The sequence below is a fragment of the Podarcis muralis genome, chromosome 3, assembly GCF_964188315.1.
Source record: "Podarcis muralis chromosome 3, rPodMur119.hap1.1, whole genome shotgun sequence".
NCBI classification, from domain to species: Eukaryota; Metazoa; Chordata; class Lepidosauria; order Squamata; family Lacertidae; genus Podarcis; species Podarcis muralis.
In genome coordinates this window covers 88,794,884-88,936,084 of record NC_135657.1, presented here as the reverse complement: position 1 = coordinate 88,936,084, position 141,201 = coordinate 88,794,884, and the positions used below count along the sequence as shown (strand labels likewise).

The window sequence follows — 141,201 nt, the reverse complement described above, 5'->3', positions numbered from 1 at the left end:
ACCAATAACATCTTGCATAACTATGCAGCCACAAATTTTAAAGCCATGCCATTAAAGTGAAGTTTTGTTCGTAGTTTGGTGATATAAAGGTTTTATTAGCAATCATTTGGTTTACATCCTTAATCCACTTCTGATTTTTCAGCTCCAAAAAGCAGGGAAGGGGAGCCTTACATTATGAATGAGACATCAAAGTATTTTTGCGCTGAAGTGAACTTTATTTCGGAGTTTTGTTAGATAATAGAAAGCCCACATCCATAATTCTCCTAGACATCACAATTTAGGTTGTATAGTGACAAAGAGGCTTAAAAAGGTAAAGGTCCTGACCATTAGGTCCAGTCGTGACCGACTCTGGGGTTGCACGCTCATCTCGCTCTATAGGCCGAGGGAGCTGGCGTTTGTCCGCAGACAGCTTCCGGGTCATGTGGCCAGCATGACTAAGCCGCTTCTGGCAAACCAGAGCAGCACATGGAAACGCCGTTTACCTTCCCGCCGGAGCAGTACCTATTTATCTACTTGCACTTTGACGTGCTTTCGAACTGCTAGGTTGGCAGGAGCTGAGACCAAGCAACGGGAGCTCACCCTGTCGCGGGGATTCGAACCGCCGACCTTCTGATCAGCAAGTCCTAGGCTCTGTGGTTTAACCCACAGCGCCACCCACGTCCCACGACAAAGAGGCTTAGAAACTTCTTATTAAATGATTTTAGTACTTTCTAGCTTTGAATGTTAGTGTGTGATGAACATGTGCTGGCATCCCATAATGTGCACACTAATTAGTGGCTCTTCCTTGTTTCCCTCCACGTGGTAAGCAATAATGGTCATGCTCACACACAGTGCTAAACCATAGTTTGGCATAACCATAGTTTAGCATTAAACTATGAGGGACTTGGGATTGCATACTCCTTCCTGCTCTCCTCCCACTGTGTGACTGGGAGGATTTTGGTACAACATAGCTTCACTTTAGAAGAATCCCAACTTGGTGTTATGTTCAAACTAGGGATCCTGGTTTAGAACAAACACTGGTTAACAAGCCAGCACCAATAGCTCACGATTAGATGTTGGCTTCTTCTGAAACCTACCAGAGTTTGTTTAGGCTCGTGCACCATGGTTTAGTGTCATGAAGACCAATTTTCAGCCTATGTGGACAAAGTGATTGGTCATGGCTGCCTCCAGACAGGTTAGAGAGGAGGAGATCTCCCTAGTTACCAGGGCTTAACTACCCATTGCACATAAATGTATGCAACAAAAAATGAGCACCTGCCTTTCCTAAGTGGAAAAAATTATCCGGGGTGTGTGTGTGTGTGAAGCAGAGATGTGGTGTCTCTCTGTGTTTAACCTTTTCCTGCTTGCCACTTCTTTGATTCCACAAACTAATCAAGAAGCCACTCAGTGGCTGAATTTGCTCACAGGATGTGTTTAACTTAAAGCCCTTAAGAGCTCGAACAGTGCTTTGCCTGATCACACTAGACACCATGTATGTTACATAAAAGTATAACTCGGGTATAGAAAAGTATAGGGGGTTGGACCAGAGGCCCCCCCCCCCCGGGTACCTTCCAACTTTACAATTCTATGATTCTATGAACATGGAGAATGCAGTGGAATAACAACAATGTTGTTTGGATGTCTGTAAAATGAGGGGAGACAAAGGATGGCATTTCCAGAGAAATGATGAAAGCCACTAAGGAACGGAGATCATTCTTTGTTTTTAGAGAGAGTGGGTACTATGTTATGTATTTCATTTCATCTTTATTTCAGCCTATATATATATATATATATATATATATATATATATATATCAGATAATCAGGGGCATTTCTAAGCAGTGTGCAGGAGACTCGGTATAGTTTAGCAAGACTAAAAATGAGTTAAAACTATAAAACCAGAATTTGATTAAAAGCCTGCTGGAATAAAATAAAATTCAGTTAGAAACAAGAAGTTCAACAGGAATAGGTGCCACAAAATTGGGTCACCAGTACTGGATGCACAACTCCTTGTGACTGCATGCCATGAATCTGAGCCCTAAGGGAATTTTATTTTCTGTATAAGAAAAAAGGGACATGTTTCTCCTAAGATGTCACTTGCCACCTCTATTTTTTAAGAAACATTTTTCTCATTCCCCCCCCATTTTTTTAAAAAAAACTGCTACCCAATTAATTAAGGCCACTTTTTAATTACTAAAAAAGGCTTTCAATTAATTTGTCTGATGAATAGATTAGATGCAGCCCTATCATTGCAGTTCCTGTTTTTGCTGGTCATTTGGTGTATCCAGTAATTGACAGGCCACCCTGGTGAGCTGCATGAGGTTTGGTGGGTGACTCACAAACTGTTCTGTTGCCGTTCTGAAGGAGTTTGTTCCATCCTTTAAATGTCACATTTTAAAAGAACCAATCAAAACAACTCTCCATAATTAAGCATCTCGATTGAAATGTGTAATCAAAACATTCCAAAGGCCAATTGTAATGAAAATAAATGAGCGAAATTATTCCAGGTGGTTAAAAGCAAATTTGCAAGCTAAGTCTAATTGCTTAGACCCAGGAGCAGTCCATTTTATTATTCATTTGAAAGAGCTATCCCTGAAGTAGTAGATCAAAATAAAAGGTTACATTGCTATCAACTTATTCAATGTTTTCCACATCTAAATCCCAAGTGTTCAGGAAAGGTTTTCTGCATATCACTAACCCCAGACGTTTGCAGTGTGTTGCCCAGTCCAGATGGGAGCTTCATAATTGGGCAAGAGTTCAAATTTGTGATTTGTACTGTACCGTTAATTGAGTTAAAAATTCATTCCTTCAACAAACCTTATAGGTTTTGTACGCGCCATGTATTTGAAGCACACCACCAAAGAATCATGGGAACTGTAGTTTGCCCCCACTGTTCCTGCCAGCCTTAACAAACTACAATTCCCAGGATTCTTGAGGGGGTGCTTTAAATGTATATAGCCAAAGAGATGGCATGGATATTGTAAAGAAAATGGAAAGTTAGTTATGCTTGGATCACATCCATTTGTTTATTCATTATTCAGTTGTAAGCTGCTTTTCAAGGCCAAAACACTTCACAAAGCAGCCTACATAAAATCATAAAAGCATACAACACAATTTCAATGAAATTCAAACAAAGCAAAATCTAATGTTCCAGCTAAACAATCTCTCAAATTGATCTGCTGTGTAAATCAATTGGACTTCAGTTAGTTGTGACTAATTTTCCCTTTGATATGTTTCAATAGGACTTACCGTAAGTGCTAATGGCTTTTTCTGAACTAGGACCAATAAGCTCTAGATTAGAGAGATGTACAATTGAAAAGAAAATCATTCCATTTGCCGTTTCGCTTCTGACAGCCTGACGTTTAATTTTCATTGTTGTCATATTCAATTCATTTCTCCCTTTTAACCCTCTAATTTGCCGTTTTTCTTCAGTGATCACAGTGGAGACTCTGCTTATAGCTCTGCTCTTTAGAGCTCTGGAGTTTTTCTTCCACATGGCGTTATGATTTTTCCCAGTGCTGGTTTGCCCATTCATTGTTTGTTTCTAATATACATGGATTGCAAATGAATAGGAGAAGGTGCATTCACTTCAATTTTTTAAAAAAGAAATAAATGCACACACACTCTACTAGGTTCTTTGAGCACATTGGTCCAGTTTATAGCCCAAAGAAAATGTAACACTGAACGGATTTACTCTTCATCTTGCCTCTCTAATGCGCTGTTAGTATACTAACTTAAAGATGCAGACAATATGAAAATTTGCAAGGGTGAGGCCTGTGATTTAACTGAGGGTTGAAGCAGCTTCCAGTGATGTAGATCCTCACTGAATTCATAGAATTGGAAAGGATCCCAAAGGTCATCTGGTCCAACCATCTGCAACACAGGAGCACAGGAGAGCAAGGATGTAAATTCAACTTCATGCTTTTGTTTCCCCTCTCCCTATTGGATGCCGTGTTTCTTTCAATCCCTGCTGCTGAAGCAGGGGAGTGGGCTGTGAAAGAAAACAGTAAACAAATCCAGAGCTCTCCAGATCAAAAGCAAGAAAATGATTCACTGTTTCACTAATCAAATCATGCATTTTCTACCCCAGAGCCTTGCTACACATTACACCGAGTGCCAGGAAACTCAAACCATAGGAGCTGAAAGCAGCCATCCAGCCCTCTCTGTTCAGTCCTCCAGACTCTTCCCCAGGTCACATTCCTCATTGCCCCTGCTCCAAAGCCCTGGGTGGACAGTGACAATGCCTTTTGCTTGCCTGGATGGAGAGATTCAGGGGTACAGAAAACTCTGGATTTTGCATGGCTGGAAGGTAGCCGACTGTACAAAGTTAAGAGTTCCATTTGTAGCAGTGTCCCCTTTTGCATCTGACCATGCCTACTTTTGCCTCTTGTCCTACCCATCACTGGAATGGTTGCTCATGAGGGAATACAGCCATCAGGCTGAAAGATGTTCTCTCCCCCGGCACTGTATCCATCATATAAAAAGTAGCAAAGAGTAAACCAGGCTCTGACTTCTGGAAGAAGGCTTCTTTGCAGGAAGCTGGAGGGGATCTTGCAAGGCTGGTTGCCTTTTCTTGAGGTCTTTATCTCTGGTTCTCTTGTGTATCATTAGCAGCTAATTGTCTTGCTCCTCCCCTTCCGAGTCCCTGGGGATTTGTGTTTGCATCTGTCATATCCGCTCTTAAAACATGCATCCTATGCAATGCAAGGCATGACTCTAATGATGACCGAAACTGTTTTCCAACTCCAAATGAAACTATTAAAACAAAGATCAGATATCCATGATTAGGAGGTGTTCACAACCAGCCTGTTGTTCCACTACTCATTCCACCCTACTTGTACAGGGGACATGCAACCTGCCATCTTGAATGGTGGCAACCTTGACCTCTAGTAGGAAGTGTCTAAGGGCCATGAGTGACTAGATATGATGCAGCAGAACCAGGTTCTTATAGATATTGATCTGACCCTGTTAGGGGAGAGACCACAGTTCAGTAGTTGAACAAATGTTTTTGCATGCAGAAGGTCTCAGGTTCAATCCCTGGGCATCTCCAGCTAAAGTAATCAGGTTGCAGGTGATGGATAAGAGCTCCACTCAAGTCTCTGGAGACCCCTTGCAAGTCAGAGTAGACAGTGCTGGCCTAGATATACAGTGGTACCTCTGGTTACGAACTTAATTCGTTCCGGAGGTCCGTTCTTAACCTCAAACTGTTCTTAACCTGAAGCACCACTTTAGCTAATGGGGCCTCCCGCTGCTGCCGTGCCGCCGCCACGCGATTTCTGTTCTCATCCTGAAGCAAAGTTCTTAACCCGAGGTACTATTTCTGGGTTAGTGGAGTCTGTAACCTGAAGCGTATGTAATCCGAGGTACCACTGTACAAGTAAATTGACCTGGTATAAGGCAGCTTTCTGTCTTGTCGAGGAAAAGACTGCCATCCACCCCTGCCACTGGGTGGCTCGGATTCTTTTGGTGAAATTGGGGAAATGGTTCACAGATGGTGGCAGCAACTCTTCTCAACAGCTACTGTGCAGTGACTGCTAGCCTCCACCTCTCCCAGGACATCCTCTATGTGGGTCATATGAGGCCACCACCTTGCTGAAGCTAAGCAGGTTTGGTTCTGTAGACGGGTGACTGCCTAGGAACCACATGTATGCTGCCTTGGGTTCCATTGCAGAAGAAATGCAGGGCATAAATGTAATAAAAGTATTTTTTTAAGTGATGTTATGTCCTGAAGAGTTGCTGCAGCCGCCACCAACTGCCCACAAAATCCTGGCAGTGGCTGTGAAGCAAGTGAAAGGGACCCCATGTGGGATAGTGGTTCGAGTGATGGACGAGGACCTGGAAGACCACAGTTCAAATACCTTTTCAGCCACGAATCTCGTTGGGTAATCTTGGTCTTCCAGCCTAGCCTACCTTGAGGGTTGTTGTCGGGATTAAATGAGAAAAGGGAGGCCACGTGCTCCAGCTCCGTGTACTTGGAGGAAAAGGTGAGATAGAAATGCAAATAAATAAAGACATCTCAAGGCTGCCTCCAATTCAGACAACTCTAATCCTTGGAGTAGGCAAGCCCTCCCTATATATACAACAGCATCTTAATAATACCAATTTACTAGTTATAAAAGTCGGCTTTAGTTCCTTAGCGTAAACACCCAAAATAATCTCGGAGGCTATTTGTGCAAATGAGAATCTTTCTCAATGCCTTCATGTGCAATCTTCCCTCTCAAGTACAGAGTCACTATGGGAGGCCCAGGAAAGTGCGTAAGGTATTTGTTTATTCCAGTTTGGGTTAGGTGAGCCTTTAGCTATTCATGTGGAAATTTTGCCTGTTTTCCTAAGATGGGTTCAGATGTTGGAAAAGAGCTCCAGGAGATGGGTCTAATGACTGCCCTTGTGCAGCGAAATATAAGAACAGAAGCACAGACCTTTGGAATTAGGCCAAAGGCAACTATCTTCTTTCACATGGTGGCCAGGAAGCCCACAAGTAGAGCATGAAGGCTACTCTTTTTCCTGATAGTCACAAGAACATAAGAAGAGCCCTGCTGGATTAGACCAAGGGCCCATCTAGTCTCACAGTGACCAACCAGATGCTCATGGGAAGCCTGAAAACAGAAGCATGAGTGCAACAGCATTTGCCTCTACTGTGGTCTCCAGCAACTTGGATTGAGAAGGCTATTGTCTATGACAGTGGAAGCAGAACATAGCCATCATGGTTAGTAGCCAGAGGTAGCCGTATGCTCCCCACAACTGGTGTTCATTGGCAAACTGCCTCTGAAACAGTAGGTTCCCATTTTATTTCCCATTTGTTCACAGACAGACTTATCCTCCACTGATGTAATCTAATCCTGCTTCAAAGCCACGTAAGCTAGAGACCATCAGAGTATCTAAGTTATCTGAAGGCAGCCTGTTTAGGGAAGCTTTTAATGTTTAACAGACCACTGTGTTTTAATACTTTGTTGGAAGCCGCCCACAGTAGCTGGGGAAACCAAGCCAGATGGGCAGGGTATAAATGATAAATTAGTAGTAGTGGTAGTAGTAGTAGTAGTAGTAGTAGTAGTAGTCAGCAGCACCGAATCCCATACATTTCATTAGGCCTTGTATGAAATTTTCGCTTCCCTGTCCTTAATGTGATGTTGATCAGTTTCATGGTGTATAACACACACATTCTCCAGGGAAACAGCAATTATATCCAGGATTGCTCCAACCTGTTTTTTTCATCTGTTCTATATAACAAGATGGCTCTAGAAGGGATCCTTCCATTTGCACAGGGATCCAGGATCCAGCAGATGTTTCCCACTGGAAGAAGTGGTGGGGTAGGTAATGTTTACTGATTCCCATTCCCACCCCTCTCCATCCTACAGTGCAACATCCTGTGCTGCTGTGGAGGGTCCCCAAACTCTCCACTGCTGCTTTTCAATGGATCACAGGGGGGAAATTGCCAAAAATTGTCTTCTCAGCTCACCCTCTTCCTCCAGCATGAGCAGAACTCCTCTTACTACCAGCCTGCAACCCAATGAAATTCCTGCTGGGAAATTGCAGGTGTATCGACTGAGACTCATTTCACATCCTACAGTTCTCCATTTCAATGTGTTCTCTGTGCAAGTAGAGTTACATTTGTGCAGGATCGTAGATTTTCACCCATTTCCATGTAGATGTATTATTGACTAGTATTGGGATTGGCTGAATAAATTCTCACATGGGATGGTGCACCTTTTAGCCTGCTCTAACCTTCTCAAAGGGACATGGGTGACGCTGTGGGTTAAACCACAGAGCCTAGGACTTGCTGTTCAGGAGGTTGGCGGTTTGAATCCTGTGATGGGGTGAGCTCCCGTTACTCGGTCCCTGCTCCTGCCAACCTAGTAGTTCGAAAGCACGGCAAAGTGCAAGTAGATAAATAGGTACTGCTCTGGCGGGAAGGTAAATGGCGTTTCCGTGCGATGCTCTCGTTTGCCAGAAGCGGCTTAGTCATGCTGGCCACATGACCCGGAAGCTGTACGCCAGCTTCCTCGGCCAATAAAGCAAGATGAGCGCCGCAACCCCACAGTCGGCCACGACTGGATCTGATGATCAGGGGTCCCTTTACCTTTACCTAACCTTCTCAAGTATTACTGTGTGCATGGTACTTCATGTTTTTGAGTTTTTATACAGGTTTTAGTTACTATTTTAACGGTCGTTTAATTGCGCTTGTGTTTTGTGACTGCTGTGTGCCACCCTGGGCTCCTACAGGAAGAAGGGTGGGACAGACATCTGCTGTTGGATAGAAAACCAGTAATAATTAATAATAGTACAAATACACATAGAGATACAGGCAGAGACAGGCAGAACAATCAAACCTTGCTTATTCAGCGTTGGGGTGTGTGTGTGTGTGTGTGTGTGTGTGTGTGTGTGTGTGTTGGATTAGGTGGAGGAGTCCTTCCCCTGACAGTATTTGTTGTTGGTAGGGAACAGCATAAAGTGCAAGGACAGAGAGGGAGTGTGGTTTCTGGCAGGGGTGGGTGGGAGTTAGGATTGTTCCCTAAAAGCTAAAGTCAGCTTTCCAGCACTGTTGTGCGTGACTGACCAAATACCGTAAAAAGAGTTAGTATCCTCTGCAAGGTGGTGAAATATAAAGCCACATTATCCCCACCCTGTTCAAAAGGGCTTTTGTAACACCACACCCTTTGCAGCTAAGACTCCAATGAACCAAGGCTCCTGTTTACAGGCATGACTACATAAAGCTGAGGAAACTCCCTGCTGAGTCATCGGGAAACGCAACTTGCAAAATCCCAAGAGCTTGCTTGGGCTCCCCAGAATGTTAACCGGTCCTACAGTACAAGCTAAGCTTCCCTTTTCTCATCCCACAGGGAAGCGCAAGGAAGTTGCACAACTATGTCTGGACAACAGGTATAGATTAGGGTAATCCCGGGAGCATACTTTTAGTTTAACCTTCGTACTGAACACATCAGTACAAGACGCAGAGCGCTTCAGAATGACATTCTTTCCTGATACGGGCACTAAGATCTTTAAAGTTTTCAGACCTTGCAACACTTAATGGCAGAATTACATGTTACAAGGCAATTCACCCCTTCCTTTCTCTGCCCCCATGTTCTCATTCCATTAGCAAATGCCTTCTGGGAACATGAGTTTGCTGAGGCAACGCAATAAAAATATTGGATTGGAGCCAATAGCCCATTTCATTTTGTTCACAGGAGGGACCAAGATCTAGCAAAGGTTCCTACCAGAGGGGAGGCAATGTGAGGCAATTTCCCCTACAACCCCATGGGACGTGGGTGGCGCTGTGGGTTAAACCACAGAGCCTAGGACTTGCTGATCAGAAGGTTGGCAGTTCGAATCCCCGCGACTGGGTGAGCTCCCGTTGCTCGGTCTCTGCTCCTGCCAACCTAGCAGTTTGAAAGCACGTCAAAGTGCAAGTAGATAAATAGGTACCGCTCTGGCAGGAAGGTAAACGGCGTTTCCATGCGCTTCTCCGGCTCACCAGAAGCGGCTTAGTCATGCTGGCCACATGACCCGGAAGCTGTACGCCGGCTCCCTCGGCCAATAAAGCGAGATGAGCGCCGCAACCCCAGAGTCAGTCATGACTGGACCTAATGGTCAGGGGTCCCTTTACCTTTACCCCTACCCCTACAACCCCACATAACATTATAGAGCTCTCCACAACCTCAGAATTCATTTTTATTTGTTTCTACTTATATATTATATCCCACCTTTCTTCCAAAGAGCTCAAGGTGGTATATATGGCTCTCCCCCACCCTTCCCCTCTATTTTATCCTCACAACGACCTTGCGAGGCAGGCTAGGCTGAGAGATAGTGACTGGTCCAAAAGTCACCCAGTGAGCTTCATGGCTGAGTGTGGATTTGAACCTTTGCCTCCAAGGTCCTAGGTGAGCAATTACTAAGCTTCCTATATTTAGCTTAGTAATTAGAAATGCAAATAATTTAGTCAGTTTAGTCAGCTGAAGCTAAAGACATGGATATTGCTTTATTATTGCAACTCTGATTCTTTGCATATAGAGCATGCCTGAAGTAAAAGATTCAATCTTCAAAAAAACATAAAATGTCAATATATAATAATGCTCCAGGGCAATCTCTGAATCTATTAGGAATAAAACATTCTGGATGCATGAATTATCTTTTAACTGTTTCGTACAGCTTCCTTTAGCTCTGTTCCCTTCCCCCTTTGGAATATACCAGGGCCTGTTTCACATGAGATGGGTAGGGAAAGGTCCTTTCTCTCATTCTCCATTCACACATTATCTGAGCTTGTGGTGGTTGGGTGGGGTTGGGGAGTTGACTAGGCATAAAACGGCAAAGAACATCAAAGAGAGAAACTCTTTTCATCTCTCCTCTGTTCAGAATGGGAGGGAGGGTGTCTAGTTCTGGAATCCAGTTAAATGTGAGTGTTGCTCAGTGCACATATGAACTGAGGAGGAAGAGCAAACAGTCTCCTGCTTCCCATTTTGGGAAGTGGATATTTCCTGAGACCTTTTGTGGGCATCACAGGAGGCACAGTTGGGCTTCCTGGCACCTGCAGACACCGTCTTGCGACAACTCCATTGTACACCTGTGCAAATTAATGTTTCAAAATGCATTCCCCAAAGGGAAATAGAGTTGGTAACTTGTACATTCCAAAAAAAGGGGCTGGGATTGTCCTGGTGAACGGGGGCAGGTGGATCATATACTTGACCATATAATAATCCTACAGCTACACATTGTTGCCAAATAGCTGAATTTTACCAAATGCATAGATTTGAGAAGTAAATAGCCAGTGCAGAAAATTATATATGAGTTACTAAATAGCTTGGACATCTTGCATCCTTTTCGTTTCTGCTTTCCACAAAATCTTTTTTCAGTCACCAGGAAACAAAGAAAGAGACCCCAAAGGTGGTGAAATATTTAATGTACAGAGCACCGTTAAATGTAATTTCTTTACAATAAATTATTCCTGAAGTTTTACCTGACCTACTGTAAATTATTTTGTTGTGTTTTATTCTTTTATTACAGAAAGCTCCTGAGAGCTTTAGCTGAACAGCAAGATAATAAATAACTTAAATAACCAACCAAATAAATAAAACAATGTGCTTACCTTATGTAATACAATTTTCCTCACAAAATTCACAGTCAACCAGGAGTTTGCCTTCTGGTAGACTGCAAATTCACATGGGCTTTGCTAAGGCCAGAGATAAATTGACAGTTATTCCAATCATGGTTCTTTTTCAAAGTATCTGGGTGTGTTTTTTAGCATTACAGAATTTTGTTACCTCTTTATTTATTTATTTATTTATTTATTTATTTATTTATTTATTTATTTTATTATCTCTTTCCCATGTCTCAAAGATCACAGTTATTATAATTGTGAAAAAGACGTCAACTGCATGAGTAGATTTCTTAGTTTTTCTTTACTACCAAAACCGTTTTGTAGTTTTAAAAGATTATTTTCATTATTATTTTATTAAATGTGTCGGTGACTTTATCTTGACCAAGGCAACCCAAAGCAACTTAAAACCAACCAATGAGACAATAAAACCCACATAGATACATTAAAACCAAGTACAAAGTGAGATACATTAAAAAAAACACCCTGCCCACATCCAAAAGGTCACAGATAGTAAAAATGTTGCCTTCACCTGTTCTTTGACACTGAGGCTGTGTAGACCAGGCACAGGAAAACCTGGCCCTCCAGATGTTTTGAGACTACAATTCCCATCATCCCTGACCACTGGTCCTGTTAGCTATGGATGATGGGAGTTGTAGTTCCAAAACATCTGGAGGGCCAAGTTTGCCTATGCCTGGTGTAGACTTTTAGAACACATACACACACAAGATAATTGTAATAACCTGCAGTTTTAGAAGAGTAAATATTTATAGTAGATAAATAAATGAGCAAGTTAAATGAATTTGGATATGCAGAAGATATTTAAAAAATAAATTTAAGGAACCACAGAAAGAGGGGGAAGGAAGTCAAATTTTGAAATGATATATGAATTGTAAAACTAATGAAATGTATAAATTTGAAAAGTATAAATAAAAATATCTCTCTCTCTCTCTCACACACACACACACACACACACACACACACATCCTGGGAACTGTAATTTACCTCTTGCAGAGCTAAAATTCCCATCACCCTGAACAAATTACAGTTTCCAGGGGGTGCTTTAAAAGTCGAGTGTGTATGCAGTCTGAAAAAAAGAGACCAAGTGTGGGTGTGTTTTCGGCCTTCTGTGCTCCTTCCAACCTTTCTCTCCATCCTTTCCAGATATCATGATGTCTAATAGCAGCTCTTTAATGCAAGAATTAGTTATATGGGTTTGTTTCATTACTGGGTGGCCACAACCAAGCAATTCATCTGCTAGGTGTTTGTCTCCCAACAGTTATCAGCCACATGCGATCAGCAGTGCATAATGGATATGGTTCAATTATCACTTTGAATGAGGTGTCACAATCAGATGCTGGGAATGTTTCAATAGGTGGTTGCACTAATTTATTTATTTGCTTATTTCTGAAGCTGAGATTTAAACATTTGGGACCAAATTTCCTGCCAGTATGCATGGGGGTATCTTGTTACATTAATCGGGACAGACTGCCAGTTAATTATACTGGCAAAAATGTTGAAGTCAAAGTGGGCCATTTCATTGTGGAATCAATCTTGCGTATGGTTCCGGAAAACCCACAGTAAAACTAATGTTGCAATTGCTAATTGGTTTAATTTGAAGATTAACCACCTGATTAATAAGCCTTTCTTTAATCAACGAGAGCAAAATTTAATTGGCATGGTACTGAATTAAGCACTTGTTTAGTTGTTAGGTGGCTATTTTGTTGTATGACTACAACAGACGGTGAACAAAATATTTAAAATGTTTCCTTCTGATAAGGTAAGTGGCAACTCTTGGTTATTAGATGATAGTATCAATATTTTAAAAAGGCATACATAACAAGGTTTAGAAGATGTACAAATTTATTTAAATTCAAGGGATGAATTAAGTAATAAAAAGGCACATGATTAACCCACTAACAGCAAAATCCTGTACTTGCCCCACTGAGTACAGGATGGGGTTTACTCCCAGGTGAGAGAGTATTGGATTGCAGTCTAAAATTCTTGAATCAGTTGATGGCCTAGTAAGTAGTCAATAGGTGCAAAGCGAGTTTATCACTTCAAGGGAAATAGATGTTTTAACTGTATGCAACATTATTTTTCTGTTGTAATTATTTTAGGATAATAGTTTTTACTAAACTTGATTGCGTTTGGTATGTCTTTTGCTCACATCTCAGCACACCTGGGGAAATCCTAGAAATTGGCTATCAGGTAAACCCCCTGAGCCATAATATTAGGTGTGTATTCAAAAGTAATATTAATAGAATAAATCCACGGGGGGGGGGGGTTGAATTCTAAAGCTTATTTAACAGGACTAAATAAACAGGATGAACACATAGTCATATTAAAACATTCAAAAAGCTGCTGTGTGTGTAAGTGTGTCAGAGAGAAAGAAAAAGAAAGAAAGAAAGAAAGAAAGAAAGAAAGAAAGAAAGAAAGAAAGAAAGAAAGAAAGAAAGAAAGTCCATCTTGGGACCTGGGCATGCATGGAATAGATTACAACCTAGCTGCTAATTCTGCCAGTTGAAAAATATGTGTGTTGCCCTGATTCCACAGCTTATATCTGTGAAAATTTACAGATAATGGTGTATTCTTTCACACATCTCCTTCATTATCTAGGATGGTCCTCAAAGGCTTGATTAAAGTACTAATAATATACTCAAGGAAGCGTACAGAGGGTCAAGGTTGAGACTGAGACCACAACCAATTTTAATTATCAGTGGACTGCTCAGGGCTTGACAGTTCCTTCATGTTTTAAAAGCCTGTCTAGAACTGGCCCTGAACTTTTGTACCCGAGTGTTTGCTCAGTCACTGCATCCCAACATCCTTTCCATTATATGGATTACATGACTCTTCAGGGCGTAGCTTTTATTATGTCCAGCATCGAGAGAGGCTGATGGGGAAGACGAAGAGTCTGTGGAAAGACAAACCAATTATAGCTAGTGAAACAAAGAAGCATTGAGGGTGGAAATGCATCTCTGCTAAATGACCTAATAACTAATAATACAAAAAAGAGAGAGGCAGCAAACACTGATTTGTTTACAGCCTGCCCCCCCCCTTTTTTTTAGAATTACCCAGTAGCTTTTTTCAGGCATGGACATACTGAATCCATGTGGGGAGGGTGAGCATCCGTCAGCCTCTGTCTTACACAGTCATTGGAATGTTTGTAGATGTTCCCTCTCCAAGTGGCCATGTGGATTTGCATAGGTTGGGCAACTGAGCTTGCCATCCTCCCACTGTAGAGTCAGTCCTCATAGAGAATGAATATCTGAGAAGGACTGGTGCCTTAGGTTCAAATGAGACAGGATACAGGAAATCCATGATTAGGATCAAACCAGTGTTTGAAAGACAAACAGATACAAAGAGACTACATAAGAAGCATGGCACTGGAAAAGGAAATATTTAATGCTTCCTGAACCTTTTCCCCATTCTTATGGGGCTTATATGAAATCACTTGACCAGATGATCTAGGTTGCCTGTGGGGAAATCATGTAACTATGTTGTGAATGGCCCTGACATCTGCAGATGAAGGGTGGGGGAAAGAAAATATCCCTCAGCCTAGCTGTACTTTTCTTCCATTGGGCTCCAGTTCTCTCTCTCTCTCTCTCTCTCTCTCTCTCTCTCCCCTTCACATCTACTTTTAATGACATCTCCTCTCACCACCACTGTACCATAACTTCTGCCACAGAGCTTCAGTATGCTGATGACAACTCAGATGCACACTCAGATGATGACCTCCAAACCACCCTAAATATCTTTGCAGAAGCTTACGAAAAGTTTGGCCTATTGCTCAACATCCATAAAACCAAAGTGCTGCACCCACAAGCACAAAACAACCCCTCTGCAGCACCACAAATCCAGCTCAATGGTGTAACGTTGGAAAGTGTCAATCATTTCATCTACCTGGGCAGTTATCTTTCCACAAGGGCCGACATTGATGCCAAAATCCAGCATCGCCTGAGCTCTGCGAGTGCAGCTTTCTCCCAATTGAAGCACAGAGTGTTTGAAGACCAGGACATTTGCAGGGAAACCAAATGCTTATTTACAAAGCTATTGTACAAAGCTATCTCCAACTCTTCAAAAGATTCCATCAACAGTGTCTCTGAAAAATTCTACATATCACTTGAGAAGACAGGCAAATTAATGCCAGTTTACTGGAAGAAGCAAAGTCCACCAGTGTCAAAGTAATGATTCTTCAACACCAACTTCATTGGACTGGTCATGTTGTTCAGATGCCTGATTATTGTCTTCCAAAGCAACTACTCTATTTTGAACTTAAAAATGGAAAGTGTAATGCTGGTAGTCAACAAAAGAGCTTTAAAAACTCCCTCAAAGCAAAACTTTAAAGAGTAGGATAAACACCAACAACTGGGACACACTGGCCTGCGAGTGCTCCAGTTGGAGAACAGCCTTTACCAAAGATGTCATGGACTTCGAAGACGCTCGAACTCAGGACAAAAGGGAGAAATGTACTAAGAAGAAGGCATGTTTGGCAAACCCATACCATGATCAACTCCCATCCAGAAACTTATGTCTCCACTGTGGAAGGTCGTGTGGATCCAGAATTGGCCTCCACAGTCACTTACAGACACACACACTGTTAAGACCGTGTCCGTGGAAAACAATCTCACTTGGCTACAGTGAGATTGCCTAAGAAAAAGAAGGCAACTCGTCAGCTTTTCTTCCACCCTTCCTCCACTTCTGTTTCCCAGCACTATTTGCAGTTCTCCTCAGTACCTTCCCACTTTCTCCTCTTCTTGCTTCTCCTTGCTCCCCCTTGCCATTCTCCCCTAACCCCTTAGCCATGTTATACTTGCTCCTGTGGCCTCCTTGGGCCTCACCCACCATCCATTCTCTCCACTGCCTAACCCTTCCTCAGCTTCATGCCAACTTCCAGGTCACTACACATGTCATACATGAGGGATGGGGACACAGCACTCCATATCACCTCCTCTTTGGCCTACACCTTCATGCTACCAATCCCCTTGCTACATTATCAAGGGTCTTAATGATCTAGAACCTTCTGGTTCTCTCATGTAGCTCCAGAAACATGGCTGCTGTCACTAGATATCAATCTAGAAGAAGCACTTGAGTGATCTCTCACTAGAAAATACAGGTTGTGTGCAGGTTGACCTAGGTGTGTGAACCAAGTGATTCACTTAAAAAGAAAAAGAAAAAAAGACAAAATATCAGTTGCAGAATATATAATGACAGAGGGGGAGCACATTAAAGACCATGCAATGGCAGAATGTAGAAAAGTGTGGTACAAGTTGTTACCAAAACCAAATCATAAACCACAATTTCAAACCAAGAGTCCTTCTTTGGGTGAGAAAATGGTTCTGTGATGGGTACTTCAGAACTGACTACAAACCAGCAGGAGAAAGAAAAAGGGCAGGTGGAGCGAATGCGATGGTGTGGGATACGCACGTGAATTAACAGAAAACTCAATGGCAGGTGGAAAGGTTACTTTATTTATTGTTGTCGTTATTTTCCATTTCTATCTTCAAGTTGTGTAACTGAATATCCCCTACTGAGCAGAGCAGAATGTGAAGGCCATTAAATATAATGTTAGAGAAATGAGTCCAGGAACAGGCTATTAAATGTAACCTTCCTGTCATGAATGTAAGACTGAAAAACAGGCAGATTTCAAAATGTGTCTTAAATGCTGACATCTAACCAATTTAGTGCCTTACTTTAGTTCCACTTTATAAGGTTAGAGTACAGTGCAGAAAGCACTGGATTTCTGAGAAAACTACACACATTCACACACACAGCACGCATGAGCGAGAGAAACATTTTCTTCTTCTTAGAATTGTCAAGGCCTTTTCTAACTAGCTACATGGCTGAATCTTTGTGCTGTAGTCATATATCAAATAATACAATATATTTGGGTAACTATTTGGTTCCTATTGGTTCCCTAACTATTTGTTAGGGGGGAAAACTATTTTCAGAGATGTTAGTGTCAGCCACAAAAGTTAAACAAAATATGCACACAAGGAAATAAAGTATCTAGCTGCCCAGTTCTGGGCTGGTTCTATTGTAATGGCACCAGAAGTAGCAATTGGTTTTCCTGATTCATTTCCAGCAAAGGTCTTGGCCCTGAGATTCCCTCTCACACCATCTAATAGTCCAAAACTAATAGTCCAAAACAAATCTGTCTCCCTCCCATGGATCCATCGTTTTGATTGCAGGTTAGAGGAGGAAGTTATTTACATTGATGAGGTTTCCAGGAAGTGAGGCAGAGTTGTACAACTCAGCTTTGCGCGTCTAACATGAAATACTGCTGCCTCGGACATGACAGGAAATGTCCTCTCCTTTCACTACCACCACAAAAGCATCAGCATACAATTGGGTTAACAACAGTCACCATCCAAGACTTTTGTCCCACAATTTACTTACATACATACATACATACATACATACATACATACATACATCATTTTATTTGTATGCCACCTTTCCACAGTTAAAATTCAAGGCGGCTTACAACATGAAAAAAAACCACCAGACAATTCAAAAGACAACAAAAGTAGCCATAAACAATAAATAAAACATTAAAAAGTACACAAGCAAATCAAGCAATTTCCAACAACAACAAAAAACCAACCCTAAGCAATACTCCAGCCCAAGATTTTGTTCAGCAGCCTCAGCTTTTGTAGCTGGTGTCACTCAGGACCTGGCCTTCCCAGACCAGGTTAAAAAATAAAAAACAGGCCTTCAAGGCAAGGAGCAAGTCTTCCAGGACTCACAGCCTGGAAAGAAAAATAAAAAGGAGAGATTTAAATACAGAGAGAAACATATTGTCATGACAACCCTGTGTGGTAGGCTAGGCTAAAAAATATTGACCATCCCAAGGTCACCCAGGGAGCTTTGTGGCTGAATGGAGATTTCAACCTTGACCTCCTAAGCCCTAGTCTGACACTCTAACTACACTGGTTCCCATCTAACAACTCCTCTGTGTCCCAAGTGGCCAGAAATTTAATTCACCCCCCACAATAATATGCCCTCCATCTCTGACTAGCAGAATGTTCAAGGGCTTTCCACAGAGACTCTTAATGAACATCCAGCAATGAACACTTAACCTACAAGAGGAAAAAATGTACTTTGCTGGTATTTAAGAGAAGACATTTCCCCCAGAACAGCCAACTGTTACCCATCAACAAAAAGTGCAGCTGTGTGTCCTTGGATTAAGCCCTTAAGAAATAAAGAAAATCTAACCTGCCATCTAATAGAACATGATATTCCCTCAGCTTTGCTCTGGTTTTCTGTCAAGACTGCCATCACTCGCTTGGGTCACAATAAAACAGTAGCAACAAGCTTCCTTGATCCAGGGGTGCTGACGTGCCCCCCACATTGAGGGGGCCCGGCATCACATGACATCATATGCATGATGTCACACACCCCTCTGCCTGCCTGGCGTTCAAGCGCTGCCCAGCGGTGGGCTGTGGGGGATGGCAGCCCCTCAGTATTGGGGGGTCGCACTCAGCCCCCTAACCAGAAATATTCAGGGGGCTGAAGCCCCTTCCGCCTCCTAGAGTTGGTGCTGCTGCCTTGATCCATATGGCTCTGTTCCCAGGTTGCTAGACCTAACACCTGAGAGCCTCCTGCACATTTAAGAACTACATCACAGGAAGAATTTCATCCGGTGCAGCTTTTCTCATGACAGCGATGCAACCTGCTGGAGTATTACCTTTGATGCGACTACAAAGATCTCAGAGGAAGGGAGGCAGGAACAGGTGAACTGAAAAGAGTTGTGGATTATAGGTCTGCTAAACTGAAAAGAGTTGTGTGGCAAGGCCCAGATTCATGCTGTCAGAGGAGATACCTGTATACACTGGGTGGATTCACACATGCATTTTATATCACATTCAGGGCAATCATAAGTCCACTTACTCTGAAGCCTTTCCCACTTTGTTCAATGGGCCTTACTCCCAAGTAAGTGTGCATAGAATTGCACCCACAAACACCTACCTGGGAATAATTCCCATTGACCTTAACGCAACTTACTTCTGAACAGACATACAAAGAATTGTATTGCTAGTTACTGTTACTTGGAATGGCTGATGGCTGATTGTATGTGTGGACTTCAAAGCATTGTATTTGAGGTGAAAGAGTTTTTGAATCTGAATCTCCATTTGAACTGCCCTTCTCTTCTCAACTGGAGAAAGTATGCCATTTATCCGTGCCGATGAGCCTCCTCCATGTGTCACACCCCATTGACTGTTGGCATTGTGCGGCAATTACTGGATGAGCAACTGAAATTGTTCACAGCTGAGATGCATGAAATGGCAAATGAAAATGGAGCAGAGAATGAGGAGGCTCAAAAGAGGACACAGAACCTTTGCAGAATAATATTGATGGAGGATTGCCAAAACAGAAGAGTGGAATGGTAAAGCTGGAGCCCCCTCCATGTCTTGAGGTTTAAAGAAAAATGATGTATGAAAGCAATTGTTGGTTCACAATTCTGAAAAGGAAGGGCACAGATAGGAAAATGACTCAATCTGATTCCTTTTATCAATGTCAGTTCACTGCTTCTAGGGCAGGTGGTTTTATAGGCAGGCCCCGGGCCTCCTTATGAACTGGCTAATTGCAGGTCAGATTGACTCCCTGCCGCCTAATCAGCCAATGATGGCAGACTTTAGAGGGTTTTCTCTGGGCATGTGACTAACTGCCCAATGGCAGCACTTGGCCTGGTGTCCAGGGCCTGGATAAATTGCTGGCCTGCCAGTCTTTTTAGTTTCACATTTGTAACCAATTTGAGTTTGACCAAACTGCGGGAGGCAGTGGAAGACAGGAGTGCCTGGCATGCTCTGGTCCATGGGGTCACGACTAAACAACAACAACAAAACCCAATAAAGTTGTGGTCTTATTTGATCCAAAACCAATATACTGTGTGTTTTCTAGTTATTTATACCTTAGGGAACAGGGTGGTCACGCCAGGGCCTCAACACACAATCAGTTTTATCCCCTTTCCTACTTCATCCGTCACATTAAAAAAGAAAATCAAAGACGAGATAAGCGCTTTGCTGATTGTACTTTATGGAACAGCGTATACAGTTCCTACTGCTTGGCTTGGGAGTCCAAACCAAAACATTAAAACAGGGTAAAGGTTCTCAAACTTTCTACCCACAGGGCCTAGTTGAGACGGTTGAAAATTACTGAGGCACAGTTGACAACCATTTTCATCATTTCCTACTGGTTTGTAATTCATCTCCGGAAACTGCTAAATTCAACGCCACAGCACTTTCTTTGTGGCAAAGTGTTTCATTGCTCAGCTTCTCTCAAACTATCTCATCCTTCTCACATTTAAAAATAACAATAAGTCAGGGAATTGATAAGTACTTTTCAAGTGTTCTTGCTGGTTCTACATTATGAAACAGAATGGAATAGTATTAAGTGCTTCTTCACTCAGTTTCCCTCATTCTTCTCATGCTAAAAAATAAAAATAAATCAGGAAACTGATAAGTGTTTTTAAGTGTTCCTGCTGCTTGTAGATTATGAAACAGAATGGAATAGTGAGCCCTACTGCTTGGTTAGGGACTCCAAAGCACCACATTAAACGTGGTTGCAGTTCCAAGAATTTGTTGCTGTCCAAAACATACAGAAACAAAATAGACAGAACTTCCCCCCTTCATATCCCCTATAACATTCTCAATGCATAATGCCTCTTGCTCACCTGCAAACTCTTCATTATTCTAAATCTAACACAAACATTATTGTTGAAATTATTACTGTTGAAATTGAAGCTGAGTGTGATTATGATAATAATTACATCATTCAATATATTTTATTATGAAGTTGTATGAAGACATGCTTTCAAGATTTTTTATTTGCAAATCACAAAACCCTTTTTGTTTTCTTGTAGAGCACTTAGATCCTCTTTCTTTCTTTCTTTCTTTCTTTCTTTCTTTCTTTCTTTCTTTCTTTCTTTCTTTCTTTCTTGGAAATCTTTTGCAGCAAATGTGATTACTTTAGCTCTGGAGCGACAGTCAAACGTTCCAACACAAGCAAGCAATAGCACAACAACCACAGTTTGCTCTTTGAAATGTAATCCTGCCATCAAAAGTGGGCTCTAGCTAGATAAACAAATAGATTTAATAAGAGTGAAATAAGATTTAATAAGAGTGAAATATTGCTTATGGCTTGGTGTTTAGTTATAGATTACTTATTGATGGCGTGCTTTAAAAAAGGGCTATTCTCTGAGACTCTGCACTTAATGGATTATAGGTCTGCTAAACCACGGTTGGTATATCCAAAGGGGTCTCTCGATCCTTTCTGCCAGCTTCTGTTGTCTCCATCTGCTCTCGGGTATTACACAATATAGTTTTCCAATTATTCTGCAATGGGATATTCTCCAAGTTTCTCTCTGGGTACTTTTTATCTCCCTAGCTGGATTGCCTTTAACATCTCCAAATTTTATTATATTTTGGCATCATATCATATGTGTATCAGAATGTTCATCAGCTTGCTGCTTCAACTGTTCCTGCAGATATTCCACTGAGTAACTGTGTCATTCAGTGCTTGGGAGAGAGGGCAGAATGAGATATATCAATGAAACAAGCATCAACAGAATATTTTGGGATCCTTTTCTTTACACATTTAAAGTCTTAAATTAACACATCTCATCAAAGTGACATCAAGGTTTTTGGGAGTGTTGGACTGATTTCATAGGCAGGATAGGACATATTTTGCAATTTATCTTCTCTACTACGTGTGTTAGAAGAAGAAGAGTTTGGATTTGATATCCCGCTTTATCACTACCTGAAGGAGTCTCAAAGCGGCTAACAATCTCCTTTCCCTTCCTCCCCCACAACAAACACTCTGTGAGGTGAGTGAGGCTGAGAGACTTCAGAGAAGTGTGACTGGCTCAAGGTCACCCAGCAGCTGCAGGAGGAGGAGCGGAGACTCGAACCCGGTTCTCCAGATTACGAATCTATCACTCTTAACCACTACACCACACTGGCTCTCAGAAGGTTTAAAGTAATTGGTTTAGACAAGACAATTAAAGGTAAAAGGTAAAGGTACCCCTGCCCGTACGGGCCAGTCTTGACAGACTCTGGGGTTGTGCGCCCATCTCACTCAAGAGGCCGGGGGCCAGCGCTGTCCGCAGACACTTCCGGGTCACGTGGCCAGCGTGACATCGCTGCTCTGGCGAGCCAGAGCCACACACGGAAACGCTGTTTACCTTCCCGCTAGTAAGCGGTCCCTATTTATCTACTTGCACCCGGGGGTGCTTTCGAACTGCTAGGTTGGCAGGCGCTGGGACCGAGCAACAGGAGCGCACCCCGCCGCGGGGATTCGAACCGCCGACCTTTCGATCGGCAAGCCCTAGGTGCTGAGGCTTTTACCCACAGCGCCACCCGCGTCCCCAGACAAGACAATTAGCAGAGTTTAAAACACCATCCCTTGCAGTATTAAAGTGGGATCTTTGTAATAATAATGGAATCATAGAATTATAGAGTTGAAAGTGACCACGAAGATCATCTAGTCCAAGCCCCCACAATGCAGGAATATTTTGCCCAATATGGGGCTCAAGCCCCATGAACCTGCTTTACTGATTGAGCTATTATAATATTAATTATTACCTTGCCCCTCTGACTGGTTTGCCCCAGCCTCTCTGGGTGGCTTCCAACAGAATATAATAAAACATAACAAAGCATCAAACATTAAAAGTTTCCTGTAGCCTTATTTTATTTATTTTTCCCTTTCCCCTTCTTAATAAAAGAATCACGCGACAGACTGTAAATGAAGCATAAAAATTAGCGTTTAATCACATAAAGTCTTGCGCTCGATTCCAGCAGTAACAAATACAAGGCATGCAAATTCTACTTCTAGATATACAAAATGCATAGCTGAGTACAAAAATTGAGTCTCCGCTGGAGCAGAGATTAAACAGACATCTGTCTGCCTCCGAAACATGGTGGGAAAGGGAATGAGCTCTGAGGCAGGGGGAAGTAGAAAAGATTAAACTCTAGCAGAGAGAGAATCTGCTTTCTCGTGAGTGCACCTCTTTATCCAAAAGTCTCAGTTCCTAACATTTGTGAACAAGGCCTAATAGAAGGCCCCCAATATCTTGACAGGTGTTTTTTTTAAGAGTTTATAAAACAGCTGTGGGTATGTATTTTATGTGATGACCACTCCAATAAGGGAATAAGGTAAAGGTAAAGGACCCCTGACCATTAGGTCCAGTCAGGACCGACTCTGGGGTTGCGGCGCTCATCTCGCTTTATGGGCCGAGGGAGCTGGTGTACAGCTTCCGGGTCATGTGGCCAGCATGACTAAGCCGCTTCTGGCGAACCAAAGCAGTGCACAGAAACACTGTTTACCTTCCCGCCGGAAAGGTACCTATTTATCTACTTGCACTTGGCATGCTTTCGAACTGCTAGGTGGGCAGGAGCAGGGACTGAGCAACAGGAGCTCACCCCGTCGCGGGGATTCAAACTGCTGACCTTATGATTGGCAAGTCCTAAGCTCTGTGGTTTAACCCACAGCGCCAGCCGCGTCCCTAAGAATAAGGGAATAGATGAGGTAAATAGCTTTGAGAAGGCTACTTGATAGATGGATACAGAGAGAACGTTCCTCATTGTGTTGGTGATGTATTGCACTTGGTCTCTGAGGGGCTAGTGCCACGGCAAGCTTTGTTATTTTTCTTATCCCAGTGAGACAAAAAAAGTGGAATGAATAAAGTTGTCAAACCCAGTATGTGGAAAATATAATGCCGTGCCGTATTTGCTAGCACAACACCCTGCTAGTTGGTAGGCAGGAGAAAAATGAGCATTTGGAGTCCTGACGTAAGCAAAGTCGACACCATACCTCTTCTGTTCATTGAATTTAAACCCAGCAAATACCTCTTTGGTGTCACAGAATGAATCAGCAACTGACTATTTCTACAGAGACAGAGGTCAACCTATTGTGTAAATTTATGTTTTGCAAACCTCTTTCCCCCTCCATGTGGCTTCTGGACACCTGGTTTCAGTGCACATTCACTGCTCTAGTATTTGACAAAAGTATACAGAAGCAGAGACCCCGGCTTCCATGTATTTGGCCAAGAAAAGCAAATTTCAATGTTATTTACCCAACTGTTACTAAAAGCACAATTTATTTTTATTTTAAGCATACATGTGGAGTTCAACAATTGACCATTGAATCATAAACACTAATGAGACAGTTCTGATCTCTTTCTCTATTCAATATGCGTTCATGTAACAAAAGCAAACACATTGTTTTTCTGTGTCTGATAATAATGAATCCTTCTGTCTCACGCTGACTTTGTTGGATGAATGCCTAGACTGCACAGTCTTTACCTCTAAGTTAAACTATTGGAGATGCAGCGAAGAACAAATTGCACACTAATGATTCATTAGCATTTCACGCAGACCAAACCCAGTTGCATCCTTGCTCAATACACCTCCCAAACAAAGCTGGCCTGCTGGCCACCTCATTCACATCAGCTCATCTTCCATTGTATTGTGGTATACCATGAATCGCATGCCATTCTGCTTTGATGTTGCACACAGAGAATTGAATATAACTCTAAACGGCGGTATTCAAGTATCTACTTTTATCAAGGTACAGTGGTATCTTTAGTTACAAACTTAATTTGTTCCGGAGGTCAGTTCTTAACCTGAAACTGTTCTTAACTAGAGGCGTGCTTTCGCTAATGGGGCCTCTTGCTGCCACTGCACTGCCGGCACACGATTTCCATTCTCATCCTGGAACAAAGTTCTCAACTCTTCCAGGTTAGCGGAGTTTGTAACCTGAAGTGTTTGTAACCTGAGGCGTTTGTAACTTGAGGTACCACTGTATACCATCTGCACATACTGATTGTCAGCTACCCTTTGCTTTCCTCCTCTTCTTTTCCTCTGTTGTCTCTCTCCACCATGGTCAGAATTCAGACTGTAAGCTCCTTGAGACAGGGACCTGTCACTGTATGTTACTTTGTAATAGTACCATATAGACTGATGGCACAATATAAACAACAAATAACAATCAGTAAGGAAAATGCATAGCTGTCAGCCTTCCCTTTTTTTGCAGGAAATTCCCTTATTCCAGCACTGTTTCCTGCTGCTTCCCACTGCTATCCCGGATTGTTAGATATCCCGTAGACTGTCCCTGGGACAGGTGAGGCTGCTGATCCCTTATTTTCAAATCTGAAAGTTGACAACTATGGGAAAATATGACAAGAGGGCTGCCTGATGGCAGGGTGGGGAGTGGCTATTAATGTGTTGCCCACCGTGACCAGACTTGGCAATCTCTCCCCAGTCTACACCTGAACATGGGCTACATCATATGAATGATCATGCTCTGAATCAGCATGCTTATGGGGTATTTAAAATGCAGCCAAACCAACAATTCATGTTTTGCTAGATAGGCACACTATAGGACCTGAAGCTCACAGAGTTTTATCTGTAAGTTTGCTAGAGAGAACTCTGTGAGAGACACTCCCACGGTGCCTTGACAGGGAAAGGGCATAGCTATATATTCTCCCACTTGCCTAGGCACACCCTCTCCTCTTTCCGTCCTTCCAGCAATGTGAGAACTTATGCTAAGTCTGAGCTCTCCATTTAAAGCTAGACTTAAGTATGCCTTTCTAACTGAATTATTGTACTCAGGGAGCTGGCAGCAATATAGAAAGCGGAGTGGCCCACAAAACAAATTAATTGGATGCTGTTTTGCTTCTGTGTGACAGCATCACATTAAGGCGAGCCACTCTGGACTAGCAAACAAAGCAGGGTACACATTTTGAGAATAAAATCAACTGACAGTTATCACAAGTGTTGATAGATGCATTTACGCCATGCAGCCCTGATTATGCACTTCCAACTGCACTCTGGTTATGTCATTCAGCATATACGTAAAGAGGCAAATAAAATACAATGGGAAATGATTTGTGTTTTACTTTTATGTAGTTGTAGCCTGACACAGTCAGCATCTACGACAAATGGGGCTGGGCATTTGAAGGACTCCAGAGACTGCTGGCTGGCTCCCCTTTGCCAACGATCTCCCATGCAAACTAGCAGCCGGAATCTTTTGGTGTGACCTATGTAATGTATGTTAATGTATGTAATGGCCCCTTTAAAAGAAATAGCTATGACCCCCAAAGGCCACCTCCTGGAGAGCTGACTCAGGTGTGGCCTGGATGGAGAAGTAGAAGAAGAGTTTGGACTTGATATCCCGTCATTCATTCCCCTTAAGGAGTCTCAAAGCGGCTAACAATCTCCTTTCCCTTCCTCCCCCACAACGAACACCCTGTGAGGTGAGTGAGGCTGAGAGACTTCAGAGAAGTGTGACTGGCCCAGCAGCTGCATGTGGAGGAGCGGGGAAGCAAACCCAGTTCAGCAGATTACGAGTCCTCCGCTCTTAACCACTACACTAGCTTCTACTCTGTGCAAGCACCCAGCCCTCATCGAGAATAAAGCATAATTTACCATTAACTCAGCTTGTAATGTGTTCAGCAGAAGGCAAGTCAATCTGCTGCTGTGGATTTCATTAAGAGGCGGAATGATTTGATTTGGTGTGGTTTATTGTATTTCTGTGCTGCCTTTCATTCAAATGAATCCCAAAGCAGCTTACAACCAATAATTAACAGTAACATAATAGAACATCACAAATAATATAAAATCAATAGAACAATTGCAGACTATAAAACATTAGTAACAAAGCAGCAACTGAAGAACTAAGCTAAACAATACAATGACAGCAAGAAAAGGGAGGGGAATCAAATCCTGATTGATTACTTGAATATTCATGTTGTTTTCAGCAAAGATTGACTTTGGTGTTACTTTGCAGCTACAAGTTTTATGCATTTTCTTGCCGTCAAACCCTTTGCTATAAGGGTCCAAAAGTGTCTTGATTATCCCTAACAAGAACTGTCAGCTGTCAGCTGTCAACTGTATCAGAAGAGTCTAGTTGTGTTTTATGAAATAATAAACATCATTTGCAAATGCATCCAGTGTTATAGACAACATGCCAGCAGGAACATCAGATAAGAGAGGATAAGTTTTTGCAAAGAGGGTACCCCATGGTGAAGCTGCTGTTCTGCACTTGAAATTCTGTGAGTGGTAAGGAGAAGAGTTGCTTTTGAGGCCGGCTGAAGTTTTCATTATCGCTGTCTTCAGTGATGGGGGTATAATGTGTATGAAGAGCTTTCTGCTTATCAGTTGGTCATGTGGGCTTTGGTGGGTGGGTGGCTCCTCAGTCAGTATAATCAAAAATAAAGTGTAGTGGTTCGAGCTCAGAGACCTCAGATCATATTCCCAGTGCAATTCTGTTGGGAGAGAATGAGACCTGCTGCCTGAACGTTATGCCCTTTCCTGATATCAGATGTTTTTAAATTGGCTGTAGTGCCTTGCTGCATATTCTGAAAAGGGCATCTTTTGGTCATATGTAGGAATTAAATTGGGACCACGAGAGCTTCTTGCCCAATAGCCTTCAGAAACCTAAAGCAAACTCTGCAGCTTGTTCCTCTTCCTGTATATTCTCTCTCATTGCTGCTGTGTCAAATTTTATGCATTGAACTGTAAGCTTCTTACTGGATCTTGTCATTTCTGTTATGCCTTGCAGAGGTAGGATGAGATGTAAATGGAAAGAGTGAGTGAGTCATTTTTCAATCTGAGATATCATCCAAGGGGATATTTCATGAGCACGCCCACCCCCCTCACTATTCTATTTTGTTTTAACTTCTTCAAGCTAGCTAACCCTGTTGGAAGAAACTGCATGAAATGGATGGCAGGTCTTTCCATCTGTAGCAAAATCCTATGCGCGTTCCCTTGGAAGTACATCTGGCTGTAGTAGTTCTTAGTATGCTTGCATAGGAAGATCGCTGCAGCATGTTGCTGCTGTTATCATTCCTATGACCAATAGCACCCTTCCTTAACCAAACTAGTGTGCAGGACTCTCTGAAAATTAACAAGTACTGTATTAAAATTAATTATTATTATTATGGCACTTTAGTGCTGGCACATCATGACAGAGTGATTGTATTGCGTTCGCATCTTGCAAAGTCCCAGTTTGATGTAACGGGGAATTAAAGAAATGCAAACATTTTTTAGCCTCTTTGTTAGTCCCAGTGCCCACTCAGTACCTCCCAAGTGGTATACTTGATACTGCAAAGGTGCCTATTTTTAATGAGTGTCTCACAATTGCTTCATAAATTGCTGGTTATATGGCAAGTCTAGTGAATGACAGCTTTTTCCCCTTCACTGAACAGGAACCTGGGGCAACTTGGGAACCTTGAAACGATTGTGAGTAATAAAACCATGCTGTTGTGATATGATGGCATTGCTATGCTCTACTCCTCTACTCAAAAGTTAGCCTTGTTGAGGTAAACAGGACTAGCTACAAGATAAATGACTATAGTACTGCAGCACCACAGTGCAGTCCTATAAAACGGATTGCAGCAGTAGGTTCATTGGGGCTTACTACAGGTAAGAGGGCATAGAATTGAAGCTCCAATATAGGATCTCCACCAAGGGGCAGAGACAGAGTCTACATGCAGACCTCCTGCCCACAACATCCAGCCTTGTTTTGTTTTCTGACAACACATGAAAAACAGAAAGGCATAATGTAGGCACCTAATTTTCCCCATAGGCTTCAGAATGGGACTGTCTCCAGATTGTAAATGATTTGGCACAATACACGTCCCAGTGAGGCCAAGCGCTTTTGTGCATATTGTTCTGCAGACACTGTTTTTGTTCAAAGAAAACCGGTGTGTGCAGCAGCAGCTTAAATGTCTCACCCATGTTTACTGGGAAGCTTTTTATGAATCCTAATTTATGAGCAATGCACATAGAAGAGGAGACAAAGGAACAGGAGAGGGAGGAAGTAGCAACACAACTCTTTTGCTCTGGGAACTGGGGTGATTTTCCTTGAGTAGGAAAGAGCCTACCATCTGCAAATACAGTACATTGTCAAAGAGGCAGGCAGTAGTATTAATTAGTATTAATGAAAAATAAAGCCAGAAATAGTAATTATTATCAGTGTCATACAAAGAAAAAAAAGCATTGCATGAGATGAAAGAGAGATTTGCCCAGTTGTGCTTGGAACTTGGGTGAGAAGTGCAGGATGAAGTAGCATTCTCCTTAACTTTAGTCAGGATACAAAGAATTACGAATCACAGGGGACTTTAGACCTCTTATTTTGGGGCAGCAGTTAGTCATGCTGCATTGCACCACTTTCTTGAAATTTGTGCAGACTTTCAAAAGCACTGGGTGACACGGTATGAGGATTAATGATAAGAAGAAAAGTTAACGCAAAAATGGACTGAACTGGCGCAAGCTCCTGTAGGGATGGCTGGAGGGAAATAGTACATGCATATCTGTAGTTCACACCACTAGACTAATGATACGAATTCCTGTAAATTGCTTTATCATCCCTATGGCAGGTGTTGAGTCTTTCCTCCTCTGGCCAAGCAAGTGCAGAGAAGGGAGGACTCTGGGGCATTCTTGACTCAGACTGTGACAAGATGATTAATTTGCCATGTAATTGTGTCTCCTGAACCTTCCTCCTCCCCCCCACTTTACTCATTAAAGCCACAGGAGTCCCAGAATGAACTTGAAACGTAGAAAGCTGCCTTATAACAAGTCAGAGAAGGCCGACTCCAGTTCAGTATTGTCTACACTGACTGCCAGTGGCTTTCCAGGGTTTCAGGCAAGGGACGTAGCCAGCCGTACTTGGAGATGTCAGGAATGGACCCCGAGACCTTCTGCATGCAAAGCATGTGTTCTACCGCTGAGCTATGAACCTTCCATGATCAATCAATCAGTCTTTATTGCGATCAAAGACCAGACAGCAAAGTGAACAGCAAGCAACATATGCCACATCCGCGTGGAGAAGCGGACGTAATTAAAAATTCCCTTAAAAACTTATTTACATTAAAAATAACACTCCTTCAGCTAAAGTCTGTATTCCAGAAATTAAAATCAGTACTCATTTGCCAGCCATCACAGGACAAGCCTGCCTTGTCCTTGTTGCTACTGATCTGGCTTACTGAACATTTTCATTTAATATACCCCCTCCACAGACACCTCTGCAATGATGATGGCATTAAAATATCCTGTTTTTTCTACAATAAAGGAGAGAGAAAAGGAGACCAAATTTGTGTCAGAGGTATCTTTTTTGCAGGTGCCTTTGATTATTCACCGATGGTATGTGAGAAAATGCTCTGCGGTCTTTTCTTTTGTCCTTTTCTCAAACCTAGGATAAAGGATCACATGGCAAACCTGTCATCTATTCCGGATCTCATTGGAATGCCAGTGGTTAGTGAGGCTACCAAATTCTGTCTATGTCTCCCTGTTTTCACTGGCAAGGTGTACTATCCTTTGAGCCAAGTCTCCTCTCCAGGCGGCATCAGCTAGACAATCTTTTTGGTATGTTCAGATTTATATCCCACCTTAGATTGTAATATAAAACACACATTCACCAAATCCTTGCATGCAATGGCTTTTGCTCCCCTGGGCAGTAGACATGGCCAGAGTGTGTTTTCTTCATGCTTGGAGGAAAGTATTCACCATCTTCCTAGGTTTGTAAGTGGGAAGCTCCTAGAAGCTTCTGGAAGTTCCTGGAACTACTTTCCCGCTTTTTCTTCTTGCTCATCACCGTCTTGGTTCTTTGTCATTTAATCAGAGCTATTTGCTTATATCTTAATGTTCCTAGATGACATCTCATTATAACTGGCAATGACTTACCCTCCCTCCCCTTTTTTTTTAAAGGAAAGAGATTACTTATTTCATGAAATGGCTCTTTTCATAATGCTGAAATTTAGTTCAGGTGTTTATGGCAGGCAAACTGACAACATATAAAAGTGTGAGTCTAAGCAGCTCTTAAGGCAGCATCCTACATGTGCAAAGCAGCAATATAGCAACTGCCCACTTTAATTCTGTCTTTAGTTCTGTGTATTTGGGACCATTTCAACATTGCATTTTTTGACCTAAGGTAAGGTGTTTTAACTGTATGCCTCCAAATATCAACCCTACTTTCTCCCTTGCAGGAACTCTTATCAGGAAGTTCTGAACTCAGCTACAGTAGTCAAAAAACAACATTTTGAATTAATTATAAACATGCAACACCAGATGGTGCCAGAGAGCAAAATAAAATTCTGTATGGTTTTTACACAGTGGTTTTTCTTTCTTTTTTTTGTTATAACAATTTAATTTCTGTGTTATTTATAATGTTTCCCCCGCCCTGTGTGTAGATCCACCCTCTGATTGGTTGCAGTTCTCTGGGTTTTTCTCTGTGTAAATGCAGACGGACAAATTTATCAATTTTGACTTCTCTCATTTTCTAATTTTTCCAACCTTAAGTTCAGTTTACCACATTTCCATATCAGTTTGAATTTTTTCTTTCAGTTCTCATGAAAGTTTGTTGGCGTTTTAGAACATATTTCTTCTAATATACATTTCTGCAAAGCGATAACACATTTTAGTACGCAGTTTTCACTAATACACACATTTTATGCATATCTGTATACACATATTTGTACAGGTTAAGAATGGCATTTCAAAATTTGGAGAAGTGCTGATTTTGAAGGATACTTGTGGGTCAGTTTGTATATATTGTTTCAGAAAGTGCAAATTGCGAAAGGTCCACATTAAATTGCAAACTGAACCAAACTTCCCCACCACCACCCCTAGGACTCAGCTACATTAGTAAAGAAACAACGATTTGAATGCTCTATAATACCAGATGGCGCCAAAGAGCAGGAAATTTTCGTACTTATTTTCCATAGGGTTTTCCCCCCCTTTTGTTATAATGATCTAATTTCTGACTTATTTATAGCATCCCCCCCCCCCCGTGTGTAGATCCACCCCTAGTGTACAATGTCCATTGCAGGGCCATTGAAAGAGTGCATGCTTGAGGAGAGGCCACAGGGCTCAATGAGTAAATCTATGCCTCAGTTCTGTTTGGTCACACCAGTCCAGCTGTCTGCTTCCCTCCTACTCCAGAAGAGGAAGAAACCTCACCAAGGGGAATGTGGTAGCTGACCAAGAGAAGAGGCCCAGCTTAGGCCTCTCAGCTGGTTAGAAAAGACACACTCATGATGTCTTTTCCCACTGGGGATGTTGGAGCTAAACTACAAACCCCTCATTCTCAAGTGAGATTCAGAGGTGGTTTAGGGTTGGAAATGACATTTCAAACATTATTTTTTGCCAGGGATGGTAGGACTTATAATTCAGCCCACCATTCCTAGTAAGAAAAGACATTATGCCATACATCTCCCTGGTGCTTTTTTCCTGGGGGTACACAGGGATACGCATACCCCTAAACATTTTGTGAATCTTTGTACTTTTGTCCATTTACTGTATTTATTTTTCCCGATTTCAACTATAAAATGGTATTTTCTTGTGTCAAATTAGAGTACCCATAAACTTTTTTTTTAAAGGAAAAAAGCACTGCCTTTTCCTGAGGGACACGGGTGGCGCTGTGGGTTAAACCACAGAGACTAGGACTTGCCGATCAGAAGGTCGGCAGTTCGAATCCCCACGATGGGGTAAGCTCCCGTTGCTCGGTCCCTGCTCCTGCCAACCTAGCAGTTCAAAAGCACGTCAAAGTGCAAGTAGATAAATAGGTACTGCTCTGGCGGGAAGGTAAACAGCATTTCTGTGCACTGCTCTGGTTCACCAGAAGCGGCTTAGTCATGCTGGCCACATGACCCGGAAGCTGTATGCCGGCCAGTAAAGCGAGATGAGCGCCGCAACCCCGGAGTCGGTCACGACTGGACCTAATGGTCAGGGGTCCCTTTACCTTTCCTGAGGTTGGAGCTCTCCTTCCTACAATGGAGCGTATGGGCATCTACTATGACAATGACTATCATCTGCACCAAGGCAAAGCTTTTTTACCCTCTTTGGCTGTGAGGAAGAGAGAGTAGCAGCAGGTGGAGGATTGGCCAGAGCTTGTGCCCTCTTGAGAACTGTGCAAATGCTTCCCAGACGACTTCCCAGAGGATTTGAAAACATTGACTAGAAAGGCTTTCAATGCTCAGCAGGCTTTTGGGAGGAACCCAGTTTGTGCTTGGCCACCACCACTGTGTAATGAGCAGCCCTTAGCCCATGCTAATTCAATTATTTCATTTGTTGCAGTCGGTGCCCCCTTGGACCACTTTATACCAGCCTAAGAGACAATGTATAAAGGGTCTGGCACATAGATGTACTCACAGCACACTGCAAGCGACTGATAACCTCCGCAGTTCAAAAGGCAGGATGAATCATTGCAAGCGAGGCTAAGCCAATGCTCGAGGCAGGAACCTGATATGATGCATGCATTTTAAATATACACTTAAAACTGCACTCGTCCTTTCAGTCATTTCCCAGTCATTGTTGCAAAAGAACTCACTTCCAGACAGCTGATCATTTGTAAGGATGGGCTAGGATTGCCCTGGAAGACTTGTGCGGGGAATCTTTGGCCCTCCGGAAAACTACAAGTCTCATCAGCTCCAGCAAGCATGGCCAATGCCCGGGGATTATGGGAATTGTAGTTCAGCTAAACACCTGCTCTTACACTAGATAGGTTTTAGTTGCCCTTAATCTATCAACAAATAGGCCAGTGTTTCCCAAACTTGGGTCTCCTGAGGTTTTCGGACTACAGTTCCCATCATTCCTGACTACTGGTCCTGCTAGCTCAGGAGGATAGGAGTTGTAGTTCAAAAACAGTGGGAGAACCAAGCTTGGGAAACCCTGAAATAATCAAATGTTGAGTGTCTACATACCACATACCATTCCAATGTCTTCAGATCCAAGTATATGATATTGGTGGCCTGGGATCGCTTGAGAAGGAAGGAAACAGCTGTCAAATCTGCAGCAAAGTGACTGTGAACAATGGCAAAAAGCCACAAAAGATTGGGGAGGGGCCCAACTAGCCTAAAGATAAAGCATAATAAAAATAATCTCAGTTGTCATTAATAGACCATAGCCTGTACAGCTTTCAAATTGGTCCTAGCATATACATATAGTGGTACCTCGGGTTAAGAACTTAATTCGTTCTGGAGGTCTGTTCTTAACCTGAAACTGTTCTTAATCTGAGGTACCATTTTAGCCAATGGGGCCTCCCGCTGCCGCCGCACAATTTCTGTTCTCATCCTGAGGTAAAGTTCTTAACCTGAGGTACTATTTCTGGGTTAGCGGAGTCTGTAACCTGAAGCGTCTGTAACCTGAAGCATCTGTAACCCGAAGTACCACTGTATATATATATATATATATATTCTGATGCTGACACAAGGTAATGCATTGTAAGTACATTGTGGTTCCAGCAAACTAATTTGTCTCAGGAGCACCCTGTGCGATGATAGTGCTGTCATTTTTATGCTGTAAAAAGCATAGTTCCTTTGCTAGCTCACTTGTGGTGCTCTGTTCCTTTACATAAAAAGATAAATGCCTCAAGCAAGCCAGATGAGGTTAAGTATCATCACCGGCTACAAATGTCTGAAAGCACAAAAGATTAATGCCTTCACTATAAAGCCCATTTTGTTTTCAAGCCACATGGATTATTGTTGCAACAAACAAAAGGAAGGGAAGATGGGATCAAATTGATGCCCACTGAATGGTCTGTTTACATTCATTCCTTTGCATTATAAAGGTGATTTTATACACTGATTGGCAGTGGATTCCCAAGGTTTCAGACACGGCTCTCTCCCAGTCCTACTGGGAGATATTGGGCTCTCTCCCAGTTCTACCGGGAGATATTGGGGAAAGGACCAGGGGCCGTCTGTATTTGAGCAGATGCACTGCCACTGAGCTACCTCCCCTCCCTGTTTAAAATTTATTTACCGCACCCTCTGCTAGAAACAGATTCTTCCCATAGTTCTGTTTGTTCCATGTTTTTATGATTGCTAGAATCACAGATGCGATAACTGTACATTCCCATTGTCAAACTTGCAATGCCTGCAATCATAAAAAGCAATCAAGTATCTATCAGCAGCATAAAACCCAGCTCTAAAAAATCAGCCCAAATGACATAAAACCCAGCAGCAAAACTAACCCCAAAGATCCATGTAATCAGAGCTGACAAGGGAGCTTTCACTCCATGAATGCCAGCAACAATTCTGCAACCTTTTCTTGACATAAGTGGTGGGTTTATTCTGCTTTACTTTGTGTTCTACGATGTCACAGCCCGACAAAAGTGGGACCACAAAACCCTCCCAGGACATTTATGGTGTGAAAAGTTAGGGGGTTTCAGCTGCGAGTTACGAGGCACGCTCTGATTGGAAATGAAACAGTGTGATTGCCACAGAACAGTATTGGAAATGGGGCTGTAACCAGCCCAGGAGCATCAAGTGCACAAATAATCATGTTGTTGTTGTTGTTTAGTCGTTTAGTCGTGTCCGACTCTTCGTGACCCCATGGACCAGAGCACGCCAGGCACTTCTGTCCTCCACTGCCTCCCGCAGTTTGGAATTTAAGTGGAGTGTACCCAAGACAGGTAACACCACCCAGAATAGCTCCCATAGACTAGAGCTACAGTCACCCAGTGCTGGTGCTGGTACTGGTCTGTCAGGTAGGAGAGAAAGCCGCACCAAGCAGCACCTTAGCTTATATCAGGCATGATAGAATATTCTGGTAGTGTCAACCAGGCCAATTTAAGGCATTTTTTCATTGGTACAGCTCTAGAAAACCCGTCTTAGCCAGTTGGGTCCAAGTGAAGGATGATCAAAGTTTTATGAAAACAGGCAAATATATTCAGTGAGAATTTGACATTTCTCTTTTCTTGTAATGCTCTGGAATAATAAATCTCAAGTTCACACAAGGCCATGCCTTTCGTGTTTCTCTTTGTGGCTGGTACAATCCGTTCAGTCTGCCCCAAACATCCATCTCTAATAGTTATAGCAAGCGCATCCTCAACGGAATGGATATTTACTTTCATTTTATCCTCCCTTAAATAGTTAAGGGATCAGGGCTGTGGCATGAAGAAGAGTTAGCTCTTTCCTTGTTGGAGAGCTGTGAACTTTATTCTAAAATACTAATATGTTGGCAAAACTATGATTCATAAAGGTATTTCAGTGCTTTAAGCCGCTTCATTATCTTCTCGTTTTATGATTTCTTTATCATCTATATGATGATAATAATAATGTACTTTAAAGGAAGCATTGTACACTATTAATCCAATTTATTCATTTGCCATTCGTTGCCATTCTCCTGAGTCTGCTATTATTAACTCCCTGTCTCACTGGGTTGCTAATGAGCAAATTCAAACCCTGATTAGAGGATGCAACTGACATGGGCGCATTGGCCAGGAATTGGTTGGGTAAGTGTTAAGACTGATTCGATTCCCCAAATTAACCACATTCATGTAACAAATTACATCTGGATGAGGCACCAAAGGCAACACACTTTCAAATAAAACCGTTTTGTGATTACCTTGTTCCTGCAGCTGGTGCATTTGAGATTAGTCACACTGGTCTTCCAACTCTAGTGGGTTGGGACCAGCATGAGCCCTACCACCATGCAAATATATGTTAAAATGTTAAGAAATGGGCCCCCAAATGAATGTCTGGGTTAAAAGTGGGTCCTGGGTCCAACAAAGGTTGAAGATACCTTGCCTAGACCATAGGTTCTCCTTGTCCATGTTAGTGTGGCAATACTTCTGTCAATATAATACAATAGTGTGGCAGTACTTCTGTCAATATAACAATTCATGTGTTCAGGTTTTGTAGATTTCTGCATATTCCCTGTCTACTCTGGAAGTTTCATCTGCAGGTATCTAGAAACTTAACATGTGAATCAGTCCTACTTCAGGAGAGTTCGGGATCAGCCTGCTATTACACCGTATATTTCATTCTGCTGAAAAAAACAAAGACTGCTATTGCCATAATAGATTATAGAATTGTAGAGTTGTGCCATATGTTGGTTTAATTGTTGTTAAGGACTCTGCTCTGGGTTCTGTTTGCTGGTTTCTCTTGAATGCAGCTCCTCTTCTGAGGTGGCCAGCCACATTTGGCTGTTTCCACTGTGGCCACTGCTGCAGACCTAATGAGGCAGCAATGCCAGCAGGAGAGTTTAGAAGAGGATTATATACCTCGCTATAAAATCCTCTTCTAGGCTTTTTTGCTGGGTTGGAGCTGAGTTACTATCTCCCTAGGTCCGGGATGCCTAACTAATGGTATTAGTGCTATTAGACTACAGCTCTCATTAAACCTGGCCATTGCCCATGCTTGTGGGAGTCCCAGTACATTTGGAAGGCTACAGCTTCTCCCTTCCTGCCCTAGCACCCAAAACAGCCACCATTCCTGAGTTCTGCGACGGGGTGAGCTCCAGTTGCCCGGTCCCAGCTCCTGCCAACCTAGCAGTTCGAAAACACGTCAAAATGCAACTAGATAAATAGGTGGGAAGGTAAACGGTGTTTCCGTGCACTGCTCTGGTTTCACCAGAAGCAGCTTAGTCATGCTGGCCACATGACCCGGAAGCTGTACGCCGGCTCCCTCGGCAAATAAAGCAAGAGGAGCACCGCAACCCCAGAGTCCGCCACGACTGGACTTAACTGTCAGGGGTCCTTTACCTTAAAAAAAAGAGAGAGCAGATGGGGAGGGGGGAGGTAATTAGCCAAGTCTGGATTCTGCAGTGGACTGCCATGATCTAATGTGTGGGTTGAAACACAGTCCTGATTTTGCGATTTTGACTCCAGCAAATTTCATGAAGTGCTCAGTGAGGGCTGCCATTATTTTGTATTCTTTTGTATTCTTTGTTGCTCAGTGTTGAATGGAAGGGTTTGTGTGGTGGCCACGGGCAGTAAAAAATAGTCTGAAAATGGCCCCTGGAACATACAGGATGTGATGGCATCCACTCACTTGCACAGAAACTGTCAAAAAAAAAAAGAGAGAGAGAGATAAAGACTCTTTCCAAAATAGGGACAGCCATATTCCCCCCACCCACCCAAATACACTGCCCATGTGAGTCTCCCAGAAGGCCACAGGTGCTGGTGCCCAGGAGGTAGGTTGTTCCATAGAGTGGATGCAACCGCAGCAAAGTCCCACCCACTGGTTGCTATCAAGTTGAAATCTATCACCTTGGGGAAACAATGCTAGAGAGGTCCTGGAGAACAGGAAAGAAAAGGCATGCAATAAGAAATAAGGGGGGGGAGAGATGATTTGTGTAATCAAAGAACAATTTCCCACATGGTTGTCAAGTGCCTGCAAATACCCTGTGCAATGCAGATATACAGAATAAATGTGTAATGTGTTAGAAGTCCTTACAGGGATAATGAAATGAGGATTACTATAGGAGGCAAACTGTGTCCATATGTATGTGTGTGTGTGAAAGAAGTATTCTGAGCATTCTCTTCTTCACTGCAATACTGTGATTTGCACATCCTGGTTGAATGAAGAAGCTGGAAGCATGTGCTGCTTTTGTTGCTTGCCTCTGTGTCGCTGCAGCCTCTGAGTGTTTCCTCCTCTCTCCTGGCACTGCTGCATGGCTCTTTCCACTGGGAAATCCTTGCTATGAAACTGGTCATAGAAGTTGCAGTTGGCACTGGGCTGTTTCCTCACTGCCCACCCCCACCCCCTTGTTTCTCTTTTCTCTGCACATTCTTCTGTCACATAAACTATGGATGGATGGGCTTGATCACAGCCTGAACTACTGGATGGTTGGATTCAGATCCAGAGCACAGCAAATTATGTCTTTAACTCAAGTGGAGGAAGGCTTCCCATCTTGTCGAAACAGGTCATCTAATATAGAGCTGAATGACACCCAGGAGGCTTTTGGAAACCCCTCTGCAGACTATGATGAGGAGGAATTTCTGCAATACCTTTGGAAGGAATATTTGCATCCCAAGGAATACGAATGGGTTCTGATTGCTGGATATATTATTGTGTTTATTGTGGCTCTCATTGGAAACATCCTGGGTGAGTAACATTTTGTATACTAGACTCCTATAGCTATTGTTATTGTTGTTATTATTATTATTGGATTCTTTTGATTTATTGGTTTGTTTGTTGCTCGTATGGGATATTTAATGTTGTGTTTTTATATATGTTGTAAGTTGCCCAGAGAGGCTGGGGAAACCCAACAAGATGGGTGGGGTGTAAATTAAAAAATTATATTATCATAATAATAATCATTATTATGATGATGTTTTCATACCATCTTTTTCACACCACTTGTATACTGTACTGATAAAACTTTAAAAACCAACTGTACAACACTGAGATTTAGAAATATTATTTCTTTTTCTGACTGTGGAAAAGATTTCTATTTATTCTGAGGGTTTTGACATGCGTAATCTTTGGTCTTTTCTGTTGGGATATGATTGAAGCATTTGATAATACAGCCACCTGAGACTGTTAGAAATGCAATTTCCATTAAAAAAAAATCTCTGATGGTAAATATATTTATTTGAAGGATTTCAGTAGCCTTTAACTTGTTGAGGCATCAGTCTTATACTTAGTTAGATGGAGTAAACATCATTGAACTCAACAGATATTACTTCTGTTCAGATGTGCATAGGATTTCACTGTAAGTGTCCATTTCATTAGAAAACATGTTCCTAAATCCAGACCTTGTAACAAGTTAGTAATAAGTGAGGAACACTTTGACCTTAAGCAAATTACATGGAAGTAAGTCATATCAAGTTCAGTGAGTCCTCAGGCAACATATTCAGCTATTTTGTTTATTGGTTTACAGACTGAACTGCTGCCTTGCTTTCCAAAGGCAACTCATGTGTTTTTTTATTGCTGTCCACAGAGGAGGGGTGCTGAATTCTTCAAGCCTCATTCATATAATCAGAACACATCTTTTTTCATATGACACTTTACTCTAGTGGTTCCATTCATACCAAGAGAATTTTGAATGACGAGATCTACTTCATTCAACAGAATTCTGAATGAACATTCAGCCTGAGAAAGAGAGCAGCTGTTCTTCACGGTTCTCAGTACTGATGGCTCTTGTATCCCATAGTCTTGCTGGTGTTATTTAAGACAATCTCAGAGCTTAAAGCTGCCATTTGCCACATGCCAGTTGCAGTTTGCTGAAGTCAGTGACAACAGTATGAAAAACTGTATGGAGCTTTGGCCCTCCCTGAGAACATATCAATTGCTGTACACATATGGTGTATGGGTTTTGAGGATGGGGAGGGGAGATAAAGTTAAAACCATCCCTTCTATATCATCCAGCACCTGTTCAGAAGGGACAGAAGAATTAATCACTAAAATTCTGCACCAATCCAACTCACGGTCCTTAGGGGAAGTGTATCTGTGAGAAATGGGAAGATGAAAGTGAAGTTGGGTAAAGCATGGTAGGTAGGGTAGAGATAGTATAAAAATCAGGAACTGAGGGAAGAAGCAAACAGGAACAAGAAAGGATGAAGCATTAATTCAGGCATTATGGGAAAAAAGGAAAGGTGCATGTAAATGGGAAGTAAGGGAGCAGATAAAAGCTGATAAAATGATAGATAACAAAATGTTGCTTTAAATGCATGAGATGATTTGAGGGAATGACTGATCCACATTGTTTGTGGCAGGATCAGGAAATACATAGGAAGAGCAATGTCAAATAGAGGTGATGAGGAAAGAAGTTTTAGAACTCTCCGATGAGCTAGAGCTGTTGCGAACATTCCAAAAAGCATGCTTTGTTTGAATATTCCAGTACAGTGTCCAGTTCTGGGTGCTACAATTTAAGAAGGATATTGACAAGCTGGAACGTGTGCAAGAGAAGGGAGACGAAGAGATGAGGAGAGGGAATGTGGAACCAGGCATCTGGTTGAGTTCAACCGGTGTGAATCGTGAGAGGCAGAGCTCCCCACTTCCCTCATCCACCTTGTACAGAAGTCATAACTGAATTCTGTAAAGCAGGTTAAGAAAGAGGACATCACACAAACATCCCAAACTAATCCAGTTACAAATCAGTGTCAGGGGAGCAGGTTCACCAACAGGTCAGAAGGGAGACTCGGAGACTCAAAGTAAAGTCAGTTTTTTTTATTTACGAAATTAGTATGCAACAGAGATCACACAGGCATGAAAACGTTGCCAAGGCTTGCTCTTAGCACTTCCTCTTCCTGCTACACCTCCTCTTCTGGATGTCTTCCAAGCAGACACAAACTCTTGCAGGGAGAAAACATGAGAAAATCCAGTATACCTAAGACAGGAGGGTCCCTAAATCTCAGGAGTGGCTCTTCAGTGGACATAAGAGATTGTAACAGGAAAGAGGAATCTGAAAAATCTTAGTGCTCACACAGAAATCTTTTCAGTCCGAGACTCTATCATTGCGAAGCCTAATAATTTGCAACAGGTGAGCCCTAATGTGCATAGTTACAGATAAAGAGAGGCAGACATTCACTCTTGTATTGAGTCTTATCATTTTGAGCAATATTTTCTCATATTATTGATTTAGGCTGCAGTTCTATACACACTTACCTGGAACTAAGCCCCACTGGATTTGAATCAGCTAACACAACCAATTTGTTAGTCATTAGAACAATGAATACATTTCTCATTTTAAAACAGTGTTGCATTTCTATTTTCCCTTCAGGATTTTGAAGGCCAGAGAGGAGCAAATTGGTGCTGCATAGGGCTTTAATCCCATAAAAGCAGTGAGACCTTTCATCAGCAAAATCCTCAGTAGATCAATAATTTGCTTTTGGTAGTTTGAGCCAGTTTAACTGGATGCATGTGCTTTGTGGATTAGATGCTTAGGTCAATATTAAACTGCACGGCACCAGCACAGCACAGCGTGGTTTAATTAAAAAGTAATCAAATCTATATTAAAAGCGTGAGTGCTATAACCCTTCAAAGAAACGTGAGCATTTCCACACTAGGAATTCACTGCACTGGTATCACCGCCTTTATTTCTGATAATCTGCTGACCCTTCAGATGTTTTGGACTATAACTATAATTGGCCCCTGTCCATTGGCCAATGCTAGCTGTGGCCAATGGGGTTTGCTGCCCAAAATGCCTGAAAGGCACTAGGCTGGCGAAGGCTGCTCTGTGCCTTTAACACAGGACTGGCCCAGGGCAAAAGACAAGATGGCAGCCACCACCGTTCCACCCACTGAAGCTGGTTGGACCTTAATAAACCAAGAGCTGAACCTTAATCCCAACACTGGTGATGGGATGGCATAACCCACTGTAACTGAGGCAGCAGCACAGATTAGAGGGCCCAGGAGAATCTACATGGCAACAGTTGGGTATGGTTGAGGATTCAAGATAACTGTGAGGGGCCAGCAACTGCTACCTCAGGTAGCTGTCTCACTCTGCCTAATGATAAGGCCAGCCCCTCTTTAACAGCTCCCATTGACAGCTTGCCACACACACAGTTTTCCCAGCATGGAGATGCAATGATGAAGGGCTATGCTTCTGCTGAATTATTTCTGGCATATAAAGACAAAGGTTTGTCTCTGAAAAGTATGGCAAGAGAATCACAAAGTCCTAGTGCATGGGTAGGCAAACTAAAACCTGGGGGCTGGATCCAGCCCAATTGCCTTCTAAATCCGGACTGCGGATGGTCCGGGAACCAGAGTGTTTTTACATGAGTAGAATGTGTCCTTTTATTTAAAATTCATCTCTGGGTTATTTGTGGGACATAGGAATTCCTTCAATTCCCCCCCAAAAATATAGTCCTGCCCCCCACAAGATCTGAGGGACAGTGGACCAGCCCCTTGCTGAAAAAGTTTGCTGACCCCTGTCCTAGTGGGTGTGGAATTAGTTTATCCTGCACATTTACCACTGCATTTCCCCTGACCTCATTTCCTTTTGAAATAAGCTCTTAGTTTTCTTTGAAGCAGCATTCCTAAACAGCATGAAATCAGCACTCTGGCAGATATCTTTTCATTCTTCCCATTGAATAGTCCAAGTGAGATAGCTTTATTAAATCCTAAGGAAGGTAGGTATTTCAAGGGTGGCTGAAGATGTTTTGCTGCCCAAGATGAAACAGTAAATCACAAGTTAGGGGACCTTTTAAAGCCAGGGGGGCATGTTCCCTTGAGAAGAAGAAGAAGAAGAAGAAGAAGAAGAAGAAGAAGAAGAAGAAGAAGAAGAAGAAGAAGAGTAGTAGTAGTAGTAGTAGTAGTAGTTTGGATTTTATATCCCACCTTTCACTCCCTTTAAGGGGTCTCAAAGCAGCTAACATTCTCCTTTCCCTTCCTCCCCCACAACAAACACTCTGTGAGGTGAGTGGGGCTGAGAGACTTCAAAGAAGTATGACTGGCCCAAGGTCACCCAGCAGCTGCATGTGGAGGAGCGGAGACGCGAACCCGGTTCCCCAGATTATGAGACTACTGCTCTTAACCACTACACCACACTGGCTCTCTGAGGACATCTTCTAGGGGACAAATTCTAGTGGTCGATAGGACAAGATGCCAAAGTGGACAGAGCAACAGATGTGATTTTCACCTTTGTGCAGAGGTTGCATTTCAGCTATGCAGAAGTCAAAGGGATACGCTTATCCATTCTCCATCCAGACATTATCATCACTCAAGGACACATTCTGGTTAGGCAAAAACCTTTGAGGAAGGTATGGAGCAAGGCCAGTGAATGGTGTGACCTGGGGAGGTATGTATCCTATGGAGAATCCTGAGAGTCAAGCAGAGAGATCTGGAGGCCCCAGTTGTCCTCAGGCCTGAGAGTCCCCATCTCTTCAGTAAATAGTACTTCCCAAGTCAAGGTACATAATGTCTAAGGAAAGCCAGTTCTGGAACCTCAGGCAAAACAAATATCTGCAAGCAGCCCACACTTGCATCAAAAATACAATGATAATAAATTCAATAACCAAAAATTCCCTGCCTTTCCATGACACCCAAAACCAGTTACTTCGGGCAGCCTTCTCAATCTGCCTAATGGTAAGTAAGGCCCTGATCTATGTGCTTATAGGAAAGAACTGGTTTAAGTTGCACTGCATTCTTCATTCAAGGAATAGGGAGAATTTGGGCAGAAACTGATAGGGAAAAATGCAAGAGAAGTCCTATAAGTCAGTATATGTTGACAGCAGTTATGAGGATGAACACAGCAGCGACAGCCAACTGCCAGATTGCAGTGATGCAAAGGTATCAGAGCTTCTGATCTGTTGTGGATGCTATTTTCCTGCCTCTCTTGAGAGGGTATCTTTGGGTTATCTCTTTTGTCCTCCCTCTCTCTGAAGCCTCTCAGATTTCATATCCTCTGCAAATGCAATTTATGGCTTCAATAAAATCAGCAATGATTATACAGAAAACTTCATAGACTTCTAAAAATGAAAGTTCCCTAAGGTGATCACTTGAGACCAGAGGTGGCTAAACTGTGGGTCTCCAGGTGTTGAAGGACTACAACTCCCATCACCCCTGACCATTTTGCTGTGCTGACTGGGGCTGATGGGCATTGTAGTTCTACAACATCCATAGGTTAATCACCCCTGCTTTAGACCGTATGCTTCTGAATAGCAGTTCTGAATAGGAGAAGAGGTAAACAGCAGAGGACTTGTGCTCATGTCCTGCTTTTGGTTTCACATATGCTTCTGGCTGGCCAATATGGGAAGAGAATGCTGGACATCTATTCTGGATCATATAAAAACATCCATAGGTCTGCAATCCATAGAAGCAGCAATGGGCAAACTTCCTTCAGACAGTCCAGTGTTGGGGAAATGTGCTGTCCACTTGAAAGGAAGCCTCTCTTATGCAAACCAACTTGCACTTTCTGTCTGGTGGTGCAGGGGAAAGAAGGCATGGGGTAGGAGAACATGACAGTGAGGTTGGAAGTAGCCTATGAACCACCAGCTGACCATCCACATTCTACAATTTTTTAATGCTATGAATGCTCTCTATCTCTCTCTTATGTGTGATGTCTCTCATTTGTAGCCCATCCTTTCTCCAAGGAGCTCAGGGGTTTGTGCACTTTATCCCATGTACAGGACTAGCCTTGATGGATATGCTCTGCCTTCACATCTGGAGGCAGTATGCTTCTGAATACCAGTTTCAGAAAAGATGGTGGAGAAGTGTTCTTGTGCTCAGGAGCTGCTTGTGGGTTTCTCACGGGCATGTGGTTGGTCACTGTGAGAACAGGAACCTAGACTAGATAGGCCTTGGGGTGGTCCAGCAAACTTTCCTTATGTTCTTACAGTAAGTTGATGGCAAAGGAAAGTCAAGCTGATAAAGTTAGGGCGCGCACACACCCACCCCTCAATGAGCTTCATGTTGAGCAGGGATTTGAACTCCTGTCTAGAAGACAAACTCCCTATTCAGCTGCTCATCCTTCTTACATGTGTGGGAAAGCGGGGTTTGCTGCCAAGCCCCACGCCATCTGGGATCATGTTTAGAACATTCCACAACTGTGAGGGTGAAAGTCCACAGTGGAGGGTCTTCTCTACTTGAGAATTTAGAACCCTGCACATGATTCTAAATTAAATTCTAAATTCTGGGAGCCTTGACCAATAGAAGCAGCTCCTCGCTGCTGTGCAGAGCTTCACCCTCACACTCATGAGATGCTCTAGACATGATAATGGTAACGCACCAGATGAAGTGAGGCTTGAGGTCAGAGAGAATAAATATACCAGATTAACATTAATTTTCAAACCTCCTGACATTGCTGTATGAAAATTCATGATCCATGTCGAGTAGAAGGTCACAATAAATTTTCCAGTGGCCTTTTGGATCTGCAAATTAATTTCAACTATGAACTTTTCTGAGCTCCGTCAGCTGACTGGAAACTCATAACAAGCAATTTAACAACTGGTGTACCCAAAGGTGACTCCATTCGCTTTGCATGTTAAGGAAGATGAGAATGTTCCATCATTTGCACCTTGCACCAGTTTCTCTGTCAAATTCTTGTATATGTGAATTAACTTGCCTGGACTTTGAATTGCATCCTGTGCTTTATATACCCTCCAACATTTCTCCGACAAAAATAGGATATCCAATTTAATAATAATAATAATAATAATAATAATAATAATAATAATACCCCACTCATCTGCCTGGGTTGCCCCAGCCACTCGCAACAGCTTTCAACATATATAAAAACATAATAAAACATAATAAAACATTAAAAAGCTTCCCTATACAGGGCTGCCTTCAGATGTCTTCTAAGGTTGTATAGTTACTTATCTCTTTGGCTCGAGGCTTGCATAACTCCATACCCTCCAACATTTCTCCAATGAAAACAGGGACATCCCAAGGAAAAGTGGGACACTCTGGGATCAAATCAGAAACCGGGACAGCTTCTGTAAATCTGGGGCTGTCCCGGGTCAGGCTTTACAACCATGGTTGACCTCTTATGCAGGTGTCAAGAACCGCTTGCCACATGGAGCAAAGAGAAAGGCATCACCCAGGAAGATTTACAGCTGATATATAAAAAAAATCCATCATAGACCCTGCCAATGTGCTGCTATGATTTTTGCTAGATGGAGCCTTGAAGCAGCCAGTGTTTTGCAAAGTGTGCTGTTACTGCTCCCTTGGAGAGAGGCCTGCTATGTCTGTGCTCCCTACTCACTTCCGATCAGCACTTGGAATTTATCATGCACTCAGTCAGCAGATTTAATAATGGTTCACCTCTCACCTCACTCGAAACCCATCTAACCACAGAAAGAGTGAGTGGGTTTTTTCTTTTAGTTACTGTTTAAGTGCACATGCCTTTATAAGTCAACAGGCTCTTAGTAAGATGTCCTTCAAGAATGGCCTTCATTTCTTCAGTAGATGAATAAAGGCCATATTTTTAAGTGTTCTATTAAGCTAGATAAAGAGATCTACGCTCCCATTTCACAACTGGCTCATGGATGATGGTATCGCAATACGGCTGACTTGGTCATGGTTTTTGCCAAGCTAGGTGTGAGGAAACGGTGTGCTGATAAGCTCCGGGCACGGCGCCATCTCTGTACAAGATTTATTTCTCAGCTTAAAAGACGTTCATGAGAGTTCGAACACAAACGTCCATACTCTAGGATTCAGATGAGTCATCTGCCCTCTTCCTGTGATGTTGCCAGCAGACCCATCTCCGGAAATCACGCCTCCTCTTTCCTCGGCCCTGTGAGTGGCTGGGTCCTGCCCTAGGCTCCACCCTGCCAGTTTCCTCCTCTGACAAGGAAGAGACACTGCTGAATACCGGCTTGGGCTCTCTATACTTGTCTCCCTCCCCCGTCATTTCCCTAGTAGCCTCCAATTCCCTGACACCAGGCCATGTTCAGAAGCCATGTGCCGAAGCTAAGCAGATATGGGCCTGGCCTACGCCTGGATAGGGGGACACATGGAAAGTGGGAACTCCATGCATGTGTCCTTGAGTTCCAGGAGGGAAGAAAGGCAAGTCAGAAAAGTCATAAATTCGTCAAATCTACCCAGTGGCAGCTGGTGTCCACTAGACCTGGTGGAGCAGCTAGGATGCCATGGGGGGAGTACGGTCACAGGGAAGCAGCCACCTTCTTCTGGTTTTCTCCCCATCCATCTTCCTTGCAGACACTTATAGTGGACACTTCAGCAGTGCAATTCTTAAATAGCACCTGACAAAACTGAAAAGTGTCTTACTTTGGTTCAGGGGGGCGGGCTGTTGCTTTTTTGCTGTTGCTGCTGCTGTGGGTTCATGCCAAAGAAGCTGCACATTGCTCCGAGAATGCCATGAAGAGCTTTATGCTCTCGCCCAGGCCACACTTGCTCACCTGCCTGACCCACTGTGGCAGAAACTGCCCCTCTCCACATCTCTTTTGGCCTGGCCAGGCAGCAGCTGTGCACAAGGTGAGGACTGCAGCTGAGGAGTGCAGCAGGTCTCTGACCTGGACAGAGTGGAGCGGTGCATTGCATTGAAAAAAGATTGCTTAAAAACCAACTATGCGTATCTGTGGGATCTGGGTTTGTTTACCCTGAGTTTAGATATTGCACACAGCGCTGTAATGCATGCAGCAATCCGGCAAAACTCTTGCCCAAGACACGCCCTCTGACATCTTCTCACACAAATCCAGGGCACACACACTCACACACCACATCATGCCGCCTCCCCACCGCAGCCACCCCCTGCCTGCCACATTCACTGTGGCTGCCCCCCCCACACACACACATTGTCACCTTATCTTCACCAACGCTTTCTCCTCCTCCTCTTCATCTGCCACCGGAAGTGGTGTGCCTGCTTCTGGAAGTGTGCTTCTGGATGTGCTGTGCCAGTTCCTGGGAGTATGGTAGCGGGACTGTTGGGTGACATTCATCTGAGTTATTCACACATTTCTTATGCTCTGTGACAGCTGGCATTTTATTGCCCTTCGGTAGGTTTAGTATTGGGTACGCAGGTGGCACTGTGGTGTAAACCACTGAGCCTAGGGCTTGCCGATCAGAAGGTCGGTGGTTCGAATCCCCATGACGTCAAAGTGCAAGTAGATAAATAGGTACCTCTCCGGCGGGAAGGTAAATGGTGTTTCTGTGCGCTGTTCTGGTTTCACCAGAAGTGGCTTAGTCATGCTGGCCACATGACCTGGAAAAACTGTCTGCAGACAAACGTTGGCTCCCTCGGCCAATAAAGCGAGATGAGAGCCGCAACCCCAGAGTCATCTGGGACTGGACTTAACTGTCGGGGGTCCTTTACCTTTTACCTTTTTAGGTTTAGTATAAACCTATTCTTGAGCCTGGGGTTAAGGAGCAGGCCTGGACCCCTCACCATCCTTGAATTTGTGATGCTGGTGGTGATGCTGGTGGAGAATGCTCTTCCATCAAGCACATGGGCACCTCTGCTTGTTATTTTGTCACGGAATCTGTCTCAGTGGTGTTATCTGTGCAGCAAAAAAATGGCGGAGAAAGGAATATAGTGGTGGTTTTTTGCACACATAATGCTCCTTCTGTGGTTTTGGGGAGGACCCATTCTTGAGATCTGTTCTTAGAAGCTGGAATTCCCCTAGTGCAAGGACCAGGACTTTGCTAGAGGCAAATCCTCGCCATTATTTTATTGCCAGGATGAAAAGGAGCAGACTGACACATTGTGGCAAAATGAATGAACTGCAAACACTTCAGATGTTCTTCAAGCAAGAAAGTGATGAAACAAATTAAGTATCCCCCCCTCCCTACTCCTCCAAACTGCAAAATAAATCCTAAGAGGAAGAATAATATTTCTGTTGTCATGATTTTGCTAGTCAAATGCAGATTTGAAAATCTGATGCCAAAAAAACCCCCAGCTATATGAAAAAAATGTCAGTTATTTGTTGTCTGTTATGTTCACTGCTATATGCATTTTAATGCATACTCTCTTCCAATATCGGTTGGAGAACTGCCTCTCAATATTTGGATAAGTGTGAATTTCACAGGACAGCTATGTGTGCATTCATGCGTTGTATTGGAAAATGTGATTTAAGTGTGAGAACTAAACCAAGTTCCTTCCCCATCCCTACTCATGAGTAAATCCCACCAAGTTCATTGCGGCTTCCTCCATAGTAAGTCTGCTCAGGATTGCAGGCATCATCAATCAACTAGATAAGCACTGAGCCAATTCCAAGATGGCGCAAATCCCTTCTCATTCTGTAATCCAGCCAAAATTATAATCTCATGTGGATTCTTGAATTTAAAAATTGGAACTCAATTCAGATAAGGAAACCTATGCGATATGATCACAGTCTACTTTGGAATACCTGGTCCTGGTACTGCAGCCATGACTTGATTTGCGAGCTGCTCAGAGGCATTTCATTGGACGCTACTGAAACAGAGGGCTGAAGCCCATGAGCCATTATTTGAAGATTCATTTTACTGAAGTGATTCTAAATCCCTTGGGGAGAGTGGTGTGTGTGCGCGCACACAGTAGACCCATGCTTTCATGTTCCTGTGCCAGCTGACCTCCATGAATTGAAGAACAGAACTCTGGATTTGGAAGTCCTCATGCAAGTTCCCTGTGTGAAATGCTCCCCCCCCCCAAACATTCACAGTTCTAAATCACACAGGGAGCCTGTACAGAAGGCTCCTTACTGTAGACCTTCCCCTTACAACTCAGCATGCAGGCAAACACTGGTGGGACTAGACAGCAGGCCTCCACCTTGATATGAGCAAACTGAATGCTTAAATAGAGCCCTGCTGAGCAGCATAAGAGTAGGACATTGAATGAGCAAGACTTGAATGAGCCAGAAAAATTATCAGGGATCATTCACACCCTGGCCAGCACCTCTTTAATTTTCTACCCTCGGGCAGAAGATATAGAAGTATAATCAGTCATACCAACAAGTTAAAAAAAACAGTTTCTATCCATGGGCTGCTGAAGGGAAAATAATATAGTGCAACTGATTTTCGGGTTTGGTGTGTTGTGCGACAAGCACACAGAGTGCAATGAGATTGAGTGTTTGGGGAGGGGAGGGAGGCTCGGTTAATTTCATTGTACACAGGTTGTACATTGATAATAAAGGTATTATTATTATTATTATTATTATTATTATTATTATTATTATTATTATCATCAGAGGTACCTTTTTCTCATTTTCATTTTAAACCTCTTGGCAACAGTATTGATGTTCATGGGCATGAGAAGGCTCTCATCTAAGTCACTGATAATGATGGGAGTTCCCCCATCTGTATATTCGCTTCTGTGTGCCTTCTCCAAGAATGTAGGCAGTTGTTCTTTCTCCAAAACAATCATATGGCTTGGGCATCCCAGGCAGATCCCTCCTTTCCCTCCACGACCCTGAACTGATCCTGAGCACTACAGGAGATGTAGAAACCGTCTGAGTGTACCCAATGAGAGGATCTTAAACTGGGAGAAGATATGGAAGATTAGGTACTGCTTAGAAGGCACAACTTTGAGAAACTTGGTTCCCAAGCCCTGGCCTTTTCTGGTCACTCCTCTTGGACCAAGATAATTGCATTGTTCTGATTTGTTGTTTCCTGATGTCCCTATTGATTCTTCTTTGCAAATAGTTTGTGTTGCAGTATGGAAAAACCACCACATGAGAACAGTCACCAATTACTTCATAGTCAACCTCTCACTAGCTGACGTCCTTGTCACCATCACTTGTCTTCCAGCAACGTTAGTGGTGGATATCACCGAGACGTGGTTCCTTGGGGACAGCCTGTGCAAGGTGATCCCTTATTTGCAGGTATTGTTTTCCAGGTTGGGGGGGGAGGACTGGGCGGGCTACATTTTAATATAAATATGTATAGTGTTATGCATTGAGGTCAGGTGCCTGACCCCTCTAATCCCTGGATCCAGCAAGTGTTAAAAGTTAATTAAACCTTCTAATTCTGGGAAATAGCCAAACTAGCTTCCTGGCGAGGTGATGGGGGATTAAGGGGCTTAGTGCAAGACAGCAAATGGATCCCTCAACAGAAAAAGGCAGAGTTGGGAGCAGAGGTAGCAATGGTGTAAAAACAGCAAACTGGGAGAGGACAGACAGAGCAATGTTTGGTGCTTGTTTACAATCCAATGCTGCAGCTATGGGAGAAACAGGGCCCTCTTAGGGTGTTAACGCATTCGCCTCATTTATATCCAAAACTCTCCCATTGTTTTATTGGCCTTCTTCCACATCCCTCCATCATAGAATTTCTCCCACCACATCAGGCCTTTCCTCTAAAGCAGTGTTCCCCAACCTTGGGCCTCCAGCTGTTTTTGGACTACAACTCCCATCAACCCCCCGCTAGCAAGACCAGTGGTCAAGGATGATGGGAATTGTAGTCCAAAAACAGCTGGAGGCCCAAGGTTGGGGAACACTGCTCTAAAGCACCTACTAGATGAAGAGAGTGCATCCTTTCATTAAACATAATGTTACATGCCACCCCAATCCCCAGAGAAGTGTGAGATCCCAAGCACAAATTTCCCACCTAGGCCTGTGTTTCATTGGGAAAATGAAGCACGGTGAAGACTGTGGTTTCTTTATGAGATATGGTTTATTTACACACATATACACACAACTTGAGCCTGCTTGGGGGGGCGGCGGTCCCCAGCATTACACTCCAAGGCAGTTTTACCTTCTCCAGAAGCACAGCATTTGATTCAACAGACATTAGCCATTTTTCTCTGCATCCTGCACTTTTGCTTGTCACTGCCGTTCCAGAAAGTGGTGGTGGGGGATGAGTGTTCAGACCACTGGGCTCTCACTTGTGGGGTGCCTCAGGGTTCCATCCTCTCCCCCATGTTTTTTAACATCTACATGCAGCTGCTGGGAGAGATCATCAGGGGGTTTGGGCTGGGTGTTCATCAATATGCAGATGATACCCAGCTCTACCTCTCTTTTAAATTGGAACCAGTGAAGGCGGTGAAAGTCCTGTGTGAGTGCCTGGAGGCAGTTGGAGGATGGATGGCAGCTAACAGATTGAGGTTGAATCCTGACAAGGCAGAAGTACTGTTCTTGGGGTACAAGGGGCGGGCGGGTGTGGAGGACTCCCTGATCCTGAATGGAGTAACTGTGCCCCTGAAGGACCAGGTGCACAGCCTGGGAAGTCATTTTGGACTCACAGCTGTCCATGGAGGCGCAGGTTAATTCTGTGTCCAGGGCAGCTGTTTACCAGCTCCATCTGGTATGCAGGCTGAGACCCTACCTGCCCGCAGATTGTCTTGCCAGAGTGGTGCATGCTCCAGTTATCTCCCACTTGGACCACTGCAATGTGCTCTATATGGGGCTACCTTTGAATGTGACTGGGAAACTTCAATTAATACAGAATGCGGCTGCTAGACTGGTGACTGGGAGTGGCTGCCGGCCGAGACCATATAACACCGGTCCTGAAAGATCTTCAGGCACAATTCAAAGTGTTGGTGCTGACCTTTAAAGCCCTAAATGGCCTCAGTCCTGTATACCTGAAGGAGTGTCTCCACCCCCATCATCCAGCCCGGACACTGAGGTCCAGCGGCGAGGGCCTTCTGGCAGTTTCCTCACTGCAAGAAGTGAAGTTACAGGGAACCAGGCAGAGGGCCTTTTCGGTAGTAGCACCTGCCCTGTGGAACACCCCCCCCCCCAGCAGATGTCAAGGCAATAAACAACAATTTTACTTTTAAAAGACAACTGTTTAGGGAAGTTTTTAATGTCTGATGCTGTATTGTTTTTAATATTCGGTTGGCAGCTGCCCAGTGTGGCTGGGGAAACCCAGCCAGATGGGCTGGGTATAAATAAATTATTATTATTATTATTATTATTATTATTATTATTATTATTATTATACCACCTCACTCAATTTCTGGCCCACATTACTTCCCCTCCCTTCTCTGAGATCTTGGCTTTCATCTCTCCAGTCAAAGGGGCTTATTTCTTTGCACTCTATGGTAAATTTCTTCAATCCCTTATACTGTAGTTGCTAATGACTCATTGCTAACACCTCACTTGCAGTAGGCCAGTTCTGACTTAATTAGCTGTAACACTTGGATTAATTAAAGGATTAGCAAGATCATGCATGGCTCAAAGACACACTTGATTGATACTAAATACACATGTGTCTGGCCATTTCCTGTCTTTGATACTCCAGACTTAAATTAAAACCTACCACTAGCTTAATCCCGAATTTAGTGTGCCTTGCACTCCCAGATTCATAACAAGAATATGCTTTTTTTTTAAAAAAAAAGGGGGGGCTGCTTTTCATTTGCAGATGGTTGGCACTCTAGATGGCATTTACCTAACCAATCCTGTGCAAAGACTTCCCCCTCCCCCCTCCTCCTATGCACCCCACCCCCCAAATAAATTGGGTATGGGAGTCAGGAAAAACCCCTAACAGCACACGGGTGGTCCAGTCCTTTGCTTTTAACAGGACTGAGAGGTGACTTTTGTTAGCTGGATTGTGCCAATGGAGGGGAAAGTTAATGTGATTCTGAAAGAATCGTTAAAAGTGCCAAAGCAACATTTCCCTCCTCCTTGTTTTTACTGATGTTTTGTTGCCCTTCTGTTCCTTTTCCCCCTTCCTAGACTGTGTCGGTCTCTGTTTCCGTGCTAACCCTGAGTTGCATCGCCCTGGATCGATGGTATGCAATTTGTCACCCTTTGATGTTTAAAAGCACAGCCAAGCGGGCCAGGAACAGCATTATCATTATCTGGATTGTGTCCTGCATTATAATGATCCCCCAGGCGTTCGTCATGGAGTGCAGCCATGTCTTGCCAGCATTAGCCAACAAAACCATCTTATTCACGGTTTGCGATGAACACTGGGGAGGTGAGTGTTTTTCACCACAGGACTGGAATTGCCCACATGGACATTATGGAAGGAAAACTGTACAGTTAACAAACCCACTGTATGAACATCTCATCTCCTGAATTATTGGGTATTGGTTGAAACCAGGACTTTGCATGATCTTCTCTGGCACTGGCTTTTAGCTGCCTTTAATCTCTAACTGGATTTCTTAGGTACAAGCAGTAGCAGTCAGTGAGGTGGAGTGGGTGGGTCAGTATTGCTTGCGTTGCTTCCTATAACTGAGAGGGGGTGGCAAGGTAGGAGGGAGGTCTCTGCGGTGTGGACGCAGCAGCAGGAGCATCAGATTGGTTCCACCACAGCACTGACCTCCTCACTGGCTCCACCCTTCTCCTCTGTGTCTCAGTTACCAGAAATGATCTCTTCATTGCGAAACTAGGTGAGCTGTTCTCCACCCCACTGAGCAGCACTGCTGGGTACAAGTGTTGGGTAAAATGTGGTTACTGTTAAGAGGAAAGCTCTCTACAGCCCAGAAGGGTGCCCTTTGACACCTATGTTGGTGTCTGTGTTGGGCCTATATTGTGCCTATGTTGACATAGCTTACGACTTGAACATGTGAACATAGAAACATGGGATGGGTCTGCTGTTTTCACAGGAACTGGTCAGGTGCCTATGGGAAACATGCAAACACTCTCTCCCTCCCAACCACCACCTCATCTGTGAAATTTCACAGACCTTTAGATAGCTCAAAATAACCAAAGGTATCACCAGAATAACCAAAGGTAACTGGATACCTTAAGGACTGCCATCTTCCACAAGACCTTGCAAGCCCATGCATTCAGAGCAGTTTCAGAAGCACATCAGAAGGTGGCATACAAGTAAAATGACTGATCGTTCAGATGGTCTCTGTGTCTCCCTGTCATTAGAAGGTAGGGCCTTTTTGATGGTGGCACTCCACCTTTGGAATTCCCTCTCCTAGGAGGTGTGCTTGGGGCCAAGGAGGAACTCTTCTTGGCTCTGGCATTTTTATTTCCCCAGGCCTTTGGGTTTTTGGTGTGTGGAAGATAGGAGTGCCTGGCATGCTCTGGTCCATGGGGTCACGAAGAGTCGGACACAACTAAACGACTTAACAACAACAAATGTATTACTTCTGCTGTTTGCTATGCATTTACTATTTACTTTGTTTTGCTATTGTGGTTTTAATTTACTTTGGACTGTCAGGGGATTGATTGAATGATTGGATTCTTCAGCAGCACACACACAAAAGGCACCTTACATATAGAAAAAACAGTATGTGAAGGAAAAGATTGGACCCTTTATCCATTTGCTTGGAAGTCAGTCCTGCTGACATCACAGCGACCTCAGCTTTTAAGTCTCCCCTTGCTCCTTATTTCTGGATTGGCCAATCCGAGAGGAAGAAATTTCTCCATCCCTGCCAGAAGGCGGTGTCAAGCATACTTTCACTTCCCTGGGAGACTATTAGAATTAATTTGCTTTTCAGGCTCCCAGAGATGAGTTCTGTGAGGAAGCTGAAATGTCTCTACTTTTCCAGTGCTCCATTTTCCAGCTATAACAGTCAAAAAGGTTCAATAATACCTCACAATTTCCTGTTGGGAGCACATGGGACTGGCAATGGGATCCCAACTCAACATGGAACACAACCTAGCAAAAAGGATTTCCTCTTTAGGGGCATGCCCTGATTTGCTTGGTCATAGTATCACAAAACAGGGTCTGCAGTTACATGATCAGCATGTAGTAACTGTTGGGCCATGAGTTCACCACCAGCCTCACATATGCACAGGCAATCACACAGCTGAATCAAGGCACTGAGAGCCATTCAGCAATTTCACTGATGCTTTAACATAGCACCCAGCAGCTAAGGATTTGGGTTCCTTGATGATGAAACCTTCAGCTCTCTCACACTCCTACCCATCCTGTCAGTCAGATGTAATAATTGCTACATTGGTGGAATCTTTAGTTCTACTTAAAGCACAAAGGTCCTTAAGCAACTGTTATGTGAAGTATGTGCCCTGGGTTTTCTTTGAAGTTCTGCCTCCAAATGCATCCCCGCCCTGATTGAGACCACTTCAAAGGAAAAGGCTCGTTCTTCGTCCATCTTGATCCATCATCGACTTGTACACAGCCTGGCAGCTTCTACATTTTTCTCCCTTTTTTAAAAAAGAAAAGAAAAGCTAAAGATGTTAAATTAGAAGCCATAAACCTCCAATGGTTGTTGAAATAAATGCTGCAATTATACTTGCACTATGCTGCCTGAAGGTCACCGTGCAGGCAGGTGGTGGCTCTTTATGAGCTTTCTTGAGTCCTGCCGGTTGAGAGCTCAAATACTTAAGATAATGGTAATTTCCCCTGCAGTAAAATTTCAATTACAGTTCTGGCTCCCTGACACAGCAATGTTTCTTTTCAGACCTAGACAGTTACTGAACCTTCTTATATATTCTGTGCACTAAGAGAAAAACGACTCCATCTGGTTCATGTGAAAGATACAGATTTACCCAGATAACATTACAGTTGCAGATGCTGGAAACGGGTAATTCATGCATATTTATAGAACCCTTGGGAGATTCACACCATTGAAGAATTCTGTACAAAGCACTTAAAGCAGGACTACCAACCACCCAGTACTTCACTGGTCTGACCATTAGGAGGTAACAGGCACTAGGCTTCAAAAGCCTGTGACCTACCAATTCTGTCTGGCACCACCCCATAACCTGCTATATGTATTGGCTGGCTTTTTCCACAACCCATCAGAGTTGCTGTGGCTCAACCCCTTATATGCCAGATTCCATCCTAGATCTTCACCTCACAGTTCAATACTTTTCCTGACTTGACAAGGTTCTGACCAGGCTGCAAGTGGTGAAGGTAGAGTGGTAGTCCAGTCCAGTCCAGTGGTAGAGCATCTGCTTTGCATGCAGAAGGTCCTTGGCTCAGTCCTCAACATCTCTAGGTAGAGTTGGAAGAGACCTCCTGTCTGCAACCCCAGAAAACTGCTACCAGTCAACGTCAACAATACTGTAGATGGACCAGTGGAAGAAAGCTTCCTGTGTTCCTAACAATCCTAGCTGGCCTTCTGCCCCTTACCCCTGGGGGCCAACAATTTTGGAAATCTAAGCTTTGCAACCTTGATTTCAAGGTTGCTCTCCATTGTTTTCTACATCCTCATCTTTTAGCAAGGTCTTCAGGCGATGGCGTAACCAATGCCTTTGGATGGCTAGGTCCTTCCAAATGCTTCTGAACATTAGTTTAGCAATCTAGTCAGCTGCAAAGTCAAAGGGATTTATTATATATATATATATAAGATCAAGCCTATCCTTTCTTAAGGAAATCAGCCCTGAGTGCTCACTGGAAGGACAGATCGTGAAGCTGAGGCTCCAATACTTTGGCCACCTCATGAGAAGAGAAGACTCCCTGGAAAAGACCCTGATGTTGGGAAAGATGGAGGGCACAAGGAGAAGGGGACAACAGAGGACGAGATGGTTGGACAGTGTTCTCGAAGCTACAAACATGAGTTTGACCAAACTGCGGGAGGCAGTGGAAAACAGGAGTGCCTGGTGTGCTCTGGTCCATGGGGTCACGAAGTGTGAAACACCCTACCCTAAAGGCTTTTCACCACATGCAAAACATGCTAGGATCTGAGTGGCCTTGGTTAATAATGTGCTTGGAATGTTTTGGAGGAAAGGCTCCTGTTTTGAAACGATCCTATCTATTCAGCCCTTTGATTTTACAATATGTTTGTTGCATGCATTAACAATTATATAGCAACTAACAACTTCAAATGAGCGCACGTAGAGAAGATCAAAAGAGATGTTATTCAAGTCCTTTTTGGTTTTCTTTGCAGCTGAAGTCTACCCTAAAATGTATCACACTTGTTTTTTCCTGGTTACATATATGGCCCCACTGTGTCTGATGGTGTTGGCCTACCTGCAGATATTTCAAAAACTATGGTGCCGGCAGGTAAGCTTATTTTGCTGTGAGATCCATCTGTGTGATCCATTTCATGATGCCTCTTAAAGACTGACATATTTATGTATTTCAGTAATGGACACAAAAATATATTAATGGTACAGAGTAGAATAATTGTCTATAATTCACATGCAAGCAATCTTTCACCAAAAAAGGAACACCATGTTCTCCAAAACCATCCAAGCATATGAACTGATATAGCAAAGTAAGTGCTTGCATCCAGTCCACAAATTCTTAGCTTACATTTTCACTCTAAAGAGCGGAAATGAAATTATTCCTGCTAAGATAGGATCATTTTCTTCCCTGGCTCTTAGTTTACATTCGGATGAAGGCTTGATAAAAGAAATGGAAAAATCACCTAGAACAGAGAAAGAAAAATGTCGTAAACATTTCAGAAACATTTACATTGCACTTCAGCATGATACATATTATGTTTTCTTGTTTCTTATTTCTGTTGATAGAGTAGATTTAATACATTAGCAGAAGCTGTTTCTGCTCCCACTCATGGAAAATAACATATATCTGTTTTTCAAGTGCAGTTGCCAAAGTGAACAAGGTGTTATATTAAGGAGAATTAACACAGCAAGCCTACTTAACACCTATTAACTAGTGTGATTTGACTCTTTGCTCAGGTACGTCACATCAAGTAGAGCAGGTGTACCATAGTGGCTTTTTAATATCATTGGAAATTGGGCACAACTGGGCACAATTTTTCAGTGATATTAGAGCTCATTAAGAGAACCAGTTGTTCATCGGTTATCCCTTGTGTTTGCCAACTTGATTTTTTTTATTCATAAAAAAGTTCCATATTTTGGACCAATAATCTCTCTGAACATGTTTATGAATCTTTGGCTAAGTTAGCAATATGCTCCCATAAACTAGATCCTTAGGTGTGTCTTATGGGTGCGCTACAGTAGTATAGCAGGTATTAAGTTTAAATTTGCTAAATTTGTAACCCAATTTTACAAAGCCATATACAAAAGAAAATCAAAATGCAACCAATACAATACAATTTAAAACATCATTTTAAAATTCTGCTTTTAATACTCCTAGACAAACCATCATCAGACAAAATGTCACACAAAGCACCAAAGTTGGCAAAGTGTGTGTGGTTAGCAAGGTGGCCATCTGTTACCTCCCAGTTTTCATCAATTCAGCATCTTTACTGAGTTCCCTCTTCAGGTCTCTCTTATATCTAACAAAAGGGGGTTCACATTCAGAATGGAGATGCATAAGCAAAATGAACACAATTCTGGAAAGGCATCTTTCATTTCAGCCATAGAAAAGAGATTGCATTGAAATCAACATGTGTGTCTATTATTATTATTATTATTATTATTATTATTATTATTATTATTATTATTATTATTATCTCTGGGCCAGTGAGCCTACCAGATTTTCCCTTTGGGCAAATGGAAATAATTAACATTCCCTTTACTATGCTCTGCTAGATTCCAGGAACTTCATCTGTGATTCAGAGAAAGTGGAAGCCTCTGCAATCCACAGCGCAAACCCAAAGGCAGAAGCCATCGGCAAATTTCAGGATTAGTGCTGTGGCAGCCGAAATCAAACAAATCCAAACCCGGAGGAAAACAGCACGTATGCTCATGGTCGTTCTCTTGGTTTTTGCCCTCTGCTATCTCCCAATTAGCATTCTCAATGTATTAAAAAGGTAACCTTAATACACAATGAGTAATAATATGCATCTGTGTGTGATTTTCTAGTCTTTAGGTAGCAGGATGATTCCATTTTGCAGCTGACTAGCCCTATAGCAAAATTAGCATTTGTTTGTTTGTTTGTTTGTTTGTTTATGAACTGCCAAGTCAAAAAGAATACAATAAAATAATTAGAACATAAAACTTTAAAATCATAAAGTCACAAACAAATGGTCAACAGTGACTCAGATCTCTACAAGGTCTCAGGCAGAAATCCTTTCCAGTTCTGTCATGTGAAATCCTTATTTGCTGAAGATGTTGGAGACTGAACCTCGAACGTTCAGTGGACAAGAAATGAGCTTGAGCAATGAGCTATGGCCCGACCCTGGTATTAGCATGTGGTTTTTAATTTTGCAGAAAGGCAGGCAAAACTGGAGCTGATGTGAATATGGCTGGCTTGACTAGTTGTCAACACAGTTGAGCAGGAAGTGTGGAAACACCTCTCTGCTCCTTCAGCTGCTGCTTAAGCCTCAGAAGCAGAGGAGAAGGAGAAAAGAGGCAGGGTGGTAGAACCTGCTTGAAGAACGAAAGGGTTCTGACCACAGCAAGCCCATGCTTGACATCTTGCAAGAGGCAACATTGGGAACAATCAAGAACTGCAGGATACACTTAAAGGCACTAGAGGGCACTCCAGTCTTAGGGACGTGAGTGAAGGGGCTTAGGTGAGTTTAGTGTTTCTCTGTAAACAGGAAATTAGAGCACAAGCAAATATTAATGTTGTCTCAGTGATAAGCCAGGTTCCTGAAAGAATAAGGAAAACAACAGAACTAGAGTATGCACACCCGGCAGAGGAGTGCAGCCTTGTACTGTGAGGGCAACCAAAGTAGCAAGATTCCACGTAACTTCTTGTCTCTAAGCAGGTCTCCTTGATCAGGGCTAGTGTGGTAAGGACCAACATTTGCCTGGTCCAAGACCAGAACAATCCTTCTTCCCCCATCAGCACCACCATTCTCACTTTACACAGAACATTCAGGCCAGAGGTGACCGGAAATATTTCTCAGTGTGTGGTTATCTGAATCAAGGCATGCGGTAAACTTTAGAAGTCACTTATAAGATTTGCACTCCCTTGGAGAACACGCACAGGCCCTTTCCTTTAATAATAATGAAAACACTGTGTCCTTGTGGTCCTCTGCATTTTGAGATACATATTCTGTGTACAAATCTTTCAAACTGAAAGCTAATTTGAGATTTAACCAGATTTCTAATGTCTTCTCATTTCTTCTCTTTTCGTAAGGGTGTTTGGGATGTTCAACAATGCCAATGACAGAGAAACAGTGTATGCCTGGTTTACATTCTCCCACTGGCTTGTATATGCAAATAGTGCAGCAAACCCAATTATTTATAACTTCCTCAGTGGTAAGTCGTTCAGTTCTGCTGCCTTTTATCAATGCCCCCCCTCCCCGCATGGTTTAGCTACACAGCTCAGAACTACTAGAAGTCTTTCATTCAATGTAATGGGCTCGAGCCCATGGAACTCTTTCCCAACTGAGATTAGGCAGCCACCCTCCTTCTTACACTCCAGGCATGTGGCCAAGCCCTTTTTGTTCCAGCATTGTAAGACAGTGTTCCGTCTAACGATTAAAAAAAGGAAAAAGGTTTATTGCCCCATTGCTTTGTGTTCACCACTTAGAAACGTGAACAATTACGCAGTATAGAAATGTCTTAAATAAAAAAAAAACAGCAAATAAATGAGCCTTTGGGCTTCCCTTATCTTCTTGTTGGGGGGTGGGAATATTTTGTGCCTCCAATTGGCTTCCCTGCTTTGAGTTTCAGGCTGATGTGTCATTTCCTATCAGACTATCTGCTGGTGGCTGCCTGAGGGGGTTATGCTTGCACACTCCCCTTGCTGCCAACATCAGGACAAGACAGATGAACTCCCTGTCTCTACTGGGTTTACTGGTAGAACATGAGACTCTTAATCTCAGGGTTGTGGGTTTGAGCCCCACATTGGGCGAAAGGTACCTGCACTGCCAGGGGGTTAGACTAGACGGTCCTTGTAGTCCCTTCCAACTCTATATTCTCTTCGCTACATGTGCCATGAATCCACCCATTTAACCAAGAGGGGGAATAATACTATGATTTTGCAATGAACAGGTTTTTAATGAAGCTATGTCATTATCTCTTTGGGGTTTACCCTATGGTTACCAGATTTTTTCCCAATGAATCCAGGGACCCCCCCCCCCTTTTCTTTCTTTTTTTTCTTTTTCTTTTTTTGAAGCTGAGTAGCAACAGGGACGCTGGTGGCGCTGTGGCTTAAAGCCTCAGCGCCTAGGACTTGCCGATCGAAAGGTCGGCGGTTCGAATCCCCGCGGCGGGGTGCGCTCCCGTTGCTCGGTCCCAGCGCCTGCCAACCTAGCAGTTTGAAAGCACCCCCAGGTGCAAGTAGATAAATAGGGACCGCTTACTAGCGGGAAGGTAAACGGCGTTCCGTTTGCTGCGCTGGCTCACCAGATGCAGCTTGTCACGCTGGCCACGTGACCCGGAAGTGTCTGCGGACAGTGCTGGCCCCCGGCCTATAGAGTGAGATGGGCGCACAACCCTAGAGTCTGTCAAGACTGACCCGTATGGGCAGGGGTACCTTAGCAACAGGGAGCCAGTAGTGGGGATGGTGAGGCAAAAGACCCTGGGCCCAAGCACACATGCATATTGCATAAAGGTGCAAAGCCCTTCTTTCCCACCCTGTGAAACATAAATGCGCAGAGTTTTTAAAAAATTGGGCAACACCCCCCACCCCCAGCTCCCGAGCCTCCCCCGATCAGTCAAAACAAAGGGGGAAGGAGATCTGTACCACCGGACGTCCCTGGTTCCCCTTTGGCAGTGGCAGCAGCAGCAGCAGTCAGCAGCCCGGAGCCAGCCTGGTAGGGCAGTTGGCTCTGGCTGGCTTCAGGAGCTGCTCATGGTCGTGACGCCCGCCATTTTTCCTCTCTAGAAGTCCCCATATGATGCGTTGCACACAAGACACATCACAGGGGACTTCCAGATAGGAAAAATGGCGGGCGCCACGGCAGCGGGCAGCGCCTGAAGCCAGCCAGAGCCAACTGCGCTACCAGGCTAACTCCGGGCTACTGAGGCTGCCACTGCCACATTTCCTTTGGGACAGATTTGCAAATCTGGGGACATTCCGGGGACAGAATTTGTCCGGGGATAGATTTGCAAATCCCAGGACTGTCCCCAGAAACCAGGGATGTCTGGTAACCCTAGTTTACCCAAATTGTATCAGTGGCATTTTTTAAAAAATCAATGAAGTTAGGATTCATTTTCACACATGAATTGTTGGTAGGGGGGGGGGATTCCAGTTCATAGTATACTATCTCATGCTTCTGGTGCTGTTTGATTTGCAGGAAAATTCCGAGAAGAATTCAAAGCAGCTTTTTCCTGCTGCTGCTGCTTTGGCATTAGCCACCACAACGAGGACCGGCTTCGAGGACGGGCAAGCACAGAAAGTCGGAAATCCTTGACCACCCAGATCACCCATTTTGACCATGCTACCAAGTTATCAGAGCACGTTGCATTGACCCATATAAGCACACTCCCAACAAATGGCAATGGACCTGTTCACAGCTGGGAGCATCCCAGTTTCTCTGCGGTTTAATACTTTTGTAAGTGGAAATCTGTGCATCCAGTTGTCTCAACCAGTAACCAGAGTACTGCGGACTGGAAAGGAACGATAGTCAATGAACACCTCTTATTTTCTAAAAGAAACCACAGCCTTGTTTGGAAGCTTGCATGATTTTAACAGCCTTTGCTTTTGAACTGTAAGATAAGATTGTTTGGGAACACATTAATTTTTTTATATACCTTAACTGGTCAGAGCTTCTGACGTATTTCCTTTCTCAATAAAGAGTGGGTGCATCTTGTGTTTCAGTCAAAGTTGGCAGTAAGCAAGGGGGAAGCATCATGATGGAAATCACATTAGGACCAATTTTGCCTCTACCAAGTTGTTCATAAAATAGCATAACTGAACCCTATATTAATATGGCCATACTAATTGATACTAATAGTGACATCATTTGTTGAATGTGATTCCAGTGTGGTGTAGTGGTTAGGAGCGGTAGATTCATAATCTGGGGAACTGGGTTCGCGTCTCTGCTCCTCCACATGCAGCTGCTGGGTGACCTTGGGCTAGTCACACTTCTCTGAAGTCTCTCAGCCCCACTCACCTCACAGAGTGTTTGTTGTGCGGCAGGAAGGGAAAGGAGAATGTTAGCCGCTTTGAGACTCCTTCAGGTAGTGATAAAGTGGGATATCAAATCCAAACTTCTTCTTCAAAAGGGCACCAGCCATATCAAGGAAGATATCTGCAGCAGAGGTGGATTTAGGAAAGCACGATTGGTTCTGACATGCTGGGCATCAAGTCTAGGGGGCGCTGCAGGGTGTACCAACTATGATGTAGTGAATTGAGCAAAAAGGGAGGTGAGAGGTCGTGTGGGTGCCGAATTTTGACCTTGCACAGGACACCACTGAAATCTGAAAGACTAAAGTCCACCCCATCTGCAGGCTTGGGAAAAATGGCAGAATTTTTTTAAAAAGGAGGGAGAGTCCTAAAAAGGGTGGGGGAACATACCCCAAAAGAGTTCAACAAGGGCCAAGCATGCTCAGTGCCAAACAATGCTGGTGGGACACACACAGAGAGGAATGGAAAACTGGGGAATGGTGTATTCTGGAAAAACTTGACAGCAAAGAGACTCAAAATGGAGCCCTGTATACAACTGCCACCCATCTCTAGGCTGACCAAAGTCTTAAGCCCAGGAGCCAGGCTTGAAATTCATTGCTTGAACAGGTTGGCTTCCATAGAGAAGTTTTGTGTCAGCCTCACTTTGCTTTCCCATTTCCAGAGCTGCCACTGACCATATGCAAGGCATATTCTATAGGACATCTGACTTCACGAGGAAGTCATCTGATGCCTCCCAACTTATTGAGATGAACAATGTGCCCAGATGGCTGCACTCAAGGAATCCAATCCTTTGCTCCAAGTTTTGTGCCATTCTCTCTCTTGGTCTTTTCTTCGTTTCCAAAGCCACAGCTGTAGGGCCATAGGGTCAGAACATCTGCTTTGCATGCAGTAGGTCCCAGGATCAATTTCCAACATCTGCAGGTAGGGCTTGGAGAGCCACTAAAACCCTGGAGAGCCACAGCTAGCCAGGATCAACATTTCTGAACTAGATAGTCCAATGGTCTGACCCCCATCCACTTCTCCTTATCTAATGCATTATACCTCCCTCTGTCTCACAGGTGGGCTCCTGCTACTCAGCTTCAGAAATGTTTGTGTCACTGTGAGCCCATCTTTATTGAGTTGTGCCCTCCTATTTTGGTATGCCCCACACAGCTAGAGCATGAACTCATCTTCTCATGTCACCAGGGTTTCCTGGGACCCCAGAGAAGCAGATCCTGCAGCATCTCCCAGGTTTTAAAGGTCCTTAGAAGGTACTTTGGAAAACAGCAACCACCCGCCTGCAGGTTTCCACCTGCAAGATTAGATTTTCCCTTTAGCTTTGAAGGAGTGGGAAGCCCAACCCCTCTAATAATGGTATCTTCAGAAGGAAATTCTTATCATCATTAACTTGGTATCACGACTGAACTATTGCCTCACCAGGCATTTGCTCAGAAGACTATAATTCATCTGGACTCGCAGGCAGCAAGGCAGTAAGCGACTGTCAGGGCAGCTTTTACTATACTCCGGAAATCTGCAACAGGTGTGAAATGGAGGGTTGGCTTTCCTATCTCTCTGGGATACTTAAAGCAAGCGAGAGCAGGGAGGGGAGTCCCACCACTCTTTCAGCGCCAAGGTGGACCAATCGCACGCAGCCGGGAGAGAGCTGTCCAGCGCGGCGTGGTGCTGAAACGACTCGGAGGTTTTGAGATTTCAGAGAGCATCAGGCGATAACCTGCAGCTTACTGTGCTCCGCATCAATAGCTCAGGACTGCCTTGCGCGATGAACTCCATTCTGTTGCTGGGTAAGTTCTGCAGAGTTCTTCCTCGTGGAACCCAATCGTATACACGCTTACTCTGAAGTAAGTCGCACTGTGTTCACTGGGGCTTGTTCTGAATTAAGTGTGCCTATAGGACCGCAGTCTCAGCTGCCTGTTGGAGGGCACAGCGTTGGACAGTGCATATGGTCCCTACCACTTACTGGACTGTTCCCTCCTTTTGTATGCGATATAAAGGATAGACTTTGTACTCACACATTTGCTATAAGTTAAACTTTATTTTCCTCCTTCTCTGCTCCTCTCCTATTCAAACATAATAAACTTGTTGTAATGGCAGCTGCTCTGTTTGCTTTTAGAAACTTTGCTTTTAGTCTTTGTGACTGTAAAGGGGAACTATTTTCTTTTAAAAATATATAAGCAATGTGCTAATTTAGAGCTCTGTGGTCCTCAGACGAAGGGAATAGAAATTTAATATATAAAATTGAAGAAATGAATATGATCAAATAAAGGTCTGTAGTGAGGAGGGCAGTTTCCCATCCCACCACAGCCCACTGTTCTTAGCATGAGCAATTTTGTTCAGTAGATTCAGATAGCCTATTATTATTATTATTATTATTATTATTATTATTATTATTTTCAATTTTATACATTTCAATAATTTTACAATAATTTCAACATTTCAAAACTTGACTTCCTTCCCCCTCTTTCTGCGGTTCCTTAAATTTTTAAAAATATTTTCTGCATATCCAAATTAACTTAATTTGCTCATTTATTCATCTACTATAAATATATACAATTATAAAACTGCAGGTTATTACAACAATCCTGCCAATGTGCCTATCTGTTTACAGTTTATTTGTAAATATTCAATAAACCATTTCCATTATTTTATAAAAAGTCTGTTTTCTAGTAAGTTTTGCCATTTCTGCATATTCCATAAGATTTTGTATACATTCTTCTTTTGCTGGGACTTTTTCTTCTTTCCATTTTTGGGCAAGTAACATTCTTGTCACTGTAGTCACATACATGAATAAATTTCTATACAGTTTAGGTAGTTCTGTCACTATAATTCCCAAAAGGAAGGCTTCTGGTCTTTTTACAAATGTTATTTTAAACATCTTTTTCAATTCATTATATATCATTTCCCAGTAAGCTTTAACCTTACTACAAGACCACCACATATGATAAAAAGAACCTTCTTGCTCTTTTGTCAATTAACTCAGTGTTAGGTACCATCGATATATCATTTTCATATAATTTTCTCTTAGACCATAAAGTAAAGTAAAGAGACCCCTGACCATTAGGACCAGTCATGACCGACTCTGGGGTTGCGGCATTCATCTCGCTTTATTGGCCGAGGGAGCCAGTGTACAGCTTCTGGGTCATGTGGCCAGCATGACTAAGCCACTTCTGGCGAACCAGAACAGCGCACGGAAACACCGTTTACCTTCCCGCTGGAGCAGTACCTATTTATCTACTTGCACTTTGACGTGCTTTTGAACTGCTAGGTGGGCAGGAGCAGGGACCGAGCAACGGGAGCTCATCCCGTCGCAGGGATTCGAACCGCCGACCTTCTGATCGGCAAGCCCTAGGCTCTGTGGTTTTACCCACAGCGCCACCCGTGTCCCCTCTTAGACCATAGCATGCTGTAAATTTTATATCCATATTCCACATCGTTCCCATGCTTCCACATCTATATTATGACCAATATCTATTGCCCAATGTATCATTGAGTCAGCTAGCCAGACTTTATCCCCAATTAAATTGACATTTGCAGTTACTAAGAAAATGTAATCGAAGTGAGATGACTGAAGGACCACATGGCTGTCACATGGCTGACCGGTCTCTATGACCATATTGCAGAGCAAAACTTCATTCAGATTTCTATTACCAGTGGGAATGTATTGTGTACTGGGAGGCAAAACTGTTTGTCTGACTCAGCCCATTCTGTCCCGTCTCTTTAGCAGTGTGTTGCTCCTTCTTTTGTGCCCAAGGTTACTAGTGCTCTGTGGAACATGGCTAATCCTTTAAATGCTCATGACGGTTGATGCTTCATGAGTCACGTGGCTTTCTTGTTCCCAGAGGCAATGTGTGATTCAAACATTCTTCATGCGCTCCTGGCATGAAGAGCAAGCTGTTGAAGAGCAGGTGCCAGCTTCACACTAAAATGCTATCTCTATGGTGGTACATATTTAATTTTATTTCATTGATTGCCAAGAGTGACACCTAGCCAATGTATTTAGGCTTGAGTGATGACCCGTTCCAGTCTGTAAGCAGTACAGTGACAGATCACCCTAAAGGTACTATGAAAGGTAACTTATCAAGTAGATCTGAAAAAGGGAGGTTTTGTTTAAACAAACACATGCTTGTTTGCTGAGTGGAATGTCTAAGTGCATGTCAGGCCACAAGAAAAGCTATTGTTACTACTGTTGACTTTTCCCTTTGACTTGAGGTAGGTAGGTGAGAGGAGGAACAGAGTAGCAGGCCTATAGGAAGCTGCAGAACAAGAATAAGATGTTCCCATAAAACCCACATTTTTCAATCCCATTATTTTTACTTATTAACTCTAAGCGTCTGAGGAAGAGGAAGAGATCCATTTCACACAGCTGTCTTTGTTGATTCCTGATGAAACTGCAATTGCACAATGACAGCTGAGAGAGTGGAGAAGTCAGATGGAACTGCTGGCTTCCTGCTGCTGTTGCCTGATGTAATAGCTAGTAGACCTGCACCTCAGCACTCAAAGTCCCATTGTTTGCAGTGGGACTTTTAAGAGTGCTGTCTGTGCAATGGATTATATCTGCTTCATCTCCCCAGGCACCAAAATCTTAATGGACATATTAACAGCAGAACCTTCCACATAGCTAGGCTTACTAAGGACATGAATTGCAAGCTGGTTTGAGCCCTAGCAAAGCTCATTTTAGAACCTGTGCTCTGTGCAAGTTAGCCTGGATGTATACAACATAACAAGACATGCATATATATATATATATATATATATATATATATATATATATATATATATATATATGCTTTCGTAGATTTTCACGGGTACAGGAATGCAGGTTTTGGTGTCCTCGGGTGTCTTCCCGTGTAAAAGTTGGGGTGTCTAGGCGACGTTTCGACGAGGTCTCACTCGTCATCTTCAGGCTGGTGCTTTCGGCTTCTTGTTACTGGAACAGAGCAGGATCTCAGTGTTTGAGTTCCTATAAATACTGTTGAGGAGGTGTGGTGTATAGCCTCCAATGTTCTGGGCCGAGAGGAAGTTCCCAGGCTAGTGTGCCTTTTCTTCTTTTGTTCCTTAATTGCTTGAGGGATATCTTGAGTGATTTCTTGAGTGATATCCTGAGTACCACTTAGGTGGGTCATTAGGTGTGGATTAGTTGCTAAAGCCTTTGTGTCTTGACCTTTTGAACTTTGTGAAGAGTTTTTCTGAGAAGATGGCTGTACTGCACTTAGTTGTGCTCTGGCTTGGCTTCGTGTATAGGGGCGAGCTGTGGTTTTGTGGCCTGTGCCAGCCAGATCTGTGTAGGGATTGCAGGGGGGTGCAGCATCCGGAGGTGCCACCATGGTTTGGCTACTGGATGGTGTCTGTAATTTATCTGTGGAGAGGGTCTGGGTTTGGGTCTGGTGTGGTTGATTGGTGATGGCGTTCTGTGTGCCTCTGGATCTGGTGTCAGTTTTTGTGGGGAGGGCTAATTTCCAGATGTCTGGCAAGCGGGATGTGTCGTCACGCTTGTTCATGTTGTGAGGGTGTTTCTCTATCTCGATGGCTTCCATGATTATTCTCTTGTGGTGATGTTCCATGTTAGAGAGCAATTTGGAATCTGCAAAATTAATTTCGTGTCCTGTTTCTTTCATGTGTTGGAAAAGAGAGGAAGTTTTTTCTTCTTTTTTGACGGCATTCTTGTGTTCTGCGATACGTGCATTTATTCGTCTGTTTGTTTGTCCAATGTACGTGGCTGGGCAGACTTTGCAGGGTATTTCATAGACCCCTTGGTTTTCCAACTGGATTTGAAACCCCAAGGATAAATATATATATATTCTGTATATGTGGCTTATCGTATATTGACATATTTAATTTTTTTCTTAATTCTTGATAGTCTGTTACTAGAATATGTCATTTTTTCCTGTATTGAAAATCCCTGTAAAATATGTTTTTAAAAAATAAATTAAAAAACAAAACTAATTATGCACACACGCACGTTTTTAAAGTCATGAGATTAAAAGTTTGCTCTAGAACCTCCCTTTGAAATAGTGAAGCTCAGACTGAAGCAAGTGCAGTGGTGATTGGAGTGAAGCACAGTATGGAGAAACACTTGCCAAAGGTGAAAGAGAAGAGAGCATTGTCTGCTTAGAAAAAAAGACTGAGTTCCTTGTTCCCTGATGGATCTAAACATGGGTATCTGAAATTCAGCATGGGTGACCTTGTGTATCTCCTTTACCCTTCCATGCTCTCTACAATAAAACATTGGGTAGAAATGCAAAGGATCCACTGCTTATCACCAAGGTTATATTATCTGTTTTGCAGTGCTGGTACTACATTCCATGCATGTAACTGCTTTCCAGACCTCCAAATGCCAAGAGCTGAGAGAGAGATGTGAAGCTGCAGGAAATGGATGTGAAAGTGTCTGGGCTTTGCTGGAAGAAGTTTGTTGCATTTCAGGTAACTACGGAGAAGCCATAGATTCTCTATGATTTCAGAGAAGCGGCATTCCTTGTCTAATCAGCTTCCTTTAAAACGAACGCTGAACTGAATTTTAAAAGGGAATTCTTCATTTCCCAGACATGTGGTAGGAGAACTCATTTCCTGTACCCCTATGGAGGTGGGCATCATCACCATAGACGGATGCATTCCATAGAAACACACCCTTCCATGTCTAATTCCACATTCATTGAAATTAATATGAAAGATCTTATAGACTGAGAGGTGCATGTGCCTGCCGGAGCTCCTCCTTACACAATGGATTGCTGGGCAGGTTGCTAAACTCTACATCTTTGCAACTGACTACATACTCAATGAAAACAGGAACTGGAATCTTAAATACAGTTATTAAGGAGAAAACGCCGTTGAATATGGGCTAATTCTGATCATACAAAAAAATGTTCAGGGGTGGAGAGAGATGGACAAAGGTGTGCAGATAGCCCCAGGGATGTGTTTCCATGAAAAAAAAGTTGTTAAAGCATTCCCTATACATTTTGTGAATATAGGCATCTCCCCAGTTAAGCAGGGGTTATGTTCCTGGGTATCATGTGTATACATGAAATCACACATAGTGGGGAACACCATCTAAAAAACCTGTAAATTCCCTCTAAACCTCTGGAAACCCTTTTAAAAAACCTTTAAAAACACTCTGCTTCGTTTCAAAATCCACCAAACTCCACTACAATCGCTCCCTCCAAACCTTTGTTCTCAATCTCCAAATTTCCATAGGCCCCAAAGGTCGGTGCAAAGGCTCCTGGGATTGCTAGTGGTTTTCCAGCTCTTTTCATGCCATTTTTACAGTTTTCCCATTATTTTCAAGCCCTTATTGCCCCCTTTTGCAGTTTACATTGATTGATTGATTTCCTGGTGCCACATGTATAGACACAGCCACGTGGGTGAGTGGGGAGATGCCTATTGTTGGGAAATTTATAAAAGGAGGCAAAAGGAATACAGAATTTCAGCAGGAAACTACGAGGCATGCACCTATTACAAATCAAACTGAGCCTGCAACACTTTTGCTGGCACAAATGGTTTCCAAGTAATGCATACAATTGCCCTGATAACACCATGAGCACAAGGAATAATGAATGTTCACCAAATAGACTATCTGGAGGGGCCGTTTGTTTGCAGTGGTTTGGAATTAAAAGCTTTGTAACAGAGTGTGATCATGCATAATTACTTTGTCAAAAAAATTGGGGGGGGGATCTAAGTGTTTTTAAGATGAGGATCCGTGGCTCTGATCCTGTGGGTTGCTCCTTAAGTTCAGTAATACATTTGAGACTCCATCTTTCCCCATCCCCACCCCAGAATATAGCTCTTGATTTTCTTCTGAACAATTTCCTTACACTTACTGACAGATATAACCTATAGTGTGTCAGACTTAGGTATTAGGTTAAGATATACAGCCAGTTTAAAGTTAATAGAATCTATACTAAATCCCCAAAGTAGTAGTATCTACAGTATAATATATACAAAGGGGAAATCTCATACTTTTTATTTGAGTGAATCTATGTTGCTAAGAGTTACTCTACTCAACAATAACAGGAAACTATTTTTTTTTAAAAAAAAATCCAACTCCTACATAAATGAAATTCTGGCATTTTAATTGAACAGCTGAATCAACAGACTGAATCAGCCTCATGAAACTTGTAAAAGAAATGTACACCAATTTAGCACATGTTCTAAACATGCACAGATTACATGAAAGTCTTGTGACTTTGATAACTGAATTCTCAGTAGCTGCTGATCTTTCTCCTGGAGGCCAGATGTTAACACAAAAAGTGAAAAGATAGGGGTGGGGTGGGTTGGCACTTATATTTTCAACAAGTCTCTGATTCTTAAAAAAAAAAAAGCAAAAACTAAAATGTCCCTTTCTTATTTTGATGAGCAAGTACATTTTACATCCTTTCCAAATGCAGCCAACAGGCCACAAAGCAAGTGATGCAGTATGAAACAGCATCTATCAGGATGGTGTCCATGACAAAGAGTGAGAAAACCACCACTTCATATGTTTGCCATCAGTAGTCACATAGTAAAATGGTCTTGAAAAACGTGAGAGTAAAATAAAAATCAGCAACCAGAATGTTCCACACTTCAGGTAATAGTGCAGCAACTTTTTTTTTTTTAAAAAAAAAAGTAATCCCTTTTAGATACACACAGGCACATTTACTGATGATTGGAAACTGTTGAGAAAATACTTAATGGAGAGTGTGTTTGATCAGCCACAGAAGAAGCACATATACATCCAGTGGCGTAGCGTGGGGGGTGCAGGGGGGGCCGGCCGCACCGGGCGCAACATCTGGGGTTAGGGCAAATCCACAGGTTAGGGGGCGCAAATCCACGGGTTAGGGGGCGCAAATCCACGGGTTAGGGGGCGAAAATTACTTGCCTTGCCCCGGGTTCTGACAACCCACGCTACGCCACTGTATACATCGTTCCACTTCCCAGTTCAGCAGACAGGACTGAACCTGCAGAGAGCCCTTTCTTAAAAGCTACACCCAAGGAATATGCTAGCCCAGAAGTGGAGTGTGGGGTTGGATCAATAGGATTTTAACTTTGAAAAAAGAAAATAGGGGCATCTACACGTACGTACTCACAGGCTGTTGGAGTGTTCTTATTTTGTGGTGGTCTAGTGTTTTATAGACTAGAGATGACTTCATCCAGTGAAATGGTACCTAGTCCATGAAAGCTTTTGAGCCACTCGAATTTCAAGCCTTTAAGGTGCTACGGGATTCCTTTCATACAAACTACTTAATACCGTAGTTTATATTGGGTCGCGATGTTTACTCCCGCTAGACCCATTGAAGTGAATGCCCATGACTAATCAGGTCCATTCGTTTCAATGGGTCTACTCCGAGTAAAAGTTAGTTGAAAAGGTGGGATATTAATAAATAAATATAATAACATTAATGAAAGTATTAAGACTCATTCTTGCGTTTGAAATCCAGGCAACAACTACACAGTAAAAGATTCGACCAACTGTAATAAAACAGTCAAGTTCTTAGTTGACCAGTTCCCAGAATTTAAAGACTGCACCTGCACTAACGACAACTGCAGCACTACAGCGTTGCTTGGCAAGCAATGTTTTGGGAATAAAGGTAACAGATTATTTTCTTCTCTAGAACAAAATAATGCAGTGTAATCATGGCCCTGATAAGGCTATTAGCAGCTGCTAGAAATGGGAGCCGTATGGTACTTCGAGGATCAGAGGCTCTCAGCCATTTGCTGGGGAATGATTGAGGGAGAGGTCATGTCTTGCTTGCATGATGGACATGGGCATCAGGGTTACCACTGGGGGAAGAAGGATGCTGGGCTAGAAAGATCTTTGGTCTGATGCAGCAGAGCTCTTGTTATGCTCTTACGTTCATTGTGGCTTAAAGGTTTAGCTTTGACAAACTATCAGATTCAAATATTATATGGATCTTTGACCTCTAATTGGGAGAGTGTGACTTTCCTAAGCAATTATAGTTGTCATCAGAGTCCAAAATTCAAGACAAATAAAGTACCATTCAAATCCAGACAAAACCAGTGGATTATTCCCTTCTCCCCAAGAACCCCCCCCCCACAGCTTTTCAGGTTTTTCAGGGGGGCACAGGAAGCTGCAAGAGGGGAGAGGAGGGGAGGGGGACTTCCTTCCATGAACTTCCCTTAGGATCCAAGCCAATTCATCAACCATTTAAGACCAGCAATGAACCCTGCAAAATGACAAGGGTATGGACTCCAACTACCACCTTGATTAACATAAAAAGCAGAGAGGAAAAAACTAGTCTTCAATTAATGTTTGACGGAAGAAAAAGAGAGATCTAAGAGCACTCCTTGAGGCATAATTCCACCCTTGGGTGCTTCTGTAGGGAAGGTTCTATCCTGGATCAGCCTCACAAATAGGCAGAATGAGGTATTCACCTCAGGCAGCATATGCTTAAAAGTACAGTAAGGTCAGAGCCGTGTGTTTCACATGAACAGTCCTGCACTCCCATAGCTAGCCTGCTATCTTCAGGGGCAGTGCGGAGGACAGTGTCAAAAGTCAGATTCAGTTTCCAGTTTAGTTGGCTTTTTTGTAAATATCCTTCGCTTCAGGCAGCAAAATATCTTGGGATGGCCCTGGTACCATCCCAAATAATCATGGGGGGGGGAGGTATTTACAAAGCATAATTCATGTAGCTGCTCCTTTGCTTATCAGTTTTTACAATCAGCCTGATTGCATTTGAAAGATGCAGCCGCGAGCATGATCTATCCAACTGATTTTGCTCACAAATTCTCTTTTGCACAGGGAAATCGAAGCTTTACGCAAGCACAGATGTCCAGTTAGGATTCCTGCCACAGACAAAATTGCAAGAGACGGTGCACCCAGGCATGTTAGGAACCGACTGCGCGGTTGCAAAGGAAATATGCCGAGGAGATGACACCTGTTTCTTGCAGTACAAGAAATTCCAGAGAATGTGCAGAACCAAAGTAGCAAACTGTAGCCTCCGTGTGGTGGTACAGCAATGCCTCACAGCATGGAAGGAGTTAAGGAGAACAGTCCTGGGGAGCTGCATATGCCCAGAACCACTGCATAAAAGATGCACTAAAATATGGAAGCATATATTTAACAACACATGCGTACAATACACCCAGGAATACCAAGCCTCTGCCATTCAGGAGGAAACCTATGCAGGCTTCGATGCAGGTAAATGATGAAGAGTCATCTCTTCAATAACACCAGTTCAAAGATACTGTTCCTAGCAACCTTGAAATGAATAGGTGTGATGGCACAAAGCGCCACTTTTTACATTTTAATTAAAAAACAAATGCAGAAAAACTGGTGGTGGGTTGGGTTGGGGTTCTCCCTGTTGACACCACTGCTCACAAATCCAAGCCCAAAGTTATCATGCTTATACGGAGTCCCAGTGACCTCTGTGTGCATTGCTTACAGGTTCTCATGCATAAGACTGGACTGTTGAAATCGACGGGACTTGCTTCTGTGCAAATATGTGTCAAGGTGTGGCATCACAACTAACTTCTGCTGCATTGTTCTCAAGGTCTTCCATGCAGGATCAAACATAGTCAGCCACAATGTGGCAGGAAACACCCTAGAATCCTACAAGAGATGTAGAGATGGCCACTCACTTGGACAGGAATAGACACATCCATGGAGGATAGGAAGATCAGGAGCTACGAGCTGTGAAGTCTATGTTCCGCCTCCAGTGTTGGAGGATGTAACCAAGTGGATTGGTTACATTTTCCTTCAAAATTATAGGAAGGGCTTTGTATGCCAGCTTCCTTCATTTGGTGCAAGTACTATTTTATTTTCGGTATAAACAGGACTCTGTTTTTGCACCTACAGACACACAAATGCACACCAAAGGTTCCTGTTTCCAAAAAGGACAAAGGGGTAGTCTGATCTCTCCAGCACTTAAAATTGCTCTCCAAGATGTGGAGGGAAGGAAAAGGGAAAACCTGGACATTCTGGGGTCAAATCAGAAACCAAGATGGCTGCTGTAACTCTGGGACTGACCCTGGAAAATTGGGACACTTCGAGGGTATGTCACAGGCAACTGGTTGGGCATGGATAGAACAGATTGCAGGAACAGACTGGTCTTTGGCCCGATGCAGAAGGGCTTTTCTCATGTTCTTGCGTTAATCCATTCTTTTTATAGATAATGGTTGTTGCCTCAGCTAGATACCTCCTCAAATAACCATTGAATCTTGACTGTGTACCTAAGCCCAAAGACAGAGAGTTATTTGCTTTCCCTCTGTTTTTAATTCTACGTTGCTGTAGCTCGCTGTAACTCAAACATCATTTACTCAGTTATGTTGTTACTCCTATGTTTGGATTTCTTCTAGGCAATTCAGATAAAATTGAAGCTGATGTATAAATGCTAAGAGGAAACAGCAGGTGCAGGAGTCAGCAATTGACATGAACAACACTTGTCCCAACACTTGCAGCTGTTGCATTATGCAATCAGTGCATGTGAGTCAATGTCAGACAACGCTTTAAATTCATATGGTTTGCATCTATTCTCCTGCCCTGTTCACTGAATCAGGAGCTATGGCAAGCTACAGTTCCCATCCATCCCAATGGCAATGCTCAGAAGTGTTTAGCCTTTAAAAATGAAATATAAAAGGCCTCATCTGACCATGCAAACAAGATGGACAAAGATGGTAGTGAGATCATCTTTGCTGCCACCAGCAGAAACCAGTAGGTAACAGTCTGGTGTCTGCAGTCTATGGAGGACCCCACCCCATCCATGGGTCCTATCAGCTGTCTGAATATACCGATTACTGACACCAAGCCTGGTGAAATGGTAAGGTTGATGTTACTCTGTGCTCCACACTCCAACGTTGTCTTTGGCTATTGGGGTTGATGGAAGCTGGAGTCAAACAACATCTAGAGCACCAAATGAGCCCCACCTTTGCTCTAAACTAGGAATGCCTCTGCTAAAGGCCATCAAATAACCTGATCATCATTTTTTTTTCTTAGCATTGTGTTTCATTGCAAACTGCTGCTTCCATTTCAAATCTACAATTAATTTACAACATGTAATCTGTATAATATGTATCTCCTTCGTTGTAGATCACCTGAAAATAAAATCACAGTGGAAGTCATCGTCTCTTTCAAACTATGGTAAACAGTAGCCTACTTTTTAAACGTTTCTATACCCTGTATCGATTTCAACTTTGTGGCCCACATAAATTATGAGTAATCCAGCTTCCTGACCCCGTGCAGAATGAGACACTGCAAGCTCATTGCAAGAGCTGGAAATAGTGATGGCCTAGGGAAAGTTACAAGGGCTAAACTGAGAGGTCTGGAGGGCCATATTAAGCCCCCGGGCCTGAAGTTCGCCACCTCAATGTATGGGGTGTTTTTTTCAGAAAATGCAAATAGAAATGGGTTGCCTATGGTAGAGTGACCGCCATGTCACAAATTCAAGGGAGAGTTTGAGAACTGTTGTGCTTTCAAAATCACTCCTCGTACCCCTATCTCTATCGTCTTGTGATCACTTTGCTGTTTCCTCAGAATACAAACACCTGCGCTCCTGCTTCCAAGTCAAAGTGGACTGTGTCAATGACGGAGTCTGTAACAGACAACTATCTCGCTACCTTCAAGCCTGCCAAGCTAATGCGACACAGTGCAATTGGAATCGATGCCAAGCGGCTCTGCGGTCCTTCTATGAAAACATGCCTTTGAACGTAGCCCTGGTGTTGACCTTTTGTGATTGCATGCCGTCAGATGAAAACTGCCACCAAGCCAAGGAATTCCTTCATGGCACAGTGTGTGGAGTCAATATGGTCCCAGCTCCTTCATGCCTCAGTGTAATTGACACATGCCAAAGAAACGAGATCTGCCGGTAAGTGGAAATACACATTTTTGGTTGACTGCTGGCACATGTGTGTTTAATATAAAAATGCACAAGGAACCCAAGATGATCTCTTATTTATTTGCTCATTCACAATGCAGCAAATAATGTTTGCTTTCCAACCTACACCACAAGCAAAAGCTGTAAGAGGGTTTTTCTGTGATTTACGCCTTCCTCCTAACCATCTCTGTCATTCAGGAAATTCATATAGATCTTTTGCAGGACATGGACATTTTAACTGTTCTTGAATGTGCACCCTATAATCCAATCACTGCAAGGTGGTCTAACTGGCAGATAATGCACTTTATCTAGGCTGGGCATGGGACTTGGTGTTTTTTAATAGCATTTTCATCCTGGTCCTGGAGATGCTCAGAGGAGTAAAGGATTTGGGATCTTAGCAGGGGCTTCAGAAGGCTGATACACTCTTCCCTGCTGCTGATACCTCTCCAGCTGTTCCTGTTGCCTCTCCAATGACATAACTCTAGTGCTAAAGCACATGAGCACATCTACACAGATGTAAAAATAATCAATATGCATAATTTGACATAGAGGTCATACAGATTAACACTGAAAACACTGCAGGCATATAAAGCCATAGAAGATGACAGGACTGGGCCACCAGTAGCAGACAGGACTATTCAAGGTCTAAAAGTTCTAGGCTTGCATTGAGAGCAGAGTTAGGGTCAAGTTACAGCTTATTATGTGCCATTCACCCAGCAATGTCTCTTGTTTATCTTCGATTTTGAAGATCATAGCACATGGAGGCGGGGGAGATGTTAAACCCACCTCCCCAGCTTCAACTTCCCAAACATTGCTCCCCATTGAGGGTATGAGGCTTTAGGGTATGAACATGTGCAAGCTATATGTCCCTTGTTTTGTCACTTACAAGAAATTCTTCATTTTTCTTTCATTTTGTTATTTGCTAATCTACCCTTCAGCTCTCCCTGAATTATACATGAAAGGGAATAAAGGTAAAGGTAAAGGGACCCCTGACCATTATGTCCAGTTGCGAACGACTCTGGGGTTGCGGCGCTCATCTCACTTTATTGGTCGAGGAAGCCAGCGTACAGCTTCCGGGTCATGTGGCCAGCATGACTAAGCCGCTTCTGGAGAACCAGAGCAGCACACAGAAAAGCCGTTTACCTTCCCGCTGGAGCGGTACCTATTTATCTACTTGCACTTTGACATGCTTTTGAACTGCTAAGTTGGCAGGAGCAGGAACCGAGCAATGGGAGCTCACCCAGTCGCGGGGATTCGAACCTCTGACCTTCTGACCAGCAAGCCCTAGGCTCTGTGGTTTAGAGCACAGCGCCACCCGTGTCCCAGATGAAAGGGAATACCAGGAAGAATAAAATGCATACACATTTCTCTTTCCACAGGGCCAAGTATGAAGCATTTACATCTAAGTGTTTAAAACCCTTTGCCCGACAATGCCTTGAAGATAAAGCTTGTTTCGAATCTTTGGATGCAAATGATCTGATGTGTTCTGACAGTGATGAGTGCCGAGCTGCTTATGTCGGAATGTGGGGGTCTGTCCTTCGAGGAGTGGAGTGTACCTGTGACACAACGCCACTAGCTAAGCAGACTGCATGCAAGTGGTTCCATCATATCCTCCACAGCAAATACTGCTTCAGTAAGTTGAAGGAGCACCTCTCTCTTAATCAACCTGCCCAGGCCTTACAATTTGCCTTGTACCTTTGCCAGGAGGTCCCATTATGTGGGAACGAATGAATGAGTCAACCAGTTAACCATTTGCAGCTTAAAGTTTGCTTCATCTGCTAACAGGGGAAAAAAGATTCCTGTTTTTTAATGACCTTATGATAAAATGGGAATTCTAGCAAAATTGGCACCAGGCACACACAAAAGCAAGGCATCAGTAGGTTTAGAGGATTCTCAAGAGTTGCAGAAGTACACAAAACATTTAAGGGGAAAAAACTCTACAAGAATTTGTGTTTTTTTAATTACCCAATGGGGACTGAAGATGCTCAGTTGGCACAGGTTACTGGCTGGCTGTTGTGGCAGTGGGCAAAGGGACAGAAATCTGAGAGGAGGTGGAATGAAGTATCCTGAAAAAGGGCCCAGATGACAGGGTGGGATCCTGGACAGAAGCACTTCACAATCCAGCGTTTTGTTGCAGGCCCTTCTGGCTTTTACACAATTGCTCTCTTTTTATATCCTCTTCTATTTACAGCTCAGATATCAGGTGGAAAAGCTGACCTTTACTCATCACGTATGGTTCTACCTGGAAAAATACTTCCTGTAACTGGAGAACGGTCTTCATTGTACAGTAAGTTTGGCTTTTTAAAAAAAGAATGAAAAAGCTCCCATCAAGGTCATTGGAGAGCCACAATGTTATGAGAGGCATAGGCTCCCACAAAACAAAACAAAAAAAAGCACCAATCAAAGGGTCAAGGAAAGGAATCAAACCAAACTTTTAAATATTATTATTAAGAATCCTAGAAGCAAACTTAACATAGAAACCTCCTTCAGGGATAGTTGTTAGAAGCCGAAAGAAAAAATGAAATATGGTGATCGAGACCCTAGGAGATATTAAGCTGAGGACATTGAATATTTGGTTTTAATTTGTACTATAGTGACTGCATAAAATACTCTTTGATCAATGTTTTAATTCTGTTTCCATAATTTAATTTTTAGCGGACACAATCATTATAATGATATACACCTCTTGCATAATCTTGGTGCTGGCGATAATCCTGCTGACTTTGTTAAAGACCAGGTAATTGCAATGTTTGTGTGGGGAATGCAGGGCTTCGCAGGAAATGTGTGAGAACGTCCTGTTTCCATAGTGTGTACCTTCTGAATCCTGCGGAACCCTTTTCCTGTTTGGTTCCAAGACAAACAGAGAGTTTCACGATTGCCAGTAAAACAGAAAAGACACATGAGGAATGCACATGAACTGAATGAGAAATGAAATTAATTGTGTACTGCGTGTTATTTTATACTGTAAAATAAAGTTCAGAACCATAAAACAGCCCCCCCCCCATGCCGTGTGGAATGCAAGAGAACATGGGTATAGCCAGGATTTATGTTGGGGGTGGGAGCTGGACACCCACCTATCCTGTTGCAGAACCAAGCTACCTGCAATGCGATTGGTCAGTTTGTGGAAGCCATGCCTATCGCTCAGTTGGGTTGCCAATTGCATCGCCAGAATATGGCACAACATCATCCAAGTGACCTCAGCAAGCATTTCTAGTTCAAATATTCTGATTATTTCTATTTATTTACTTGATTGGGGGGCAGCTGCCTTCCACCCCAGCTACACCCATGCAAGAGAGAAAATTGGGTGACATAAAGAATATTTATGCAATCCTTCAAGCTCCACCCATTTATGGCTTTGGCCCCACCCACCATAAGCATGTTTACTGACAGAAAAAGTGGCCCTCAGCAAATACAACCATTCTCCATACTCTAAAAAATAAAATAAAACAGCAGTTAAGGAGGAACACTTACAATTTATGACCTAAAAGACTCCAGCTGCCCTGAAACAGAAGGCGCACCATCCAGTTAATGTTCAGTGGATTTATTTCAATGACAGGCTGTTTGTTTAACTTTCTTCTGGGAATCAAAGGGAGCTCAAAGTGCTTAACTGTGACTGGGTCATACCCAACATTTACACAGCAAGTGATAATGGCTATTGATTTCGGTCAAGTAGATTGTGTCGCTCGTGTTTCATGGGTATAGAGAATGATGTTAATGCAACACACATGTGTTTGTTTTCAGAGCTTGCACAACTGTGTATCAGGCCAAGACTGTTTCGCCAGCCCATTTATCCGAGAAGCTCATGATGCCTCGACGACCGTGGATCACCGACTGCGTCGATAATGCTATTTCAGGCTCTTCTCATTAGCCAACCTGGTGCTCATATGCCATGAAATTTCTCTTCAGAGAATACATGGCCTGTAATACTGCTGTTCCACTTCAGCAAACACTGGGCAACTTACTACAAGAGAGGACACCACTGGAGTTGTAATTGCTTTATTTGCCTCAGTACTGTGTTGCTGTGTTGAATTTAAGATTGAGACATATGATATACTACACAATGACACGTTTGGCCATGACATGTTTCCAGCCCAGCATTTGCCATTCGCTGTGTTGAAAATTTCCTCTCCATTTTTTCAACCATTCTCGAGCAGTCAGTGAGGAAAGAAAATGCATTTGAAAATTATCACAGGGAAGAGAAAATGTCAGTGAAATTCTCATGGATAGGGTACAACATTAGGGTGTACCTCTATTGCTTTTGAGATGGCCAAGTCATATTGAAAGTGCCCTTTCACAAACCCCAGTTTATTAATACCTAGTTTATTAATACCTATGAGGGTTTTTACCTCTTTACCGTGACAAAGTCTATTGTCCATTAATATACAAAAAAGTATTTTGCCTGATCGCATCTCTTATTTGCTCATATTTGCAGCTCTAAGCTGAGAGAACGGGTCACATTTTAGTCCAATGCACAGAAAAACAAGTTGCAAAACTTACCAAACGTCAAAAACATACATATATCTACATTTGAGGCCCAGCCCAAATGAGCATTAGCCCTGCATGTATATCACATTGTAGCTGGAATGCAAATGCTAAAACCTAAATCCCAGGACTAAATCCTGCAACCCTGCTCCTTCCTGCACCTCAAGGAAATTTGAGAGGCGCAGCAGCAATTTCCCCCTGGTAATGCAATTTCCTAAGGTTTTAAGCTGGCATGCAAATAAACCATGGCATGAGGGTCCTTTTGGGTGGCCCAAGTCACCTTCTCACATCATACTAGTGGCATGGGAAGGAGTGGTACCACTGTGGTCTTCATATGGCTGGGCTAATTTTACTGCCCCTTTGCAGTTCTTCGTTTGATATGCTATTTCGTAAAAGCACTACAAATCTGCTCTGTCTCCTGCTGGGATTGTAACGAGGCCTTTCCAACCAGCAAACCTTTCTAAGCATTAGGACCCTTTCAAGTATTATGCTTTAACACTGGTGTGCAGAATCTCTTTTAGCAAATCTGCACCAGGATGCTTTTCGGATACAGGATATATGCTATCTCTGATCTAGGGGATTTCTCCCCTAATTCCCTCCTTCCACCACCTCTCCCGCTATGTACTGTCTGCTTGATCATTGGTTTGGCCAAACACCTCCTGACTGTCCTTTGTATCTATTCTACTAAAAGGGGAAAGGCTCCTTAATCTGAGATACAGGTTTACTTTGGGAAATAGTTGAAGCAGCAAAATACACTTCTTGTAGAGTTATTGAGTTTTCATTGGTGTAGGTTTTTTATTGCTATTAAAAATAAACAAAAGTGATGTTATAATGATGTATGAATTCATCTCACAAGAGCTGCTATGGGAGTGGTGGATCCTTTCTAGCTGTGGAAACAAAGACTAGACAAAGACATGCCAAATCTCTTCTAGCTGTGTAGCTCCATTGGCACAATCAAGTAAGGAGAAAGCAGACACTAGGCAGAAAGGCAGAACCCAAGAGTCAAAAGAGCAGAGAGGCAAGATTATCCATTGTGAAATTTTCCCTACAGGGTGGGGGACAAAAGAGACTTAGTATATCTAATGCTGGTGACAACTTAAAACTACAAACCCACTTAGAATACTATTTTGGCATTAAGCGCGCGCTCTCTCGCTCTCTCTCTTGTGTGTGTGTGCGTGTGACAGCTAGGGAAGATGTCATCAGAAGAAAATGACCAAAATGTGCTGAGTAGATCGCATTTTAAAACCACAGTGCAGCATCCCATGGACTTGTTCCATTAGTCCAAGGATTTACATTTGTGGAATGAAACCTTTCTTCCCTCTTCTCATCCCACAAGCACCCCATGCACGCCCCCAAATCAGCTCTGGAGGGTTGTATGAAAACCCAGAACATATTTAGGAGGCACGCACAGGAATAGGAGGGGGAGGGGAAGTTCTGTCAGGCAGCCCAAAGTGCATGTGCTGACAGAATGCGTGCATTATTCCACAGTAAAAATCTGTCTGAGGCTTTTTCTGTTTTGCTGCGAGGGAGGGGGGAAAGCACTCCCGCCAATAATTTGAGTACAGGTTTCCCACTGCAACACAGAACATGTTTCCTAGGAAGGTGGTGGACTCTCTTTCGTTGAGGTTTTTAAAGCAGAGGCTGGATATCCAGCTATCAGGAATATACCTGGACAGGCTTGGACTAGGTGGACTCTGAGATTATTTCCAACTCAATGATAAAGGTAACCTCGATTTTCCCATTCCGCTTAAATCAGCAACCAAGTTTGACACAGAAATGCTAATCAATCTTTATTCATTTATTGAAGCTGGCACCAGCCAGGAAGCTACAATGCTGTTGATTCCAATTGACAGTTTTCCCAACACTTAATTGCACTGTCAGTATCCACAGTGGAAAAATAAAGTCAAGAAGCCATTTAAATGGAAAATACAGCATCAACATTATTCAGAACACATGCCACATTTCTATTGATTCTGTGGCGAGACTGCTTTTTCTTTTTCCTCTAGATATACACAGAACATAGCTTGAGTAAGAATGCACTATTGCTGTAAACCAGTGTAAATTCACATTAGGAACCAGTTACGTAGGAAACTCTATATTCTACCCTGAAGTTCTTATAGGCTAAATAAATAGTCAAAGGTGCAACATGAATTTTCTGGAAAATGTGTAGTCATTGTACACTGAGTTCGCCTGTTGAGATCTTCAGATTGTACATGGCTATCTACTTTGTCACAGTTGTTTAGCTGATTCATGGAAATGGCAGCAAAACTGAGACACTGCTCTGAAGCAAGTAGTCAGTTGTTCTAGAAGAGTAGTCCTTTGACCTGATCTAGGGCCATGTTCACACTTGATGCATACTTGGGAGTTCCTACATGAGTGGTTTCCCCATTCACTTACGTTGAAAGTGACCAGCTCTGAGTGTGAATCTCTTTGTTTGCACATAGTTACCCGTCCATTGAAATGAAAGGGCAAGTTCTTGCAGAAGGAAGAGCATCGCCTTGAGTGCTAAAATTATGCAAGAGTTTGAAGGACCAGGACCTCTGCAGCTTTGTCTGTCTCTTTCATAACATAGGCCACAAATAACACAGTATGAACCATATGACAGCAGACATCTGAGTGACTTTTCCCTATCCAGCAGGGAAGAGCTGCACAGAAGTCTGCAATCTCCATATATTGCGCATGTTGGATTGTGGTGCTGCGGTATAAGGGCTCCTCCAGATAACCTGTTTATTGAGCATTCATCCTGATTTGCTTATGCAAAGGCTAGGCTATGTGTAGTCTTTGCTGGGCATTTGTTCTGATTGGTTTGGGTAGCGTTTACCCATCTTCCCATTAACTTGTCACACATTTTTTTGTGAGTGCAGAGGAGGGTGACCAATTGGGTATGTTTAGCAGAAAGAAAGAAAGAAAGAAAGAAAGAAAGAAAGAAAGAAAGAAAGAAAGAAAGAAAGAAAGCTGATCGCAGAAGAATTGATGCTTTTGAATTATGGTGCTGGAGAAGACTCTTGAGAGTCCCATGGAGATCAAACCTATCCATTCTGAACGAAATCAGGCCTGAGTGCTCACTGGAAGGACAGATCCTGAAGCTGAGGCTCCAATACTTTGGCCACCTCATGAGAAGAGAAGACTCCCTGGAAAAGACCCTGATGTTGGGAAAGATTGAGGGCACAAGGAGAAAGGGACGACAGAGGACGAGATGGTTGGACAGTGTTCTCGAAGCTACAAACATGAGTTTGACCAAACTGCAGGAGGCAGTGGAAAACAGGAGTGCCTGGCGTGCTCTGGTCCATGGGGTCACAAAGAGTCAGACATGACTAAATGACAGAAGAAGAAGAAGAGGAGGAGGAGGAGGAGGAAGCTGCTTGGAGAAGAGAAGACTGAGGTGGGTATCTTCAGATATCTGAAGGGCTGTCACAGGGAAGATGGAACAAGCTTGTTTTCTCCTGCTCTGGAAGTTGGGACCTGAACCAATGGATTCAAATTACAATGAGATTCCAATTAAACAGTAAGGAGAACTTTCTAAGAAGAGCTATTCAATAGTGGAGCAGGCTCCCTCAGAAGATGGTGGATTATTCATTCATTTATTTTATTGAATTTATAGCCTGCCCTTCCTCTCAAATGACACAGGTCAGTGGGCATAGGCCTGCAGCCTTGGAAATCCTATTTAAATAATAATGCTAGCTAGTTATTTAGCTTGGTGTGCAGGGGAGACAAAGACATGAGGTGGAAACAAATATTAGAGCTTAAGAGACTCAAATGATAAGAGAAACAGGCCCAGCTCCAGGACTGAGGGGGCTCAGGACAGAGTGGATCCCCTCCTGCCTTGTATTGGTAGCAGGCAGCATTCTGAATTTGTGCTGGTGGCCATTTTAACTTCCCAAAATGGCTGGGTCGTTATGTTGCATCAAGTGCGCTGCAGGAAGTTAAAATGGAGTCCTCCCCTCCCGGTACAAGGGGTCAGGGTTGGCATCACCAGCACAGAAATGGATCCTGGCAGCTGCCTAAAGGCACCATGTGCTGAAATCAGGTCTGCTGGGAGCTTTTTCTAAAACAGGTTGGATGAACATATTTTGAATTGGCCAAAACAGCAGAGAGAAGAAATCGATCTCCCCAGTTACATAAAACAGCTCCATCCGTTGTGAGTCATTACCCATAAAAGCTGATGGAAGAAGTCATTTTTTGGAAAAAAAGCAATCAGAGCTAAATGTACCCTCTCAGTATGGCTTATTACAGTCCAATAATGTCAACACTAAATGGAAAGACAAGCAGATATTAACGCTTTTATGTGCAGGTGGGTCACCGGTAGGTAATGATTGTACTATTTTGTAATATTATCAGGCTTTCTCCTTGTGTTCTTTTTGATTCCTAAGATAAAAGTCTATATACTGGTGCAAGGAAATAACAGATGCATTCAGTGAGATATGCTACAACTTTTCACATGACTTAGTAGTCAAAGAATGGTATAATAAATCAAAACTTTTGTTTGTACTCCTGGGGTGCACAAATGCGAAGCAGCTTGTTGTACGTTGGCTGAAATAATTCGAGTGGTGCTCAGTTGTAAATAGACTTTACAATTCCTTGTTCATTATATCTGACTGACACTGTTTCTCAGGTGAACCAATAATTCCAAATGAAGAACACTTTTTGACAGAAAAAGAACCAAATTAAAATACGTAGAGATGAACAATTATCCAATCTTCTATTAAGCAGAGCACTATGAAATATCTTAGGGGCATTTGGTTTTGTTTTATTTTACCTTTACAAATATAATTTGAATCAATGCAAATATTAACTGATTCTTAGGAGAGTTGTTTGGAAAAGATAATTTTACCAGATATCATCTGTTCATGATGATAATGGTGGCAATGAGCTACTTCGCCCTCCTCTGCCTGAAGGTGGGTTGCTGTCAGCTCTGAAACTTTTTTTGCCCCTCACTGGCAGATAGCAGTCCCCTCAAGTAGGCAGAGCACATCACCTGCAGGAGAGGCAAGGCAAGCCCGCCTTCTCGCCTTGCCCACTTGCACTATCATTTGCTGAGACTTCAGTGCCACCTCTCCAGATTGCCTGGGAGAAGTTGGGACGAACATGTTGGCAGAAGAGGAAATGGGCAGGGAAGTAGAGTGCTGTGGCGTTTTATGTAGGCTAACACAAAATGTTAAGTGCTAGTCTTCAACACAATATATGCAAATGTTTTCTGATGTCCCAGGGAATTTCTGGTTCGCCTCCTTTGCCTCCCAGGCCCCGTTTTTGACCCCAGGCAGGGGTATGATATACTCCCTGCACCACCTATCCTGGTCCCTGTCCCAAAGCACACATCATGATTAATGCTCAATAAAAAGGACATCCAGAGGGCTAAGAAAAACACTTCTACTGAACAAAAGTCTGCACTGTAAAAAGTACTGAGTTTTGGGGGTTCAAAAAGATTAAAACTAGACTGTATTACGTTCTATTATCTTTCAAGTGGCTTTCACTGATTTATATATGATTGTGCAGTTTCTTTGATTGCACTCAAATGCACCCCACTGTAATATTCATCTTACAAAAGTCCACAAAAGGGGAAGTCTTGAATGGTTAGGATAGTTAAGAGGCACTTTCTTGACCCAACAGTGGATTTATGCTAGGTAAAAATGACAGATTAGCAGCCATTGTTAGTCGCAGAGTAGACCCACTGAAATCAGTGGACTGAAGTCCATTGTGGTTTTAATGGGTCTACTCTATGAATATGACCTTGTTGGATATCACCTACAATGTGCATAAATGCAAATTTTCCCCCCAGCAAAAAAAAAATACTATGGGGACATTTCCGTTTGCTCAAGGCGGGTGGCAAATAGCAGCTGATGGGGGGGCCGCAGTGGGTGCAAAGGGTTAAAGTTAAACCACATTCCCAAACCAAGTTGTGGCTGAAATTAACATTGCACAACTGCAAATTATGTGACTAACATAACATCTAGTTTGGCCTGAATTGTGCAATGGAGTGATCCAACGAACACAGCTACCGTGCAACTTCCATTATTTCAATAAGCTTGCATACCAGCCGCTTACTCTCCTACCGAAAAGATGGAAATTGGACAGCAAGAAAGAAAAACAGATTGCAATGAATTTAGAGTATGTAACAACTATAGGAGGGCGCCATAAATTTGCAAAACATGGCAGGCTGCCATCCCCTACAAATTCTTGGAACAAGATAAAGTCATTCATATACTTAACAGATGTCAACTATAGTAAAACATTGCAAAAATGCTACTCATAGCAAATCCGGGTTTGGCTCCCTGCTCGCAGCGTAATTGACTTGGCAAATGAAAAGAGGTAATCTGGAGTAATAAAATGTACAACAGCAAGACCACACACAACGATGGACCTCATTGACGGCTGCAAATATTTATACAACACTAAAATATTTGGCTTGATTAAGATGTAAGAATATACTTGCTATCTTTAGAACTCTGAAATCAGTTTTCGTCCAACGTGGATTGAAATAACAGTTGAAGATAGTGCAACTTGCGACCCGTCAAGCTACGTAAATTTCAACTCAACAAACCCCCTTGCTTTTGCCCGTCCAAGGCAGGCAACAAAGTCAACATCAATTTTCAAAGAGTGTCCAAATTGTTTTAAAGTACATGACTGCTGGCCTGGCAGTCAGCTTTAAAAATATGTAGCACACACACAGTTCCAGTGCTGGTCATTCTGTTCCTGACAGGCTTTCATGTGTCGCTATCACAATACATACATACATACATACATAATCAAAATCGTCATACTGGGCATGATCACAGCTGCTATCAAGGTTCAGCACAGCCTGGGCCCCTGCCGAACAACCATAACCCAGAAGAGGGTTCACCAAAAAGAGATGTTTCAACCTGCTCCCACTTTTGGCCATTGGAAACTGCTAATTTACCCACCCTTTCCCTCAGCCCAGAGGGAGCAAGCAAGCAAAAACTAGCTGTGCTGATAAAGGGGAGGAGGAGCTGCCACTTCCTGAATCCTCATTGGCTCTCTGCCTGACAAGCAAGCCGATGGCACCAAGGAAGAGGAAGAGGAGAAGGAGCAGTTGGTGACAATATTGGTGGAAGAGGAGTGCCCCCCCCCCACTAAATGTCTCACCCAAGGGCCCCCCAAAACCTGGAGCTGGTATTAAAGCATGGGGGATATTCCTTATGAAATACGATCCTTACGTGCTCAGAGCTGCCATTGATTATGTCTTAGAAGAAGCTTATGAGTCTCTCAAACGAAGGCTATTTAGTCAAAGCTTTCTACCTTTCTTGGTCAGGGTGCATGTCTTAAAGCAGGATGACACCAGAAACCACCCACCTACACAATTGTGGAAACAAACCTGTGGCTTCTTAAAGATGAGCATGTCTGACATTGGTTTTTGTGTTCCTCTCTACAAGAAACTCACCTCAAGGTGTGCTCAGATGAATACACAAGCATTTGGATTTTCCTCCTCACTCCTGTAAACCAACGTGCATGTCTTTACTGACCTCTCAAACACTTCCTTGAGGTGGCCCCACGGGCAGAGTGTTAACATCACTTCAGGAGCATGATGGGGGCCAATTCACAGAGGCCTTGCACTTGTAGCTGGGAAATTTCCAGGGGCCCAGAGAAAATATGGAGAGGGTTTCATCAGGTGACCAGGCCCAGGAACTTACACTGTGATCTTAATTTTTCTGCCGCCATGGACATACAATATTGACTATTCTGCACACCCCCCCCCAAATGGTTTGATTTGTCATATGCTATAGGTTTACCTTATGCAGCTATAAACAAGGTAGCGCATATTGACAGACAAATAGTTAACTTTACAGCTCAGCTACTGAAAGATGCTTGCGCAACTTTAGAATTTGTTTGCTTGTTCAAGGCAGTGCAGATGAAGTGACCGGCTTCCATAACTTTGAAAAGATTCACACCCTAAAAAAGAGACAAACAGACAGAGATTTTATGCCTAGTTATTCATTCTAATTGTGTGTGTGTGTGTGTGTGTGTGTGTGTGTACACACATGCATATGGGGGTGTTAGCAAACTCTACCCTAAGACTAAGATGGGTGAGCTGTTCAGAGAATCCAAAATGCAACTTACTTAATTCGGATTTAAGTTGGTATTCCATGCACACTTACACTCGGAGATGAATATCACTGAAACTGATGAGCTCATTTCTAAGTAACTGTGCTTAAGTGTGCAGTAAACACTCTAAAAATCTGGGAAACTTTGAAATCATGAAGGGATTGTCTTCTCATAGTGTCACAATTTTCTGAGATATGCTGTGTAGCAACTCATGAGAAGGCACCCTCCTGTCAGGGACTGGGCAGAGGAAGAATGGTGGAGACCACCTCCTCAGCCTGACCCTTCCAGAGAAGAAGAAGACAGTTCAGAATTACAACAGGCATTTGAGGGAGGTCACAGATCAGAGACAGATGAGGGGGAAAGTTGGGAAATAATGGGAGAGGAGGAAGAAGAAGCACCAGAGGGGGGACAGCTGATGGACACAGTGTGTGATGGCCTGGGAATCTGATTCAGAGGCTGAACCAGAGGAATCCCAGCCTGCACAGGAGTCCCCACCTCCAGGGCCGGCTGAGCCGGGGTAGGGGCTTGAATCTGAAGGCTCCTCACCTGTGCTGGATCCTCAGGAGCAGACACCAGCTTAATCCGCTCTGGCTCCAGAGGTGATGGAGGACCCATTGCCTGCAGGTGCTCCTCTCCCAGCCCTGTCAGGGGAAGGTGAGGTTGCCCCTGGGTCCAGTAACCCTCCAACCTCTCCTGAGCTGCAGAGGCTCAGGGCAGAGAGGCGGAGGGAACTAAGTTCTCTCAGGAGGAGTGCTCGACTTGTGGGCCGGGACCGCCCTAGGCCTCAGAGGAGATAAAGGCCAGTCAGCCCAATCCCCGGTTGCAGGAGCAACATCGTTGGTATCCTGTTCCTGCCGGCACCCTGACCTGCTCTCCTGAGTTCCTGACCATGCCCGACTCCTTGCTTTAGACCTTGCTTCGCCCCTGACGGACAGCCTCCTTACCCTCAATCTAGGACCGGACTTAGACCATGCTGCACGGGACCAGCACACAGTGTCTTTAGAAAGCATTCCAAACTCCCCCTCTCCCAGAAGCCGGCAGGCATTGAAAGTAGGAGAGCAGAGAGCTCAGAAGCAGAGGGCACTTTCCAGCATCCATAGTGATGACACATGAAGGGAGAGAGGGAGGAGGTGGAGACTCACTCAGAGCAACACCATCACTTCAGGAGGCTGCATTTCTAAGCCTCTCTCTGTGAATATTGAATAAATAGCATTGGTAAGAACTTTCCTTGTCTTATCCGTTCCTGGCTACCTGCTTGGGGGCTGGATCCTCTGACACCTGACACCTCCGTAGGATCACCCTGATTTTGGAATGCCCTCTCCTCTCAGGTGCAAGCAGCAACAAAACACTGATGGGACTTGTGATGACAGTAAAAACACAGCTGTCCATTCAAGCATTTGATTCAAGTAGTGCCTCTTGCTTGGATGGTGTAGTTATGTTGCTAGAATACTGTCTGTTTTCTACATTAAAGCTGCGTTTACATGAAATATTGTTTTATTGTATTTTAATGTCTCTTGTTCTGGGGTTGTGTGAACAATGAGGAGAGGTTTATAAATCATTCAAATAGATAACATGTGCTTCAGTTTGAAGTGTAACAATACCAAATACTATTTCTGAACCCTGTTGATTTTGGTACACAAACTTGACAGGGTTGGGAAAGAACTTAAGCCACCTCAAATCATATTTTTGCCTCCTGACAAATATCCCCAGATGTTATAGATCTGTGAGACCAAGCTGACCTTTGGAGCACCGCACACTCTGCCTGCAGATGTTCTCAACATTTCAGTTTTACTTCAGCTAACTGACACCTCGACGAATCATTTTCAATGCCTTTCTAAAACAGGCATTAGCCGTCGCCCCAATGAGCAGAGCCCATTGGAAAACGCTGGCAGGGATTCAAAAAGCATTTCGTTCATTGCGTCCCTCTCAAACCGACTTCAGTCAACAAAGCAAGAACAGGAACATAGTGGTGAGAGGAAGCGAGGAGATAGAACAGATCAAAGGTAAACATGAGGCAGCATTCAGGATTTGTAAGTGGTGCCTGCTGTCAAGAGAGAAATGCTACAGGACATGAAAATGATCAATTCTCAGAACTCTCAGATCTAGTACTAGTAGTTTTTTGGAGAACTGGTGCTTTGGGTTTTTTGAATGGGGGTTCTTTTATTTTGAAGGGACAAGCATGGGTGTGTATCCCCATCCTGAATATATTGGCTGGACGTGTATGCAAAGTCATATCTTTATTTACATATTGTTATTTGGGAGCTTGTTGAAGACTTTCCTTTTTCAGCAAGCCTCAGCAAGTGGAGATTGATACCCCATACGGTATCTGTAGAGGAGGATTTGAAACTGATTTCATTCGTTCATTTTGTTGTGGCTTGTTTAATTTGTGATTGTTTTTCGCATTTGCTTTGAATTTGTTTTAATATGTGCAATTGTTTTAACTGTTTTTAGATACGCGGTCCTTTTATATACATATTGCTAACCGTTTTGAGATGCCTTGTGGGAAGTGATTCTTTGATAATAACAACAAGACACGAGATGGGGAGAAAGATGAAATAAACCAAAGAATGAGAGCTGATTTCACACGCCTTTTCCATGGGACTGTCAGTGTTCCGGAGGAATCAGTTCCAGGGGAAAGACCCATGTGAGTGGCCATGCTCACATGTCTGAATCATTTAAATGTTTTCCCATCCATTGCATGGGCAATGTATGGATAAGCAAGTTCTAATGCAGCCAGGAGGATGCCCAAAGAGAACCTTAATGAATCCACATCTTGGTCGGCTAAGAAGAATCCAGTGCTGTTCCATGCGCATAAGAAGCACAAGAGAAGCAACTCAGTGGTAAACTATTTATAGGGGGGAAATCAAATTTTTATCTCTAACACATCCAGGTAATTGAATGGTTGCAGGTGGTACTTAAAATAAATTATTGGGAGGGATGGTGGGACAACTATTGTCTTAAAAGTCTATGGGATCGCAGGACTTGTCCCCAATCAAGGGCCTCCTACCTTCCTCCCTATTGTTTGATTCATGACTGAAGATAGTAGATTCATGACTGAAGAAGCCTTCCATTGCAAGGTGGAGTCAACAGTACAGAACTACATAAACCAATGGTCTGATTCTATATAAGGCAGCTTCACCTGCTCACATTTTTGTCATTTTCATCCATGTACTCCAGAGTCCAGTGTGTGTTCACATGTATATACCCAGTGCTTTTTTTCTTTAAAAAAATGTTTAGGGGTACTCTCATTTTCCTACTCATATTGAAATACTGCCCCTCAATGAGGCCAAACTTAGATTCGCAAAATGTTTAGGGGTATGCATACCCCTGCGTACCCCCAGAAAAATAGCAATGCACATAGTAGCTACTCTGTGAATGCTAGCCGACAACCATTGTTAGAAAGCAGCATATCTAACTACCAACAGAAAATAGGATCCTATGGCAGCTGCTCAATACAGATAGGAGGCTTTCCGCTGGCAGCAATAGGATTCCAAGCAAGCTTATTTTCTCGTAACAAATGCTTGCAAAGTCACCCTTTCAACAGAATCAAAAGCAAGCTAAATGGTCTAACATTTCCCCAAAATGCATCTGCATGATTGATACTGATATGCCCAGTTGCTTGTGTATGTATTGAAATCAACATAGCTAGCAAGACTTCCAATCCATAGTTTTAAGAAATTTGCAAAAGTTTAAGAGGTACATGATAAACAGCTTACCGTATTGATTCCTAAGCCATTCAGCATATATAGCACATCTTCTGTGGCTACATTGCCTGTGGCACCTTTCGCATAGGGGCAACCCCCTAAGCCGGCAGCAGCAGAATCCACAACATGAACTCCCATCTGAAAAACAATTAAAAGCAATAATTCTCAATTCAATATGCTCACTGGAGTGTGCTGAACCAAAAAAAAAGAAAGAAAGAAAGAAAGGGCAACACACATAGAGAGCATTTTCTGCATTTTCGGGCAATTTCTCTTCATTTTCTATTCTACATTTAAACTTGTGTTTTATTGTGGCTTATTTTAGACAATAATTTGAGTTATCTGGGAAGGTTAACACATTCCTGCTTTGTTATACAGTCATACCTTGGACAGAATCCGTTCCGGTAGTCCATTCAACTTCCAAAACATTCAGAAACCAAAGCACGGCTTCTGATTGGCTGCAGGAAGCTCCTGCAACCAATCAGAAGCCCCGGAAGCCCCGTTGGATGTTCGGGTTCCAAAGAATGTTTGCAAACCAGAACACTCACTTCCGGGTTTGTGGCATTCGGGAGCCAAAACATCTGAGTACCAAGGCATTTGGGATCCAAGGTATGACTGTATATTTGAACCTACCATTTTTTAAAAAATCATAATTTTTGAAACATATTTGTACATTCTTTTACTACCACAACCTGCTGTGTGACCATAGGATGAAAGAGATGGGTAAGGAATCCAAATGATGATGATGATGATGATGATGATGATGATGATGATGATGATGATATCAATAAGCTCTGGAGAACCAGTAGCTTAAGCTGATGTGTTCAAAAGCGGGGAAGGAACCATCCACTAGGTGGAAAGCAATCACTGGAACCTCAATGTTCATATATATATGCTCTGAATTGCAGCTGTGGACAGAACAGAGGTTTCAAGCTTTTGATCATAGATGAAAATAATTTTCCAAGTGTTTCTCAAACAGATCATCCCAGTCATCTGCATCCATCTTCTATTGCATTTGGCATGTTTCCCCCACTGCAGTCAAGCAAAATGGATTTTTTGGCACTCAGTTTCAGCTTAATCATTGTGTGGGCTCCTTCAAATATCTGCAGACAGTGTAATTTGAAGTTTCATTTGAAGCTAACAATTAAACACACACACCCCACTGGTCTGAATAGCTTGGAGTCAGCAAGCCAAGTGCAGCCTGGGCTGTATTCTGGCCTGCCTGGTGTTTAATTACTTCCACATTTTGGCATGCAAAGACACCCAAATTGAAATGCTTATGGAGTTCATACTGGACTTCCCATGTATGGACTGTGGTTTTGGGACACGGTATTATAAATTAAATCTAAATTATTATTCTTTATTAACTGCCCTTCACCCTAAGGTCCCAGGGCAGGTCACAACATTTAAACACAGTGTTAAAAGCTGATTAAAACAACTTACAATAAAAAATAAGGTGGATATGCATGATGTGAATAACTTATTTTGCTATGACGCTTTGTTAAAAAAGAAAAACAAGATGAAAACTGTTCCTTCACTGACCACTTGGAGTCACTGTTGCCTCAAGATGTGCCGTTTTCTGTTTGTGCTACTGATAACTGGACAACTTTTTCTGTTTAAGCTGCTGGCTAAGTGGACAGTAAGATGTCCCCATTATTCAGCATTGGGTTTTTTGAAGATAGGATGTTCAAACTAGCAGAGGGCAAACTAGCAGAGTGCCACTTCTAAGGGCATAAAAATGGCAGCTTAAATGTAAGCTTGCCATATGTCCTAAATTTCCCAGACATATATCCGGAATGCTGCGGTCTGTCAAATGTCCAGGAAAACCCGGATGAATGGCAGCCCATGTTGGCAGTGCCATTTTTGCTGATTTCCCTTTAAAATAGTTCAAAAAATGGCATTTATTTATTTATTGCCGCCCAGATTTTCACTGTTTGAAATATGGCAGCCCTATCTAAGAGCCAGTGCTTTCTACAATACAGAATGTTATAGTTACGTGAGTTTCACGAGCCTCAAAATTCCACATTTTGTTGCATCTCTCTGTGTGTTTAGATATAGGTATATAGATCTAGATGTAAAACGTGTGGAGTTCTACATTTCTCAGCTCCAGACAAATGCTATAATTTTCAGCAGGACTGAACCAAGATCAAGAGGGCCGGTGGCAAAATGTCACATTCAGGGATCGTCTCCTATCAATAGCCCCCATCAGTGATGCAGGCCCTGGGCCAATTTTTCATATTTAACAACTCATCCTCCCTTCTCCCCAGTTGTTCCAATGTTGAATGACATCTGACCGCAGTCTTGAATTTTCCCACAGTGACCCAGAATTCAAGTGCCCTGATACTGAGGGGAATGTAGAGAGATGGACATCACTCTGTTTTTGTGAATAAGATGGCTGTCACACGCAGAAAACATGGCTGCCGTGGGGTGGGGCTTTTGTGGCATTGGCCATCTTCCTCTCCCCCCTACTTGCCCGCCCACAACAAATCATTTTGTTCTTCAAATCAACACACTGAGAAGTGTTTCACTTTGACTCAATCTTGAAACACTTGATGTAGTACCGATAGAAAATGCAATGTGTGAAGCGCTGCAAAACCTCCTCTGCCCCACCAAAAGGAACGTGTTACCAGCCACTAAATTAAGTATTAAATGAAAAGGGTGCAACTGTTGAGATTGGGATCTAGTCTGCATACACACCAGAAATTGAAAACACATGTAAAGCACATTATTCCCCTCACCAAGGAATCCTGGGTAATTTGTTAAGGGTGCTGGGAATTGTAGGTCAGTGTTAGATAGACTGCACGTCTCAGGAATCTTTGGGGGGAAATCATGTGCTTTAAATGTATGGGGTGTAACTTGGGTCTTTCATCATTGGATGGCTTAGAACTGCACCCCATTTTAAAATGGCAATAACCGGCTCTATTCATGAAGCTGTTATAAGCAAAAGTTTTTACAAATTCCTACAAAACAAAGGGTAAAACCTTTCCAAAGTTTATGCCTGCTTGAGTCCCATTCAGTTCAGACCGAGTGTTAAGCAATCCCCATTCAAACTAATGGGACAGCTTTAAAAGTCCAGACTTCTCACAGCAAAGTCCCCAAAACAGAGTAAAACCCGGCAGCAGGATCTTAGCCCCACAACACTTTGTTGTTTTAGCCCAGGGGTCAGCAAACCTTTACAGCAGGACGCCAGTCCACTGTCCCTCAGACCTTGTGGGGGGCCGGACTATATTTTGAAAAAAAGTAATGAACAAGTTCCTATGCCCCACAAATAACCCAGAGATGCATTTTAAATAAAAGGAAACATTCTACTCATGTAAAAGCATGCTGATTCTCGGACCGTCCACGGGCCAGATTTAGAAGGCGATTGGGCCGGATCCAGCCCCCGGGCCATAGTTTGCCTACCCATGTTTTAGCCTAAAAGCTAAAAGAAACATTACATTTCCTCCCCCTCTCCCCATATTAATTGGCCTGCTTTTTATGGGGGCTTCTTTCCAGTGTCTCAAGGCTGGAAAAAACCTTATTTTCCCTTTTAGGAGTGTCTAGATGTGCAACCTTGCCCTGAAGATCCAGTCTTGGACAAGGCCACCGTCAACATTCACAGCGTTATCGTACTAAAAGTTCTTCTGGATTATTTATCCAGCAATGAAAAACTGCACCAACGACTCCAAGATATATTCTGGTAAACCTTCACTGTGGAACAGACAGATGTTAAAGCAATACAACTCATGGCTTAGACCCTGTGTTTTCAGCTAATCCATAAATGCATCATTTCTGGTTCTTTTTCTACATTGTTTTTAGGTAGAGATTATTTGGAAGCACATTGCAGAGAAAAAGCCCCACCACTCTTTATTTATGTGATAAATAATAAAATAAAACAAAATGTTATACAAAGAATAAATACTAAGACAGTATGAAGAGTACATCAGCACGTTAGTGCAGATTTTTTTATGTCTCTCTGGTTCAGGTTTTCACTTCATCAGAACTTACCAAGGATCAATGTCACCTGAGGCTAAGGCAGTGTTTCCCAACCTTGTGCCTCCAGATGTTTTTGGCCTACAACTCCCATCATCCCTGACTAGCAAGACCAGTGGCAAGGGATGATGGGAATTGTAGGCCAAAAACAGCTGGAGGCACAAGGTTGGGAAACACTGGGCTAAGGGACCAAAATGAACCTTGTATCATAAACAGTGGAACCTCTACTCACGTACGGAATCCGTTCCAGAGGTCCGTTCGTGAGTCGATCCTGGTCGCTGGTAGAAGCACTGTTCTGCGCATGTGCAGATGGCAGAAGCCACTTCTGCGCGTGCTTGAATCGCGGCAAACCCGGTATTTACTTCCAGGCTTGCTGCGGTCACGAGTCAAATTGTTCATGAGTAGGGGTGGTGGTAAGTCGAGGTTCTACTGTACAAGCTATGAATGTGAAACAGTGACTTCCACATCTTAACCACATTTTAGTCTTACGATCAACAGCAGCCTTTCTTTAGCTTGGGTCCCCAGATGTTGTTGGACTACAACTCCCATCATCCCTGACCACTGGTCCTGCTAGCTAGGGAAGATGGGAGTTGTAGTTCAACCACGCCTGGTTGGAAAAGGTTGATCTTGAGGGCCCAAAAGGGAGGGAGTCGTAGCCTCAATCCATCAAATAGTGTCAGTGCGGAAGACCTAAAACATTGCAAACAACCTTCACTAATCTTTTCTTTCTTTCATTCATTTTACAAGGATAAAAATAAAGTTGTCCAGCTATCTGGCCAGACTAAATGCAACTCCTGGCATTTATGGCAGCAGGAGAGCTACACAGGTGCACTCTCATTTTCAGCTCCATTTGGGGAAACAGAGACGATCGTCTCCTTTCCAGTGCCATTAACTTATTTACAGCTGGACCTGGAGACATTCTATTCATCATCACAAAGTATAAAGCCAAATGTCCCTCCATCCTCCCTCCTTATTTCTTCCCCCTTTTTTTTTCAGGAGCACCACAGATTAACAGGTTAGAATGTTTTCCACATGTCCATTTTTACTGTCAGGAGAATATTAAAGACGTTTTCCAGCTTCCGCAGCTCAGCCAGATGTCCGCGGATCCCACGGTGAGAGCAAAATTGGCAAAGTAGCCTTCTCATGACCCCAGCATTGTTTTATCAAGGATCGGTTTTAAAGTATAAAGGGCCGTTTCTTGCTGAGATCCGTAATGTTTTGCAGCCCTTTCCCCTGCAATTACACAAAAGTGCTGACTTTGTTGAACTACTGATACGCGGTAGTATTTCTTATGACTCCTCTCACACTGTGCTGTAATTGATGTTTGCCTTGGCACCCGAAAGGTACCAGGTCTTATTTCCACTGTACATTTCCGGACACTGGTTTCAGTAACATCAGCGTAGGATATTGTACTGGGCGTATGTTTTGTTGTGTAAACATTCGCTGGTGATTTACCCTGTCAATCTCCACAGACTAGCCTCTAATTACCAGGGGCCTCAGATGGACAATTCCTAACATATTTTCTATAGCTGCACCAGTTGGTTTGCCCTTCACTGATGTTGTCAGGAGGCAGAGGAACCAACCCCCAAGGCAGGTTGCCACGAACGGATAAGACAAGGAAAACTCATTACCACCTGCTTTTTATTCAATATTCACAGAGAGAGGCTTGGGAACTGTAGAGCAGCTTCTTCTTCTTCTTCTTCTTCTTCTTCTTCTTCTTCTTCTTCTTCTTCTTCTTCTTCTTCTTCTTCTTTACAAAAACACCCCAAAGCCATGATTTTTCAATGGACGCCTGATTTTTCCAAGGCAAAGCACCCTATTTCGGAAATTCCCTCTGGACATCATTTCTGCCTTTGAAATCTGGACATATGGCAGCCCTAATTTAATTTGTTGTACAAGCATACGAATACCAACTGATTACTACAACTAATAAAGCACCCACATTGTAAAGAATTTTTTTTCTAAGCGCTTCCTTTTAAATAATTAAAATAAAAAGCAAGGAGTTTGATTCCATAAATCTATGAAACTTTTGGGAAAGGCCTTGTTCACAGCATTTGGAAGAAATTTTCTTCTAGTCCAGAAAAAAAGTGTCTGTTTCTGACCCAAAGAGGGAGAGATGGAGAGGGAGAAAAAGAGAGAGTCTAGATTACTGCCCTGATCCCTTTGGAACTGGAGGATACCGGCTCTTAACATAGTAATTTAAGCAGTCAAGTTAAAAAAGGCACAGTAAGATGATAAAAGGAGATCTATAAAGAGGCTACTGCTGCGATTGCGTGGGAGGGTGGCTATTAAAACAGCGTCGGGGGGCCCTTTCCGCACAACAATCTGCTTTTTCCCTTTTCTTCTAGTGCTATACTTGCACTACTGTGAATCCAGCATCAGATCCCACGTAGCAAAACAAAGGTACCCTAGTTATAGAATAGATAGCCCTACTGCAGAATACTTTCATCATCATCATCATCGAATCTTTAAAATTAAAAAAAGGAAATTGCCATAACATGTTGAGGAACTGCTAAGGAAAGAGGAAGCCTTGATGATGCTGGCCACTTCTGTTTGTTGGCTTCTTTAAGGGCTACATCAACCTTCACCAACCGGGTGCCCTCCAAATATTTTAGACCACAACTCCAATCAGCCCAGGCAAGGCTGGACCATAGGAGCATGTCTGCCTTGGAGTAAAATTGCAGGAGCGATCAGTCCCTAACAGCATGATCCTGCACCTGTCTGCTCAGAAGTCTACATGAGTTTAGTGAGTCTTGCCTCCAGTAAGATTGCAGCCTAAAGCACTTTAAATACATACATTTTAAAAAACTTTCTAAAGCTTATAATTAAATAATAACAAGGCTTTGGTGGATAGGACTTGAGTTTTGGTGCTTCTCACTAGTAAACATCATGGGCACTATCCAATAGAGGTCTACAACACTCACACAACCTTATTCCAATATAGCCAGCTCTTGGATCTAAACAATGGGGTAAAGAGAGGGGGGGAGGAAAATGACATTTCCCCAGAAGGAATAAGGTAAGGTAAAGGCAAAGGACCGCTGGACGGTTAAGTCCAGTCAAAGGCGACTATGGGGTTGCAGCACTCATCTTGTTTTCAGGACGAAGGGAGCCAGCGTTTGTCCACAGACAGCTTTCCAGATCATGTGGCCAGCAGGACTAAACAGCTTCTGGCACAACGGGACACCATGATGGAAACCAGAGCACACGGAAACGCCGTTTACCTTCCCGCTGGAGTGGTACCTGTTTATCTACTTGTACTGGCGTGCTTTCAAACTGCTAGATTGGCAGGAGCTGGGACAAAGCAACAGGAGCTCACTCCATTGTGGGGTTTCAAACCGCCGACCTTCTGATTGGCAAGCCCAAGAGGCTCAGTGGTTTAGACCACAGCACCACCCGTGTCCCCAGAAGGAATATTGTGGTAGGGGCACTCTAAGTGCCATGTTTCCTTCAACCAGAGCTAGGGACGGCAAAGAAATCTGGTTCACATTTTAATGTGAAACTCCCTAGTTCACAGTTCCTGAAACAATACATGAACCGGTTATGCTTCTCAATTTGCACTTCCGCAAATGTGCACATTAGGGGAAATGGCATATAAAAACGTGTATATCAGGAAATATTGGCACTAAAACTCTGGCGAGTTTTCATGAGGACTTTTTAAAAATGCACACTGATGTGGAAACATGAAGAACTGAAATTAAGACTGGAAAAGTGGGAAATGGGAGAAAACAAAATTGAGAGATTCATCCATCTCATACTGGAGCTCTGCCTTGAGAAAAGGTACCTAGAGTCTGTGTAGCACATGGATAACAATTGTACACTTAGTGTACACACACACATATTAAGAAAGGCGCCAGGAAAACAGCAGTCAATTATAGAATTAAAGGAGACGAGGCATCTGTTTGTTATATTTTCCATTTTCCTGTGGAGCTACCAGCCTAATCCCCACTTCGCTTATGCATTAAAGTGGTCAATGTTAAGGGAAAAGGGTGATTTGAGGAAGCCATCAGAGCCAAAGTGTAAGCAGAAAACATGATAATGCACACATAAAATTAAGGCTTAACAACTCATCTTGCATGACATGGATCCTACTAAAAGTTTTTATACAGCCGAGCTGCAGTTTAACTTGAACCTGAACGGGCCTCAGATGGGATATTGTATGTGTTTTTGGTCACCACTTTGGCACATTGAGGAGAATCTAAGAGGCAAAGAGCCCAGAAGAGTTTTTCCCCCCCTTTCTTTTTGTGTTTAAAGCATGGTGGCGGGGGGAGTTTAGAATGCCAGATGTATGAAAAATAAGACTTTAAAATGAGGGGATTTTTTTCCTAGAATGGGGTGCTCAGAACATGGCCTAAACAAAAACAATAAAGTGTATTCAAAGCTTTTCCAAATTTCACGAAGAAAGCAGAAATGACATAGTGATGGTCCTGAGATAGGACAAATGATGGATGCTTCTTCTTCGTATCTGATCTGAGCAACCAGCTAGGTACAAGACCAACCTGAGTGACATGTGCTGAGAGGTACAAATGATTTCCAAATATCTAAGCCCTCCTCAGACTACTTATGAGGTGTAAAATGCTTTACAAAAACAACACAAGACTCCTGAGAAGGCAAAAGTGATTCCTCGTGCTAACAGAAAGGCAGTGATATATGTGACAGATGATGCTGACTGGCTACAAAGAGCTGAAAAAATTCACAGTGAAGGAGTTACATATTTAATTAAAAGCCTGAAATACAAATTACCTCCAGGAGAAATCAATTTAATAAAGCCCAGAGGAAACCAGAGGCAAAAGAGCCATATAAAGTGGTAGGCCCAAATCCATCCCTCATCCTTCCCCTTTTCTTCAATGAAATTAAGGCTTCTGAATTTTACACAAGTCCCTAAACACTGCATAGATTTTATCCCTGGTCGATGCTGCAACTCCCTGCGGGCCATTTGTTATATATTCTTGAGGAATGCTTATTTCCAGAATAAGAACAACTCTAGGGAAAGATCGTTGGGGTTCTGAACTAAGGTCATATTACACCACCCATTTCAAGCTCTATGACACTGCTTTAAACAGTCATGGCTTTCCCCAAAGAACTATGGGAGTTGTAGTTTCTTAAGCAAGTTGTTAGGAGACTCTTTCCTGAAACCCTGAGAACTACTGCCAGTCAGTGTAGACCAAGGTTTCCCAAACTTGGGTCTCCAGCAGTATTTGGATTACAATTCCCATCATCTCTGACCTCTGGTTCTGCTAGTTTAGGATGATTGGAGTTGTAGTCCAAAAACAGCAGAGACCCAAGTATGGGAAACCTTGGAATACTGAGCCAGATAGACCAGTGGCGTGACCCAATATAAGACAGCTTCCTATGTGTCTCAGTTCATATTGTTTTCTTGGAAGAGTTCAAAAATGAGTTGGATGTTTGGCACGGAAACCAACCCAGTAAATCTTATGGACTACTGAATCTCAAAACAAGGGCCTGGATCCAGCTAGGTGCATGTGCAGGAACTGGGCAACATATGAAGAGCTTTCTTTAAAAACAACTGTTGTGGCTGATCAGCTGCTTGATGGGAAACTTCATTTACTTGGCCCGCCTCACCTTCCCTTGTCTTAATCCAGTTTCCTGTGCCTATTAGAATGATTCTTGCTTCCAAGAGAGCCTCTGACATGGCCATTGCATAGCTGTCAACTTACAGATTTGAAAATAAGGGACCAGCAGCCTCGAAAATAAGGGATCAGCAGTCAAAATAAGGGATTTTCAGAGCACAGGTATGTTCAACTTCTGAGCCCCTCCGAGCCAAAGGCAGAAAGCTCAGCCAGCAGCCAAACGAAGCCTCAAGCGGTGGTTCCCACAGTGCAGCAACCCGGCAAAGGGGATGCAGCAAGGAAAACCACTGTCACCTCTCCGCTGGGAAGTGCTGAGCAAAGGCGAGTCCCCAGGCAACACGGCCGATTTGATCGGCACAAGGCATGCAAGCTCCATCCCCCAGTCGTTCTTAGACTCCTTATTGGGTGAGCAATGCAGCCAAGCAACACAGTTGGAGCCTCCCTCCTCCCTGGCCGGCAGGGAGGGAAGCAGAGGAGCTGCTTCCTTTGAAACCTGGGAAATGTAAGGGACATCATCAATAAGGGACAGCAGCGGGACACAGCGCTGGGATAAGGGACTTTCCCGCCAAATAAGGGACGGTTGACAGCTATGGGCCGTTGTAGAGTGCAGGGAGAAGCTAGAGGCCCCCTTTCCAGTCCCTGACACTTCAGAACAGTGCAAAAGCCTCATATATTCAAATATTACTAAATAGTGGTAACGCCAGTAAGAGCAACAGTGAGTAAACACATCATTTCAAAAAGTCTTTGGAGAACTTGTTAAGACTATCTAAAGGAAGCACCATATCATCTGATAGCATTCCGGGTTATATAATTCTAGGATAGTTTATTTGCGTTTTGCATTGCAAGGCCAAACTACACATTGCACAAGGAGATCCAGGATTCCTAATCCTGATATTTTGAGTTTAACTTTAAAAGCTGCCAGGGACAGGGGGCTTCCAAATTATCCTGTGCCATTCTCTTAATCTAACACCACCACCCCCAAAGTTGCTGTTAGCTGCTGCGGAGAGGACACATACAAGCTCCTAGACACACCCGACAACCATAAAAGGCAAGAATGCCATGATTCAATTCTATATGTAGCATCAGACTAAGCACCATGTGCTATTGATATGGTTTTCCAGAAGATGCAGGTTTGGGGAATTGCTGGACTGAGGAAAAAAAACCTGTGTCTATTTATAAAATAAGTTCTGTTACACTTACCGTTTTCCTCCAAAATTCACTCTGCTTCCTGAAGGATATATTGGCCATATAAGTAATGGGGATCCAAAAATATCTGGACTCCATTGTTTCTCACGCTATCCTACTTCCCCACCCTCTGTTAACTACATGGAAAATTGGAAATCTTATCTTCATTTTCCATGGTTCTGTAAGACATATGTTAAAGAAATAGAATCTGGGAACTGGAGACTGAATCTTCCACCACCTCGTTGGTATGATCACAGCAGGAAACCTTTTTTAATATTTACAATTTTTATTTATTTCAGCCACTTAACAAAATTTGTTTATTACTCTTGTCTAATCCTTAAGATTAAGATTTCTAGTACAACACTCTGAAAAATCAAAGCACAGAATGCTCACTACATATTTGGCAATTTTCCATATAGAATTCAGAAGACCAAGCCGTGTGTGTGTGTGTGTGTGTGTGTGTGTATCTTAACAAGTATATACAATTGTTTCTCCTAACTTGGTTTGTGAATGCAGAAGATGCTACCAAATCCCAATAAATGGTTATCACTTTTTCATCAAATAATCCACTTTTATTTTATGAAGTCAACACAACATATATCAAATGACACCTATGAATGAGACAGAGAGTATAAAAAGGTGCCAGCGATACAGATGTATATATGTTGCTACAGCTGAATACTACCACTCCTTTATCATCCTTCTCCCAAAATCCTCACCAGTTGCCCCCTTCTACATTAGCTCCAAGGTCCTAATGCAGGTCTTTTGAATGATGTCCTGGTACAGTTTGTGTGGATTCTAGACGTTGCTCTCAGCTGCAACTGTTAAGCACTGAACTAGGAGCTGCAACTTGAAGAATGTCAAAGAAAAAAATACCTCCTCTCATAAATCTTTTGACCTACCACAGGTGCAGTGGATCATCTCTGCTGATTCTACTAATATAAGATGTTGGCATTCTACATGTGTTGAGTGTGGATGATCACCAGCACTTTGGCTGAGAAAACCAGCCAATCATGTGTGAACACTGCATCTGGGTTGAAAAAAATGTTCCTAAATTGGCCTACACAGTGACAGTCATAACCCACAAACAAATCATAATATATACCCAATGTTGTCAAATCCCCCTGCAAGAAGATCAGGATTAATGGCCAATAAACAGGTAGCCTGGAAGCGCCCTGAGTATCTGGGCAGAAACTATGCCGTTTTGTACAAGCCTCCAGCAAGTTGTTAAATCCAAATGTAATGTTGAGTTGTTATGGTAGAAGCAGTAACAATACCGGTCAGGGTAGGAGCAACTAGTATCGGTTATACATCTTGTAGGTCCAGATTGTTTCCTTCTCCCTTGGAGGTCGCACAGTTTCCTATAAATAATGGTTTGCCATTGCACATTGGCTTTGACATGTTATCCCGTCTACACATGCAGTTTTACTCAAAGCACTCTTTTTACTCAAACAGCCAGCCACGCCTCCTCCTTCTTGCTGACTTTGTCACTTCTATAAATTCTATAGTCTGATATTTTAATATCCCAGTTTCTGGGTTCAGCCAAGTTTCAGCCACCAAGCAAAGACTTAGCCATACTTCTGTTTAAAATCTTATTGTTTTGAAACATTCCTTCATATGCTTTTTTCATTTGCACCAAAAACACACTATTTAGAAAGACATCATATCCCAATTTGATGCCTGGCATTTATTCCTTTCAGTGGCATCAACAATTAGATCAGGCTTCAAACTACTTACTCTGGAGAAATCTTTTTATTTTAATTTTAGCAATGCCTCTTCAGGGTAAATGGCTTGAGCACTGTAATCTTAACCTTTGAATGTTTTGGCTAAGCAGCCAGCCATCTTTCACTACTTACTCTTTCGTTAGAACAACCCTTATAAAACCTCTTAGGTAGTTTCTTATGCAGATTCAGTGACTTCGTCCAATATCATTTGGAGTAGGGCACAACTGAATGATGGAAAGTTTTCCTCAGCAAATACCATAAAAGTATTGTTATTTGAGGGGGGGAGGGTTGGAGGCTGAGTACTATCGCTGCCAGAACAGAAAACAAAATAGCGGACACAAACTTGCTGAGCAGAAGAAGACAGCAACAATCTAGAGAACTGGTGCAAGAATATTACAGCCTACAGTTCGCTAAATAATAGGAGACAGAATGTTGCTCTGCTTTCATTTATCCAGGAATTGTCTTTACAGGAATTGTCTTTATACTTCTCATTGTTATGCTAGTTTATTTCTCCTGCTAAATAAAGATGTTAAATTTACTCAGGCAGGGGTCAACAATTTTTACAGACATGTAAAGCCCGACTCTATACACACCCTACCCAAAGCTTAGAGCTTATGCAGGTACATTGCAGGCAAACACGTACAACTAAGGGAGCCCCTTTTAAAGGGGTGGGTAACAAAAAGACTTTTCAGAGAAGTCACAACCCTTTCTTGTCTACCATTTCACCTCAGAAAGAAAGAAAGAAAGAAAGAAAGAAAGAAAGAAAGAAAGAAAGAAAGAAAGAAAGAAAGAACAGATGGATGGACAGAAGGAAGGAAGGGAGGGAGGGAGGGAGGGAGGGAGGGAAAAGCTGTTTACTCTAGCTTTTCAGAAGCGTGCATTGTTCAACTCCAGAGAAAGTATAATTTTGTCAGGCCAAGTGCAAAGTTGTAATGTGCCCCACCTCCTACAATCCTGTTTTGAAAAAGTGGAAGACTGACTTTTGCCCTTCCACTTTTTCCCATTTTCTTTAGGCTCCCTGCATTTCTAGGTACCCACATTGTATTCCTAGTCCCAGCAACACGGCATGTATCCATCTATGTATATACCTATGTATATTATACACACATGACAAATGGCCTTTCAGTGATGCTCCCTGTCCCTGGGAATCTGCTGTCAGTTCCCATATCTATGCGCTCCAGGGACCAAAGGGCTCATTCATTTACTGACATGTGTTCAGGGGCCTGTAAATTCAATCAGCAGCACTGGCTCCCACTGTCCTTGGGATTTCAAGGTTCCCTGATTTATTCTGGTGCTCATCCTTTCCTCCTGCTGCCATTCCCTGTTGGCCCTGCCTGCCTAGAGGCAATGCCAACAGGGATCAAGGAACCTGGAACTTCTGGTTCATAAATATCCTCTGGCGCCACCTACAATTTAGCCTCATCTCCCCCATCCCACTCACTGCTAGTACAAATGAACTTTCTCTATGTGCTAATTGAGAAATGTGTTTTATTCCCAGCCACTGAATTAGCTACAGCAGTAGCTGAAAGTAAGCAGTATCTTATAATGAAGCAACATTTCAATATAGAAGCTCAAAGGCAATATCCAGGCAGCATAATCTATTGGTCCAATTCAAGGGATGCAGGAAAGTGTAAATAATACTTAGGTTGGGGCCAGCTCATTCTTCTCTTCCTTTCTCTCAGTCTTTTCTGGTCTCTCCCAGTCCTGCTTATCCTCTTTCAGGTTTCATTTCTTAGATTACTGCATTCTCATTCTTCTACTTATAGCTATCTTGCCTCTGGGGACTTTCCCGCTTGACTCCTATTTTGTAGGAGCATCATCCACTCAGTTTTCTACTGGTCCGCAGCTTCCTTTACTATACACAACTCCTGTTTTCAAGGTCAGTTTTTGGATTGCCTCACAGTTAATCTCATATATCTATCTATCATCTATCATCTATCATCTATCATCTATCATCTATCATCTATCTATCATCTATCATCTATCTATCTACCATCTATCTATCTAATCTATCTATCATCTATCTCTCTCCCTACCCATCCACCTCAATCTCCAAAGCTAGGCTGTTTAGGACAGGTATTCTGGAAGGTTCCATTCCCTCACAATTTAGACATTGCAGCTCAATAAATGGGCATCTAGGATTCCCCACTGCCACATTTTGGCTCGGCCATAGATAACACGATGCAAATTGCCTTTCATAGTTGTTCATCAACAGTACTGCAGTCACACTGCCAGAAAACAACACACATAAGACCTCTTCGGGAATTCAGCCTGTACATGTGAGAGGGGGAGTATGTGCCAGCCCTTGACCCCCTATACTTCTGGGTGTGTTGGAGGAATCCACTCCACCTCGACCTTCCCACATTGAGCTGGAAGGTCTTCTAAGCACACATGGCTGAACACACTTCAGCCACACTTCAGTCTTTGTGGGAAGGGCTGCAGCTCAGTGGTACAGCACGTCCTTGGGATGCAAAAGGTCTCAGGTTCAATGTCCCAGTTGCAGGAAGACTGCTAAGCATATTCAGCCAGTTCCCTTCAGATTTCTGTGCTGAACATGCCAAGACTGGCACTGGAGGGGGCAGCGTTGACACATGGCCCCTGCTCCACTATATACCTCTCCCCTCATGTGTTCATGAACATCTTAAGAGGGCTACAATATCCTGCATTATTTTTTTTAAACATGTTGCTATGAAAAATTATAGAACAGAGCTAAGATCTGCAGAAAGAAAAGCGGTTCTGTTAGGGAAAATGCTTGGAGTATCCCAGTTAATGAATTCTACAGGCTTTGGGGTTTTTTGTTTTTAAGTCTCCTTTATCCACATGCAGATTAATTCCTGTCTTTCTAAGTTAAGAGGCACCACAAATGTGCACTTTGAAACTAGTTAGCGTCAGACTCTGACTGTTGCAGTCAGTAGCAAATGTCGGAATAAAACCCACGTCCCCATCGTTTCATTTGGAATTATAATTTAACAGCACTCTGCCTAAAAGAAAGCATGTCTAATATATTAGTGCGTTTTCATATGGTAAAGCTCGGGCAATTCATCATGCAGCAGGTTTTCAATATGACAATTCAGTAGTCACCAGCTGGGACCAGAAAAAAATATTTTCCTGAGGACATTTCCAATTTCCACTTTTCCTAAACCCTTGGAAATAGCACTTAAAGTAGCAATATATTATAATATGATGCAGAGTGGTACTGAAGAAACTTCTATATTTGTTGCAGTTACTCTTGAACTGTTAAGAGTCAAACAGTACAATCAATCCCACGCAGAGCATCCAAGCCACTAGACTGCAGCCAACTCGGCTACAGATTCATTTGCAATGTTTGGGTGCAAGATGCTTGGTAGGGTATAAAGTGAAGAAATACACAGAAAGTCATAAACAAATCAAAAAGTCCATATCGTGTGCATAATAATTCACAGGTTGCTATATTTTGATTTTGCACCGGCCCATGGTGTTCTATCCATTTCTGTCCACGTTTGCGATCTTTTCCCGTTATATATTTTTCTACATGTGCAACTGAACTCCTTGTTTTCGAAGAAGATTGTGGACAAATATGTAAAGCGTGCCCATCAATGACAGCCACCCGCAGATGGATGCAGTGCAGAAATGTGCGACTCGCTTTAAGCTATAGATTGTGATCCTCAGCTCATGACTTACACCTGGCCTGGACCCGACCCAGATCATACATTAACATCAGCAGTGAGAGAGTCACTGCAGGCAGCTACAGCTACCTGCCTATCTAGGTAACCTTGGGGGGAAACTGATCACATGGGTGGGGCAGCAATACGGTGGCTTATGAGCATTTAAAATAGCTTTACAGTGAGTACAGGGGCACCCAGCCTAGTACAGTGGCAGAGCATCTGTGATACATGCAGAAGATCCAGATTCAACACCCTGCATCTCCGGGTAGGGCAAGGAGATAGTTTGTCTGCAAACCTGAAAAGTCATTAGCAGTCAGTGGAGATAGCACCAAGCTAGATGGACCAATAGTCCAACTCTAACACCGACTGACAGCAGCCACTATCCAGGATCCAAGGCAGAGCTCTTTCCCATCAACTGCTACCTGATTCTCTACCTGGGATTGAATCTGGGAGCATTTGAAGCACACTGTCTTCCAATGAGCATCTCCCTAGCATGGGAACAGCAATGCCCAAGAGGCTCCCATTCTGCTCAGGAACTTGTGCAAACCAAACCTTAGTCCCAGAGAAGCTGCTCACTCCTGCTAAAACGGAGTGAGGAACTTTGCATATGCCCGTGCTTGCTCTTCCTCTCCTTTCTGGAGCCTACGTAAATTCAAGGATGAATGAGGCTAGTGCCGAGAAAACTGTATTTGGATGAGACCAGAGACTGGACCTTACCTGCATCGCTGTGAAGATATTGGCTAAAGCCTGGCCGTACGTGTCATGGCAATGCACTGCAATTGCCGCCACGGGGAGCTCCATCATAACAGATTCCAGCATGCGCTTCATGCTGCCAGGGGTCCCCACGCCTATGGTGTCTCCAAGGGATATCTCATAGCAACCCATGCTGTATAGCCGTTTGGAGACCTGGGGAGGGAATGGTAGGAGAACCAAACATAAGCAAAAGAAGAATAGGGAAAGGAGAAAGCAGTTTCAAGTGACTTTTACCAATGAATAATTTCTGAGGAACAGAAAAGACTAACACTAGGATCCTAGTCATCTCCTTTTTGTGTTTTCCCGCATTAATCCTGAGGGGGCCTGTTTTCAACAGGTGGTCCTTTACTATCCTTTCTAGAACAGCCTTCCCCAGCCTGGTGACCTCTGGATGTTATTGGACTACAGTTCCCTTCATCCCTGACTATTACCCATTCCGGCTAGGGCTGATGGGAGTTGTAGTTCAGAAACTACAAGGAGGGCGCCAGGTTAGGGAAGGCTGTTCTAGAACATCTTCTGCTCTGGGATTTTTCAGATTATGCCTCTCTGCACAGGGCTGTATTCTTTTTCTGATTTTCAAGCTTTTCAGAATTAAGTTCTTTTGTTGAACATTAACTTAAGAGTGCCAGGTGTTTTCAATGAATTAAACAAATTCACAGTGAAACAAACACCTGGCATTTATTTGCCTGCTTAATACTTCCATGGAAGTCAAAGAGATTTTCTGTTGCAGATGGATTACATGCACTATCTCCCCACCCCACCCCTTTCTGCCTATGTGTGTTTGGGAATCTGAAAAGTAATATGTATTTACAGAAAAACTCAGGGAGGCAAATGTAGAATGAAGGGTGCATTGGACGCACCTGAAAGGTATTTCTCTGTGCTGGCATCCTAGGCCCAGGTGGCATGAGCATCGTCTAGCGCTTGAAAGCAAGAGTGCAGTCACCTATCAGGAGCTTTTAACCAGTGGTGTTCCTGGAAGCGATCCAATTTTCACTCCTGCTGTTCAGCTCAAAGCAGGAGGACTGCGGTTTTCTCTCTGCATTTACTGCATTCAGGCCTGCCTCCTAATCCCACCTGGGTCCAGCATACAAGCACAGGAGAAAAGCCCACTAAAAATATACAGTGTCCTCCAGGACATAATATACCATTCAGCTTTTAGAAATTTTACAATGCGGAGCCAGCTATTAACTATAGAGAGCTGGTGTAGACCCCGCAATTCTTAAGCATTCAAGAGCAGGCTGTGGAATCATGCATTCCCTGAACCTACCCCTTTCTTCCTGGACACTGAAAACACCTATATATTTCTTAACAGGCGATATAATGTCACTTGGAATTTGCAGTGTATAACGCTTTTGCCACATACTTTTGATTCAACAGATGTCCTACAGTTTTTCCTATTGCACTTTATTGCCAACTGCACTGTTGTCCCCAAGTACAGACGAGACACACGAAACAGCTACAGATGGATGACAAGTGCTAAATTGGTAAAATACCAATGATAATAATGGCTTTTGCTGGTGGGACGAGTGTGATAAAAGTCGACAGGGTGCAAAGCTGCTAGTCCCTGGTGTCCCACATGATTATATGCTTAATCTAAAGGCCAGAAGATAAATGACACAAGCAAGATTTAAAAGTCTGCAAAGAGGATGTGAACCCCATGGCTATTTCTTTTAGTTTGGCATAACTCTTCCATGACTTACCCGGGAAAAATCAGGCATACTGTATACAATTTCTGCTGAATCTCGGGAAGGGGGAGATTGTTCATAACTTTCCAAGGCCTACTAGTAGTATTATTTATTATTATACTACTTATTGTTATGCAACTTGTATGCCACTTTTCAAAATTAAGGCGCTCCCAAAAGCAACTCATAATGATGATAATGAGGACAAACTCTGACAAATCTTCTGTAGAAGAAGGCCTTAGATAGAAAAACAGAGGATATTTGTGGAATCAAAATGAAGAGTTGCATTCCTGCTGAAATGCTGAAAGGGGCTTTATTGACAAGGGGGTGGGGGATGCGGGAACTTGGCCTGAGCATCATATCAAGGTCTTTTGGAGAACAGACTCCAATATGGTTTTGCAATAGGAAATATGGGAACAGCACAGCTAAACCTGTCACCATCAATATATCTAAACATATGTCACACGCAGCTTGACGGGAAAACCAACTGAATCAGAAAATTGCTATTCTTAATAAATGAAAGTTGTATCTGCTCTGGGAGAAGTACCGTGATAAACTCCATGTAAACAGATACTCAGGGCTAAGAGGCAGGATAAAATGGAAGATTTTGGAGGGGGAAACTACCATAAGTGGAAACAAACTCTAGCACTGTAATGGCAATAACAGAGAAAAAGAAAACATTGTTCCTGGATTTTTGCAACGTGGCTTGGAGCTGATTATTATTATTATTATTATTATTATTATTATTATTATTATTTCCTGGTTACCCACATTTTTCCTATCTTAAAAGGTAAAGGTAAAGGGACCCCTGACCATTAGGTCCAGTCGTGACCGACTCTGGGGTTGCGGCGCTCATCTCACTTTATTGGCCGAGGGAGCCAGCGTACAGCTTCTGGGTCATGTGGCCAGCATGACTAAGCCGCTTCTGGCGAACCAGAGCAGTGCACGGAAACACCGTTTACCTTCCCGCAGGAGTGGTACCTATTTATCTACTTGCACTTTGACGTGCTTTCGAACTGCTAGGTTGGCAGGAGCTGGGACCGAGCAATGGGAGCTCACCCTTTGCGGGGATTCGAACCGCCGACCTTCTAATCGGCAAGTCCTAGGCTTGTGGTTTAACCCACAGCGCCACCCGCGTCCCTACCTTTTCTAATACTGTGTTGTAATTGTTGTACTCCACCTAGACCATTCAAGTATTGTGCTTCACAAGCATACCAATTGCTCTACAGTAGACTTCTCTAAGGGACGCGGATGGGCTGATTTAAATATTGAGGTACATCATTTGACAGCGCTGTGAGAGGTACTGAGAAGTATTGCATTAAGGTGGATGCCAGGTGAGATGAAAACTCTGTCATGAGGTAACTCCAAGTTCCAATGGTGTTTTTACACATGTAAGCCATCACTTGATGCTACAGTTATCAAGTGATGAGCCAACAACATGTACACACACCCAAAATAGGCCAACAGTTTCTTAGAAATTTTCAACTTTGATCTGAAGTCTTGGGTTGTGCAGAAGTGTTTCATAGCACATGCTGCGGGTATGAATGATGCTATCAAGGGCCATCAAGTGAAGAATTTAAAATCTATTGTGTAACCTGACTGCTTCCTCAATCAGCTGGTTAGCCAAAGGTGGTGGTTATTCTACAGTTCTAATGACCACAAAATGCTGGTGGCTACTAGCTATGACATACTCTGTATGCATGGGCAGGAGCAGGAGAAAGACAATTAAGAACGGCAATGCAGATGCAGAGAACTGAATGTGCGGCTGGGGTGTAAAGGTGGTGAGAGGTCTGCTTTTCACTGTGATGTGAGAAACTGGTGCTATTTCCACCTGGCCTTTGGTTTGGACTCAGTCTGACCCTTATGTTTCCCTCCCCTTATGGTTTTGATCTATGGGCTACTTTTAAAATGAGGCTGCATTTTAAATTGCATTTTTACCTCTATTTTAAATTGGGGGTTTTTTTTCCCTATTATGTTTTTACTGTAATTTTACTGGTGTTAGCCGCCCGGAGCCCGGCTCTGGCTGGGAAGGGCAGGGTATAAATTATTATTATTATTATTATTATTATTATTATTATTATTATTATTATTTTACAGATTAGAACTGTGGAGATTCCTGTTCCATGCTCAATGGGCATTATTTCTGCTAATGTTCCGAGTTCTCCTGTTTTGATATGGGGATATTTTATGTTGGATTTTTATTTTGTCTGTCTGTTCTCTATATAATCCCATAAAATCATACAAAAATGAGAATAAGAAAAACCTGTGCAAATAAAAAGCATGCCCTCAAGTCACCAGTGCTTTCCCTTCACAAGAAAACAGATCCCCAGGGAAGTAAAGATTTCTGGGCTGTTTGTTTTTGTTTTTAAGTGGCTTACTTCCGCAACTTTCGCTGGCTCAATATTTCCTTCGTAAGGGCACCCCAACGCACAAGACACATACCTAAACGAAAAAAGAATACAGACGCATTGGTAATATGCACACATCGGTGCCCCACCAGAAATTCAAATACTAGGATGAACAATTAAGCCAGGAAGAAATCGGGTCCTCCCTTACTTAAAGAGGGCATGTGTTGCAGTGAGACCTGGCAACCAAACCCTGTGTTGTGGGTGGGGATGATTGGATAGCCACAACACCCAACTGGTAGGTCCCTTGATGCTGGGTTTAATCAGGCCAATGGGACGCAGGCTAAGCGGATCAAGGGACCTATATATACCTATGCACGTGACCCAGAGCTTCCTCTTTTGGTGTGTGCATTGGAACACCCGCCCACCTCTCCCTACTTTTAGGGCTTTGCGCTTGACCTTGCTATGCCATCGTGTGTTGTCTGGGACAGGGGCATGGCAGGAATTTTCCCCACTTGGCTGATTGGCTGTTGCCATTTGGGTTTCCCCTGCCATGTAGCAAATCGTCACAACTTGTAAGGTTGCGGATAGGCTCTGGTTCAGGTGATAGGGATGGAGGACTACTCTCGCCATCCCTATGTGAAGGGTATTCTGTTAAAGGAATCCAGGGACTCAATGGTTTGGTCAACCCTGTGAGGGGGTTGTGCCTGTGCCTGAGTCCAGGGGGACATCTGGGGAGTGGACATAGACTGTTCCTGGCTTTCCACCTATCCCGGTGTTCACCCTAGGCTGACCTATGCTGCTGCCCTAGGTCAGCGCTACCTGCAACGGTGCAGGCAGCTAGTCAAACCAGAGCTTATGCAACCACTCACATGCTGACCTAAATTCTGCCAAAAACCAAACCAAAATTTGAGTCTTGGCTGAATTTATTTAAGGGAAAGGTTTAAAGGTCTGAACACGCAATAGGAGAATCCTTTAAAAAAACAAGTTTTTATAAACAGTTATATCTTGAGTCTGCCAAAATATTTTGTCACTTTAGAATCATAGAATTGTAGAGTTGGAAAGAATCCCAAGTTTACAAGAATGGAAGGCAGCAATCAGAACAGCCTTCCCCCACATGGAAAATCACCCCCACATTGAAAACTTATTTTTGGATCTTACAGAAAGTCCTGGCATGTGTTATAATGCACCAACAGCATTCTTTTCTCAACTACAGTAGAAATGCAGGCCATAATGAAGAGCTAACTTACAAACGATCTTGGACAACATCTTGCTAGCATCTGTATTAATTGTGTCCATTTTGCCTTCCGTAAAAAGGATGAGATGAAACTAGATAAAACTCCCTTTGATAATACAAGCGAGCCCTTTCCTCCTTCCTCCCGTATCAAAGTGCGCGTCGGCTAAATTTGTGCATTAATTGGCAAATGAAAGGGTCTTCAGCATTTTAAAGGATGATCTCAGATGCCCTGAAGGGAAGGGAAATGAAGCTGTAGCTAGTCTTCTTCATTCGGAAACAACTGGGACAGAAAATGATGCTTTTATTGTGATGTGGGACTTGGAAGGGGAACTTGTACGGAGGATGCATGCAGCTGAGGGTAGCTGTGCAATTTATCACCATCAGCATTCGGCAAAAGTGCAATCAATCCAAGCAGAAACTCAGCTCTGCACAGGAGCCAGCCTCTTGTAGGAATCTGTCGGAGAGGGTTACAAAACCATACACACACACACACACAGAGAGAGAGCTGCTAGCACAGCTGAATGCAAAGAGCCCTCTGAGACTCTTGCCATAGACACAGATGCTGCCTGCTTCCTGTTTATTATTACATTGCATGTTTGCATGTAATTTACACTGTTCATTGCAGGGTGATTCAATTGCATTGGAAGTTTATGTCAGAAGAACAGGGGATCTATCCCCAAAGCAAATTCTTAAATATAGCAGTTGACGTATCCACGGAGGAAGCCATATTTTAAAAAGCAGCCAAATGGTTGCTAAAAATGATGAGAATTGGGAAGAGAGAAATGTGACTTGTAAAGGGCTAGAATACTCAGGCAAACTCTCCTAATCAAAGTCAAAATCAAGGACATTGGATTGCCAAGAGTCCGTTTCAAATCTGTTCTTTGCACATAGTACTCAGCACATAAAGGTAAAGGTAAAGGGACCCCGACCAGCGGCGTAGCGTGGGTTGTCAGCACCCGGGGCAAGGCAAGTAATTTGCGCCCCCTAACCCGTGGATTTGCGCCCCCTAACCTGTGGATTTGCGCCCCCTAACCCGTGGATTTGTCCTAACCCCAGATGTTGCACCCGGTGCGGCCGGCCCCCCCTGCACCCCCCCATGCTACGCCACTGCCCCTGACCATTAGGTCCGGTCATAGCTGACTATGGGGTTGTGGCACTCATCTTGGTTTATTGGCCGAGGGAGCCGGTGTACAGCTTCCGGGTCATGTGGCCAGCATGACTAAGCCGCTTCTGGTGAACCAGAGCAGCGCAAGGAAACGCCGTTTACCTTCCCGCCGGAGCAGTACCTATTTATCTACTTGCACTTTGACGTGCTTTCAAACTGCTAGGTTGGCAGGAGCAGGGACTGAGCAACAGGAGCTCACGCCGTCACGGGGATTCGAACCGCCAACCTTCTGATCGGCAAGTCCTAGGCTCTGTGGTTTAACCCACAGCGCCACCCACGTCCCTACTCAGCTCATAGATTACCATTATTAATAATGAAATAAGAAGAACATAAAAACACAAGAAAAGCTTGCTGTATTGGGCCAATTGTCCATCTAGTCCAGCATCCTATTATCACAATTGACAATAAGATGCTGCTTTTTTTGTTTCTAATGTCTTATGATGGGTTACATTTTGCTTTTATTGTTATGTTAACATTATTATTATTGTGCACCATCCTGAAATCTATCTAGATGAATAAGTGGTTAAGATTTTTTTTTATAAAAAAAAAAGCCTACCTACTGCTTTTTTGCTCTACCTCTTCAATCAGTGGCAACAAATGTGAGATATTACTGACTTCAACAAAATATTTAAAGAGGCTCTTAAATCCTTTGGATTTCATTGGCCTTCAAGCATTGGTGAATGTGCGCTGGATTGTAGCCATTATGAGTAACCATTTGTTTGACCCCAAAATACCTAACAGTTGCAAAGAGATGCAAATAACTTTGGTTTCCTTTAGGCAGACTTGATGTTACATATTTTCATTGGATTCCATTCCATTTCATGCCACAGTGAATTCTAGAAATGAGGGGAGCGTGAATTGAATTTTACTGTAAGTAAATGAAGTAAAATCATTGGTGTGAACCACAGGTGGATCAATTCTTGTTAACATCCACACCATCCATTTAAAGGACATTTAAAGGTCATCGCTCACCTCCAAAAAGAATCCTGGGAACTGTAGTGTACCCATGTCAGAGCTACAATTCCCAGCACCCTAAGACAGCTTCATTCTCCATGATTCTTTGGGAGAAGCCATGTGCCTTAAATGTATTTTAAATGACCAATGTATGGTGTGGATGTGAATCTTGACCTAAGGTGGGTTACACTAATGGCAACACAGTTTTCTTTTTAATTTAGGGTTTTGTTTTGTTTTGTTTTGTTTTGTTAGAAAGAAAAAATGTGGGGAAGACAAAAGAAAATGAAGAAGGGCAGAGATAGAAGAAAGTACCATAGAAATTAAAACCATACTCCAAGTTACAAGCAGGGCTGCTAGCTGTGGGCCTGAGTCACATGGTCTTGGCGCTGGGTCACATGGTCAAGTTAAAGAGAGTTTGGAATAGGTATGTATCTCTTCTTGCCTCTCCATGCCACATCGCTTTTGAGGACTTATGCTGCTGGTATAGGTTTCACTGGCATAAGTTTTCATTGGCAGAGCTATCTCCAGCTATGTTGGGATTAAGGGGCTTCCCCCAACTGAGCTGGGAAGCCTCAAGATCTTCCAAATCCAAATCCTAGAGGATTGCACTCTTAATAACTCAACAAGAAAATCTCATGTTCCAGTGAGCACGGGGCTTCCTTGTTCATTCCAAGATAGATAAATAGCAATTAAAAATATCAAGCATATTTCTTAAATCTTCAGCTACAGTTATGTATCTGCTTTTAACAACAAGAACCAGCTGGTTTTAAAAGACATCGGAACCTGCATTACAAAGCAACGTTTCGAAGTCAATGTAAGTATAAAAGACTCTTAAAACTGAATCTTGGCCCAGTTATCTCAAACAGGGAAGGGGGACATGCAGGAGTCCAGATTTGGTTGGACTAAAAGTCCCATCATCCCTGGCCATTGGCACCCCTCCCCAAGTGTTTTTGCCTGGCTGCAGTCTGTTAGAGTTTGTTGTTTGCTTGGGTGGAGGATTCAGAGAGGCTGTGAGGGTGTGTTGAAACTAGCCTACCGCATAAAAGTAAAATTTACATTTGTTGCTTCACCCATTTTTGCCTCTGGCTTCAGCCATTGCTGGAATGCAGTCCTCAGATGATGATGATGATGATGATGACGATTTACTGCAGGCTTTCTACTGGACGGTTGGACCAGCAAGTTGTCATAGGCACCCCAGAAGTATCATCCTTTATCTGGCCGGGATAACCTGAGCTCTGAAGTATTTTCATATTATGGGCATCTTATCTAGAAAAACTTTCAGCCTTTGTTCTAAAGCAGGTCAGCTTCAGTAGGGAATAACCAGCTCTATGGCATCTGTCCTCAAACATCTTTTCTGTGCTCTACTCTAAACAGACAGGAAGTGAATCTCATGAACCCGAAGGAGTGGGGTGGGAACCATCAAGGAGCTATGGAAAGCATCCTAGCAATCAGTAAACGTATTTACAAAAACCAGAAATTGTGCTTTACAATTCTTAAGCCATTTCCCCTTCATCATGATGCGAGTGAAACAGATTAGACAGAGAGATGCAGTTACTTGCCAAGACCACCCAGGGAGTTTCCTGGCTAAGCAGGCAATTGAATTTACCAAACTATAACACTTTATCCACCTGCACCGTCCCGGCCCCTGCCTAACTGCAATATATTTACTTAACCTTTTCTCTATTTATTACATTCACATTTCCTAATAATAATAATAATACTCATCAGCGACTGACTCCAATAACATGCCGTCTTCTACGGGGAATGACCCTGGTTGGTATTTAATGAATCCAAAAGTATACTTGGGTTTTTGTGCACATTCTGAATTACACCTTTGAACAGCAACATCTCAAACTGAGAGACTTAAATGCAATTTAATGTGTAAAATAGGAGCAGCTACACTCATCAGATTCTTCTAATAGCATCTATTGTCATCTAATAGATGCTATTAGAAGAATCTGATGGAATGTTCCCCAAATGTTAAGAACGTTGAGAACAGCCCCTCTGAATCACAGCTCACAATAGCCAATTAGTGTCTTTTTAGGAAGTTCATTCATAGAACATTCATGTAATTGTCAAATTGGAAGGGATCCTGTGGGTCATCTAGCCCAACCCTCTGCAATGCAGGAATATGAAGTTGTCCCATGCAGGGATCAAACCTGCAACCTTGGTGTTATTAGCACCACACTCTAACCAACTGAGCTATCAGAAGCAGGGCATGAAGGCAACAGCCATCTCCTGTTGTTGCTGCTGCTCCTCCTGAGCAATGGGTATAACCATGGAGGCATAATGCCTTTGAATGTAGAGGCTCCATATAACAATGGCAAACAATAGCTGTTGATAGATCTATTTTCTATGATTTTCCTAAAACTCATTTTAAGGGAAGAAACCAGCTGCAGTTCCTCCAGATGATTCCAGTTGCCATCAGCCGCAGCCAGCAGAATCAATGGCCAAGGATAATGGAAGTTGTAGACCAGACATCTACACCAGAAATTTATAGCACTATCATGTCACTTTAACAGTCATGGCATCCCCCAAAGAATCCTGGGAATTGTAGTTTGTTGTTTGGAGTTTGTTGTTTGGAGACCCCTCACTGAGCTACAGTTCCCCAAGATTCTTTGGGGAAAGCCATGACTGTTAAAGTGATATAAGAGTGCTTTAACTGGATGTGACTGTAGTCTCAACAACATCTTGAGGACCACAGTTTCCTCGTTCCTGTTTCTAAGCTATCTAAGCTATTGGTCACCACCATTTCTTGCTGCAGTGAATACTGTCCATTAAATATGCACTGCAGGTCCAGGTATTGTGCTCCCCAGTCCCCAACGCCCCAGAGAATTAAAATACCATGGAGACTGGTTTGGATCGAAACAGGCCACAACTATCTTGGATACAGATGAAAGAGGTTTGGCTTGGGCATGGGGCAATCAAAACACTACCGGCCTGCCTGCCGGAAGTGAGACATAGGTCAATCTGGGCAGGGGGTTCCTAAGACTTACATCAAATAGGGTGACCCCTGCAGGGACCACCATCTGGGGGAATGTCATTGGCCCTGGTCCCCAGCTGGGCATGAGGACATGGCAAACACTCCCCCGCACCCCTTTAATGGGATACCCCAGCACTTGGAGGGGTAGGCAGAGACTACAACCTCAACTCCATCCAAGACAAGGATTGCCACAATGCCCAACCAGTTGTGACGACTGTTATGAGGTAGGCAAAACCACCAGGACAGGACGCCGATGTCGCAATTCCCTCACCAGGGCCTTGCGGGAGTGTCTGCTCTACTTCTTGAATCTACTTCTAATCAACTTCATTGGAGGTGACCCTGTAAAATCATGGAGTCTGTATACATAAAAATTTATTCGTGGAATTAATAGAATTAAGGTATTAGTCAAGGTATTTGATAATTACTTAATTAGAAAACTAATCAGTAAAAGTACTAAGGGAACATACCAGCTTCCTTCCTTTCTTTTTAAAATGAGCCCTTGAATGCTTCCAGTAAATACTTAAATATTTTAGTGCGACAACGGGCAACATAGAGCGCTTTCTGTGATGATTTAGTAAATGCTGCTCCAGCTGTAGCAACACAACAACAGAGTGAAGCTTAAGTTCTCAGCGAAGTTTTCAAGTACATTTTCCATTAATTTCACCCACTGCCGTTGATTTACGGTTACTACATACACATCAGGTTGCCAGTGAAAACAGAAAAGCAAAACTGAAACCTTTAAAATTATTTCTGAAAGTAGCTCTTTTTTTCCTTTTTCCTTTTTTTGCATTGCTCCCCATGGGCCGTTACGTGGCAAATGGGAACGCCATTGGGCATTTCTTATGACAGCAGCGGCAAAGCTTTTTGCTTTTCATGTTGCTGTGGAACACAAATTAAAAGGACGAAAGCCACTGCCCTCATTCCTTTCCCCTTCACTTATTCCACCTATTAGCAACAGATTACTGACACAATAAAGAGGGGGTGCCAATAGCCCTCACCCCCCTTCCTCTTCCACATCTGAAACAATTTTCCAAAAAATACTGTTGGGGCAACACAAAGTTGGGCATTTCATAGAATTGTAGAGTTGGAGGGGTCCCCGAGGGTCATCTAGTCCAACCCCCCTGCAATGCAGGAATCTCAGCTAAAGCATCCAAGGTCCATGACCTTCTGAGGGAGTCAGTTCCACTGTCGGACAGCTCTTAGTGCCAGAAAGCTCTTTCTGATATTTAGTCAGAATCTCCTTTCTTGTAACTTGAATTTGTTGCATAGAGAGGTTGGGTGGCAAAGTGAAATAACTGGAGCTACGGTCCTAAACACACACTTTTTGAGGCTATGGAATTAAACCCCAGAAAGGCAGTGTGGTGGGGCTGTGCCACGGAAGAACACCCCCCCACACAGCTGCAGCAGCACTACAGGGGCTTATCTGGATGGGCCCCAACCTTGGTTATAAGACTCCAAGGCCAAAATTTCACACACACACACACACACAGAGAGAGAGAGAGAGAGAGAGAGAGAGAGAGCCCTCCCGCCTCTTTCCCAAAGCTGGGCAAGTGCCAACTAGGCTTTGGGAAGGAGCGGGGAGGACTCTAGGACCCAGTCAGAGCCCTCAAGTCTCCTTCTCCAAGCCCAACGCTTACTAGGCTTACCTGGGAACGAGGCGGAAAGGCAAAAGCGCCCCTTCAGCTCAAGTGAACTGGACCTAAATCTGCCTCTGATCTGGATGGTGTGATTACAGGTGGTGAGATCAGGACTGTGCAGGCATACCAGCAAAGCCCATCTGGCTCTACCAGCTGTGTGCCAGTCCAGCTGTGGCCTAGCCACCTGCCACCCTCACCACGCTGGCCACTCCTGAATTGAACACAGCAAGCGAGTCCTTCCTCTGTTCCCTCCATCATACGTGCCACAGTCCGTTTCTGTTTCTAAAAAAAACTTTTCAACATCATGAACTTATAGGCAGCTTTCACAAATTTGCTAGCTTGGTTAAACACGGCCTTTTTCATTTTTTATTTTACCCTCGCACTGGAATGTCCATCTTCCTGGCAGACTTCACGACGTCTTCAAATCTTTCCATGCTTTCGTTAATGCTGCAGTTAATATTCATTTTGCTGAAAGACTCGGAAGCCGCACCAAAGACGGACACTTCTGTTGCACCAGCAGCAATCTGAAAATCAAACAGGACCAAAAAACAGAACAAATGTGATTGGGTTTTGTTTATTCCCCCTTCCCCAGTAAATAACTGGGGAAGGGGGAATTCTTTCTTTTTGCATGCTATGTTTAGCAGTAACCCTACCATCTGAAGCATTAGTTAACAAAGTTTAGTCCAGAAGAAATCATTCCCATTTATTTAAATGGAAAATGACTTCAACTGGTGTCACGCCATGCTTGTTTGTTTACTTTGAAGCAAGTCCCACTGTGTTGCATGGGATTTACTCTCCTGGAAACGTGCATTTGCACTGCAGCTGTAATAAACTAAACTCATTGCCTCTGTTGCTTCATGATGCTATTATTCTAATGATCTCTCCGGGAAGCAACACTGATTTTGCTTTACAGAAAGCCTCTTTCTCCACATGTTTAAAATGAGTTACGAAAGCACAAGTGAGGCACCGGCCCTAAAATTATCTCAATGTCCTTTCGAGCAAACCTGTGTCATTGAAATAAATGGGAGTCCTCTAGATGATGAGTTTCCCACATGGAAACAAGTGAAGGTTTTGAGGCAGAAGGCCATGCACTTTGCACAGTCACTACGGGGCTCACAGAAAAGCCTTAACTGTTTATGTGAATTAAATCTCTCTTCTCCTCTAAAGCTAGGGTTGCCATATTTCAAAAAGTGAAAATCTGGACACAAAAGTCGTTGAGCTTTTGTAGTTTTGATAATGAAAATTGCCAAAATCTACACTGCCGGCAGGGGCTGCCATATATCCAGAATACCAGCTATGTCTGGATGTAATGGCAACCCTACTAAAGCAGACTTCTAGAAATAAGACGGTCCTGTTTTCTGCAAACACTCCTACATGTGCCTAGATCATGAAATGCTGTCAAATGCAGGTGGAAAGCAAAGATGAGGTGTAACAGATTGTTTTTTGGCATTTCATTTTTAAGTAGACACCAAAAACCATAATGTCAACTTAGAAAATGTGTAGTTGACCTCATTCCCTCTATTACCAATCCAAGTCTTCCCACGCCAGGGGTGGGCGATTCTGTCAATTTCAATTTCTCTCAGTTTCTCATTTGACCAGTCTCCAAATAAGTTCCACATTTCCACATCAGTTTCCATGTTGTCCTCATTAGAATTTGTCAGCATTTTATTGTGCATTTCTCCTGATTTACACATTTTTGTATGCAATTTTGCCCAATATATGTAATTTTATAAGCCATTCCCTCTAATACAGGCATAGGCAAACTCAGCCCTCCAGATGTTTTGAGACTACAGTTCCCATCATCCCTGACCACTGGTCCTGTTAGCTAGGGATGATGGGAGTTGTAGTCCCAAAACATCTGGAGGGCCAAGTTTGCCTATGCCTGCTCTAATAGAATGCACTTATGCATTTATTTATTTTTTACTAATATATGCACACGTCCCCTCTATTTTATGCATTCTTAAACAATTCTTCAGTTGCAGAACTGCACCTCAAAATTCAGGGAAGTGTGAACTTTGACAAGCTCACATGTTGTTGTAAGAAGAGCAAATTAGAAAGATTAGTATTTGTATGCAAGCTGAAACCAATTTCTTCCTCACCTTTTGTTTCAGGATCACACAGATATAGCCAAAGGCACAACTTCCACAAATAGGACTGAAGAAACCCTGAAGAGCTACAAATCTGTTTTTAGGAAAGGGACTCCAAAAACAGCCCAATGAGGACTGAATATGTTCAGAGACCATGCATTGCTGGTAGCAAAGAAATGGAAAGGGATGTGTGCAATTGAGTTGCTGGAATCCTGAACAGCAGCACTCAACACAGCCACATTTTGTTGCAGACCCCACTTGTTATCCAGCAAAAGTTGTTGTTATGTACTGAGTTGAAGTTATTCATGTGAAATTTAGCATAGATTTCTGGTTGTGCTTATTTATTTCTCTTTGTTTGTTTCTTCAATTTGTATACTGCCCTTCATTTGAAGATTACAGGGCAGTCCACAACATCAAAATGCAAAATGAGAACACAAAATACATAATAAACCAAGAAGAAAAGCAAACCAATAACCCCCACTCCCACAAACACTTTTTAAAGGGCACAGAATGTTCTATCAGGTTGAAGGCCTGTTACAGAGAAAAGTTTTTGCCTGGCACCTAAATGAAGGCACCAGGCGAGCCTCCCTGGGGAGAGCATTCCACAAGCAGGGAGCCACCACAGAGAAGGCTCTAATGTTGACACCCTCCAGACCTCTTGTAGCCTAATTTATGCCATGGATAGGGTTAGAGCATGCAATCTTGACTTCTGATAAAAATAGCTAAATATGTTTAAGACCCTGGAGCTTCACTGAAAGATAAAGCCATGCAGTATACGTACAGCAGAATGGAAGCCTTGAAGATTAGGGGTAAGGACTGGATATCGGACTCCAGGATAGCATTCTATTCCTCTCATGACTTCTGTGTGATCAGCCATCTTAAAAGACAAAATGTAGCTTTAGTTTCTTAAAGTCATATGACAGTATCAGATACTTATTCATTGGTTACTGACAAGGTAACTGAACCAGGGGTTTTTTAAAAAAATGACGTAGAAACACAGGACTGAACACAATGAAATATCAATAATGTAAAACTTTGTTCATTTCACAAGAAGTCACATAGAAGTGATCTTTGCACCAAAATGGACTAAACTTCCATGTCCAATTTTGCCCCTTCCCGTTATGCAAAGGACTGGATTGTTTGGATCTCTGGGTACCTATGTTTAGTGTAAAAACAATAGCATTTTTTAATTTTTAAAAAAAGTTTTTTAAAGGAATAAAATCACTTATTTAATGGCATCATCTAGTCTTCTTCTTTTTGCATTTCAAAGCCATGGGGGAGAAAAGATTATGCATGCTATATTATTATTATTATTATTATTATTATTATTATTATTATTATTATTATTATTTATTACTTCACTGTTTAGAGACTTTGGGCACTTTTGCATAGCAGCATATTGTGTGCTCAGAGAAGCTGATCCCTTTCGTCATTGTAGGGAAGTGAATAAATGTGGCATTTTAAAAGGCTCATGACATCATCCTCATCATAATTCCACCCCATATTATGTCCTATTTAATCTGGATTTACCATTTCTGTAGAAAACCCCAATCCCCCCCCCCAGCCTATAGAACCCTTGTAACCTAATATTTCCAGGCTACAATCCTATGTGCACTTATTTGAAAGCAGGGCTGCAAACACACTATAAAGCGCATTCCGACCCTCTGAGAATTCTGGGCACTGTAGTTCATCCCTCACAGAGTTACAAGTCCCAGCAACCCTTAACAAACCACAATGCCCAGAATTCTTTGAGGGGGAGTGGAGGAGAATGTGCTTAAAGTGTGTTTTGAAGGCATCGTATATACACAGCCTTAGATGTACGGGATTCAACGGAGCTTGCTTCTGAGTAGCCATGTAAAGGATTGCACTGTTCCTGTTGTTTTAAATATTTCTAATGCTTTATAGGATTGGTATTATAATATTGCTACCTGGCAGGGTATCTACTTGCATTCTAAGAAAGCAGGACTGAAGTGGGGTAAGTAAATAATCACAGAAATGAACCCTGCCTTCTTCTTCCCAAACCTTTAATCCCTTAATTAAACAAAGAATGTTGCCCACACTTCCTAGGCTAAGGAAAACCTTTGAAACCAAATAGTTAACGTAATGGTACACCAATGTGACAAAATCCTGCACTTTTTACAGCGTAACTGAAAATACAATTAACAGGCTAAAGGGAAGGTGCAATTCAAGCTCCATGAAACTTAATCATTGCAAATAAGGTTTATATAATGTATTTGTCCCCTCAATATTTTCCTTGTAAGCAGAGTCTTACTTTAACATGTACTTTTAACATTTAGGTAATTAACTTTCAAAGTGCAACAGGATACTTAAGCAATAAGCCTTTCAATGGCAGCCCTTTATCATTCTTGGCGATTTCGATTATAGGTGTGGGATCCTGTTTTAGATGGCACCTTTGCTACTGCAGAACTTTCCCCCCCCCCCTACTTTTTCTGGCTTTTTCTAGTCAGAAGGTCTCTGCCAAACAAAACATTAGCAGGGAAATGGTAAAAGGGCTTTAAAATGCAAGGCAGACAGACAGAAAGGAGATGGAAACATAACTAGTCAATCTATTCTCAGGACCAGAGAAAATAAAGTGCGCTAAGAATTTTGAACTCCATCTCCAAGTTAACATGGCCATGGCATATAAACAGAATGTAATCTAAATATCAACTAAGCCATTCAAACAAAACACTCAGGCTTGAAATGGGAATAAAATCCCCTCTCCCAACATCCAAAAAAGCCCAGGCCAAATTTGCTACCCAAAAGGGCTCACAGGAAAAGGAAGAAATGAAAAACACATTTCCAAAAATTAAAAAATCAGGGGGGGGGGAATGAAAAGGGAGGTATATGGTTGCTTTAGATTGTAGATATTCCTTGAAGGAACAACCTTGTCCTCTGTTCTGATTCAGCTTTCCCTGACCTGGTGCCCTCCAGATGTTTGTGGACTCCAACACCCATCAGCCCCTGCCAGTGTAGCCAATGATCTGGAAAAGTGGGAGCTGTAGTCAAAAACAGCTGGAGGGCACCAGGTTGGGGAAAGATGGAGTACAACATGAGCTGGAGTAATTTATTCTAGCGTAGTGAGCTAGACAGAGTTTTTAGTGTGAGCTTCTAGGAAAATATGGTGAACATAAGATAGCAAGACAGTTCACCAGGTTTGGCAGATTTCCCTCCTTTGTGTGGGCCAAACTATACAACTATACATGATGACAGAGATGCATGAATACAATGCCATACCCCTCAACTGTCCCGGGAAAACACCCCGTTTTGTCACGCAAGAGCATGGTGGTCATTTGGGGCACCACAACTTGCCCCCCAAAAGTGCTTTGGCCGTGGTCTTGCATGGGTCACTCACCCAGGAGAATGGCCTGGAAGACGTGCATCCCAGTTTTTGACCCGGACATGTTAGAGGGTATGCAATTCCGCCCCCACCCTTTTTCAGATAGTGAAGGCGTGATGTTGTTGATTGGGACCACTGCATGTGTGCTGTAGGGGTTGATTAACTCTTCCTGAAAACCAGGCATTGGCAAACTCGGCCCTCCAGATGTTTTGGGACACTACAACTCCCATGATCCCTAGCAAACAGGACCAGTGGTCAGGGGTGATAGGAACTGTAGTCCCCAAACATCTGGAGGGCCAAGTCTGCCTATGCCTGCTGAAAACTGTTTTAAGCACTGCATACAACCAAGATTTCAAGCTAAGACCAGATTTTCTCCTGAACTGTTCTGAGTCATCATGCTTTATAGCTGGAGGGGTGAAGGGGCTTGCCAGCCCCATGATCCCTCATTGCAAACGTCTAACAACGCTGCATGGCCCCTCCTGCGCTGCCCAGAGCGGCCTGATCTGCTCTTTACCAGCTGTTCCTCCCGTTAGGCTTCCCAGTGATTGGTTTCATCCATTGTTTGCAGTTCAGGGTATTAGGCAATAAATCTTGAACTACTTGGATGGGAACCTCATGAAAGGAAACCAGTCGCTGAGAATGTCCTCCTTTGTGCAATCATGTTATAATTTCGCAACAGAGCCCTGTAGACACTGGTTTGGCTTAACGGGGTGGGGCTTTTTCTACAAGCGGCACTCTATCCATCTTCTGGCGGCAGAGGTTTAAATAACCAGGTGAACAAGAATGATTCCAGATCCTGTTCTCCCTCCCTCAACCCCCTAAAATGCAAAAAAAACCAAAACGTTTTGGATCAACTTAAACTCTCCAGGTCCAACTTTCACCTGATATTTGCCATTCTTGGCCTCCATTCTGAAAAGTGAGATTGAGCTCTAGAACGCAGTCTGCAGCAGCAGCAGCAGCTGTCTCTTTTAAGGTGGCTTTCATCTCAGGCAGGAGGGCACTGAGATGAGTTCTTTTAATTTAAAATAGATTACCATGGCATCAGCTAAAATCACGAATATGCTTTCAGAGGTCTGCATAGTTGCTGCAAAGTCTGGGGCTGGATCTGTCATATTCTCTGCTTTCAGTAGGACTTTCTTGGCCTTGTCGGCTGTAGCTTCCTGCATCTGAGGTCAGGAAGAAGTATCTTAGGCTTTTAGATGGGACAAAGTAACCACTTGCTTTACCGCCATCCCCACCTGCCCACTTTCATGTTGTGTCTGGGTTTTGAAGATTATTCGGGCTTTTTATTAAAGCATCGGTAGATAACTTCTATTCTGCAGGACTATTTAGGCCTGCTAGTCATCCCCATTTGGACTGTGGCATTGTTTGGTCCAAACCAAGTTCTGTATTAAAGTTTTAAGAGTAGAGCAACTGACCTAACTGTATCCCAGGAAATGGAACTCATGGAACTCCCATATATTTCCCCCATTTTAGGACTATTTGGGTAGGTAGAATATCCCTCATGGGAGCAACACACCAGAGACACCTTTGCAGTAATAAAAGTTAAAGCTCCATCAGTGTAGTGAAAAACTGGTGGTCTGCAAAGCCTTCATTATCAGAAAGACAGATGTAGGCATTTCCATCTGAAAGGCAAATTGCCCTGGTAGCTTTACATACAAAATTTTAAAGTCTCTTTTTCTTCAAATTTGGCACAGTGAGGAGTCCTTCGAGTTGGGGTACAGGTGCAGCTTGCATTTTAGCTCTGCATTGACTGACGCAGCTGTCAAACTGCGCCAATTAAGTAACTAAGTAACTAAGTAACTAAGACACCAAATTCAGGTAACAATCTTCACCAACAAACTACCTAAATTCAAACCCATTCTGGGATCCTAATATAGTTAACAGACACAGACCTACCTATCTCAAAGGCCATTCATTGCTTGGTAACTTTATGATAAAAATCAACATTTACTCTATAGATTAATCTCATGAGGAGTGAGGACAGGAAACTAACACAGAATCTCTCTGTGGCATGACACACACTACTAATACTAGGCTCTTCCCAGCAAAGTGCAACACCAGGAATATTTCTGTTTCACCCAATTAACATTATTGATACGGAAAGGGCTGCCAAGTCCCATTCAGTCCAGGAAATTGTCCGAAATAAATGAAGGCTTTTGGTATATTGAGGATCACTTTGGTCAATTACTTGCTATTATAAGCTTACTGAAGACAGATGGATTTGATATCCACAGTGGCTGATTGCTTTTGCACCTCCACTGAATGAACGTTTAATTCTTATTCCAACTCATTGGGCCAGCTGATTTAAACCAGGCTCTGCTCCCTTGTTGCTACAATAGTAAAATGTCAGATTTGACATCAACTGAGCACTAGAGGCTCCACGTAGAAATATGGAATGACAACAGTGGTGTCGTGCCAGCAGAAGACCCTGAGTTTAATGCCCATCAACTGCAGGTAGAGCTGGGAGACACTCCCATGTAGAATGCTAAAGGACCACTGCTGGTCAGCGTAAACAAGACTGAGCTTGATGTGTCATGTGACAAAGGTATTTGAGAGCGGAAGCAGTAAAGGAGTCTAGAAATGTTGTGAAATGCTGAAAAGCTGCAGAATCATTTAGCATGCTGAATCACTGTGACTCATCTTGAGGATGACTCATTCTCTGTATAAGTACAGTCAAACCTCGTTTTGCGGATGGGATCCATTCCGGAGGCCCGCCCACAAGCCGAAAATGACGCACATCGAAGCGCGATTTAGCGCTACTGTGCATGCGCAAGCAGCAAACCTGGAAGTAACCCGTTCTGGTACTTCTGGATTTGCTGTGGATGTTCGCCGAAGTGGACGCAAGTGGAAGCAGATGCAGAATGAGGTTTGACTGTATCTGCTTGCAGGCAGACTCAGTCTGTGTGTCTGTGAGTGGTGGAGCCTGTGCTCTGTGAAGCTTGTGCTCAGTGGAGACTGTTGATGCGTAATGTGTGACTCAATAACTCCGTGTATGCTCTGAAGCTAGTTTAATCTTCTGTTCACCATGCTGTTACTTGCAAACAAGTTCATTTTAACTCAGTAAAGCTTTTATTCTTTTACCGAAGAAGAGTCTGTGTTATTAATTTACACTGCACATAATGATGGACCAATTGAGCCAGTGTGGTGTAGTGGTTAAGAGCAGTGGACTCGTAATCTGGTGAACCGGGTTTGCGTCTCCGCTCCTCCACATGCAGCTGCTGGGTGACCTTGGGCCAGTCACACTTCTCTGAAGTCTCTCTGCCCCACTCACCTCACAGAGTGTTTGTTGTGGGGGAGGAAGGGAAAGGAGAATGTTAGCCACTTTGAGACTCCTTCGGGTAGTGATAAAGTGGGATATCAAATTCAAACTCTTCTTCTTCTTCTTCTTCTTCTTCTTCTTCTTCTTCTTCTTCTTCTTCTGACTTGGCATAAAGCAGCTGCTACGTTCCTCTGTCCTGAGTGCCAAGTGTGGACAAGGTGGGGAAAGTCAGGTGGGAGGTGACTAGCAGGTATAAGGCATAAGGTGTAGGGGGGTGATGGTTCAGAAAGACATTCCTGCTATGGGAAACCTACATAGCATAAAAATGCTGGATCCTTCTGTACGATGCATTTTTCAATTTACCTACCTGAGGTACCCATTTTGAAGAAACAAAGCTCGTCACTTCTATGACAGGCAAGCCTGTTTTGGAAAGTCGGTTGATGAATTCAATTTTGACATCTGTAGGGACTATAGCCTGTGGGAAAGAAAGGGGGAGACCGGTATTGGTACAAAATGTAGCATGTGGCAAAAGCGTTTTGAACAACAATAACAGGTATTTTTAACGCTCTAAAATAAAAATGGCAGATACTGCAGACGGGTGCTATTTTTTTTCAGGCAAAAGCAAATTGGCACACCTACAGGGATATGAGTATGACAGGGAGGTGGGGAGGTCAGGGCAATGTGAGCACACCAGCAGTGCCCCTGCCCCCAATTTTGTTCCCACGCTGCCCTCGCAACATCCAGGTACATGGTAACAATGAATGTGCTGGGAAGCCAGGTCTGTGGTGGCCCCTGCTGCCTGCCAATTGCTCCTGGCTACAGCTTCCCCCCGCCTGCTGTAGAAATGCTGTAGAAAGATATTAAAAGCCCTCCATAATCAATTAACTACACATGTGTTTGTGTGCGTTTGAAACCAAGGTTCATGCACACACTGAAGCACTTCAGTCATACGTATTTCAGAAGATCCATTTCATGCTTTAAACTTCCTGGCTTTCATGCGTAACTCAGCACTTCAACTCACATTGTCCACTTACCTTTTCATTCTGCAATCCATCTCTAGGCCCGACTTCTACTATTTTAACAAATTCGGGAAATCCACTTGTGAGCAGTTCCTGAAACAGAAAAGTGTGTAAATAAGTAAAAGATAATTTGTGCTAGGGCTCCCACTCTGGGGCACTGCCCCAAAGAGTTTTGTTTCAAGTACTGAATTCGTTCTGGAGGTCTGTTCTTAACCTGAAACTGTTCTTAACCACTTTAGCTAATGGGACCTCCTGCTGCCGCCGCGCCACCGGAGCCCGATTTCTGTTCTTATCCTGAAGCAAAGTTCTTAACCTGAAGCACTATTTCTGGGTTAGTGGAGTCTGTAACCTGAAGCGTATGTAACCTGAAGCGTATGTAACCTGAGGTACTAGGGATGAGTCCAGGAGTGGGCAAGTTATAAAAAAGAAAAAAATTCTCAGAATATGTGCAGAGTGCTTTTCAAACCACCAATAATAACCACAAGGTGTTCCCACAGTGTTAGGATTAAAGAGTAGATATTTGTCAGGAAACATGTGATAGATCATACCTCCTCCAAAAATAAAGTTTACACAGCCAAAACATATATTTGTGAACTTATTATTATTATTATTATTATTATTATTATTATTATTCCTATCTAAACCCAACTGCATTGCATGCAGAATGCCCCAGGTTCAATCCCTGGTATCTCCTGTTAGAGACCCCTATCTGAAACTTTGGAAAGATGTTGCCAGCCAATGTAGACAACAGTGAGCTAGATGGACCAATGGTCTACCTCTGCAAGGCAGCTTCTGTGTACCTAAGGCTTGGTGACTGGCAGCACCTGTGGCAAATCTGCTCCAGAGTTACCAATCTAGAGGGGATGCTTGCCTATGACCATTTGTCTTGTTGGCAGGCTACTTTGAGAAGTGGGGGTTGGCCATTAACACCCCACTATCATTCCTTTCCTTAAACGTCCCTTCAGGAAAAACCCATTTTCAACCATGGCCTTAGACCAGAGGTTCAGAACTTGAAGTCCTTCAGATTATGTCCCATAGGCCCCAGACAGCAGTCAATGCAGGAAGTTGTAGTCCAGGGACATCTGGAGGATCACAGCTTGCCTTATATCAGAGTTTCCCAAACTTGGGTCTTCAGCTGTTTTTGGACTACAATCCCCATCATCCCTGACCACTGGTCCTGCTACCTAGGGATGATGGGAGTTGTAGTCCAAAAACAGCTGGAGACTGAAGTTTGGGAAACCCTGCCTTAGACAGAAGCCAATTGGGAAGGGGTGGGGGAGAGAGAAACTAAAACTTGGGAAATTCAGAAAGAAAACGAAGATGGGCCTATGACAAGTAAAGATTTCAGATTTGACTAATAAGGCTATCCAAAGAATTCAAAAAGCCATAGGGTAGAATTAAGCTATTGCGAAGTAGTTACCACAAATAATCAAGCCTAGTTCAGTATGCAAAGCCAGTATGCTAAATTCAAACAGGTCACAAATGAAGGGAGTTGTAGTTCAGCATGTGGAGGACCACAGGTTCCCTTCCCTCTCCTAGACCAGAGCAACATGAGCAAGCAGACTGTAAAAGTTGCTGCAGCATGGTGAAACATAAGGTTCTTGCTTCAATATCTGAAGCTCTAGCCATTTAAAAGGTCTATGCCTTCTTAACTATGACCTTCATTTCATTAAGTCCCAATTAACCATGGAAGTATCAATGAGGAGGGGAAGATTTGTGCAGACAGAAGACAAGACTTGCAGGACAGGTGCCTGGGTAGGAGTCAGGAACTGATTTCTGTAGGAGAGGACACTGACAAGCGTTGGGAAATAACTGGGGAATATTAGTTAATCCTGAAGTCCCACGTGTGTGGGAAACTACAAAAGAATAAACTGCTGACTGCCTGAAATTCAAAAGAGACTCACTCTCTAGCCGAAAAAACCCCCAGCAGAGTTTAAAACAGAAATATGTGCAGAGTTTGCAAAGTGCTGAAAATTTAGGTTGTTGGAGCTCAAAATGTCCCAGTATTAAGTGCTCTCAAATGTGCTCCCCCACCTCTACCCTTCTCCGAGTGAATAGACCACAACCTTAAGTAAGTTTAAATGCTTTACTTACAATAATCAGAGCATTGTTCAACCCTACAGCAGTAACAACACAGGGAAGGTGCTCCTGGTTACAAAATACACTAGTTGGTCTCAAATATGTGGTCTGAGTCTGGAGCCCCAGCCTCAGATGTCTGCTCAGTTACGTGGTTTAAAGTGAAGAGGGGGGAGGGAGGGAGGGAGGGAGAGAGAGAGAGAGAGAGAGAGAGAGAGAGAGAGAGAGAGAGAGAAAGAAAGAAAGAAAGAAAGAAAGAAAGAAAGAAAGAAAGAAAGAAAGAAAGAAAGAAAGAAAGAAGCCTTACTTCCTACCTCCCCAAAAGTGAGGGAGAATGACCTAGCCTTCTTTAGCAATTCACAGCTCTATGATCCTTAACCCCCTTCATTTACTAAAAAAGCATATGCATGCACTGTTAGGTTTGACTGCAAAATCTTCCACAACTGGAACTCGAAATGTGCACAACGAGATGCATCATTGGTTACCCAAGGCACATATTTTGACATGGCTCACACTGGGGGGGGGGGGTTGGCGGTGGGAGGGGCAGGTGTCTTAAATTTTTCTCTCTAGAATCTGAAGGGGAAATGAGCCTCACAATGCTGTGCCTTTGGGTATATCTCTCGCATCCACCATCGTGGGTGTCACCTCCCTTGCCACAAACTGCTTTGCAAGTTAAATTAAATCCCATGTAGTAACATCCTTCAATGACTGCTAAAGTACAGTTTTTAAAAAAATCCAGTACAGTTACTATGCATTTATGTGAGCGGTGTAAAAAGAAATGGGAAACAGCTGCACAACATCTCTGATCACATACGGCATCTGGCAGGCTAAACCTTCCTTGGACCAAGCTAGGCCCACACTTGCGGAGAACATAAACCTATTTTATTTAAATATAAAGGCAAAACTTTCACATCTGCTAAATAACATCTCCCACCCCTTTCAGAAAGTGCTTTTTCTTATAAGTGGAAGCCCTCCTGACAAAAGGGCATTGCATTTTGAGGTTTTCCATGATTATCAGGTAATTGCGCTTACAAGGCAAATGCCACATTTGTGATATAAACACATCTGTGAAAGAAGCAAGAGGATCTGAAGTGTGCTAAACGTATCATACCTTAAACAGGATGCGTTCGAAACGTGCATAAAGCTTTTATTGTCATAATAATTTTCAACCGTTATGAGCCAAATCTTGTCACATTGACTGGCATAGGCACACACCCGTAAACCTGCGTGTACAAGTGGAGTCAAAGGTCAGGAACATGTTATTGCATATTGTAGGGGGTCACCAATGTGATGCATTCCAGATGCTGCTAGACTACAACCTATAAATAAAAAATATATCCAATATTCTCTCATCCAATGGTTGTATCCAATGGTAATCCTACCCAGAGTAGACCCACTGAGAAACAACACATGCTGTATATCTAATGGACATTTAAAGCACATGACTTTAAAGAATTATGGGAACTGTAGTTTAATGGTGCTAAGAACTGGAGCCCTCTGAGAAGCAAATACAGTTCCCAGAATTCATTAGAGGAATCCATGTGCTTTTAATGTGTGTTGGATATTCTTAAATGGAGTGGATCTGCAGTGGAATCAAAATGGTGGAGCCAGTGTGGTGTAGTGGTTAAGAGCGGTAGTCTCGTAATCTGGTGAACCGGGTTCGCATCTCCGCTTCTCCACATGCAGCTGCTGGGTGACCTTGGGCTAGTCACACTTCTCTCAGCCCCACTCACCTCACAGAGTGTTTGTTGTGGGGGAGGAAGGGAAAGGAGAATGTTAGCCGCTTTGAGACTCCTTCGGGTAGTGATAAAGCGGGATATTAAATCCAAACTCTTCTTCTTCTTCCAGTTCCATTAATTTAATGGGTCTACTCAAGTTCTAGATTGAAGACAACCTCTAATCTTGCTGTGCTGCCCCTGAACTTCTCACTGCTCAGGAAACCGGGGTGTAACAGACTAGTGCCTGTAGGATCAGAATAGCAGGAATTTCTTACACAATATTAAATAACCTCTGTTCCTTGAAAAGCTCAAAGCGGCACTCAAAATTTAAATACATAAACATCAAAATGTGCAATTGACAAAAGTAGAGAACAAACCTGAGGAAAAATCACTCCTGTCAACCAGAACTTAAATTTTAAAAATCGCATTTAAACTTAAGCCAGAATTTAAATATGAAAATTAAAAGCTAGAGGAAATTTCTTTTAAGAAAAGGTCTTAATTTGGCAGTTTCTGCACAAAGCTGTTGTCTGATGGGCTGTCAATGTAACATTTCTTCCTAAATTTGATCCGGGAAAAATGCATGTCTGATGATTAAAGATAATGACTGGTTATTGAATTAGGTATTAGCTCTGTGAAGTGAAGTGAGCACTATGGCTAAATTATGTTGAATATCAACAAGGAAACAGTTTACATGAAAGCCTAAGAGCCTCAAGCATTTTCCATTTATCAGGTGTTGCCAAAGAAGAACAAACAGCTTGTAAAACCAGCCATTCCCACCCTCCCCCAAAATAAAAAAAAGTACTGCCATGTAAATCGGAGGAAAGTAAATTTCAGTTCCATACCCCTCTTCTGCTACCTCATTTGAGCAAGAGAGAAAAGCACTACCAGGGACTGTGATCATGTTGTTTGCCAAATACTTCCATGAAAACATTCCCCTCCACACATACGCACGCATGCTTAGTTATAAATTGATGAAAATAGAGGTTTATAACAGAAAAATGCCAGTGACCTTTAATCATGGAATTACAGCCTTCTTTAAACTTATCCCAACTGTAAGTGAATAAAGCAAACAAACTTGAGACACCCACATGCAGATACAAACAAGCACAAGCAGCTGCCTGCTAATCACTTCCTGGGATGTGAGATCTGGCATTCAAGGAAATCAACAGAAGATCCACCTCATGGGGAAGGACCATCGCTCAAGGTACAGCATCTGCTTTGCATGCAGAAGGTTGCAGGTCCAATCCCTGGCATCCACAGGCAAGGCTGCCAGAAGCCCTGCAGAACCGTTGCCAATCCAAGTAGACAATACTGAACTAGATGGTCCAAATGTCTGACTTGGTGCAAGACGGCTGCTTCTAGTCCTATCATCTTTGCCCATCACAGCTTGTAAGGTCAGGGGGGTGGGTCAAGGAAGCGATTAATGCCTCATTGCAGGAGGGGTAGTGCTGCCCCTTCCTTGGCCTCTGGGGTAAATGGACAACTACTACCCTACCATGAATGTCCCTTTCCTGGGCAAAGTGATTGAGAGAGTGGTGGACAGCCAGCAGTAGATGGTCCTGGATGCAGCAGTTACGTAGACCCATTTCCATCTGGCTTCAGCACTGACATACCACTTGGTCACCCTGATTACCATTATCGGGAAATAAATGGGAGAATGTGTCACCCTGTTGATTCTCCTAGATCTCCCCACAACTTTCAGTAGCATTGACTATGGGGTCCATACAGAGCAGCACTGTGAGTTTCCAGACAGGGACATTGGGTTACAGTGGTTCGGCTCCTTCCTACAAGACCACTCCCAGAAAGTAGTGTTAAGGGACTTCTGCTCAGCCCCATGGAACTTTTCCAGAGAAATTAGTCATTTGTGGATTCGGATGGTGGTGTCACTAGCATGAGGATGACACACATTCCACCTGGCTCAGGAAAGGCTGAGCATGGGATGGACCAACAACAGTAACAATGATGGAAGTACTACAAGAGTATACACAAGAAGAGAAAGAGAAAAATAAATATGTGGGGACGTAAACAGATAGCAAGTAGCCAGCCTGAGAATGAAAACATGATGGAAAATACACAGCAATAAAATGGTTCCAAAGATCTAAGACTCTTAGCAACCTTAAAATTAAAACCATACTTTTTAAGGACATCTAATGGTAATAAACTGATTACCAGAAGTAATAATGGCTTCTAAAATCCATTAGATCAAAACACTTCTGAAATAATAGAACGCTCCAAGGGATATTTGCCAATTTGGAAACTACTTAATTTGGAAAATTAAAGTCCTCCAAGGACTGAAACTCATCAGGAATGTGTACATAAGAGGAAGCAGATTTTCCTCTGATGTTTAGAGCTTGGCTTATCTCCGTTTTACTTCCTTGTGTACCAAAGAAAACCTTCTGCAGATCTTCTAAGGGCAAGTTCACACACACAGAATCTATATATCTATATATGCTGTGCCTCTAAAGTGCTTTAAAGGTACCCTAAAAATGTAAAGACTCAATGTGTGTCAAAACAGTCCATTACAGAGCCGAGCCATAATGTCCAAAATACATTTTTTTCTGATAATATTTCTAGATTATTCTTTTCCTCACTTTCTGTCCCTCCAGAAAAGTCACTTTGCATAATGTTCTCTAAATTCTCTTTTTTGTGGAGTCCGCACCACTGAAGCCACTTGAGCCTCAAACAACAGCAAAGAATCCACAAGTACCCCCAAGCTACATGCCCACTCCTTCAGAGGGAGTGTAACTCCATCAAGAGCAGGCAATCTCTCATCCATCCAGTCTAGGAAACCACCCACTAACAGTGTCTCCATCTTACCTGGATTGAGCTTCAACTTGTTGGCTCTCAACCTTAAAACCATCCTCTCTATACCTAGCCATGGGACGCAGGTGGCGCGGTGGGTTAAACCACAGAGCCTAGGACTTGCCAATCAGAAGGTCGGCGGTTCAAATCCCCGCGACGGGGTGAGCTCCCGTTGTTCGCTCCCTGCTCCTGCCAACCTAGCAGTTCGAAAGCATGTCAAAGTGCAAGTAGATAAATAGGTACCGCTCCGGCAGGAAGGTAAACGGCGTTTCCATGCGCTGCTCTGGTTCGCCAGAAGCGGCATAGTCATGCTGGCCACATGACCCGGACTGTACGCCAGCTCCCTCGGCCAATAAAGCGAGATTAGCGCCGCAACCCCAGAGTCGGTCACGACTGGACCTAATGTTCAGGGGTCCCTTTACCTTTACCTTATACCTAGCCAGTGCATACCTGCTGCCTTATATCTGCTTGTGAAAAGGGAGAGGGCTTTGGGGTAAAGTTTTTTGCAACTTTATGTCAGTCGATATACCCCTTTCTACACAACTCAAATGTTTCCAATCCCAAAAACCACCATGGAAAATGGGATGGGAAGTCAATAAAACAAAAGAAAAATGTATTATGCAATCTTATGTGACATTTGTGGAAATTTAATTATATGTATGTATGTAATATAGAGGAGGCACCTCCAAGTCCAAAGTAAGTAGGGACCCCCACCCACTTGACGGGGGCCTAAACCACACAAGGGGGCTTTCCCACTAACCCAGTGGTGGTCAGGGTCAGGGATCGGGTGGGTCCCCCTAAGAGGCAGGGGTGGAGAGGTGAGGGCACCTGCTGCCCTACATCACCGCCGACCCCGTCCCTGCGTGGCGCTCAGGTACCTGCCCGGGATGCTGCAGCGCCGTGGGCTGCGGCGCCGCTTCTCCGATCCACAGCTGCTCCTTGAGGAGATGCTGGTAGCTGAGGCAGTGCTTCAGCGCCGACGGCATGTTGCCCATGGCCGCTGCTTCCTCAAGGTCGCCCGCAGCGCCGTCTCCTCCCCCCGCGGCCGCGGCCAGCCATCGCCGCTGCGGTCGCCGCACAGAGACCCGCGCCGGAACCGAGGCCCGGAGAGAGCGGAGGCAGCGCGCCCGCCTCAGCCAATCCGAGGAGTCGCCGTCGCCAGCGGCGGCGCTCATTGGCCGAGAGGGGCTGCCGGGAGTTCGCTGGGTCGGCGTCGTGATGCTGATGCTGCGGATGCTCAGGCAGCCTCAGCATCCTTCGCCAGGTAACGCAGCTGGGGGATAAGCGCATCCCAGAAAAGGCAAGAGAGAGGGCCAGGCTGCGCTCTCCACCGCGGAAGCCGCGAGGGGTTGACGAATAGCTGGATCATGCCATGCAGAGTTAGGTGGGACTCATTCCTTAGATTGCCGTCTAGTAAGGAAGGTTGCAACCGTTCTGAATTTTAAACTGGAGCAGACAGAGGGTGCGCGCAGTATATGTGGTGGTGGGGAGTCTGTTTAAGCAATATTTAGTTCCTTTTCCAGTAGGTGGCGGTCACAGAGCCTCTTTAAGCGCTGCTCACGCCATTAAGAACTACGAGAAGAGAAGAGCGATAAGGACCAAAAAGACATGACTTAAGAGTATAAAATTCCCAGCAGGGTTCACTAAGACTTGACTTTGGAGCACTTTCATAGTGAGAGATCTGTGATCTGGGAGCAGGTGATATCAAAAAAGCAGGGATTTTTTTGATCACGCTAAGAGTGCCTGTTCATCAGGACTGATACTGTATTGCAGAACAATGCTGCCCCTTGGCCTATCTGCTTCAGAGTTGGGTGGCAGCAGGTCTTTGGTGTTTCAAAGATTGGCACTGAGTTCAATACCTTGGACGAGGTAAAGAGCAGGATGTGATTTCTAAGGAAGGGTAATGTCAGTGGCGAACCTTGAGCTCTCAAATTTCAGCGGCACACTCTGCAACACTGAAATTCGACGCACGCACACCACACCTCTCTTGCTCCATTCTAAAGAATAGTTGCAGTGTCCCCTGTGGTGCCCCCGAAATTGTGGGGGTGGACTTCTACTTCTTGGCAAGTCCACCCGACCTTCATATTAACTCGCTGTTTATTAGTGTAAACATGTTCCTT

The 141,201-nt window shown here is 43.2% G+C and overlaps 3 protein-coding genes across 3 annotated transcripts; 2 read left to right on the top strand and 1 right to left on the bottom strand.

The window, feature by feature from the left end:
* Positions 1 to 38,432: 38,432 nt before the first annotated feature.
* HCRTR2 (hypocretin receptor 2) lies at positions 38,433 to 63,576 on the top strand. Its single transcript, XM_028722616.2, has 7 exons — positions 38,433 to 38,893; positions 50,813 to 50,991; positions 53,782 to 54,031; positions 57,864 to 57,973; positions 59,434 to 59,654; positions 60,932 to 61,053; positions 63,039 to 63,576. The coding sequence occupies exons 1-7, from the start codon at positions 38,599 to 38,601 to the stop codon at positions 63,287 to 63,289; spliced, it is 1,428 nt and encodes a 475-aa protein (XP_028578449.2). The 5' UTR covers positions 38,433 to 38,598; the 3' UTR covers positions 63,290 to 63,576.
* A 1,913-nt stretch (positions 63,577 to 65,489) lies between these two features.
* On the top strand, positions 65,490 to 81,955 carry GFRAL (GDNF family receptor alpha like). The gene is made up of 10 exons (XM_028722617.2): positions 65,490 to 65,652; positions 70,154 to 70,288; positions 73,276 to 73,425; positions 74,598 to 74,996; positions 76,884 to 76,934; positions 77,328 to 77,658; positions 79,047 to 79,300; positions 79,859 to 79,954; positions 80,323 to 80,404; positions 81,409 to 81,955. Exons 1-10 carry the CDS (start codon positions 65,631 to 65,633, stop codon positions 81,533 to 81,535), a joined length of 1,647 nt encoding a protein of 548 aa, XP_028578450.2. The 5' UTR covers positions 65,490 to 65,630; the 3' UTR covers positions 81,536 to 81,955.
* A 1,971-nt stretch (positions 81,956 to 83,926) lies between these two features.
* HMGCLL1 (3-hydroxy-3-methylglutaryl-CoA lyase like 1) lies at positions 83,927 to 140,204 on the bottom strand. The gene is made up of 9 exons (XM_028722618.2): positions 139,960 to 140,204; positions 132,501 to 132,578; positions 131,834 to 131,941; positions 125,646 to 125,741; positions 123,153 to 123,301; positions 114,835 to 114,898; positions 110,739 to 110,927; positions 93,924 to 94,049; positions 83,927 to 90,054 (listed from the first exon to the last, which is right to left on the bottom strand). Exons 1-9 carry the CDS (start codon positions 140,074 to 140,076, stop codon positions 89,953 to 89,955), a joined length of 1,029 nt encoding a protein of 342 aa, XP_028578451.2. The 5' UTR covers positions 140,077 to 140,204; the 3' UTR covers positions 83,927 to 89,952.
* Positions 140,205 to 141,201: the final 997 nt, after the last annotated feature.

Bases quoted from the DNA above. Each gene is read 5' to 3' on its own strand.
- HCRTR2 (XM_028722616.2), top strand. From the start codon at position 38,599: ATGGATGGGCTTGATCACAGCCTGAACTACTGGATGGTTGGATTCAGA. The intron at 50,992-53,781 runs GTATTGTTTTCC...CCCCCTTCCTAG, and splicing joins AGGTGATCCCTTATTTGCAG to ACTGTGTCGGTCTCTGTTTC. The intron at 57,974-59,433 runs GTAAGCTTATTT...ATGCTCTGCTAG, and splicing joins AAAAACTATGGTGCCGGCAG to ATTCCAGGAACTTCATCTGT.
- HMGCLL1 (XM_028722618.2), bottom strand. From the start codon at position 140,076: ATGGGCAACATGCCGTCGGCGCTGAAGCACTGCCTCAGCTACCAGCAT. The intron at 131,942-132,500 runs GTAAGTGGACAA...TCTTTCCCACAG, and splicing joins ATGGATTGCAGAATGAAAAG to GCTATAGTCCCTACAGATGT. The intron at 90,055-93,923 runs GTAAGCTGTTTA...TCTCTTTTTTAG, and splicing joins ATGGCTTAGGAATCAATACG to GGTGTGAATCTTTTCAAAGT.
- GFRAL (XM_028722617.2), top strand. From the start codon at position 65,631: ATGAACTCCATTCTGTTGCTGG. The intron at 74,997-76,883 runs GTAAATGATGAA...CCTTCGTTGTAG, and splicing joins CTATGCAGGCTTCGATGCAG to ATCACCTGAAAATAAAATCA. The intron at 79,955-80,322 runs GTAAGTTTGGCT...TTTAATTTTTAG, and splicing joins AGAACGGTCTTCATTGTACA to CGGACACAATCATTATAATG.